This window comes from Chiroxiphia lanceolata, chromosome 2 (assembly GCF_009829145.1).
Source record: "Chiroxiphia lanceolata isolate bChiLan1 chromosome 2, bChiLan1.pri, whole genome shotgun sequence".
NCBI classification, from domain to species: domain Eukaryota; kingdom Metazoa; phylum Chordata; class Aves; order Passeriformes; family Pipridae; genus Chiroxiphia; species Chiroxiphia lanceolata.
In genome coordinates, this window is record NC_045638.1 from 118,492,863 (window position 1) to 118,632,919 (window position 140,057).

The following is a 140,057-nucleotide window of genomic DNA, read 5'->3' on the forward strand; positions in this document are numbered from 1 at the left end:
GCTCCAGTTGTGCCTTTCCAGTGAGGGCTGGGAAGCAAAGGTTTGCTGAAGCAAACCTTGATGTGACAGCGTGGAGCCCCTGTTTTCAATTAGCGCTGCTATTTCGAAAGGGAATATCCACGGTGTGGATGTAACCCATGGCAACCATCCGCGGAGCCGCCGCTCCCGCTGGTTGAGGGGTGGGAGTGGGGGTGAGATGGGGGCCAGGGACAGCGCAGGGGGAAGTTGCAAGTATTGGAAAAGGCAGCGTCTCCTCCCTCCGGGCGCCTCTCCTGCCCCCACTGGCGCGGGAGCTGCGGGAGGTGTCGGTGAGCCCATCCGCATCCCACGCAGCTGGATAATTTATGGGCAGCAGCAGCAGCAGCAGCAGCAGCTCACCGTCACTTTGTTTGCAATTTTGCCTCTAAATATAGCTGTGCTTTAAAGGAAGAAGGAGGACAGGAGTCTGCCTCCGTCTCCTGCCCGCTGCCGAGAGGTCTCTCCTCACCAGGGATCGAAGGGGCCGTGCAGAGTGCATTGATGTGGCAGTGCCCATGTGGCACCTTCTCCATCCCGCATCCCGCCCTGGAAAAGGGCAGACCCAAGCCTCTCCGGCTGGTGGTTAAACGCCGGCCCAGCCTGGCGACAGCGTCCTGCCCAGCTGAGGCTGGCGGCTTGCCCGGGTGCACTGAGCCCAACCGCTTCCCAGAGAATCAGCTTTCCTGTGGGGATTTCTCTCCATGCTTTTTTTTTTCTTTTTCTTTTCTTTTTTTAGCAAAAAGTGCAGTAGTTGCTTTAGTCCTAACGGAGATACAACACCAGGTAAGAAGGCATGGCCTGGCACTCCTCATCTGCACTCGGGCAGGTAAGTGCAGGGCTCCCCTTTCCAGGTTCTGAGTTCCCCTGACCCTTGTGCTACAGGTGCCAGTGTTGCAAACACCACAGTTTTGACCAGGCCTAACACGTCAGGGGTCGAACCCAACTCCGAGGCTGATAGGAAAGGAAAGGCACTGACGTGCTGACAAGGCATTATAATAAGTACCAAGCAGAAATAAGAACCTACTTATATTTTAAACATAACATTAATTAGTAAAGAAAAGGGTACGCTGTAGATACTAAAAGCCCTCAGATACCGAGGAGAAAAAAAACCTCTTTCACCTATAATGTAGAAACTGCCAGAGAATGGTTCCCTGGACCTGGATAACAGCAGCTTCATGTCACATCTGGGGAGGAGACCCCTCTGCAGTGGTACACAGACCAGCTCTGCCCCAGAGAAGAAGAGCTTTCAGAAAACAGTGTGAGGATAAAAGGAAAAGGTCATTTTCAGACCGCACCACTCCATCACATCAACATTAATTCCTGTTGGTCCGTTACTTTTGATGTAACTGAATGCAATGAAAAATGACTCAGTCCCAGTCTGGCAGTTCACTTCAGCAAACCTATCTAATAGGTTTATTATAGTTTATTGAGCAAGTGTTAGCCCAGAGTAGATCAGAACAACTGCCAAAATGTTAAATGGCCTCAGGAATGATGGCATTCCGGGAAGAATTATTGTGCCAGGATGGGTAACTCAGTGTCTGGGGCCCCATGTTGCCTCCATCCCTGTCAGAAGAAATAATGGCCAAATTTTCTTCTGAGCCTCATGGCCCATTGGACTAATATATAGGGGCCAGCCTGCCCAGCACATACAGTACCTTCAGCTCCACTAGTCTGAAGGATCCTTTAGAGTCTCCTTTTATGAACAGCTTATTCTCAGCATCAGATTCCATGTACCTGCCTCTCCTGCTACACACTGAGTGGAAATTCCCTTTTCATGGTGTAGCAACGAATGTTACTGGGCCTCAACCCCTGTGGGAAAATGTAAAACTTGTGTCCCAGCTCTTGGGAATGACCCAATTAACTCTGGCTGGGAAAGACTTGGGAGTCACTTCATTCTTCTCTAAAAAAAGCCAACCAAACAAAAAAAGGGTCTTGAAACTCTATTTTATAGAGAGAGACTAAATTTTATTACCAGACAGAGTTAACAGCACGGTTAGTTTACTGCACCAAAATAAAAGCTAAACATCCCATTACTATCTCTGGAAACAATGTTAGGGAGAGAGAAAACAGCAGAAGGCTCCACCAACATCTGCCTGCAACCTTAACACCACCTTTCCCACCAGACACGGATTTCTTTCATTCAGTGTCCAAACTAAGGGTTTATCCTAGCAACACTCTCCCTGCAGAGGAAAGTTTCAAGAAGCCACCCCTCCTTTCCTTACAGTCTATTATTTATGTCCCTATCTTTTCAGGAGAGTTGCAGAGTGAAAATAGAGTGCTGAAGGGCATCCTGAGGATTTTACATTTCAGTCCAGATCTCCAGAATTCCCTTATTTTATGCTAATGTAGGATCTCTATTTGCAGAGTGGCATTACTTCAGCCACCTGGCATTTGTGAGACTGCTAATGGAGTACTTGCAAGCTTGTTTGAAAACAGAGAGCTCTGCTGAGAAGAGGGACTCTGCGCTCCTCATTTTCCAGCCTCTGCTTCCATCTCTTCTCAAAGTCAGCCAGTTCAAGCGTACTCATAAACTTCCATTGCACCATTCTCCAAATTACTCAGTACATGAGTTCTTCAGCATCCTACAGCAGTTTCTCTTTTGGATGTTCTGTTCTTCAGCAGAATGACTTGCAACATGCTCTCCTAAGTGATTTCATAACAACCTGCAGAAAAATCCTGTACTTTTTTCCTGATTACAACCCCCACCCCCCCGTAACTAATGCACTATTTCTGACACCCACAACCTGAATTACCCTATAGCACTCCCACAGAGACTGTATCAGATGTGTTAATGATGCCTCTGACTGATTCAGCCCCTGGCATAGGACCATCTTCCCCCTTGTCAGGTTATAAGGAACAGAGGTTTCCCTCACATTATGTTGATGGACCAGCTGTCCGGAGTGAACTTTAAACTCACAGTCCCCTTCTGTGGCTGCCTCCCTTTCATGAAAGGTCTCTCTGGCATCCTCCCACCTTTTCCTCTCACCTCAGGTCCCATCTTTCTCCCAGCTTTTTCACAGCTCACAGCCACGCCCCAAGTCCTCTCTAGCAGAGCATCCCAGTGTTCAGTTTTCTCAAACCTAGCTCTTGTACCCTTCTGTGTGCCCTCACCCCATCAGGAACACAGACCCTTTGTACATTGCAAACACTGCTGCTGTGCACCACACTGACCCCACACCGCATCCTGTGGGCTGTCAGACACAAAGGTGCAATGCTGCAGGATGTCAAATAGGACCGTGGGAGAGACAAATGTGTGTTCATCCAGAGAATGGAAACAACGTTGGCACAACACCAATCTGGATTGTTCACCAGCTGAATGCCCCTGCAGTTGGGAAGTTCCTCCCTGATTCTCCCAGTAGCAGGGACAGGGGGTACATGTGCTACCCAGGAGTGTATCTCTCTGCCTTGAGGAGCTTCCACTTGAAATGCACCCAAGATCAGACACAGTCGTACACTAGAAGAAATGCAGAGGATGGTAGCACCATATACATAGGAAAACCCCAGATAATGAACTGGCAGGACAAACTCAACTGAGGTTTGTGCCCTGTGGTGTTCCTAAGGAGTACTGCTGCTTGCAGAACTGGGGGTGCCAACAATGGGTGTATTTGAAGTAGAAGTCTCTACTTGGTGTGCCTGACCTTGGTGAGTTATTCCAGGGAAGCGAAGGAGAAAGAAGAAGGCCAGGAGAAATCAAATGTGACCCCATTTTTTCCATATATGACCATAACTGTTGTTACTTGAATGATCTGTTGATAGCACAGGGCCTGATGACTTCTGGTGCAACTCTGTGCTAACAATTAAATTAAGGACCTTCAAGCCTTGTCTCGTTATCCCTCATTTTAGCAGCTAAAGGTCTCCTTCCCCTCATCTCCTTTTTTTTTTGTCTTTTTTTTATTTTTTTTCCTCCGGGTTAGCAGAGAAATTGCTTTTTCACACCTTGTTTTAATTACAGGAGCCATGTGACCCTTCCTGGAGCAGCTGCCAGAGCCCAGACTACTGGAATATCACCAGGCCAGCAGACTCACAGAAAATATGTAAGTAGGTTACATGGGGGTGGGGGAGACTGTTAAACACAGCAGGATCCACTTAACAGAGCACCTGTTAGAGGCACAGAAAGTGGTGAGAGGATGAATTGGGCAGAAAGAGCAATAACTGTGAGACTTTACTCTTTCCAACAAACTCTGGCTGGGCTCATGGAGGAGCACATGAAGTTGGACAGTGAGGGAGGCTGGGAGAGAAGGAGCTGAGGGTGTTTGGATGCTCACTGAGGCTGGTGCTGCTAATGACTGCCTACAAATCAGAGAGCTCAGAGTGCTCCTGCAGCCATGGCTCTGGGCTGGCTGGCTGGAGGGCTCATGCAGGCTGTACTTTTCTCCTGCTGGTGGAAAGCCTTTGCCCCAGGTGAGCATGGAGCAGCTTGCCCCTGACCCCATCCCTTCTGCTGTGTTCAGCCAGCTCCCACAGCATCCAAAATGTTGGGGTGGAGGAATGCTGCCTTCACATCCAGACACAGGGTGGCAGTGGGTGTTGGGCCATGTGGCCCAACCATCCCTCCCCTCCTGGCTCAACCTGGTCCTTGCAGCCCTGACCACACTCTGGGCTCTGCAGTGTCTCAGCATTTCCACTGCTGTGGCCAAACTCACCTGCTTCTTCAAAAAGCCCCACCTGCGTGTCAATGGTCACCTGCTCTGTCCCTCTCTGTCCCTAGGGGCCAGGGCTACGTGCCCATCAGCCCTCCTCCCCCAAGGTCCACTAAGAGCACCCCTCCAGGCTTACCCCCACCTGGCTTATGTCTGCCCTGCTTTAATCTGTTTTCCTCAGGGTTTCCTGTAGTGAAACAGGTCAAGGAAGGTGCCAAAGTGGTGCCAGGTGAGCCAGGGGGACTGTGCAGGCAGCACATAGAGGGGCTTGGACTGTTGCATGTGTGTATGCTAAAAACTGAACCTGCTGCTGGTGGCACGTGGGTGAGAACTAATTTGGGTTATATCTATGTTGTTGAGGCTGTTTGTAGGAGTGTGTCCTCAGGGCAGGGGACAGCAGCAGCAAGGGAGGAGCAACACACTGGTTTTAGACCTAGTCTTCTTCGGGAAGGCTTTTGGGGAGTTCAGGCAGATTTAATCTTTCCTCACAAAACATTTAAATTCTGAGTTATTAAGGGTGGTGTTGTGCCTAAATTGTTGCCCTAAATAGCTTAAGGACTGCCTTATTTTTTGGAGAGAGATTCCTCTGGCCACCTGGAGAGTATCTCTGGCATTTGAGCAACTGGGTAATGTTTTCCTTCTCTTGACTAGGGGTGAAACTCCTCTTGGTTATATGTCAGCATGAGCATTTTTTTCTTCAAATATTGTATTTATATAATCTGTCTCCTGACAGATATAGCCAAATCAAGCATCTAAATAAGATTAATGTGGGCAGCTTATTACTGGCTCTTGAGGAAGACCAAGAATTATGGTTATCAACCATAACAGTGAAGTTGGGGTGTCTGACCCCTACAACGTATCCTTGAAAAATACTATACAAGTATCTTCTGAAGTGATGAAAAATAATTTCATATTCACTGAATAACAGAGAAAGGTGCAAACTAAAATAGCCAGATCTGAATATCAGAATGCATTTTGGTTTTTTTCTTGGTGACAGGAGGATGAACATAATCATGAGTGAAATAAGTGCCAAGCCATATTTAACCCTCTCAGCTCTCCAGCAGGACCAAACATAACCGTTTCAATCTTTCCAAACACAAAAAATTGCTTTTCCACAGAAAACCACGCACTCTGTTCTGGTTTTGGGTCCACTCCCCTTTCGCAAGGCAAATATTCAGTGATGTCTCCTGCCCCTGGATGGGATTTAGCTGCAAACCCAAATGGAACCCCTGCAAAAGCTGCCTAGATGCCTCCTGGTTTAAGAGGAGCCAGGTGGGGTGATGTGTCAAGGACACTCCAGACCAGGCTCATAGCTGGATGTGATGGTCCTGCACAGTTTTGTGCCGGGGAATGTTGCGTACGGTGGCATGGTGACGGATGTACGTTTTTTCCACTCCAGATGGCTAATTCAAATTAATCCTGTGGACACTGAGACTGGAAGTACAGTTCTTACCTCCTGGTGCTTACCGGCAGCCTGTTCGAACAGAGCTGATGAGTCCCAGTGGTGTTCTTGATGGGCAGTGTCTCCATCTCTTAAAATCATCCTTTCAGACAGGTGATTAGTTCCCTTATTGGCATTTTCACCTACGGAAATGAGAAATGAATGGGCTGGATGATCATTTTGCACAGTAATTTATGCATGTAGTCCAATATAGCTCATACTGAGGATCTATTCCTTTCTTATAATTGGGACAAATTCCACCTCTGGAAGCTCTTCTTCCAAGAGAGGATGAATTAGCTAAGCCATCACCTGTCTAACACCATTCAGCTGCTATTTATTTCTGACATGTTCATGTCAGTAGAGGGCTTTCCAACCTCACAGAGATATTGAGAGGTTTCATTTATACAATACTGTGAGATTGTCTGATCAAAGGCATACAAGTGGAAATCATTACTGTTATTTTCAGACATGTCTTTAATCACAAACTCTCCCTATTCATCGCAATCATTGCAATTGTAAATCAGAAGTGAGTTCCCTCACCACCTGGCCACTTGGTGCTCTTTTAATTTCTGCCTGTTGCCTGTACAGTGAAATTTCTCCTGCATCCCCCACCTCTCCGTGACGCAAATACGTGCACTAAAATTTGCTATGATAGCTTTATTTATGTGGATTTGTTTCTGCAAAGAGAGGGGATATTGAACTTTCTGAATCTCTCCCACTAGGAAATGGGGATAATGCTTGGAACTGTCTCTGTAGGAACCACTCATGGACAACTCTGCTGAAAATACTGAATTATATTCCTATCGGCAGAAAGTATGAAATGAGTTACAGTCATTTAAACACAGGACTAGAGGAATTTGACCTTCTAACTACAGAAAGGAAAAAGCTTGTTAATGCCCTGTCTTCTTGATAATGTATATATTTTTTGTCTGATCATGCACTGGCTCCCAGTGCTGCAGCAGTTTCAGGCCAGAAGAACTGAGCTGTGTGCTTTCTGTTGTTTCTATGGGACTTTGGCACCTGATATTGTCCTAGAGCTGGTCTGCAGTCTCTCCCCAAGCCAATGGGTCCCTCGCTTCAAGGAAGACATGGAAGTGCTGAAGTGTGTCCAGAGAAGCTGGTGAAGGGTCTGGAGCACAGATCTGATGAGGAGCAGCTGAGGGAGCTGGAACTGTTCAGTCTGGAGAAAAGGAGGCTCAGGGGTGACCTTATCACTCTCTACAACTCCCTGAAAGGAGGTTGTAGCCAGGTGAGGGTCGGCCTCTTCTCCCAGGCAACCAGTGACAGGACAAGAGGACAAGGTCTCAGGCTGCACCAAGGGAGGTTCAGGAAGAATTTCTTCACTAAAAGAGTGGTTAAGCATTGGAATGGGCTGCCCAGGGAGACGGGAAAGTTACCATCCCTAGAAGTGTACAAAAAACCAATTGGACATGGCACTTAGTGCTGTGGTTTAGTTGACAAGGTGATGATTGGACAAAGGTTGGACTCGATGATCTTGGAGGTCTTTTACAACACTTAGGATTCCAGGATTCAATGCATATCCACTTCTTCTTTCTCCCATCCCTCTGTCATCTGTAAAGACTTTGGGAAGTGTGGCAGGTAAGGGTGGAGTACCTGCAGAAAGGCCTGCTTGAAGGAGGCCCACCAGAATAATCTGAGATTTCTGCGGGTGACCCCAGATCCACTAGAGCCGAGGAAGACCATCTGCTGCACTCCTGGGTCTTGTTTCAGGGGCTGGATCTTTTATTTTCAAAAGGTTACAAGCACGTGGGATGGGGTGGCTTTGCCCAGCGGCTCAGGTCAATCCATCTTGATAATGGCAATGAAAACCTGATTTGGTTTTGAGCATGATGATTTGGGGCACTGGAAACCATGGGAACGCCAAGAAAATGTTGATGTTGCCGACTGCCTCAAATGACAGCAAATATCATACACCCTGACCAAGGAAGTACCTTCATTCCAGCAGCTGCAAGTACTGACTGTTTCCATGTGTTTGTCTCATTTGCCTTAAGTCCTCTGTGCAGCAGCTGTTGCTGCTTTTATAAAGCCTAAGGTGCTTCTCAGTTCCCCTGAAAGGAGATCAGTGGCTCAGGAGGACAGGAATTGGAGGTGGAGCCTTCCCATCTGAAATCACAAATTCTAGTCTGGGCCCAGGTCATGTGAAAGTTGTCATCACCTAGAATTTCAATCTTCTTGTATTTGCCCTGCATGATTAAATATTCATTCCAGGATATTTTGCCATGCATGATGAGAATATTCAATGCAACCTCACTGGAAAGACTATGCTGCAGATGCAGTCAATGCCCTGCTGCTTTTCTGAAGTGAATTCTACATTTCTCTGTTGTCTAGCTTCCCCCTGATGGATGTCAGATCAGTTCCAGATGTCCACATGATCATCCCATTCCCAGAGATTGATGGGTTTTTTTACACACAAACGCAAAAAACCTCCTCCTTATCTTGCCTGTGATAAGGCAAAGGGTGTAACATGCTAAGCATCCTTCTCACTCCAAGAGGTGGATGATCCATCTGAGAGTGAAGAGACTGCTGGGGAGCAAACCCTTTGCTAAGGACCACAGCAGAACAGCTTCTAGTGCAACTAGCTGATGGCTAATTTGCTTGGGGCTGGCATCCTGGTGCTTTCAGCAGCCTGAACTTCACTTAAAAAAATTATAGTGATTAAGTAAACACAGCTATAATGGAAATCTTTACTCTGCATATTACAAATCAAAATGGCCATGAAGGGAGCAATTATGAAACCTCAGGACTGTGGTGAGGGGAGGATACATTTGAGCTGTGCTGTTGTTTGTTTTTTGTTCATCATTTATTTCCCCTGGGAAGCTTGGCTCTGAAGCAGTCTCTGCTGCATTGAGAGGTTCTTTACATTTTTGTTAACCCAATTTTCCATCCAGTCTTAAGCAAGATGGGAAGAAATATAAGGGGTTTACATGAAACCACAAGACATGATGGACTACCTTGGGGAAGGATTCCTAGATCCAGCTTCCAATTCCCATTAGAAGCTCACATCATAAGTTGCACACTCTCTCTTTTTCTGTCAGTCTTCAGTGGCATGACTGATTTTACAAAGACTTGAGGGAGTGGCGAAGATAATGCAGGAGTGGCAGTGTTAAAGGTCTCCTAATGGGAACTGCAACGATGATTCAGATGTGGTGGTTTTCTACCCTTTCTGGAGATATATGACGGATCCTAGTGGGTTTTCATACTTTCCTGATTCAGGAAAATTATAGTGTAAAGCTGCACCAGGCTTTCAGCTTCAGCTGATTTTTGCTGATGTTTGTTCAAGACCAGAGGGAAATTAGCTGGTGGACTACTCGGCTGTTACTAGAAAATTGACTGAGAAATGGAGAACGCAGCAGAGAAACAGTTGGCAAATGATGGGATGAGTGGTAATTCCTAGGCAGCAAAAAACGTTGATGCAATCCAAAAACCCAACATACTTCCCAAATGTATATAATAATACAAGTCCAAGAGCTGCTTCGAGGGCAGAAATCAACTTGGAGACCTTTTCCTGACTGAACGGGCTTAAACAGAGAGCAAGGGTCTAGCATTCCCTTTTGAGCCCTGCTTGAAGCTGCAGATCTATCAGCACAGGTGCTCAAAGCTAGAGCCAAGTGGTGTACAAACATGACAGCTAAGCAAAGCAACTGGCTACCAAATGATGATTGTTCAAGATCTCCATATGAGGACAAATATTTCTGGTAACGACTGAGCGTGCTTCAGGAATGAGAGCAACCCACACGGGCTTGAAAGAAGGGAACAGAAATGTGTGGCAATTCCTACCACATGGCTGTATATTAGATAAGGATGAAAACAGTCCTGGTAACCATCCAGACTTTCTCCTGGTACCATAGTGAGCGCATCCCAGAGAGATGGTGCGTGAAATAAGAGGACAAACTTCCTTCTTCCCAGGCAAAACACTCACTTCAGGTTACAAGGCTTCAGAGCTGAGCTAGCTGGCTGCCAAGGCAGTCTGGAACGGCAACAGTGGGTGGTGTCTAGGGAAGAAGGGACCAAGTTTCGTGGAAAAGAGACCGAGGGATGAAAGAAAGGACTGAGTTTGGAGGGATGGGAATAAATACAGCAGGATTTTGACGGCAGGCTACAGCTCTTGCCTCGACAAACCAACCAAAGAAAGGTAACCACATCACACACAAAAGGAATTGTTACTATTATTCCTATTCCAGGGTGATAATCAAATACATACCTGCAGTTTGGTCTGAAACCACCTCCCCTGTTCATCCTCACTTCTCCTGGAAGCCAATTAAATCCTTCCTGAAGAGATGCTGCATGAAAGAGGCTTTTCTGAGATTGGTAATGGCTGTCACCCCAGCAATAATCATAATGAATCACACTTGGGCTCCTGTTGAGCTCATATTTCCAAAGAGATGTTGGTTCTCAATCCATTCATTAATATTAATTAGCATGAAGTCACATTTTGTTTTCCACTTATGTGCCCAACCTGCAGCATCCTTGTGTGTCCTGCGCTAACGAACCAGATGCCATTTACGGCTGGCACAAAATAATTAGCTAATAGTTAAAGAATACATATCTCAAGTTAGTTAAATATTTATGCCAGACTTTTTATATTTTGGCTCCCAGCCCTCATCTGGGGGTTGCAGTGCAATTTAGGGAGAATATGAGAAAGTTTTCACTGTTGTATGCAGAAAGCTTTAATTATACATTCTCCATATGGATGCAAGCGTTTGATGTTATACAGATGTTGGCAACAAACTGACCACCAGGTACCAGAGCAGAAACAGCAAACTTCAGCAAGTAGATCAAAATCTAACTCCCTTGTTGTGACTGGATGCTGCATAATGCAACAGTCGCTCTTTCACTTCTGATCCAGCCTCTTTTGCTCAGAGACCTCTGCTTCAAATTACTTCCAGGCAAATGGTGGAAAACAATGGCCAAGGCTGGAGAGAGGGCACATGTGGTGGGGAAGTAACTGGAACTCATGTCGTGCATCTTCTCTAGTGCTGATTTCTGGCAGTGGGAGAGGTGTCTGCCATTCTGAGTCTTCAGATTTTGTTCATGACATCCCCGGGGCACCCAGATCTTTTGCTCTGTCTCTTGGTAACCCTCTCATCACAGGGCCCAGTGCTGTACCATGCAAGAGGCAAGGACCGTGGCATGAAAAGCAGAGCAGCCATGCTTAGGGATGAGATGATAACTCCGAGTTGTTGCTCCCTGTGTTTCTGCCAAGCCGCTCTCCTACGGTGCTGCACGAAGCTGCTGGGCAGAGAAACACGCTGCACTGAAAATGAGCTCTGGCAGAGACATCCACCACCCTGCTCCTGCTGGCCTCTGAAGGAGGCTGCAACCATAGGGACATTGTCAGGAAAAGCAAGGGCATCCAGCACTCCTCTGAGCTTTTTGGGTGCTGAAACTCCTGGTGGCGTGAGAAATCAAGGAGCATTTCTCTCCTGGTGTCATGCAGAGATGTTCGTGTTTGTAATTCCTGGTGCGCCTCCCACAGAAAGAGCAGAGAAGGAAGCTGGCAGACAGGGATGACATAGGGCTGTTAGCTGGATTTCTCCTTTAGGATATACATAGAATATCTATTTACTATTTTATATGTGAATGACATTGATATATGAGGTCCTACTCAAGGATGATCTTTCGCTTAACTAACCCACCTCTCCTCTGTCCTGACCTTCTACTCTTAGCAGCATAGAGAGGGTTTGCTTTTGTATACTGAGAAGATCAAAACCCCCAAGTCATCTGTAATGTCTTGAGCACATAATTATATTGAGCTTATTGCTGTGATATCTAGGCACTTTCACCTTACTGACCCCTCAATTAAGCGCAGTCCCTGAGCCAGCTCTGGTGGAGATACAGTTCTGCTGAAGCTTCCATTTTCTGGAGCAGGTTTGGGCAGGGAAATGGTGGGAGGTGGGAAAGGGAGATGCTGGTTAATGCCTGTGTTAGACATAATGCCAGGAGAAATAATGCTTGTGATCAGTTCTCACATGAGTATCACACCCTCTAATCAGGTAAGACGAGACGGCTGCTTTGTGAGGTGCATCTGGGCCCTGTGAAGGAGCAGTGACCCACACCTTTCCTATTTCACCTGCAACCCTTGTGCTCCTGCCTTTGTGATTGCCCATTTTCACAAGTAAGCAGAAATGGGCTTACTCACTAGGTAGATGAAAAGACTTCTAAGAAATATGTGGGTGCCCTAGTAGGTAGTGTTGCATTTCACTAAACAGAGCCCTTCCCTTTGAGTCAGCCTGTGCTTTGGCGATTCAGCCTTTACAGGCAGCTCTTTTTTTTTTTTTTCTTTGGGTTAAATTATGAAAACCCTGAAGGATTTCTCAAGGTTCCAGCTAAATTGCAGTTTTTGCCATTCCAGTCCACTGTTCCATCTCTGCAGGCAAAAACAACTGCATTTTCCCTGCCACTCCTTCTGTGCTGTGAAATAGCTGTCAAGATCTACCCCAGAGTTAGCTGCATTGTTGCGGGGGAAGAAATGTTTTTTTCTGTCCTTGCACGAAAGTGAATAGATAAATCTCCTTAGATGAAGAGGCAGTTATTTTGTCCTAAAGAGTGGGAAGAGAATGGAGGAAACAGTAAGGAGCCTACAGTGAGCTACAGCTTAAGAATTAGTTCAAGATATTTATTCCTTGCAGAGGCAAAAGAAAGCAGTCCCACAATTTTTCTTCTCCTAGGTCAGGAACACGGCAGTGACATCCCAGTAACTCACTTCTTCCCTCTTGAGGGATGGCTGTAAAGGCAGCGGGTTTAACTTATTGTGTTTAATAAGGAGCTGAGAGACAATAAAGCAACAAAATGAAACTTTGGCCCACAACATAGCATGAAGGGGGAAGAGGTTAGACAAAAGTCCAAATGCCAAGACTGAAAAGTGGAAAACAGGAGTGCACACGTTGCAAAGCACTTACTCCACAGATCTGGCCCTGAACACGATGGATGCACTCTGTCTTTGGTTGCCTACAGCTAACATTTCTCCCATCAAAGTTTTCTGCCATGGCAAAAGCTGTGCTCTTTGCATTGCAGTGCAGAACTGCAGGCAGTAAGAAGGAGGAAACCAAAGTAGTCTTGGCAGAGGGGAGAGACAGCCCTTCAGGATTTATTTAGCCCTTAAGGACCTGGTTTGCCTACTTTAATATGTCCATCAGTAATTTGTAGAGCCTTGCCAGAAAGGATGCTTGTGCTGGAGCATTCACCGGGGCAGTGAAGGCTCCTTGGGCCTTGAGAGCCATTCTCTAGATAGGGAGGTAGTCAAAGAGTAGGGAGTGGAAAAACCTGAGAATGCTGATAAGGCAGCTACCTCCTTTTTCATTGCTCTACAAACTTTCGTGGAGGTGCCATATAGGTGTTAGCCACACTGCTCACGGCACAAGGGGCCAGGTCCTCATTTGCAGTGAGGCTGACTGGAGGCCTGTGCATGTTTCTGCTATCTGTGATCTGTGCTCGAGGCCAGAGCAGCTGAGCTGCATCCCCAGGATGCTCGTGAAGAGCCAGGAGGAGGCTTTCAGTTGGGTGTGTGCTTTCCTTTCTCTTCTGGAGAGCGCCTACGCCGTTCTTTGTTAAGTTGGAAAGAAGAAAGCATGAAGGGCCAAAAAAAGGAGGTGACCAAGCAGTTCTGCAGCAGAAGTTCCTAAGCAAAGGAAAAATCCTCTCAGCCTGGTGAGAATAACACGTGGTGCTCTAGTTACTGAGGGCACGGGTGAAGGGAGCTAGTGAGGATTCCAGAAAAAGAGTGCAGCAGGCGTCATTGCATGGTGGTGATCTACTTTCAAGTGATACCAGAAAAACCTATTAAATATATAACCTCAGTGCCCAGAAAAACGTGTTAAGAGGTTTATTCGTGTAGGAAAAGCTTCATCTTATAAATATAGATAAGGGGTTCTTTTTTTTTTCCTGCTCCTTCTTCTTTTGGATTTCCTATACAGAAAACGTATTTGGACTGCAATTTCCCTTCTGGGAAGCTCTACCTAGTTATGCTGCTTTCCGTCTGGCGTGGACTGCAAGGTCCGTGCTGCAAATGGGATAGCTCGGTGTGATGAGTCCTTCCCAACATGTATCCCACTACATCCTGTTCCAAACCCCATTCTGCAAAACTTGATGCATGTGCTGCCCTGCAAGAGGGCTGGTAGTTTCACCCAGCAGACGTAGGGCTGCTGTGTGTTGAAGCTGAGGGATAGCTGCTGTTCTTTGCAGGATGTATCTGCTGCAGGGCTGCTGCTGCTGATCCTGAAAGAGGGGGAAAGATACACAAAATATGGAGCCACAGTTTTTCCTTCTCTTTCTCAGCATAGATCCTACAGAACACCTCGGGAGATCAAGTAAATCTACTATCTTTCAGCTTGGCACCTTCCGTCCTCAGCAACTCTCCTGCCTCTTTGAGAGGGTAGAACAGGACTTCCCTCAGGTCCCCAACCTCATCTACCAACAAAAGTCCAACCACTACTTTTATGCTGAACACAAGTCAACCCACGTCTCACCTTTACATCCCTTGTCTTTAGTCTTTATTTCTGTGTTGCTTCTTTGTGGATGGCTGTCGAAAGCTCAAGCTCAGCAATGCTAAGACCACCTTGTTCTTGCCCACGGTCCCCACTGATGCCTTTCATGGTCTCTCCACACCACACCACATGGCCTGCACTCAGGGCTGCTGTGCACCTGATCCTTTCACCCTGTCTGCCTTGCTGTCTTCCCATCCACACAACCTTGTCCTGTACTGTGCTGCTGATGTGCAGTCTTCCCTAGCCATGGGCATACTGAAACGCTCATCCAGACACTTGACACCTCAGAATGGCCCATGCTCTTTCCTCCATCCTTGACAGGAGAGCTTTGAAGACACCCCTCACTCAGAGTGATGCTGGACTGGTTCATCCTCCTCACGCTTGGCTTTTTGGCTTCCTCTCATTTACCTTGGCTTCCCATGCCTTGACAGCTCTTCAGCTGTTCCTGGGTTGCCCTTTTCCAAATGACTTGGGAGGCATGGAGGCCTTCCCTTCACAGTTCTTCAGACAAACATTGTTGGGCTGTACCTGTATGACCGCTCTTGCCAGGGAGGAGCCTGCCAAGGATACTCACAATACTCTGCTGTCATCCCTTTTCACATCTCCTCTAAGTTCCTGTCATGTGTGTCTACAAACAAGTAAACTAAATAACTGCAAATGTAGACACTCTTGGGTCTTAATCACAATGACTAACGTTGCCTCATGGCTTCTTTATGCTCCTCTATCCACAACCATCTGCTGTTGCTTTGCTTACTGATCGATAACTGTGAATCAGGGCATTTCCTCTTCCTTTCTCTGCCCTGCCTGCATGGGAGCTCCAGTCTGTGCCTGCTGCTCCTACGGGCTATGACAGCTTCCAAAATCACTCCAATCCCCACGGGCAGGGCAACTCATATCCTGCTGGTACAAGGAAGCTTCCTCTTATGAATGTTAAGGACCATCCCATCCGTGTGAGTTGTGAAACAAGATGACACCGTGCTTTCATCATAATGCCATTGTGTTTGGCTGCTGAGGTGAAAGCGGAGCTAGATTATAACCAGGTTGCAAAATTCTTGCATTTCTCCTTCTCAGGTGCTGTCACTGGTCCGTGACACACTTCCAAAAATCCCATTTTGCTGTATTTCTACCAGAGTGCTTTGGGTAATTTTTCTGATTGTTTTTTGTCTTGGGAGTATGATGATATCAAACCTGGTCTCTCCTGGCTTTGTCCAGGCACCTGAGGTGAGGCCTGTCTCTGAATCCATGCATCCCAGACCAAGTACCAGTGCAGATATTGGCAGCTCTTCCCCTTCTGGCAGGGATGCTTGCCAGAAAATTCATGAAATGCTGCAGAGAGCATTACTTTTTCCTACTGGGGCAGAAACCAAGGCAAAGAGGGGTGCAGTAGCAAGCTGATTATCTTAAAGCAAGCCAGGAGGAAAGATAAGGTTAGGGCATAGTGTTTGGGCTGACCTCTTCCCATCTCTTGAGGCTGACTGCTGCCATTTGTGTTGTCCCCCTGGATGGGGCTGGCGCTGGTAGACAGGCAGCAGATGACCCTCTTTCCTCAGCTCTGGCTCCCCCTTGCAGGATTAGCTCCAGCTTGACTGCAGAGGAATTCAAACAGTACTTGAAAGAAAACAAAGCAGAGTAAACGGCTCTTCTTGAAAAGCAGCCCGTGAACTCCACTGGCTGGAGCCAGAAGCCTTTTTAGGGCAAGTGATGGTTCCCTTCTCCCCTAGGGAATAAGTCTCTGTTACAGCTTATCTGTCATGGGAGGTTAGCAACAGAATGTGGCACGTGTTTTACCAGAGTAACGATTCAGATTTTCAGTTTGCAGCCCTGCTCTAAATCACATTTCCATGTGGGTGGGAAGATCTGCATGGCTCGAGCACTGCAGAAGAAAACCTGTCCAAGCTGGCTGGCCAGGGTCATTTAGCTGATAGCGAGTCACAGTCAGCATCCCTCGGGTGTTTGTGATGGGGCCTTGACTGGGTTCTGCCTCAGGGGAGCCCATGACCTCTGTTCTCTCCTGCTGTGTCACTTGAACTGTCTTTTCCATCAGGGTAAAGTTGGAGTAAGATAATATCCCTAGGATTTGGTAACCGTCTGTATCGGGGCCAGCTTTAGTCACAGCAGTTGCTTTCAGGCAGGAAATTGCTGAGGACAGCAAATCATCCTGGCAAGAAGCATCCTGCAAACCTGTTGCCTCCTCTCCCAGCTTCGCCCTGCACCCGCTTCATCTCCGGTGATGCAGCTGCTGCTGGGGCAGGAGGCAGAGTGTGGTGAGGGCAGCAGCAGAAGGCTTCCCTGGGCTCCCTCCTCCACACCGCCGGGGCCTCTGTGAACAAGTGACATGGTGTGTGGGAGGGGATCCCACCAAAGAAGATTTCAGATTCGGGGAGTTATTTTTTCCTCATTCTTGAGCAACAAATATCCCGTGACCCGCGTGGTGGAGAAGCTCTTCTCAGCACGCATCAAACAGCATTGGGAAGTGAAGAATGGGCATAAAACCACACTGGCTGTTGACACTTCATGAGCACATTGCCAGCAGGCTCAGCTGAGAGAGCTGAGGAAGCCCTGGAGCAGGATGGCCCCTTCGCCTCCCCCAGCATGATGTCCCTGGGGGTGCAAGATATTGTCATGTGGGCAAGACAGAAAGCTGTGAACCAAGGTCACCCCTGCTCCATACCGAAACCAGTGGCTTTGTCAACCGTGGTTTCTTGTTTGCATAGAATTGAAGGGGGTGACATTAAAGCGTAGGGGGAGAAAGGTATTCCTGGTCCTCTGGAAAGGATATTTGACTACATTTTGGTCTGGAGGCGTAAGTTTGCTTTTCCCATCCTGGCTCTAGTGTTGTGAGGGTGACACAGGGATGCTTGGACAAGCTCCTACCTACGGCTCACTGCAGGGAGAAGGGGTGGTGTTTACTCTGCCCGTGCACTAATTTAAAATAACTGGCTGCAGCGCTAATGCACAAAACTTGTTGTCTCCCTTGGGAGACGCCGGGAGCTGAAAAGTTGGAGGCAATGAGTCATTTGCAGTGTAGTAGAGAAGCCATTCATTGCCTGTGCACGCTGCAGGCAGATATCCGGCTGCCTGTGCTGTGTGCTTTCAGTTCGGGCTGGAAGCGAGATAGCAAAGCCTGCTGTGTTTGGGAATGGCAACCCCATGGAGGTGTGCTCCTTGGAGTGGGAGATGAAAGCTGAGGGGGAAAGGGAACAAGCTGGGGGAGGGGATAAACGGGGGACCAAGTCTCGCAATTTAACATTCAGGAACCTCAGTAGAAGGTGAGGCTCCTGGGCTTTCATTCCTGCTGCCATGAATATTTCAAGGTTTATATAATGATTCTCAAATGTAAAATGCAAAACAGTCCTTAGAGTAAGGGCATGGTGTCCTGGACTTCTCCCTCCTAGATGAGTCCCAAACCATTTGGTTATGACATAAAGGTGACCAACACCCACAGCAAAATGCAAGCAGAATTGCTGCTATCTTCCAGTATCAGCTGCTGCCTTGCTGTCAGGCCAATATTGAGAGAGGTATGAATTGGCTTCAGTCACAGAAATGAAGGTGTGGGCTCTGAAACCTAATGATAACATATTTCTTCCAGAGTAACAATGAAAGTGCTTATCATAGCTAACTGGTTGAAAGAAATGTTTTAAGATAAATGACAGCAGCTGAAAGACTGCTTTTTTTTTCCCTTTTTTTTTTTTTTTTTTTTTTTTTTTTTTTGTGGTACAGTTGCCCAGGACTGTTTAGAAAGAATTCAGACACACCCAAAGAGTCTCACATTGTTAGATTGGGTCAAGAAATAGATTTTCTTTCCTAAAAATGATTCCGTGGAAAAATGAGAAGTGCAACCAGGAGCTCAAACTCTTGTGGGATGAGAGGCTGTGTGTGTATTTGGCAAGGGTGATTTTTTTTTGCTCTTTTTACTGCTGAAACACCAATTTTTTGCTGTTTGCCGTTGAAAAAATTGGTTATGGAAATGTCCATTTCCCCCTTTTTCTATGTCACTTTTCTTCCCAGGATGGAAAGACAACAAAGATAAACCTCTGCTCCATCAGTAATCATGAGGCTTGGAGTCAACCTTTTACTCACATGCCTTATTCTGGCACACACTGTAAAGCATGGAGAGGTCTGAATTAACCAGCAAAACATCACAAAACTGAGACTGGAGCTTGAATTTGGTAGGTAGGATTAGGAAGCAGAAAAACAGTGTGTTCATTCCTGCAGAGCCCACAGAAGCTTGGAAGGTCCCAGCAGCAGCTGCAGGTCTGGCTGGCCACTGAGCAGAGCCTGCAGCAGCTTGCCAAGGAGTACCTGGGACCTCGCCTCTGTCATCTGCTTAATGAGCCCAGCCTTCTTGGCACGGAGGGGCTCTCTGCCCCTGTCATTTGTGCATGCCCATGTCAGGACCAAGACATTTTACCACTGCAGTACAGAAGAAGAGCCTCATGGACTGCTTTCTGCCTGTCCTCGGAGATGAACGACGCAACAGCTGAACGCCGCAAAACACAGCATTTGAGAATTAAATCAGGAGCAAAGGAAGCTTTGCCTCGTTGTAGCTCTTTGCTCTCGCAGACCCTGAGGTGGGCACCAAGCTGCCCTGCTGCTGGGGCTGTGTCTGGAGGGGGCGTGCAGGAGAAGTCCTGCAGCTCTCTAGTCCTGCAGCTCTGACCATCAGCCCAGCTGGGCAGCGCCAGCACTCTCCCCTGCACTGGCTTTGCTCCGCCAGGGAGAGAGCCAGCAGCCAGCCAGGGGGTTGGAGAAGGCAGGAGCACTCCGGGTATCTAGTCAGGCAGCCACCTTGCCTCTCGCCTTCTTCATCGTCAGGAAACACCTTTCACTCAGCACATATTCCAAAACCCAGAGCTGCTGTGTGTTTCTCAGCGAGATGTTTCCCTAATGTCATTTCCCAAGCTGGTAGTGTAATGTTTTTCCTGACAGATAGATCATAACCTCAGGCAGAGTGCAACTTCAGATATGGATACATTTATGAGAAAATTGGCATACTCTTCTGTCAAGCAACAGTTAAAAGAAAATCTGCAAAGGGATTAGCTGCCATACACTCTGGGGCTTGCTGACAGATGTCCTGAAAATCTGGAAATGTGTCGATCTATCTTTACACAGGGTGGTTTTCTTTTTTTTTTTTTTTTTTTGTTCTCTCTCTCTCTCTCTCTCTACTTCTCCCTCTCCTCATCCCTCTTTCCAGGTCACACTAATGGGAATTCCTTCAAATCCACACGGCTGCCTGGGAAGTGCCTTGGTGCCATCCATGGATTGGCATACTGGTCCTGGGGTGCAATCTAGGCTGAGCTAGACCCAAAACCTCAGTCTAGCCAGATGCCAGCTTCTCTGCAATGGCAGCAGTGCTGCTTTGTGCCAGGGCAGTAGGGGTTTTCTTTCTGTTCCAACTGCAACCTCTCAGCTCGTTTTAAAGGAGCTTAAATGTTGGCCATTAAATATAAATATCTTCTTTTTCCTCTGGGTGAAACTGATGTTCAAAACTTCACAGTGTAAATAAGGTCTGGAGAAAATGTTTTAGGCAATGATTCTGTCAAAATAAATGGCTCTGGCCATTCCTCCCCACTTGAGACCAGAGCTTTAGGTGTGTTTCCCGTCAGAGGAGCTTTGATCTGATTGTGACATTCTCCCAAGCACATCTTCAGGCTTAAGACCCTGAGTTCTGTGGATCGTGTTGCGTGATCTTGGGCAAATCACATAGGACGATTTTTTTTTTAAGTGCTTTCTGTTTCTAGATGGTTTGATTCTGATTGCTCAATCCCCGAAATGCTCAGGTGGCCTCTGAGAGGAGGGGGATGTGGATACACCTCCTCCTGTGTGAACCATACAGACTTTTCTGTTCTCCAGCTCTGGCCAGAGACATTGCCCTCAGGGAGGCAGCTGTGGTTAAATCTCCCCCTCCTCCCCTTCACCATCTCTTTCCCTCCCCTACAGGAAGGAAATCATTCCCTCTGACTTGCTGAGGAGTCAGGAGTTGCCTGCCTTGCTTGGTTCAGCCCAGTCCTCTTTTTGATTTAGTTTGTTACCATTAGTCACCAGGTTACTGCCTGCTCCAAAATCTAAAGGATGCAAATCTGTCTTGTGATTGTTGCCTCCTCTGTCTGCTAATCAGAGGAGTGGGGCTAATACCCATTGGGTCCAGAAGTTGAGGGAGTGCAGTCTCTTGTCCGGAAGAAGGACCGGCATTCTTATTTAATAACGTACATACGTTGTGCTTCTGCCAAACCTCTTTTCTCTGAGGGCCAGACAAGAGTTTTACTTCACTCATCATCTGTGGGTCACGGGAAGCCTGTGCACATCGGGCAAGCAGCATATTCAGAGTCTGGATGTTGATGTCACTTTGCTTCCCTCGGGCAAAGGACGCAGCTCTCAGTCACAGCTGTTGTACTACAGCAGCCTCTGGCAGCCCAGAGGTTTGGGATGTATCAGCCCTGATGGCCCTCGGCCACACAGCAGCCGCCCAGCCTTGCCTCTCACCCGGGCTGCGGGCACCCTTTGGCTGTCCTTCTCCTGCAGAAGAGAAGGGGAAGCAGCTATGACTTGGTATGAGCACGGAACAGCTCGGCAGCACGTGGGATCATTTCCCCTTCTCCCTAAGAGCGAGCTCCCGCTGTCCAGTCTCAGCTCCTGCCTGTCAAGGGGAAGCAAACTGCTGGCAGTGTCTGAGCAACAAGAAAGACAGCAGTGTGGGTTGCGACCTAGTGAGTGTATCACCAGCATCACTTGAGTCACACCCGTCTGCCTCCAGCTATTACAGCCACCCCGCTGCCAAAGAGCAACCGCGTGGCCCGACCAAAACGATCTGGCTGCTGCTGAGCACGGCGCTCCTGAATGAGTCAGTTGTGCTGGGAGTACAAGGCAGCCCAGATCTGTCTTCCTGGAAAGCTACTTCACAGTAACCTTGTGCTTGAAACGGTTTTGTCTTTGAGGTGACTGCGGCGTTCGTTTCCATTCAGCCGCGTGAATAAACCACGCGGACAGACAGACACACACAGGGAGGCAGAGTCCCACTGAGGGAGCTTGAAACACCAGAGCCGAGCCCGAGGGAGGGCTGGCTGCCTCCCTAGGCTTGGGAGAGCTGTCCTGCCCGAGCCTCAGTTTCTCCACCGATGCAGAAGTGAGGCCAGTGTTTTCCCCAGAAGACGAGAAGGTGTTTGTGGAGCCCCCTGAGGAAGGGCGCTCTCGTGAGCGCCAAGCTATTTTTATTATTGGGGTCAGGGAGGAGAACGCGCGCAAAGGTGATGGTTGCTTTTGAAACACAGGTTCCCATTAATAGTCTTTAGCACACACAGTTCTTATTATAATCTAATTTGACTGGAATTGGATTAATCTTATAATGCTATAATGTCATTTCCATGGTCTTTTTATATTTTTATTGTTACTGTGCATTAATGCAATACTCTGCAAGAGCTCTGAGAAGAGGATGTGAGTTTAGTGAATCTCTGATAACATTTTTGCAGGACATTTTTATGCTCCTCTTAGGCTCGTACGCTGTAAAGTCACACAGTGCCTGGAAACAGCAAGAATTTACACAAAAATTCATCTTGAATTATCTTCCAGGAGGCTCCACTGGCAAAGGCCATGTATTCAGAGCCAAGAAACCAGGCTTGTCCCTGACCTGTCCCGGGAGCTCACCTGAATCATGCATTTTTTTCATCTCTGTCTCTTCATCTGAAGGCAGAAATAGTATAGGAATGTTGTGAGTCTGTGGTCTATATCCCTTGCCATCTAGAAAACCTATCTTGTATCACCAAGCTTTAATGATACCTTTTTATTGAGTTTGTCCTGTATTTCTTAATTTGCCTTTTTTCCCTTTTGCTATTATTTATTTCTCCAGTTATAAATCTTTTGAAGCATTAGACTAAATTATCTTTATCCTTCATCCATTTAAAAGATGTTGGACATTTATTTCAAAGTAGCCCCACAGTGCTTGCTCTGAATAGTCGTAGACTTGTCTGTGAGGACTTAAAATAGGAGGTTGCATGTGAAAAATATTGGGCAAGCTGAGCAATATTACACTGGATGACATTTCAACCCTCAAATCACCTAAGAGAAAAGCCAAATAGACTGGTATTTTCTATCAGCTCTTATCATTACCCCTGTTCCTTTTCCAAGCCTCACTTGAAGGCAGTCTTGATGCAATTAAAGCTTAAGGGCCAAAGCGTGAGTTTCATTTTCAGTGCAAATACAGCACTAACCCTTTCTGTCCCAGGTCTCTGCTTACTCTGTTCTTTGGTTCCTCCGTTCAGAGAGCACGAAAAAGCTGCAAATTAAACCTTCCACTCTGAAAATGGCACGCTTAACATTATTAGCCTGCAGAAACAGAATTTGCTGGGTCAGAAGGAGCTGGCTATCAACGCATCTGCCACGACAGCCACGTTGGGAAGCAAGACCATATGGTAATACAGACAGCTTCTGACTTCTGCTGGGTACAGCTTCTAAGGACTTGGCATGCTTTATTAGACAGTTTGTGATTGTGCTGGTTCCTGCCCGTCTGTGGCACAGAAGGGCTGGGTTCCTGCATTTGCATCACCAACACTTCACTGGGGTCTCTGTGTAGGCAGAAGGGTCTCCTGCAAAGGGTCTTTGCAGAACGGGAGGACTAGGCAGATACCTCATTCTGATGTTGTTGTTGCCTCTTTTCTTATTTTTGTAAGCAAACAAGCTACTGGGGGAGGGGGCTGTTTGCAAACATATTTGAACATCTGCACCCTTGGGAAGCGCTATCTCATTTGTCCTTTATTTATAAACAACCTAAACCCCAGTCCCTAGTGTTGCCATATTTATGCATATTTCAGTGTTACCTGGATGCACTTCTAACGCATTTCTGCCATTGACACATTGCAGTGTTGATTGCCTGGGCAGCATCCCAAGTGCAGCAGTGCCTGCACACTGCTGGGAGTGGGGGGGGGGGGGGGGGGGAGAGGCTCACATCCGGCAACCTGGCATTAATACCAGGATTCGGGTCTCCACAACAAGCGCATCGCAGCGGGACACCCACGAGTTGGTCGAAACTTAGCAAGCCCGGCTGTTAATTTTTGGTTCGCACGGGGGACAAAGGGGCTCGTTTACGCCGCGTCCCAAAAGAAGCCGGGTTTCCGAAGCGCGTCACCGAGGACTCTCTCTCTCTCTGCTTTTTTTTTTTTCCTCTTTAAAACAAAAGAACCCGCTTTTCCCCTGCAAGCTCTTTCCGCGACCCCGACCCGCGCTCCAGAGCCGCGCTCGGCGGCCCCGTCCCGGCCCCGCGGGGGCGCGGCGGGCGCTGCCCGCCCCGCTCGGTGGGTTGCGGGCGGTGCGGGGCGGTGCGGGGCGGGCCGGGGGAGGGGTTTGGCGGCGGGAGGCAGTGCCGGGCACCCCGCGGCGGCGGCGGCGGCGCTGAGCGGGCGGCAGGGGCGGGCGGGCAGGTGAGGGCGGCGGGCCGGGGCGAGCCGAAGTGGGGGGGGGCGCGGCGCCCCGCTTTATTTTTGCGTAACTTTGCGGGGTGGGGTCTTTTTGTTGTTGCTCCGTGAGCTCTCCGTCTTCCCCCCCCCCCCCCGCTCCCCTCCCAGCTCCCCCTTTTTTTTTTTCCGCGCCTTGCAGGAGACGGGTTTTGTTTTTTCCCCCTCTCTCCGTTTTCCTCCTGCCTCTCCCGCGGGAGCCGTCGGCGCGGGGCGGGGGGGGGGGGAGGCGCGGCGGCCGCCCCGGTGCGGGGGCGATGCCCCCGCCCGCCTTGGCGCCTCCCCGTGCCGGCCCCGCCGCCTTCCCTTTGTGCCGCCGGGCCCGGCGCGTCGCCTGCCCCGGGAGCCCCGCGGAGCCCCGCGGCGGGAGGTAAGGGCGGGCGGCCGCCGCCCCGCGCCCCGGCAGCCATGCGGACCCTGCGGCCGCAGCTCGCCTCCCTGCTCCTCCTCGGTAAGTGCCGCCGGGGAAAGGGTGGGACGGGACGGGATGGGATGGGATGGGATGGGGTGGGATGGGATGGACGGGGGTCGGCCGGGAGAGGCGGGACGAGACGGGACCCCCGCGCCTCCCGGTGGGTGCTGTCGCTGGCGGGGCGTGCGGGAGGGTCACCCCTTGCGAACGCCGAGCGCGTGTGTCCCCAGGAGTTGTCACTGCCCGCGCTGCTCCAGCGGTTGGAGGGAGGAATGGGGTGGGGAAAAAATTAAGCATATATATAAAAATACGTATATATATATATATGTATGTATGTATATAACAAATCGGTCATGGCTTCATGTCCACCTGCAGTACCCCGGTGACCATCCTCGCCGGGGCGTGGGAGCGGAGGGGACGGGCACCTCCTCCGCGCCTGGGCTCCGGCATCAACTTGGGGAAGGGGAGCGACCGGCCGGGGTCAGGGGGCGTCTCGGAGGGGAGCCGTCAGGGTAGGGAGTTTATACGGGTCTGTGCTGAGCTTGCACAATGAAGGCAGAGAAAACGCCTGGGGTAAGGTAGGCTGTAGAAACAAAGTGCTCTGCTTGGCTGTCGAAGAGCGCGTTGAAATGTGGAGGGAAGGCAGTCCCTGCTGCCGTGAAATGCAGTTTGATTGCTTTGTGCTGTCTCTCAAACTCCTCCCGTAGTCCCTTCGCTCTGCCTGCGTTTCGTACCCTGCGAACCGTTAAACGTGTGGTTTTGTCCCATCGCACAAGTGCCCGGGGGATGACTCTCTGCAGTTCCCTGAAGTCCTCTGGGACCCCACTGCTGGGTGAGAGAGGCTGTAGCAATGCAAGATCCCTTCCTACAAATTTGGGGAAAGCAGAATACGAGACAATTAAAATGCCTCTTACATTTTTAGTGGCAGACCATGTGCCAGGCTTAAGTACTGATGACTTGATAGGAACATTTGTGGAAAATACTGTACGGCAACCTCATGCTGCTTTCTGCCTGTTTATGTACAGAGCAAACGGGGAGCTGTTTTGATTTGCCTTTTCATTTGTATGATTTTCTGCTGGCGTTAATGCTATGAAGGGAAGCAGCAAGGCTGACAATTTCACTGTCTTGAGGATTGTCACATACTTACCTGCTCTGCCAATTTGGGAACAAGATCTTTGCTTGAATTGCAGTCGTGCTTCCATGTCTGTAATTTGCTTGTGTGTGTGTGTGTTTGCATGCACTCTGTCTGTCTTTAGCAAAGAAAAAGAGAGAGAACTCTTTGAGATGGTTTTGGAGGAGGTTCAAACTTCCCCTAACCACTGGCTTTCCCCCTTGGGTTCCCTAAATAAAAAAAAAAAAGCTGTCTTCAAGCTAAGTTTACCCGGGGTGGCTTTGCTCCGCGAGTCTGTCGCAGCCCGCAGGATGGGTGGAGGCGGAGGGCACTCGCTTCGCCGCCTTGTCTTCGCACGCTCAGTCTCTCCCGTTGAAGAACAATAACACCATTCTGGATTAGGGATTCCTAATATGGAGCGGTCGGTCGGTCGGTCGGTCTGTTGCCTGCGCTCCGAAGCACGCCCAGCCGCTGCGGCGGCGGAGCAGCAGAGGGCATCCATCCATCGTCTTGCCGAAGGCTCCCCGCGGCCGTACAGAAGTGGGAACCCACCAGCCCCTGTTGGTGCTCACACGGCGCCGGGCCCGCTGCCAAGGCTGCCCCGACACCCCCCCCCCCACACCCCTCCCTGCTTGCAGGAACAGGCTTTCTGGGTTTGACCTGAAACTGGCTCTAACCTGCCTTTGCCCTCCCCCCCGGGGGGGGATGAGCTGCTGAGGTGTCATCTGTTGCTGGGGAGGATCGGCTGCTTTCCACTGGTCCCAAATCCCACGGATGTAGCTAGTTCATAAAAACACTGTGCTGGCCTCCCTGTGAGGCTGTTTTCAGCGGTAGGAAGCGTGCCACGTGTGTGCTTGGAGTTAGTTTTCTTATGGTGTTTTTCACCTGGACTTCTTTTAGCCGGTTGATCCGCGTTTGCCCAGCTGCTGATTTTGATGAAACTGGGGATGTGCGGCCGTGCCTCAAAGCCTCGAGTCCCACAGAAGTGCTTTAGGTTGCTCTTTGTAAAACTAAGACATCATTTGGCTTCGTGGAGAAGTGGCTGGAGTAAAAATCCCTGTTTGGTAACATAAATATGTGACTGGCTAGAAAGGGACTGTTGCTCTCCAAACAATCAACGTTAATGCTAGAATACAGGGATAACATACTGTGGGTTGAATATGCAGAAAAAGAAATGCAGCTCATTTTTTTTCTTCCTCCTTTTGCAAACTCATTAAAATCACTGAAGGAGGAATTGTGGTTACGGAAAGAGGTGGTGGATGGTTTAAAATAATATTTCAAGCATTAACTACCTACCAGAATCCAAGTAACTGTGAAGCCAGGGTTTGAAAACCCACATCTGGCGTGTGGGTGTAACATTTGTAGATCTCTGCTGGGTTTTTTTCCCCTTCTTGCTGCAGTGTTTGTTACAGGGTTCTTTAAACAAGTGGCACTTCATCACAGCAAGTACAAAATGGGAAAATAGAGCAAGTGCTGTAAATAATCCTCATGCAGCGATGAGACCATTAATACTTGTGCCAGCCAGTGCTAATCCTGTGTGTAGTTGCAAGATTTACCTCCTTTTTTTACAGGGATGCAAAGTCTGATACTCCTCATATTTATAGTGTAATATATAGGAAACACAATAGGCTTCTGGGGAACGCTGAATTCATTCATGTCAGTGACTGGTTTATGAATAGTTCTGCTTTTGAGTCTCTTGCAGTCTCCAGAATACCACCTGTGAATGCAATTTACGGCTCTTTGTGTTCAAACACTGCATATGTATATATGTACATAGACTCATTACCCTCTTCCTCTTTCTATTCATGCATAGTAATTGGTGATTTATTTGCGATTCCTAGAGGGGAGCAGAGCATGCGTAAGGTCTCGAAGCTGCAGCTCACTTGTAAGTGGCACGTTGGAGTGAAATAAAGATGCAGAGGTGACTCTTGGAGAGGGAAGGGGTGGTCTTAGAGGTCTGACTCCCGGAGGGGGACGGGGTGCTGGCTGGGGAGCAGCAGTGAGCAGTTGGCTGCCGCTCAAGTGTTCCGCTCCCGCGCCCTCCTGCTCCTCTGCTGCCTGCCCATGCACAGGGGCTGAGGAGGCTGACACACAGGTCTAGATGCAGTAGAGCTGGAGGGTGCTTGGCTGGAGGGGAACAGGCGGAGAAAACAGCATCGTGGGTGTTTGCACACACGGGGTTTGGGGTTGTTTTTGTTTACACAGCTAGCGGCCCAGGAACGCTGCTGGCGCCTCATCTGCTCCTCGATGCATTGTTAGCAGCAGTGGCCAAGATCGTGCTTTCTCCATCTGCGTCTGCCCAAAGTCCTCCGCCGCGAGCTTCGTTTTTCAAGCCAACTCTGCTGCCCTCCTGCCCGTGTTTGCTGCCTCTGGATCGCTGTGGTGTGCGGTGCCCAACCCTGACCGATCCCGAGTGTGCTGCCGTGGGCTGTGGCTCTGCTTCTTTTGGGGAAGGAGGGCTCTGCAAGTGGCCCTGGCTGTTGCCTCATTTCTGCGTGTGATTCATCTGGCTCTCTGGGTTCCCCAAGTGCGGTGGGAGGCTGCTGTGGCCGTCGGGTGCTGGGCTGGCAGGCTCTGCTCCTGCTCATCCCCACATGTAATTCTTCACTGGGAGACTCCCTCCCCGCAGTCTTTGGCCAGACTGCCTGACATCCGGAGGCTCCTACAAATCCTGTTTATTTACACAGGAGGTTTTGGTTTATGCGAGTTGTTGTCTTTTAGTTGACCTTCCGTCAAGTTAGATGTCTTTATTAAAGCAGTTTTTATTGTAAATCGAATGTGTACTTAGAACACTTTTACCAGACCCATTATATAAAGTGAAAGGCAGAATGAACAGCCCTGCAGACCACAGGAAAGAGGGTGGGAGAGAGAGGGTCACAGGGAGAACATCTCTTCTGTGTTGGAAGGCCTGTGGAGTTTTTTTGACCAGCAAATTGCCTTTTTTGAAAAAAAAAAAAAAAAATCTTTTAAAGCGTTTCTTTTAGTCTCTCTCGTCTTCTTTCTTACCCCTACAAAATCAGTGATGGGTTCAGCCATTGGCTTAAAGGTTATACAGTCTAGTATGAAGCCAGAAGTTTTTTCATTGGTTTATCTTAGATGAATCAGAGTGCTGTGACCTGGAAAAAGTGCTTCTTGCTGTCTGATAGTTAGCAATCTGCAGACCCTGTCCAGAAACTTAAAGCACCAGGAAAATTGCCTGAAAGGAGAGGAAAGATTTTTCAAGCACAATAGGGTTTTCTTCTTGTTGCTAGTGTTTCTCAGCTCGTGATTTGACTTGTCTACTGGTATCAAGGACGTTTAGGCCCTCCAGCCAGTGTCTGAAAAACTGCAGTGTTGCGATTTGCCTCTGGCTTTGAAGTTCCTAAATGTTCTTTAATGATAACCTGCTAAATTGGTTTTGACTCCATTTTTATGTTGGCATCTCTTTCCCAGTCATACAAAATCTTCTTAAAGAATCGTCCTCTGTGTTAGAATGTTAGGAGACGTTTAGCATCTGTTTCTTATCAGCTGTGGAAGGGCTAAAATGGAGTCTATCCTCACAAAGTGGGGTTTGACACATTGCAAGGCAAAGAAATTGGGTCTGCAGCTGCCTTTGGTTGGGTCTAGGATGTTTGTGTGCATATATGTTATTTCCAGCTCTAACCTGTTGCTCACCCTGTCTCCATCACTGTACTAAGAACGTTTCAAATGATACAAGTTAATGAGCTTTTTCTTGTTAGGTTTAATTAGCAAATGACAATGAGACAAGAAGAAATCTTGTCTTTCTAGCTGCTTCTACAGTCACATTTCAGTAAGTAATTGAACACTAGCACAAAACCAGACCGTCTCAGCTAAGTAATGGGAAGCTTTTCTTGAGAAGGGGAAATGCTTGGACACTCAGGACTCGAATCACTGCTGCACAGTACTTGCACAAATGCCAAAAAACAGGGCTGCTCCTGAAAGGAGGTGTGCCAGCCTGGTTCCTGCCCAGAGTGGCAGGGAAGGGAGGGTGCAGGCCAGGTTCTCACATGAGGACCAGCTGGAGGGATTTGCTTGATCTCAGAGCTAACTTGGCAAACCCAGTAAATGCATAAAGGGACTGGAGGGGTGTGCCTGCTGTGAAAGTAGGTCCATTTTTCATGTGGTCTTGCAGATGGTTATGGGGGCCTAAGGGTGCTAGGGAGGCAGGTGGCTGGAGGGCATGGCAAATTCCTCTGGCTGGGTTACCCCAGTTTGCTGGGGGGGGTGTGCTCCATGCCCCAGGGCCTGGGTACTGGGTTCAGGATGTGCCACCAATTGCTCAGCCCTGCCAGAGGGGTGAAGTGGGTCCAGTGTTTGACCCCAGCCACTCTCTTAACAGTTACCAGTCCCTGACAGAGGCTGCTGCTGTGTCCTGCTTAGTGTTTAATCTGTAGTTTCAGGCTGAAGCCACTGCTTGTACCCTCCTATGGCAGCTTCTTTCTGATTTTACTCTGCTGTTGGTGGTTCCTTGGTGGTTCCAGGTCTGTTTTCAGCTCTTGTTGGGTGATGGTCCACAGGGAAGGAAGAGCTGGTGCGCTGTCAAGTGGAGGAGTGGAGAAAAGATTAGAATGGTTTGGGTTGGATGGGACCTTAAAGATCATCTAGTTCCAACACCCCCTGCCATGGGCAGGGATGCCACCCAGTAGACCAGGCTGCTCAGACCCCCATCCAACCTGACCTTCAACACTTCCAAGGACAAGGCATCCATAACTTCTCTGGGCAACCTGTTCCAGTGCCTCACCACCCTGTGAGTAGAGAATTTCCTCCTAAGATCTAATCTAAAACTCCCCTTCTTTGGTTTAAAACTGTTCCCTCTTGTCCTATCACTGTCTGGCTGTGTATAAAGTTGGTTTCCTTTTTTTTTTTTTTATAAGCCCCCTTGGAGTACTGAAAGGCTGCAGTGAGGTCTCCCTGGAGCCTTTTCTGCTCCAAAAGATGAGCCAAGGGAAAGCAGTGGGAGAAGGAGGAAGGTGGAGAACCCAAATGATTGGAAAGCGGAGAACAGGCTCTAGAGGATGGGTCTTGCTAAATGCTGGGCCTTGCACCGTGTCCATAGCTTTTACAGCATCAAAAACTCCCAAGTACGATGGAAAGAGATAGTGGGGATCTGTCCCTATTTGTTGTCTTGTTCCTGAGCAGTGTACTTGCTGCTCCTCTCTGCTGATTTCTTTCCTACCAAGATACTGATTCCATCTGGGACTTGCAAAATCATCCAGTGCTTCTCCTGTTTCTTCTGATCTTGACAGACTTAAGACTTTGCCAGTCAGGAAGGGATGATGCTCCTGCTGAAGTGCAGGAATGAGGAGATTCCTGTGCAGTTCCCAGTGACAATGTTGATTGACTCCATCGGGGTCCAGAGCATATTCTGCAGGGCAGCACATGGGGCAGCTGCACAGCCATTAGCACCATCAAGCATGACACTTGTTCTGGATATTGTTTCTCTGTCCTTTGCAAAACAGCTCACCAGGGTCTGACACAATTGGAGGTAATTTTTTATAGTTGTGGCACTGCTAAGTTTTGGGGTTTTTTTAACTAGTGGTGTGAGTCTGGAATTGGTGTAATTTGCCTAGTGTTCCCTGCTCTGCTCACAAAAGCTGATAGTTTTGCTTCCAGGCAAATATCTTCCCCTCTGGAGTCACTGCAATTACAGGGGGAATAGCAGGGAATGGTGATGCATCTGGGGTTTTGGATTTTTTTTTTCTGTTTTTTTGCTTCCTTGATGATTGTTCCCCACCCCCATTGCATCCCTGTTCTGTCTGGCTGAGGCCCACTGTCACCTTTAATGGCTTTTGGGCTTTGTATGGAAGTTGATAAGCTTGTCAAACGGAGATGGGAGTGTGGGGTGAGGTAGATACGTTTTTCAACAGACTCTGTAGAGCTGAATATCTCTTCTCTGTTTGAGAGGAGCCCAGCACTGACCCAGGCTGCTGTGTAAAATGGATGGTTTCTGAAGCCTTTAGAGAAACGGAGGGTTGAAGATGAGATATTGAAGCCCCAAAATAGCAAAAAGGTTTTCGTTTGCTTCTTTGGGAAGAAAGGGCTCTGATCTCTCATGACAGCAAGGTTATCGAGATTTGGCTGCTTAGATAAACTGAGATTTTGTCTCCTTGGATTAATCATTCTGTCTCCATTCAGCATCACCGTCATCAACACAGGAGTCTGCCCAGGTTCCTCCAAATCTCTCTGAAAGGGAAGCTGGACTTTAAGTATAAGGCAGGAGGGGAAGGCAGCTGTTTGTTGCCAGAAGTCATCCAGAAGCTCGATACTCTGCAAAATCATACTGCTGGAATCTGGCACTTATTAACTCAAGTTACCCAGTACCTAGGATCTAGCCAAAGGGCTCTGGCTGGCTGCCAAGCTGAAATTACCAACCTGGGTGTCAGGCCTTGTTGGTTCCTTTTTGATAGCTTGAAATAGGAGCTTCCCAAGAAGTGTGTGCGCCAGCCTTTCTTAAAGACGTATTTCTTCTTACAGCTTTGTGAAGCTTTCGAGGTAATTATAGTACTTAGTGATATTTATTCCCTTCTAAGCAGTTATCTGAATGCGTTTATCTCTTTCGAAGTACTCTGCCCCCTCTCACCATGTTGTTTCATCCCATCTCCCTGACTCAGGGCTTTCTGCTCCCTCCCCTCTCATACAGTCCTTGGTCCTCAGCTTCCTCCACCTCCTGAATATGCTGTCGAGCACTGCTTTCCTCTCCTGGAGGTTCCCATACCCCTCTGTCTAATCCCATTACAGAGGAGGGATGTTTGCTCCCTCTTGCAGGGCGTGATTGTTTAACTGCCCTGCCAGGTGCTAAGGCGCTTTTACCATGGAGGACATGGATACCAAGAGGAACTGGGCTGGCATTGTGCCATCCCTCGGCTTTCTGCTGACTGCTTGTGGCCTGCAGACAATATCTTAAGAGCTCCTGCTGAAGGGTTTGACCTTTGTGCCTGCAGTGTTATCCGGCGCCTACAGCAGGAGTCACAGCATGCAAATTCCAGTGCTTTCTTCTGACTTGTGATATAATTGTGGGCAAGTCACTCCATCTCTGTTCTCAGCTCCTTGAAGTAGAGAGAGTGGCTTAAAAGGTGTCATGGGATTTATTTTTTTTTTGTGAGGAAATATGCAGTGCTAGGGCTGAGGTCTTGCTTGCTGTTTTAAGCAAACAGGCTGCTTTTTTCTTACACATGGAAGAAAATGTAGGATGGAAGAGATTGTTGTGCCCTGATTGATTTCAGTCCCGGTGTTAGGAAAAGAAGGAAAATTGATTTTTTTTTTTTACTTTGAGCTCTATGGAGTTACTGACCTGCACAAGCTCTCTTGCTTATCCTGTGTGAATGGGACCAGGCTGTCCTTGCCACCCCGTTAGGCTCATGGGGCACGGCCCACGTGAGTGTAATTTGGAGCTGCTGTGATTCATTCCAGCCCTCGGTGTTACAGCAGCACAGTTAATCTATGGGTCACTGGCATGTAAGGAGCTGTTACGTCTAATCAGTCCCATGCCATGAGCTAGTTGGCAGTTAAATCTAATCTAGAGTATGTAGCTGCCAAATGCTTGAAGTCACCAAGCACTTACTGCTTTCTGCTGTAAATAAGGCTGACTTGAACAGGATCAGCTTCAGGTGCTTGTGAGTAGGGATCAGAGTTCGGCCTCAGATACCTATACTGCACAGGGGCAGAGGTTATCTGGAGTCTGAAGGGCTACAGGAAGGGTGTAAATCTACCTCCTCATCTTCATAAGTAGATACCAAAACACCTTCTTCTCATTTCACATGGCTTTTACTCCCACCTCCTTCCCCTTGCCTAGAAGTGAGGTGTGTTTGGAGGTGATCTCTCAGGTACTGCTGTCGTCATTAGGGCGTAGAGGGACCCTGTCTTGATTCTTGCATGTGTTTTAAGTCTTGCCTGAGATGCCTGGTTTTTATTTTTCCTTTCCTACACTCCTGTTGAATTTTCAAGTTGTGCCTGCAGGATCCCTCTGCAGATGCATGTTAACCCCTTTCCCCTACAGAGTGAGAGCTCTCCCATGATGTGCTTAGAAGTACACCTCCCTCTGCTGCTGAGGGTGGGAGAGGTGAGGCTAAAAATCTGCTTCCACTCTAAGTACCTCTGCCTTTGAGGGGCAAGACCTGGGAGATCATCCCATTTACCTTTTAAATGGAATAATTTTTCAAAATTAAAAGGTGAATGCTGCCAGTTGCTATGCACGTGGGGGTACCCTAGGTTTGCTTTAGCTTGGGTGCTCTCAGGGAGCTTGGCAGGGGACCTTCACTGCCCCGTGACCACCAAATGAAGGAAGGACAGCACTTCCTGCAGTGGTTATTTGGATTTGTTCCTGGCCCTGGTGCTTGGGCTGATTTGATTTTTTTTTTTTTTCTTTTTTTCCTTTGGGTTTTTTTCAGCCTTTGCAGGGCAGCAAATATGTGATGGGAAGGAGATTTGTTTCCTTCTGGCACAGGAGGAGGAGCTGTCTGAGGCTGCCCTGAGCTGTGTGGGGTGGTGTAGGACAGGCAAGAGGCTGAGCTTGGAGAGGTTTGTTACCTCTTCTTGGAAGCCTGCCCATGTTAAGCTTGTACCACCCTCCTTCTGGCTCTCCATTGGATCACAAAGCTGTGTCCATCCCCCTGGGGGTTTTTTGGCTGGCTTGTTTTGGGGGAGGATGTAGGAATGGGAGGGGAGAGCGTGAGGAAAGATTTACTGTGTGTCAGATGCCTAATAGCTGCTCCAGCAGATCCAGTGGGATACCTTACTAAAAGCATCCTAATGATCTCAGTGTAATGGGCTTGAGCCTTGGAAGCCTGTTTGCTGGGAAGGGGAGCCCAGGGCTTTGTGCTGGGCTCCTGGAGGAGGAGGACTGGGTTCCTGGCAGGGGACAGGTCAGGCAGATTGTTATGTTGGAAAAGACCTCTGAGATCATTGACTCCTGCTTTGACCAAACACCGCCTTGCCAACGAGACCGTGGCACTCAGTGCCGCTTCCAGTGGCACCTGAACGCCTTCAGGGGCGGTGACTCCACCACCTCCCTGGGCAGCCCATTCCGATGTTTAATCACCCTGTTTAGGGGGCCAGCAGGTACCCACCCATCCCTCTGTGAGAAAAAGCTGGAGGGCAGCCATACGCGGGGCTTTGGCATGGCAGAGGAATGACTTGGGAGGCTTGGCCAAGCACCAACTACTGCTGTTACCTCAGAAATGTAGATTACCAGTGAATGCAGTTTGTTTGCATGCCAGCTGAGTCCCTGAAGAGATGTAATCTGAGGAAAGGGTAATTTTCCTTATAGAGGAACGTGGGTGTTGGTCAAAGAGGGAGCATGGAGCATGGCCAGCAGCTTGGCTGCTGGCAGCACATGTGGGAGGGAGAGGTGCTGGGGGATGTGGTTCCTACCCTGGATACAGGAGCAGTACCCAGCTCTGCTGCTCTCCTTCTTCTAACCACTGCAGTTCACGAGGTGCCAAGATGTAGCCTCCTCTTCTGGCACAGGTGGTGGCCTAGAAAAGAGGTGGGCCATTTCTTACCTGCAAAAATGACGGAAGGGTCGGGTGAGAAGGGAGGGTTCATCAGGCCTGGAAGATACCAATGGAGCCATGAAGACCCCTGAGATAGGTGAGGGTGGTGGGGAAGGGATAGAAGTGAGCATGGGAGGCAACAGGAATTCAGTTTTCTAGTGGATGGACAGGTGTAAAAGAAATGCATGTACATGATCCTAAAAGTGCTGTGGTAGAGATTCTCCGTGGTTACTGGGGTGATCAGCATCGTTTTCCAAGTCATCCTCCGTATGTGGATGCGAATCTTGAGTGTGGGTAGGGTGAAGTGAGGCTTCTGGGGAAGTATGCTAGCGGGAGGCCAAAAATAAATTATCAAAAGAAAGAATTGAGAAATTAACAAAGCTAAACGGATGTGTGCAGCTCTAAGGAAAGGGTGTCGTATTTGAAAGCATATTTTTGAAAATCCATTTGCTTAGTCATCTTACTGATAAGTTAGCTATTTTTGCCTTCTTTGCTCTGATGACACTTCGCTGTCTATATAATGGGTTTAGCATCTGCGTTCTTTTCTAGCGTACTGGGAAAATATATCTGCTAATTTTGAGTTGGCTTTGTAGAATTGCTTTACCTCTTGGCTGTGAAATAAGTAAGATACTGCTCTTTAAACTATTTTAAAGGAGAATAGCTGGAATTATTTCCCTTCTAAGCCATCTTTTTAACCCATCTCACATGTCTGCAATCAAATTTGAATAAAGAATATATTTGCCGTTTCAAGTGTAATAAGGACTGTGCCCTAAACTCCCCCAGACATAAAAGTCGTGATGTTTGGGTTCAGCACAGTGATCTACTGGGGAATGAATGCAAGATCAAGGGCATTTGCAGCTTTTTATTTCTTTGTGTTTGCAGGGACTGTGGCATTGCTAGCAGGTTGCTCACAAATGGTGTCTTAGATTACCTCTCTTGCAGGCAGCAAGATTTGCATCTTGCCATTCCTGTTTGATCTGCAAGTGGTGATGAGAGCTGTATACTTGAATTCAGATTTTCTGAGTAGCAGTCTGCAGTCATTAGGGCAGCACTTAGACCCCAGAGGCTTTTTCCATGTTTTCATCCTGTTGCAGTAACTGTGTCTCTTGTTATCTTGTTCCTGAATATTTTCTCTGGTAAGAGGAGACTGTTTGTTGCAGCTGTTAAACCTCAAATGTCTTGAATCTCCCTTAGGGAAGAAAGGGAAGAGTTCCTGAGGTTTCTGTGTAAGTAGACTGTGGAAACACCTACGTGTCTTTCCCAAGTATACAGCCAGGAGGGATTATTGGTGCTGTCCTAGTCAGCTGATGGATTCTGGGTGGTTCAGCTTGTGATTCCTCCCTTTTACTGGCTTGGTGTGTTGAAGGGGTTTAGTAAGGAAACTGGGTCTTTTTGTTTGGGGTTTTTTTTTTTGGCATGCAATGGTACTGGATGGCTCTGGTTGTTTTTGTCAGAACAGCGTAGCTAGGAGGTGTCAGAGGAAATTATGGATGTTTGTTCGGTTTCCTGGCTGGATATACCGTGGGGGTTTTAGAGAAATGTGCATTGAATAAACATTGGGTGAATCTCCTAGGAGTAGCACCGCCTGGGAGCGGGTGTTGGGAGCTGTGCTTATCTTCATGGCAGGATTTAAAAAAAAAACCCCAAACCAAAAACGTTTGTATGAGAAGAGTTTTGCGCCCTGTGTTTGGTTCCCATCGGTTCAGTGATTTGTAATGTTCCTCCGTCTGTTCCCTTTAGAGCCAGCTGGCCAACCTTAGGAGAGGATTATCTGAGTAAAATTCTCCAAAGCTTATACTGCTGTCAGAATTCCTTCTTTCACCCTCTTCCACAGTGCCAGAGGCCAGGCTGGGCCCAGGTGTGATCCATTGCCATGCTTAATGTGTTGAGGTCAATCCCTGGGCTCTCCAGAACCCCTTGGGAGACGGGTTGTGCCCCATTCATGCCACTTCACTGGGTGGCAGTGGGTGAGAGGGCCCATCCCTGGCAGAGCCAGCGAGGACAGAGCCTGCCAGAAAGGGAGGGAGCTCTGTCCCAGGCGGCGACAACTTGGCACCTTACCCGGAGTGACCTGACCTGAGATGGGAATCTGAGACAGTGTGTGCCATGGTCCCCTCACCCCTGCTGCCCCCGGGGGTCATCCTCCCTCCTCGTGGCAGACCCAGGGATGCCGTGGTTGCAGGAAGCCCCAGCAGGAGCAAGTGCCAGGTTCCCCAGGGCATGGGGAGCATCTCCTCAGCCAGGGACAGACGTGGCTTGGGCATGGGGGATGGCTTTTGTGTGCTGTGGGGCATTGCCTCGTAGCAGCCAAGGACCTGTGGTGCCCATGGCTTGCCTTACGAGCTTGTGCAGGGCCTTTAATTCTGCCTCCGTGTCAGGAGGTGGCATTTCACAGCTGCTGCAGGCAGGTGCTCACAGAGCTGTGCTCGTGGGTGCTTAGAAACAACCAGTGTCAACCCTCACCACTTGCAGCCCACTGCACTGAGCTGAGGAGGGGGAAAGGCCTCAGCGGCTCCTTTGGACATGATGTTCCAGCTTCCTGGTCCTGCATCCCTCTTCCTCCCTTCTCCCTGTCTTTGTGCTGGTCTCCTCTGGCTCTGTCAGTCCCCGACAGATCTGGAGCGTGTGTGGCATTTTGGTGTGGCTGCTGTATCTGTTAAACTAGGATCAGTCGGTCGCTGTTAAAGCTTATAATCAGTGTAAAAATCTCTGGGGTGCAGCTATTTACAGAAAAAGAAAAAAACACACCACCCTTCCAGACTTGCATCAAACAAGAGTTTTATTCTCATTAATTGAATTCCTCTAGAGTCTGATAACTTGGGCATGTTGGAATCAGATAAATAAAACCCTCCCTCCCTGGTAGCTATGTAAGCCTTTCCTTAACTCCCTGATCAGAGGGGACTAGGCTCTGCTAAGTAAGTAGCTGAAGATGAAAACTTCTATATACATCTGCTCATCAGGGAGTGTAGGCAGGAGGATGCTCAGTCTGGTGTATCAGCAGAGGAAGGATTTACCTCATCCCCACCTCTCCTTTTCTCAGTTGAGGAGGAAAGATTTTTTGTTTAGTGACAAATGCTATTTAGTCACCCTCAGACACAGTCTTGTCTACAAACTGAGACTCTGCTTTCTTCCAGACCTTCAGATAAACTCGCAGACCTACAAAGTAGCAAGTCTGCTCTTGCTGAAGTCAGGCTGTGTATCACCTTTGGAGCATCTCTTGGGCTGTGCTGCCCCATCTCATCACATGGATGCCGAGATGTGCTGCTCTGGGAGGCAGGAGAGTGTTTGGACTTGTGCCCGAGGTGTGGTGTTGCTGAGCTGCTTCTGTAATCCTGAAAAAATCCAACTTGCAGCTTTTTCCAGACTCCATACATCAAGTGAGACTTGTAGTCGTGTCCCTTTCTCCATCACATCTCTTGTGTGTAGCTCTTGTCTCGGTGCCGAAGACTGGGGCCCCTTTTGTTCAGCAGATGCTCTGGGTTAGTCCAGGGTCATTCCTCCCTGTACCTAGATGTCTCATACTATCACAAGGAACCTGGCTTGATAGCCAGGCTTTTGTGTGTCTTGGTTTTCAGCCAACACCACTCTTCCCTTTCAGGATCTTTCTGCTTTCCTTCTCCCCTGGTGTGACCTTTCTTGTGCACCCTGGACTTCGATTTCGCCCCACCCTTCTTCTTTTGCCAGTATTTCTACCCCATAGCTGTTCACACCACAGACGCAGTGGCATCTGCCCCCATCCCTGGGGCACTTTTTATACCCTCTCTCCCATCTCCTGGCCCCACCATCTGCTGCTTCTCTGCTCCTGCTGTCCTGCGGTGGCATGGAGCCGGCATGAGTCCTCTGACGATGCTGACCTCCCTGTCTCAGATGGAAGGAGTGCGGCTCCTTCCCTCTACCTTGTCCCTCATAAACACTATAACTTCTGCTTTACTGAATACTTCCCCCCAAGCCTGGGTAGCCCCTTGTCCACCTTCAAGTTTGCTCCTCAAGCCATAGCAACTTTACAAAGAGAACTGGCATACAAATTAAGGGCCTGCCTTTACCAGTGTGTTTGCTCAGTCCAGCTTCTTTCTCCACCCTTTTTACAAAGGTAGAATTTCTAACCTTTTTGCTTGTCTTAAGGGTCCCAGGTCATTTTCCCTTGTCTCTGTCATTTGTTTTGCTACTCGTATCCTCTCTCCCTCAATGCAAAGCTGCTTTATCCCCTCCTCCTCAGCAGCTGCTCTGTCCTCCACAAGCCCCATGGGATTCTCTGTCTGGAGCTTTTGCCTCCCAGCTCTCTGCCAATTTAGTCTGTCTCTGTGATTTACTTTGCAAGGGTGTTCTTAATAGCCCCCACTGCTCTACATCTCAGTCGTGATCCAGCATTACCTTCCTCGACTTTGCAGTTGCCCATGTGATAACCAGTTCTGGTCTCTTTCTGGAATGATTTCCTCCAAGTCGTGTTGTCTTTGCCACCTTCTGCCTCTCTGACAGAGGTTTTCGTATGTTCTCATGAGTATACCCTGCCCAGCTTCAGGGTTTGGGGTTTTTGAGGCTTATAAGGGGCCTATTCTGTCCACCTCTTCCTGCAGTCCCTCCCTCTTGGTAATTTTATCCACTCATAAAAGTTGGACTGCCCTTTCTCTGCTGATACTGCAAGGTGGTATTTCTGTTCAAATCAAAATCTTAACCTCTGTCTGTGGTGCTTACCTATATGCATGTGCATGCCCGTGGATCTTTCTGCTTAAGAAGTGTAAGCTGCAGCATTTCCTATCCATCTCTGCCTCTGAAATTCTTGCAGGTTTTTTTGTTGTCTGACGGTTCCCCTGAACTCTCAGATTAGTTCCTCCTCCTCTGCTGTGCCAAATGCAATATGCTTGTCTTCCCTTTTAAAGCCCTTCTTACCCTTGTTCTACCTTGTCTTTTTTAGTGCTTCTTCCCTCTGTGTGGTTTTTGATTCCCAGCCTCTGCCTCTCCTTGTGTTTCCTGAGGCTGGGTTCTCAGAGAAAGATGACTTATCTGATGGTGCTGCCTCTGCTGCCCCTTTCTGGATAACCTGGAAGCCCTTTGGCCAATTTTAGTCAAATTTGACAGGCGTAGAGAGCTTGAAAATAAACGAGTTCCTGCAAGTCTTGTGAACCATAAGTAGCTGAGTCAGGGGGTCAGCAGGGTACTGAGGGGAACCCTTTTCTTCAGGGGCTTTAGCAGTACCTCCAAATGACTGTGCCAGCTGTAGGAGAAGCTCCAGCTGAAGCTTGCAGTCAAATCATTAGTCTCAGTGACAGCCTCCCCTCCTGAAGGCTTAGGAAGCCAGGCTTCATTAAGTCTCCTGCTCTTATGGGTGTTTGCTAAAAGTGGTGGCTTGGAGCCCTTTTATTTTTCCTCTGTGTGATTGGGAGTAACCTGCAGCACTGCTTCACCTGCTGCCTTGCCACAAGGCTTGTTAGAGACCTGCCATCAGGGTCTCCCAGCAGAGAGGGACCTTGGCACTTCCTCACAAGCTGCCTTGCTCTTACCTCTTCCCTGGCCTCTCCTGACCCATTTTTTGCCTGTCTGAAGGTGCCATTTCATAGTACAGCTGAGCTAGTGAAATATTCCAGCTGCTAATGAAAAGGGTTGTTTACCCCCATCTCCCAAAGGAAAAAAAAAAGTGTTCCTGCTGTCTTGGAGAAAACAAATAACTCTTTCCTTGGGTCATTCTTTTTTCAGCTCGTAGGGGGGTCAGGCATGGGGAGGGGAGTGGGTGTGTTGCTAGCAATAAAGTGAGTGGGAAAACAGGACAGCTTTTTTTCCCAAGGCAGCTGGTACCTAGATTAGCTTAACTGCACTGTGAAACCACATTTTTAAACGGAATCTCCTGGGACTGAGGGTGTTTTTGCCACAGTTTTCTCTGTAGGGGATCTGGCACAGCAAGGCTGCTCTGAGTAGGTGTTTTGTGGCTAAAGTAACTCATGGCCTGTAGCAGCAGTGAATGCAGTCCTGTTGGAGTGACCTTCACAGGAGGGTTGGGATTGGGAGGGACCTCTGGAGGCCATCTGGTCCAAGCACCCTGCTCAAAAAGGACTACCTAGAGCAGGTTGCTCAGGATTGGGTACAGATGGCTTTTGAATACCTCCAGGGATGGAGATTCCACAACCTCTTTGGGCAACATGTGCCAGTGTGCAGTCACCCCTCACAATTGTGGGTTGTTGTTTGTTTGTTTGTTTGTTTGTTTAATGTCAGAAGTGTTCTCCTGTGCTTTCCAGCTGGTCAGTTCCCCCCTGTGCATGGACTTGTTCCTCCTCAGGGAGGAGAATCACATCTGATTGTCCTTCTTCTTCATTGGTAGCAGTATTGTGTTATGAATGTACTTAGAGGGAATGATTGTACCTTTCTCTCATCCAGACTGGAAGCAACAGTAACATAAATGCCTCTGCATCCTTTTTCTTCCTTTTTTTTTTTCTTTCCTTTTCCAAATACTGGAAAGCACCTGTCCTCCCATTTGAAATGAGAGCCTTGGTAATTTGGTGACAACTGCTGGTAGTCTCTGTAGCATGTCAAACTAATAAATTACAGTGTAAGGAGACAAGGAGTTCTAACATCTTAATTAGTAGTAAGAGGCAGCTGAAGAATCTTCCCGGATCTGTGTCTGTCTTTCAGGGGATGCTGTCTGACTGAATCACAAAGGTTTTGAGAGGCAGCCTCTTAGTGCTGCTTAGTGAGCAGGGAAGAAAACAGAAAAATTTGTGGGAAGGAAATGGAAACTGTCTGCTGTTGTACGACTGTGCTTCATATTCTCATGATCCTTTGTGGTGGGGTGGGAAAATTTTATTTTGGAGAAATGCATGCTTTTAGCCAATATGCTTGACCTTGGGGATAAGTCAGTTCGATGTTTACCTGAAAGCTCTTTCTGCTGAAGAAGTAGTACAAGATGGCAGCTTTGCCTTGCAAATTGAATGTTCTCTCATGCTAATGGCCATGGCTGAGGGGCGCAAATGTTTCTTCAGCACGCCAGAAGGAAGTGTGAGAGATTGCCCTTGGCTGCATTCGTTTCTGGGTATTACACTTCCTAACGTCTTGCAGTGCCATTCCTGCAGAACTGTGTGCTCCAAAGGAGGACCAGGAGCAAGTGCAGACCCATCCCTAAAGACAGAGCTGGAGTGCTGGAGGAATGCTGTGCTTGGAAGGCGGGGGGAGGGATGTGCAGCAGGGCTGTTTGTCATCAGCTCTTCCAACCTGTCAATATTTAATAGATCACTGTTAAGTTTCTCTCTGTAGAAGGCAATCGATTTGGGGTTAAGCAATTAATAAATGGCTGCCTGAGGTTGCTGATTTGGAGGTTGAAAAGGAGATGCTCTGGCCCTGCCCAGAAGAACAAGTATGCAAGTAAAGGTCTCAGAGACAATTAAGGGTACTGAACTCCTAAATGTCACCCATACCAAAGTAAGGGAAAAATCTCAGGAGTCACTCAGAGCAAGGAGGTGGGACAGAAGCCAAATAAGCGTCTTCTGGGAGTATGGAAAATGGGCCAAAACACTGGAGGGAGTTTCACTTTGGAGATGAAGGAAGGCACTTGTGTGTCTGCCCTTCCTCCCTCTGTTTCAAATGATGAGAGCAAGAGGCTTTGTTTTTCTTTAGGAAAAATAAATTTGAGGGAAGGGAAGGAACCAGGCTCTCCATGGATCAGAAGTAGATCTCTTCATGAAAGAGAGGGAATTCCTTTAATGAGAGGCTGGGTAGTAAATGCTGTTTCCTTTTGGCAAGGATAATGTGAAGGTGAGATTTATGACTCTGCACTCTTTTCTCCTGGGAGAGTATTTTAAGCATCTGGGATGTTATGAGCTGAATTACAGCAATAATAGGGACATTCTGTTGTTTAATATTGGGAGGGATTGCAGAGCATGCAGGAAAACGAAAAAAGAAGTGACATTAAAACGTTATTGACTGTGAAACAAAATGAAGTTTCTTATTGTCCGAGAGTGAGCGATCGCACAGGGAATAATATTTGACAGTTCTTAGAGTGACCCTGGATGTTGAACATGTAGGACTTGAAGACTAAAGAAGGATAATAAAAAGAAATACAGGGGCTGCAGGGCATAATGAACTATGTCAGAAATTTCCTGCCTAGCTTTGTAGCTTGAACAATTCCATTTCACCTCTTTCTCTTGATAGGCTGGGAACGCATACCAGCTAAAAGTTCAGCCCTCTGAAATGTGTGTTGATGCTCCATAGCTTTGGTACTAGCATGGCAATTCTGAATCTTTCAGAGATCTGGGAGCAGTGTTAGGGACACCAAGGTAAATGGTGTGTCCTTACACGTGTTGTAAGAGCTAAAGGAACAGAAGAAAAAAAAAAAAAACCACACGTAGGAATCTTAGGAGACTTCACTTTTCGTGCAGGTCTACACTAAATCTTACAGTGAGTACCCGTGGTTACAGCTTCAAAGCTCAGGCTGGGGAGGCAATAATGAAACCATCACTGCTTTTCATTGGAAAATATAAAAGTAGGCATTGCCTTGGGCATTCCAGCAGACCGCTGTAAATGCTGCTGTGTATTGTAGCGCTTAACCAGCCCTGGAACCAGCCGTAGTGATATAAGTCACTGGGGCATGTATTCAGTGGGCTGTAAGCAAGAATAAACTCCTGAGGATAAGACACGAGGAGCAGTGCAAGTTAGAAGTACTGCGTGGGCAATCCAACACTTCCTGCCTGCATATTCCCAATATAAGTATAATCTGCCAGGGAGCTTCTGCTTGTGTAGTTTTCCCATAATGATCGGGGTAACGGTGGTATAGTATGTGAAGAACATGCTGATCTGAGTTGGAAAAGGGCTGCAAAACTTCTGTTCTGACCTGGGAGGAAGAGAAATAGTTGATTAAATAGATTCATGGGATGGGCTCTATGTTAAGTACAGAAAAGAGCCGGTAGTGCTATTGGTGCTCTCTGCCCTTCTATGAGGTTAATCAAAAACTGGTCTTGCCTTTGGTGAATACAAGAATTGCAGATTATTAGGGACTTTTTTTTTGTTTCCTCTCAGGATCTTTGCAGGAAAACAGTAAAACTGTAATAAACAGTGAGTGTGTTGCACAAAGATATTTGAGCCCCCAACAATCATTTCCCATTATGGATCTGAACCAGCAGGGCAGCCAGCTCAGTCTCTCCCTGGTACATCAGCATGTGTTGTTATTCACCTTCTACGTCAGGTACACCTTGTTCCACCAGCTGCTTCAAAGTCCGTGTGAAGTAAGGAGGGTGAGCACCAGGAGCTCCAGAGCTTGAGGACCTGTGTGCCCAGCCATCCTCCTTCCTTTTGTTAATACAAAATTAAAGGGTATCGCTCTTTTTTCTGACCACAGGAGTGGCTGGCTGGCTTCTGGAGGCTTAGCTCTGTGACTTTTCAAAGTAAAGCTGTACTAGATTAAAGAGCAGTTTCAGACTTCAGTGCAGCAAAGAAACTTTAAATCTACTTTCTGATGGGATGATCGAGAGGGATAGAACTGTAAGAGCAGGGAGATCTCGTGTCGTGCATCCCCTGGGGCAGGTTCTGCCTGTGTTGTCCTTGAAAAAAGCAAATGTCTGTCAGAGGAGGAAAGTAAATGTCTGTCAGAGGAAGCAGTAGTGTGAGAGACCTCAGTCTCACAAGGCAGAGCCTCTCTGGTGCCTCACTTTCCTTGCTTCTGGGAATTTGAACATGTAGCTACCTCCCATGACCAACCTGAATCTTGTCTTCTCGGTGTCCAGCGTAGATAATGAATTATTCCTTCATCCTTTCAGCATTTTTAGAAGTTTAAAGGTTGTAGTAATACAGATGATCTGTGTGACTCAAGAATGTGCCGTTCTAAGGTGGTGTTAAAACCAGCATATTTTAACATACCTAATTGTAGACACGGAGAAGGAGCAGTTAGGGGAATGTGACTTCCATATAGTATGTGGTTTGCTTAAAAAAGTGGGGGAAAAAAATCACAAGGGTAGATCACATTTCACACTGTAGAATACCAGAGCCACACTGGGGAAGGTAAGGAAGTCTTCTGTCAATAAAAGGACCAGATCTGAGAAGAACCAAAGGATGTAAAATGGCTCTGATCTTGGCGAGGGGGTTGGATGTCTGACTGGATGCATAATTATAGCAGAGGTACAAGACCTCTTTTACAGTCAGAACTTGGGAAGCTCGGCAGAGACCACAACAATCTATGGTGATTAAAAGAAATGTCACCTCTTTCACATTTATTGAAAACATTTTTTCTTAAAAGGCAGTAAACATCTGCTGTGGAAGTGAGCTGCTGTGAGACAGAGCAGCGAGCAGAGGTGAGTGGAAACGGTTGTGTTGGAAGAACAAAGAGCTTCATTGGCGGCTCCTGTCTCGTTTGCCCATGCTTTGATATTTCCCCACTGATTGTGGTATTTCCATACCAATTATTGTATAAATTGACCCTGGCTGACCTCTCCACTTAGCCACCCTTAGTTGGCTTAGCAGTGGGAGGAATTAGAATGAGGAATGAATTGCTTTTAGAGTTGGTTCAGGAAGGATGGTCCACGTGCTGGGAGTGGTGGGATGGTGGCAGGAGTGGAGGAGGGTAGGGGATCAGGCACCCTTGGCTGCATGCTTTAAACATCAAAGCAGAAGGGTGGAGGATAGGGACAGAGTTGTTCTGCAGGTGGCTCCAGCCAGGCTTTCAGTACACTGAACTCAGTGGGCATGACAAAAAAATATACCAAGCAAAATACTAGATTTTCCCAGAATGAGGCTTTACAGAAATAGGGGGAGGGCTCCCACATGTTTTCTTCTGATAGCATTGTTTTTTTCCATCTGGCAGCAGGTTGCAGTGTACAGAGATTGTCCCTGCTGTGACTCATTCATGCAAAAATTAAGCTCGAACCTAATTTTTATTTGTGCACCTTAAGAGGAGACTTCACAGAATAGCAGGTGTGTGTTGCTAGAAGATTGTCTCTGTTCTGGTGTTGTCTGTTGGGACAGAGTCTCCCTCAGAGATTATATTAGTCTTCAACCCATGAAAAAAAAGGTGATGGCTGCTTGGGGGAAATGTTCTCAGTGGCTGGACAATTGTGAGCTTGGAAGAGCCTTCTTGAAATGAGTTCGTGTTTTGTGGGTATCAGCCCCACTGTGAAGTCCAGAGAAAAAGCAGGGACTAAGTAATGGGATCAGGGACTAAGTATTGGGATGGCTTTGGCAAGAGCCAACTGCATCCTCCCTGGGTGACAGAAAGGAGAGAAGAAGGGCAGTCCCCTGGGAGGCCTCCTGCTTAAGAGAGACTGAAAAATTAATCTGAATTAAGATGGAATATGAGCTTGGAGCGCGTTAATTATCCCCGAGCGATTCACTGGGAGCCAAGTCCTGCGCAGGGCTGGATGCTCCTGTTTTGGGGTGGGGGAGTGGAAGCACTGAGGAGGAGCGAGTCGAGGGGAGCCCTGCATGCTGGGCTGGGGGTAACCGAGTGTGCCCCGTCACTCTGTGAGGGCAGCCAGCACAGGGGCTGCTGCAGCTCGGAGGCAGGAGGGCAGCAGTTGTCATAGCCCGTGGTGCACTTGGCCGTGGCACCTGCTCTGGGGCTCTGCGTGCCCAGAGCATCTCTCAAGCTCAAGGAGACAGGACTGCTCTTTAGCACTTGAGTCTGAATTGTCTTCATTACTGGGGGACTTTCTGCCAGGTCCTGTGGTCTGCTGCAGATGCTGGTTTGTCGTAGCCAAACAGGATTTATGCACGCTCCCCTTCCCTTCCCTGTGTACGGGCACAAGCTCCTGTGTCAGGGCTGAGAGTGTGTGGAGGGAGCCAGTTCAGTTGGCCGTGCTCAGAGCAGAGATATCCACGCTTCTAGAGAAAAAGCTGGAATGGTGCCTTTTTTAAGCTTCTGTTGTAGTACAGCCAGTGCACAGTCTGCAGACCAGATGTGACCCATGTGGTTGAAGAGCGTAGCCTGCGATGGCATGGGTTGTGAAGGGGCACTGAGGGCAGCTGTGCCAGATCAGACTAAGCCCTCCACCCTAGCTCAGTATCACACCTCAAAAAGCTGTAGGCAGGCAGCTGTGCAACTCTAGCTTGTTTTGGAAGCCTCACAAACCCAGTGTGACTTGACTGTTTAGTAGCCCTCTTTCAGGTACTTTTCTCACCCGTATTTCAACCCGTGTCAGCTTTCCACATCCACGGCATCCTTTGGCAAGGACGTCCACAGATATGCTACGTGCAGCTGCAAGAGCTGCCACGTTTGTTGTAAAGCTGGATCTGACCAGTTTCGGTTGACGCCCTTGGTTTTTGAGCTAGAAGAGGTGGTAAATGGTTGATTCTTGACCATCCTTTCCATGGAATACATATTTGTGTAAACCTTTACCAGATCACCTTCAAGTCATCTTGTTTTCGAGGCTGCATTATTTCTGACATAGAAGCCATTCCCTGGTGTTCTGTCAGCAGCATTGTTGCTCTTCTCTTGACACATTTTCGGGAGCACCTGTGAACGGAACAAACAACAGCGACAACAAAACCCAGATGTGCACTGTGTATTTGTGGAAGGGAAAGGGATCTCTTTGGAAATGTTTTCTGTCTAATAACTGTATTCAAAGGCACAAATTAATTTTTAAAGGAAATTTAGGGTTAGTATTGTCAGTTGTTGACAAATACTGCTTTAGAGCTTCTAAGTGAAGGAAAACTGCTGTAGAACTGCAGGGGTAGAAACAGTCCTTCAAGCTACGTAATCCATTTGTTGTTCAGCGCTGTCAGCCCTACACTTATGGAAGACATGGAAAAATATAAAGATTTTTTTAGTTGCTCCTAGTGATTGGACCCAGGATAATACTCCTAAGAGCTCAAGTTTTTCCTTTAGATTAAATGACTAGTGGCAATAATTATTGATATGTAAGATACTTTGATGCAACTGCTGTAGTGCCTTTGGATGTGGTGAAGACATAACCTACACTGTTCTGAGATGGGGAAACTGTTTGCACAAGAGGTTCCTCATAATCCTGTCATGAGTTTTTATTTATTCTTTTGATGTGTTGATGCTGTGGCAGAGTTTCTGTGTGCTCAGCCATCCTTTCTTTCATTACACTTATCTTGCAATAAGCCTTGAATCAATGTTCTCAGGTACAATTTCACACGCTTCTTCTTCTTCTGAAAGGGACCTGAAAGTCTACCTCCTTCCCAAAGGGTAAATGTGTGGCACTTTCTGAAATGCAGCTTCTTCAAACTGCTTCAAATCAGGCACCTGAAATGACCAGTTGCATGTGGAAAACCTGAGCTCTGCATGTGGAAAGGTCAGATCTCGCCATAGTTATCTGAGGTTGCTGTGAGGGTACAGATTTTGCAGAGACACTGTGTGCTCAGAAGCTGAGCTACAGCACTCCTGGGTGAGATGCCTGGCTGGCGGGGATGCTTGGCTCTTCTTTCTTGCCCGTAGGTTGAATGGAGAGGCATTCGAGTCCTGGCTGCGATATGACAAGGGAGACTCGAATGACTGTGTGACTCTGACGTTGCATTTCTCCCTCGCCTTTCCCCTGCTTTTCAGAGCTGCTTCCCGTGACATTTGCTGTGGCCCTGGAGCCTGCTGGGCAGGTTGGCGCAGGAGAGGTGCAGGGACCAGGCATCTGCAGCCTCCTGGGTCCTGCACTGTCCCTTGTTGCCTGACCTTGAGTGTAATCACCCACCTCTTGCCACTGCTGCCTCCTCTTATCCCCCGTGCACCTCCTGACTCCAGAGGGGGCTTGGGAGATGGGTAAGCCAGCGGAAGTGTTAAGAGCTGCCTGACTGTTGTTTGACTTACTCTTAGCTCAAAAGGCTGGCAACAATAGCCCTCATCTGTAGGGGATAAGGATCAGGGAACACTTCCTCCTTATCTCATGGGATTTGCTGTCTTTTGGAAAAAAACAGGCGCACGAATCTATAATTTCTTATTAATTTTAAAGTAGCACTTGGCTCACTACCTCCTCCATATCAACCCTTGCCTTGTCAGTAAATCACGTTGGATTTGCAATTAAAAACCAGCTGTGCCAGCGTGGTACCAGCCAAATGCCACCATAACTGTCTCCTGGGCATCCTAGGGAAGGTGTGGAATGCACAGCTCCTCCTCCAGTGAGCTCTTCTCTCACTTCAAGAGGGAAAGATAAGAGTTTAAAATGGGATCTCAGGCACATTATTTTTTGTTAACCAGAATGCTTGCTCGCTAAGAAATGCAGTTCTTCTCTGGGTACAAGTGTGTTCTTGGATATAGCAATTCCCAGGGCTTGAAAAATGCCAAACATCATACAAAAGGCAACTGTTTGAGGAGAAAACTTGTAGTGCTGGATATCTGCCTCAGGCTGATTGTTTTTGTCTTTCCCTTTCTTGATTAAAATAGTTTGTTGGAGAAGTATCTCTGCCTCTGCGCTGTGGAGTTCTTTTTAAGTGTTGAAAAGCATTTGTGCCCAGCTGTGTTGGAGCAGGAGTTTGCAGCCAGGCACAGGGAACAGAACTGTGGATGTGCTGCTCCTTGCCCCTCTGGAGATCCAGCCTGTTCCTCCAACTGCTCAGCCTTTGTGTCTCTCTCACTTCTGGGACAGCAACTTGCTGCAAGCTGTAACAGAACTCTGGCTGCTTTGTCTTCTATCTGCACTGGAGCTAGGCAGGAGTTTTTTCTGCACTGTCTTCTTCTGTCCCCTCTGCTGCCTGGGCTCCTAGAGCCAGAATGGGAATAAAGGAACTCTTTGGCTCTGAACTCTCTCTCCCTTTTGGTTGGATTAGGAAGGTGCAGCAAGAGGGAATAGGAGAGGAGGAATGTCTCTTCTAAACCTGGAGGAGGACTCCAGGTTTTAAGGTTACAGTCAAGGTCCGAAAAACCACTGGCAAAGGAAGAAAGGAAGTGCCTGTTAGTGCTGGCCATGGGAGTGGTGGGATTTGACATCTACCAACAGGTTGCCTCCATCAGGGCACAGAGATCTGTGCTGTGGGTCTCTGAGGCTGTGATCTTGCCAATGAGCTCTGGAAGTACCAGTCTGATAAAATGATGTTTTTCAGCTGGATGGCTGGAAAACTCCTCAAAGAACTCCCATTGAAAAAAATCCAGCACTGTATTAAAAGATTGCACAACAAGGTCATGCAGTTAGCTGACAAATACCTGGATGAGTGTTGTGTGTGCAACTTTTAATTCCTACCGCTGCGTGTTTGATTTGTGGTGCAATTTTTATTGTGTCGTTGCATGTGGGGTTATCTGCATGCTGTAGCAAGGCTACATGTGAATACAAAAACTGGATTATGAGCTGTCTTTAAGTGTGTAATAAAGATCTTACCCTTCCTGCTGCTTTAAAAACAGTTTACTTCAAAGGCTGCAGTATTTGCTTTGTCCTTTGGCCTTTATGGAGTGAGAGAAGAGGCCGTCTGCACCTTAGATGTGTTAGTTGTCTCTAGTGGTATCTTTCCTCAGGATGAAGGGATTGGTACAGCAAACAGTGGGGGAGTGTTTGCCTCTGTTGTTCCTCTCCCCGTTTGTTTCAAACGTGCTAGCTTTCCCTGGTCCTCCCTTTAAATCATATTATTTCATAAAGAGTGAAAAGAAACATAATTTGGAGCAGCAGCAAGCTGAGCCCAAGTTAATAGTTTGAATTGCACTCCATCTGTTCAGCTGCATGCCCTGATGGATGTGCTGAACCCATTTTTCACAATTTGTTTTAAGCTGCTAAGAACCATCTCTCCTGGCTCCAGTCCAGGCTGGCTGTGGAGAAAAAACTTCATATCTGGACATCCCTGTCCAGAGGGTGGGATTGAATCAATAATCCCCAGATGCAAGGCTGCCTCTTCACCTGCAAGATGCCAGTTTTTGAAAGGTTAAATTCTTCTCTGTGCTTGAACATTGTTGTTGAAAATTGGACGGGGGGGGGGGGGGGGAACCCCAACATACGCACAGAGAGGATGAAATTTGCAAACGTGATTATGCAGGACCTGCTTTAAATCGGCTTATTGCTGTTTTATGATGGCAAGCAAGCAGTCGCAGAAGCCAGGATGATTGGCCTTGCCATGTGTGCGTGCTGCTGGTAACTCAATAACCGATGAACACCCACCGTGGTCTCCAGACCTCGAGCCTTTGATGTAGCAACAAACAAGATAGATTGCTGTAATTTATCCGGCCCCTGGAGGGCTGTGCTGGTAATGTGCCATGAGCCCAGGGGCCAGCCATCCATAATCTGTGTAAAAATACAGTGGATGGCAGTCACCGTGCCGCAGGGTTGTCTTTGTTTGGTGCTGCACACGTCGGTGTGTGTACAATGCACCGCGCCGGGTCTCGGCTTCGGCGGCCAGGGGCGGTGAGCCTGAGTGGGACAGTTCCCACTCCCTCCATTTACTGTAATTGGTTTTGTTGTGTACTAAATACACACCTTTCAAATGGACTTGGAAAGGCAGTGCTGGAAGCCTGGCATTTCTCTGTGTGCCTTTACAAGCGTAGCAGAGCAGAGACTGGAGAAGGTGTGCTGGGTCTGTGTGTGGGGAAAAAGAATGGGATTTTGTACCAGCTGAAGCCTCTGGCAGGTTTGCTGATGGAGGGCAGGTGCTTGGGGCATTGCAGTTGGGTGGCCCAGGTGCCGAAGGAGAGGGAGTGTGGCCTCCTGGCTTGCAGATGGGCCTCTCTGCTGGTAGAAGGTAATCCTGTTTGAGCTGTGCCAGGACATGAGGGAGTCACTGCTGAACAGAGTAGCCCCAAGCAGCAGCTCCGTGGCCGCCCTTAACACCTCCTCATGCCCTCTGGCAGCAACCTGTGCCTGGGATCACAGCGTGCTTGAGTTAAAAAGTAAAAGTAGTCCTGAAAACAAAGACCTGTCACCTCGAGCTTCTGGTTTGTTGCTGCACAGTGGAGTGCACTTTCACGCGTGGATTCTTAACGCCGCCCAACAAGGGGTTTATGTTACCTCAACACCGCTGCTGTCATGGGGCATTTTAAAAAACACTTCCGTTGAGTCAACAAGAGAGCTGGGGGTGCTGTGCCCGAGCCTGATGTGCCAGCTATAGATGGGGCGTGAGGACTTGCCGTGGAAGGGGTAGGACGGGTATATCCGGGTGAGGTGCAGGGATTGCTTGTCGGGAAGTAACGCTGGGCTCCTCTCCTCCCACAGGCATGGCACTGGCCCAGCGGCAAGTGACGGTGCAGGAGGGACCCCTGTACCGCACGGAGGGCTCCCACGTCACGCTGTGGTGCAAGGTGAGCGGCTACCAGGGCCCGGCGGAGCAGAACTTCCAGTGGTCCATCTACCTGCCCTCGGCCCCCGAGCGGGAGGTGCAGATCGTCAGCACCGTGGACCCCTCGTTCCCCTACGCCATCTACACCCAGCGCGTGCGCGGCCGCGGGATCTACGTGGAGCGGGTGCAGGGGGACGCCGTCCTGCTGCACATCACGGAGCTGCAGGACCGCGACGCCGGGGAGTACGAGTGCCACACGCCCAACACCGACGAGAGGTACTTCGGGAGCTACAGCGCCAAGATGAACCTCGTGGGTAAGCTGTCTGGGGCAGCGGGGTGTCTCCCAGCTGGAGCGCGGCACAAACCATTGGACCCCCCCCCCCATGTGCAGTGGGAGTCTGCATAGCTGTCGGGGAAATAAAAAAAGCTGTGGAGGAGAATAGGAGCAGAGAGCAGGTGGCACAGTGGTATGAATTGCAGGGAATCATGGTAGAGAGATGCAGGACATACCGAGCTTTCTCCAGTAGTAAGACCCTTACAAAAATGAGACACCAGGCAGCATAGCCGGGCAGAGGGGTGTTTGAAGCCATGGCTGAAAGAAAGGTGGATGTGAAAGTGGTTTATGCAGAGGAAGAGGAACAGGGAGTCTGCATCAAATGGCACAAGCCACAGAGGAGAGAGCTGTATGTGCTAAAGGTGGTGAAATAGCGGAGCGGGGAAGAGAGGAGTGATAAGGAGCGGCACGTAAAGAGAACAGGAGAGATGGCTGTCTTCAGGATCTTAACAGAGGGCAGTGCTGAATGCAGCCCGAAACCAGCACACTGATCAGATTGAGCTATTTGTAGATGAATGTGGGGAAGTTGGTTTGGTGGTTTGGTTTTTTGGGGGTTTGTTGTTTTTTTTTTTTGGTCTGTGTTAGGAAAATCAAAAAGAGGTTCTTTAAAATCTGGAGTAATTCCACAGCACCTCTGACTGGCTGATTTGACCTTTCCAAGCTTCAGCTTTGCTTTTCTTGCCTCACAACAGGGTTGTATTTGAAGCGTCTAACTCGGCTAACAGCAGTCAAATAGCTTCCGTCAAACTCTTTGGCTGAAGGACCCCTAAAAGAGCTCCTTTGCAGCAGAGACACCCCTCTAGCAAATTTAAGCCCACAGACAGCAAGCAGGCTTGCTTTCCTTGGGGGGGAGATGTCTGTGAGCCTGCAGCTTGGAAACCACTTGGAAGTTATACCCAGCTGTGCAACCCAGTGAGGGCGTTGCCGGTTCAGGCGTTGTTGACACAGGGAACCCAGTGTGGAAGGAGCCAAGGTGTGATTTAAATCACAGTAACACCGTTCTGGGTTGTGCTTTCTGCTTCCAGCTTGTGTGGCCTTGGCTTTTACTCTTCAAAAGAGCAGCCACTCTCCCAAGTGAAGTCCCACAGTATGGGTGCAGGTGCTTATTTAGCTGCCTGCTTTCCCACCTGATGTCCATGAGCAGCACGGAAGTAGATGCCTAAATACTCTTCTGTTCTTTTGTAGTTCCGTGATTTGCTTCAGTTGTCCAGATTTGCAGTTCCCACTTCAGTTTAAACAAGACTGAGTCAGCACTGCTGCTGTAAGGTCACCTGAGGGAGTGAAGCCCATTGAAACCAACACCCGCTGAAAAAAAAGCACCCGCGGGCAGGGTGAGGTTGCGGCAGTCAGAGTTGGGTTCTGGGTTGCTCTGCCAGGGAGCTGTTTTCCCTGTGGAAACCCGTGAGCTGGGTCCGTAAGGCACTGGATCAAGTGAGAGTACCTGTGTTAGCCGTGGAGTGGGGTCAAGTTCTTCAGGAGGGGGATGCAGGCAAGCACAGTCAGCATATCCCGTGGCTGGACAGCGTGGAGCTCCTCCACTGCTCTCCCGGGGTTTGGGATGCCAGGACACTCCTGGTTGTAACCACAGCTCAGCAACTGCTTTGGTGACCAGCCAAGGCTGGGCTGGTTTGCTTTTGCTCTGACCTGCCCTTACCGCAGGTATATGGCTTGTAAGATTTGGGACTCTGTAGACACCTACGAGTAATGCTTTGAGGACATTGGCTTCGGGGCTTACATGTGTCAGAGATACTCAAGAAAATGAATCTAAAGTAACTTTTAGTGGATTAGTTAAATCACATTATGCCCCTTCATGGATGCTTGCGCTCAGGATTTTGGGCCCTCATTTGGTTTGGCTTAATTCATTTCTGAAAATTCACTCGAGAGATGACTTGGGGTCACTTGGCTTTTGAATGTGTGCGTCTGTGTAAGGTGTTTTCTGTGGTTTAGACAAACTCTGACAGAAACTGAATTTTCCAGAGTGCTTCCTGTAGACAACAGGTCCTTACAAAGAGCCTTCCCTCTGGCTCCCACTCCTGTGAACCAGGGCTGACTTCAGCCCTGTTGGACCCTGAAGTCCTGCCGGGGAAACGGGTTTCTCTCTGCAGGGCAAGACAGAGCACGTGTCCTTTCTTTATTCCTGCTGTTTTAGCTCTCAGCTGCAGGTCCTGGATTTTCAAGCTGGCTTTGTTTCTCCAGACAATGTGTGCAAGAAAAGGCACACAAGAGCTAAATGAGAGTTATTGTTCTCATTTTCTCAGAACCAGAACCAAACTTCTTTTTCTCTTTCATCCAGTTATGAATTTTTAATTGACTCATTAGATTGAGTGGCTCCTTTTTGGCAGCGGCGAAGCCTGAAGGGAGGCAGGTTTGTTAGCATCTCTGTTCTCTCCATTTATGTGTGAAATGGATGGGTTTGAAGCAGTGTTGATTTTAGACTTGGTGCTCTGGCACCTTGGACCTGTTGTGTCCCGTGGTTTGAGCAGAGAGGTGAAGGAAGGTTCCTCCCCTTTTCCACCTGTGTGATACAGCCCTGTGATGGGGGAGCTGGATGGGACACTGGTGCAGCAGCATGTGGGGCTGCTGTCTGCACTGGGACATCTCAGCTTGAAGCAGAGCAGCTGGGATGTGTCTCTGCTCCTGCCATCGTGAGCATTATTGACAGCCATGTATCCAGAGCCCTGCAGCTGCTAAAAAATAATCTTGTCGGCTCCAGCAGTGTGCCAGTTGGGCTTGAAAGTGCACTTCTGTCTACCTCATGGACAGCAAGCATGGTTGGATCTCCCTCTCCCATTTTTGGTGTTTCCACTCAAGATTCCTTTTCCTTTGTTGGGATCTTGGCCAGGATCTAATACTGCTTTGAGGACCTGATGGCCTGGAGTAAGAAGTACTCCCCAGGCACTCTGTGGGCCTCTTATCTGAATTTAGGCATGCAGCACAAGTGCTAATCTCATTGAAGCTAGAAAATGAGGCCAGTCATGTGGTTCAAGGGCCTTCTGCCATGCAAACGTGTATCAAGGCTTAATCTTTTTCACCAGTCTTCAATGTCCTTTCCTTGCTTCAAAATCAAGCCTTTCTGTATCTTGCTGCTCCTTTTCTAATCACCTCCTGAGCTGTGTCATTGGGAAGATGATATACCTGTGCTGTGAGGTGTGTTAGGAGGAAGAGTTTAGGACATGTCAGACTGAATTTTAGGTGCTGAGGGAGGTGGCAAAAAAAAAAAAAGGGGGGGGTGCAACTCTTCAGGATGTGGTGGAACCACAGCCTTGTGATTGATTTATGAGAAAGGATTAGCCCATGTGCAAGGTCTGCAACTTTGTGTGCCCTCAGAGTTCAGTTCCTTGAGGCTGATACAAAATTGTTGAGGCTAGTTCATGTTCTTTTACTCAGGGTGGGGGGAAAAGATTTTGGAAGATCTCACAGGTGGCCTCCCACTCATTTAGCACCAGACTCATTGCCTAAGGTAGATGTTCAGGCAATATCTGCCATCAGAGGACAGAGAGGGACAAATCTGGAGAGCAATTCACGTTTGTTTAAATGCATCCTTCTCCGTGTTGACTAAAGGGAGAGTCTAGATGTTAGACTCATACTAGGCAGTAGTGGCTGAAGACTTGGCTACTTTTAGAAACTTCCCCCATGAGTCTTCTGAGCAACTGAGGGGAATTTTGGCTTTGTGGTTGAATTGGGAAGGCACTTGAGCATACTGAAGAGGGGAGTTACAAAACTTATGTTTGATTGATTGAATAGGGGATCTGGGGACCATACACACCTGACTGGCAATTGTACTGGGACCCTGGCCTGCTTGTTGCAGGCTGTGAGAAGTCTGTGGGCTGTTTATTCACTTTTGGAAGAAGTTAAGGACAGCAGAGGATTTGCAGGTGAAGGGAAGCAGCATCCCAGAAACACAGCGTGACCGCTGACAGGACGACGGTATTTTCCAGAAGAGGAGTTTTCTTGTGCAGTTATTTAGGTGGTGAAGCTGCAGGGATGGCTGTGCAAACTGAAATAAATGCTGGTTTGTGCTTCTCACATTGATGGGTAAACTTGTGTTCTGCTATAGGGTAGAACTGAGCACGTGGCAGTTCCTTCAGTGTGCGTGAGTCACTGCGGATTTGTACTCCACTGTGTCTCTGCAATGAGTTGTTTGTGTGCCTTTACCCTTACTTAGATAACAGCAAAGGGGCCCAGGTCTAACCTCTTCAGAAGCTTCAGACTTTTATCTCCGTGTTTTTTCATCTGTGCTCCCAAAAACGTTGAGCTCTTTTTCAGAGTAAGTGATTTGAGGGAAGAAATCAAGCTTTGAGGTTTTTCTTAAACAGGCAGTGATGGAGCGGGAGGAAAGGTTTCAAAGCACTTGAGGGGCTGGCAGCCCTTTTACTCTTTATTTTGGGGGAAGCAGCTTTACAGCATCAAACCCAAACAAGATAAAGCAAAAAAAAATGAAAGGGGTTTGGATGGGAGGAGAGACCACGGTACCACAGACTGGGAAGAAGCCATTTCATTGCAGACTTGAAAAACAAGGAACACTCAGACACAGCTGCCTCTGCAGTGGGCAGGAGCTGCTGTGTAGTTGGTAGTGCCTGCAGGGATGGTCACCAGCATCTCCTTCCTGCCAGGCTTAGGTGAAAGTGAGGCAGAGAGGCTTTGTGCTAGCTAGGTGCTATTCAGGGGCTCCCTTGTCTGCCCTCTCAGCCTGGCCACACTTCTGCTCTCTGCTACTTCACTCTGGTCTCAGCCTGCCTGGGTAGGCTGGTGCCTTCACCTCTACCCTGTCCCCCTGGTCCTGCATGGCTGTGATGGCTCCCAGGGGCTGGATGTGGTTTTTTTTGGCTGGCAGCCCCACTGTAGAGGAGTTTCAGTGTCGTTCCAGGCTTAGGAGTGGTGGTGGGCAAGGACATTGGTGGGATGAAGAGCCAGCTGCCTCTTCGCCTGAGGTCATGCTGGCTGTGGCTCTGCTTGGTGGGGTCTTATCTCCTGATGCTGAGCTGCCCAAGTTGTTTGTAGCTCTCTGCACACCAGTAATCAGTCCGTGGCTTTAGGAGTCTGTCTTGAAGGGGTCCTCTGTGCTCTTCAGCTATGGCATGTAACTATGTGGCCCATGGCTGGGACAGGGAGGATGTCTATAGGGTGTGTATAAGAGGCTTTGGTGGCACAGGAGCTGGGACAGGGAGGATGTCTATAGGGTGTGTATAAGAGGCTTTGGTGGCACAGGAGCTGCAAGAAGGATTTGTGCTGGCCAGATGCTGAGCACTGGAAGGAAAGGAGCTGCATGTGTCTCAGACAAGCACTCAAGAAAAGAAAGCAAGTCTTTCGTTGAACTCACCACCAAAAGCCTCTGGAATCTCTCTGCTGAGAGATAAAGAGCATGTAGGAGGCAAAGAAAAAAACCCAGGACTTTAGTTAGTCCATGCATGTCGCCAGCAGCTCCCCCTCTTCTTTGTCAAGTGCTGCCATACGTGATCTATCTGTGCACAGAGCAGAGGGAGAATGTCACGGCACAGTTTTGCCAGGTTTGGGAGAGCACAGTCTGCTCCTGGGAACCTGGGGGGACTCAGGGTGAGAGCAGTCACTTCTCATCATGTGGACCTCGTGGCTGCTGGTTTATTCCAGCTGTCAACTGGGCTTGAAGGTGGGTTTGCTTGAGGGAGGTGTCGAAGAGAGAGATGGCAGTCTCACAGACAAGCATCTACCAGTTTTGATAGAAGTCTTTGGGGGCTCTTCTTTCTGTGCTGCCTTTTTCTTTTTCTTCTTCCTCTTCACCTGAGAGACAGGGGGAAAAGTGTTTGTCACTGTACTTGAGCGAGCAGCTTGTGTCCTGGGGAGACCGGGCTTTTTGCAGATGAGCAACAACAGGCAAAAATCGAAACAAGCAGTTCAACCTGTCCCGAAAGGTTGCACAGGCTTCATCTCTGGAGGGTTTCAAGACCTGACAGGATCAAACTCTGAGCAGCCTTATAGCTGACCCTGCTTGACCCCATAGTTGCACTACAGACCCCCAAGGTCCCTTCCACACCAAATTGTCCCTTGATCCTGTGATGAGCTACTTGGCTGTGATGCAGTGGGAACACTCTTAGACAGCAGTTTGGAGGGAGGGTGCTAAAGAATGGAGTTTGGAGGGTCAGTGCTAAATAATGGCATAACGTTGGTGATCTCAACCTGGTGAGAACAGCAAGGACCTACTGTACATCCCCAAATTCTTTTTTTCTGGCGTAGTTTCTGTATTTCATATTGTTCTTATTTCTTTAGTGGGGTTGCAGGAGTTTGTCTCTATTGCTCTGCTGTGGTGTACGAAGAAGGTAGAACTTGGGAATCCTAAGCACAGATGTCCTAATCTCTGAGGCCATGTCAGAGGCTTGGCTACCTCTGTGAGGCTTGTGTGTGCCTTATCTGGCCAAGCCCTGTGAGTTAACCACAGTGAGCTGTAGGATCGGTGTTGTGCTTTGTGAGTTACATTCATCTGTGCCTGTTCGGGCTTTCCTTGTTGCAGTAATTAGCTCCCCAGAGGAGTAAAATGTCCTTCACTTTCAAATTACCCTTTAACTGACATTAAAAAGAGGTTTAAAAAAAAAAAAAAATCAAATGCCTTCTTATAGGTGGTCCTTTGCAACTAGACACGGGGTATTTTATTCTTACTCTCCCCCTTCATATGCCCAAATCTCTGTAATAACCTCCAAAGTAAAATTTGACCTTTGCTTCTCTGCTTTTTCTTTCTGTTCCTGCTATGAATGGGAAGGAGGAGTTTGTCTGTTAATGGGGGAGGAATGAGGAGGGGTAAACATATCTACCTCTGGCAGTTCCTACGGATGCGCCGTGGGGAATTGCACCAGCAAACCAGAGCACCTGGTTTGTGATGCTGCAGACATCGGGCCCTAACATGCTTCCAACTTGCTGCATGTCCCTGGATATGGCACTCTCCATCTACCCCACCATTTTCCAGCTGGTAAAATTAGGGATAATAGCATACAAGCCTTTCACAAAGTCTAAGCCAAATAATTGTGATGTGCTTTGAGCTCCTCAGATAGCGGGAGATAGAAACAAAGGCTTATATTCCAGCTTTGCCTGGTAATGATGCTGAATAGGATTCATCTCCAGTCCTGCTTAGTCATTTCTGATATCCTGAAAGTATAGCTGCCTAAGCTTACCCAATTTTCCCCTTGCAGAAGCTGTGAGGCTGATGGGCACTGCCTGACTGGGGGGTTGGTGGTCAGCAGTGCCCTGGGCAGGAATGTGGGAGCCTGGCACAGGCAACCCTGCAGCTGGTGACTCTGGAACTGGCAGGAGGGGCTGCTTCCTTATAGCCTGCTGTGGCATGGACACTCAGGAAGCCAGTCCAGAGGCTCCATGCCCCTTCCAGATTTAGAACTCCCACTGGAAAAAGGAAACGCACCAAGACCTGTTTAAATTTCCTGGGGGTTTTGTTTCGCTGGAGATTTTTTTTTTTTTGTGGTGTTTTTTGATTTTTTTTTAAGTCTTGGCTTTAGTCATGTACAGTCTGGCAATGAATTGCAATGGCTGGTTATTCCTTGTGCTTTCTAAAACACTTTTTCGTAGATACAATTCAGGTTATGACTGAGAGCTTATAACAGAAATCTCTGTACGTGTCCCTGCATAGTGAGACGTGGTTCACTCATTTTGTGTATCTTTATCTCATCCCCTGTTACTGTATTTTCCTGCTAAACCCTTCCAGTTGCTCCTGTTTTGTTGCAAGCGTGCCATCTCCTATTGTTTCCTGTTGGAATTGCTTGCCTGATTTTGACTTTCGTATTGTTATATTACATTACGTCACTTCTGTGCCTCTGTTTGCGCAGGAGAAATGGAACAAACTGTGGGCAAACCGTGCCTAAAAAAATGGATAATCCATTGTATCCACTCTCTCGTTTCTCCGTTGTGTGGTTTGGTTTTTTCCTCCCTCGCCTTTCTGCCCCATCCCTCAAAACCATGGGCGACTTGGTGGCATGATGTGCTTTGTGGGGAGGGCTCTCAGTTGGGGAATGGGTTATTTCTTTTTTTATGCCGTCCACCTACCCATTTCTCAAAAGCCTGGCATCAGACACAATTGGGGCACATCACTGTATTCCATATGTTTTTCCTGTATTGTCCCTTTTGAGGTAGAGGTACTTTTTTAAATTTAGCTAGCGTGTGGAGAAGAATTACAATAAGAATACGTGTCCTTTTTCGTGCATGCCTGTGCGCTTGTACCAGTGCATTGTAAGAAAAAAATGTATTCTAAAGTGCATTTCTAAAAACGTAAATTAACATAGCCTCAGGCAATTGCACAGCCCTCTGCTCACAGATCTAGTCTGGTCTTTAAAACGAGCCCTCTCGCTTCCAGGCTTTCTGTGTCCCTTACTTTTCGGGAAGGGAGGCATGGAATATGGAATGCTGATTTACCTTCAGACTGTAAAGAGCTACTGTGTTTTGCTTGGGTAGGTTTCCACGCAGTAGCATCAGACCAGTCAGTTAAAATGATCTTTGGAAACTAAAGCAGTCTTTCCTGAAAAAACCTCTTTTCTGAAGGCTCCAAGTCGCGCCCTCTAGTCTGCTCTGGCTGTGCTTGGCTCCACTTGGACATCTCAGATTGATGGGACTGTGGCACTTGCCCTTTGCTGAGCCTGTTGTCTGCTCAGTGTCAGTGAGGCTGGAAGGCTTGGGGTCCTCTGCTGCCCTGAGAGGATTGGCTGAAAACAGCACTCTGCTCAGCCCACATGCCCTTTTCTCTTCTCCTGCTGATTCTTCCCACATGCTTTGCCAGTCCCTGGTAAAATGAGGTATCAGTAATCCTAATTGTCATACTGCTTTATAGGATGCCTCTCAGTCTGTCCCTCTGAGAAGAGGGGTTGGTGGTATAGGCTTTTTCTGTATATTGCCATAATGTCTGGGTGTTGTGCTGATAGGAGTTAGAGTGCAAAGGTTTTTAACTAGGATAGAAAAATCTTTAGTCAGAGATCCTGGTGCATTTGAAGGCCAACTCTACCACAGGTGGGTTACTCGGCACCCTAGGTTCAAGTCATGGGCAAAACGTTGTCTGGTGTGGAAAACAGTTTAATGCTGTTTTCCATCCTGAATATAACATTTCCTCCTAATGTTCTCTGGACAACTCCCAAGTTGTCTTCCTCCCCCCCCCCACATGGTGACTTTTTCGCTATAAGCACAACTGAGAGAAGCTCTGGAAGACAAAAAAAAATATGGAGAGCCAGAAGGAGCTGGGCTGGGTCAGGCGAGCAGGTGGTGGAGGCAGCAGGCTGTAATGTGGGATGGGCAGAGCCTGGTACCTTGCCTCCTGCCTCCTGCGCCCTTGGCAGCTTTCCAGGGGCTGCCTCCACCTCGTTGGAGGGGGGCTGAGGGGCATCCATCCCCTTCCACCTGCACCTCCCTGCTTTTGGATGGGTTCTGAGCAGCCAGCACAAGCCTGGTGACTCCCTGGCGTGGGGACCTGCTCTAAGTGTCATTGGCAGGAGCCTGTTGGCATTTCTGGCGGCCTCTCCGGGTGGCGGGGGAGCGGCACAAAGTGTGCAGGTTTTCCCTGCCCGCGCGCCTCCAAACAGTCTCTCGGCGTTAAATGGGGAAAGCGGTGGCTGCGAGTGCAGCTGGTAACATATGGCACCCGTCCCCTGCCTTAGCAATTGCTCAGTGAACTCTGAAAGTGGAATACGGTCCCCGTGGCTCCAGCCAGCTGCAGCACTGAGAAGCCCTGCAATGGTTGTTCGATTACCGCCGAAAACTTCACGTTCTAAGTTGCCTGCTTCGCTTGCTGCCTCCCTGGGGAGGTTTTTTGCCGTGCTTACTCTTCCTCCTGCTCCTCTTTCTCTTTTTTTTTTTTTATTTAATTTGTTTTTCCTGGATCATTGCTTTATTTGTTCTTTAGTTTCAGCCCCTTAGACTGGGTTGCTCTGCATTTCTGTCGGTCTCCTGCCCTAAGAGGCAGGGGCATCTGTTTCTGCTGTTGATGGCGAGGCTTTTCTTGCGTTGTCTTGGAGAGCAAGTAGGTCTGGTGGTGAACAATCAAGTCCCCACGTAGCAGAGGGGAAGTGCAGTGCCCATTGCTGAGCCAGGCTGCTCCCGTGCCACAAAGCTGCATGCTCACTGTGGTGTGGGTGCACATCTTTTTGTTGAAAAACTAGAAAACAAACTGGTGGCCAATGCTCAGGCAAACTGCAGGGCAGCACGGGCCCAAAATATCTTTAGCAGCACTAGCAATCTACATCAGATCCTTTTTGTCCTCTCAGATAAGATAACAGTAAACTTGAAAGCCTACTGCTTCTGTTTCCCCCCAGCTCCGATGATTTGGAATCCTTATCAGCTAATTTAGAGATGTTGCTATTGAGCATCCTGGGGCCAGGGGGAGATTTCTTTAGGTTTAAAGCTCCAGAGGGTCTCCGCCCTGCTTCTGCTTCCTCCTGGAGAGGTGAGAAAGGGAAAGCAACTCTTTGGTGCTTCAGAGGTAGGCTTGGAGTTCCATAGCAGCCTATTCCTCCTCCTCCAGCCCAAAGCCCTGGCAGGACTGGCCTTTTCCCTCTTCTCCCTTCAGCTCCTGCCATTGTGCAGAGTTTTGCTTCATATGCTGACCTGCACTGGGGCAGAGCTGCCCCTTGGTAAGGAGAAGCTGGGGAGAGAAACCATCTTGGTTCTGTGGATGCCCTGTCAGTTTAGCCCTCTAACAGTTTTACAGTCTTTATCTGATATAGGTTTAAGAGGATTTCCCTGGGTGCAGTGGGATTATTATAAGTCAGAGAGCAGTCTCCAGCTGATACTCCTTCAGCAAGTATTTATTTTAAGTGGGTTTAACAGTATTTAATTTTTTAAAAAAACTCTTTTTTTTTTTTTTTGGTGCATGGGTTATAAGTAAATTGTTTACATTATCAGAGAAGCAGAGCCTGACTAAAATGAAGAAATGTATTATTTCTTTCCAGGTTGGGGGTGGTGGAAGGAAAGCAGCAGCTGGAGGTGGGGAGGAAAGAAGATAAAATAGTAATGTGGTGGGAAACGTAACATTATTCCATGCAGCACTGATTAGTAATACTGCCAAACAGCTGTTTATAAATGGAAAATGTAATGGGAAGGAGGGCTGCAAGAAATGTGAGAGTGCTGCAGGCAGTGCTGGGTCATCATTCGAGGAGGGGATGGCTTCTGTAGATCTGCCCCCTGGGGTACCAGGGGCTGTGCTGCTGCAGCCCCCAGGAGCATGGGGGGCTGGGGGTGTCCCACCCCTGTGGGATAGCACTCAGTTGTTTTTACACTAACGCATTCCCCCCAGTTTGAGGTTTTCCTGCCACCTTGGGAAAAGAGGAGCAGTGGCGACCTTTGGCATTGGGAAAGCCATGCCTGTAGGAGAAAAGTCTGCTTTGGAGCCGCGTGTGGGCTGTTTCTTTATCCTCTCCCTCCCTCCAGCAGGCTTTATTGACAGCAGACGGCTCCAGGGGGCTGGATGTGTGTGCACACAACCAGAAGTCGTGCTGGCTTAGCGAGAGCCGCCTTCTGGCCACCTGCACCCGGGCAGCATCCGTAGTCCTTGGAGTATTTCAGAGGATGCTAATGGAATGGGATTAGCCGCCCCACTTGCCCTTGTCATCAACGAGGGATGTTTCTGGAGAGCCTACAAAGAGCAAAGGCAGAGCTAACAGGGCGAACCCAAACAAAGGCGCTTTAGAATGCGGAGAGAAGCGTGATTTTGCCCTGCGGAGGCAAGAGGTGGGGCTGCTCTGCTCCCCGTTTGAAATCTGAATGAGCCTCTGTCTTAAGGGATCATTACTGTGACTGAGTTGGGACTAATGGGCTGGATGCCCTTCGGTGTCCTGCTCTGGTTCCTTGACACTGTCTTTCAGCATGCTATGCCCTTCGGGGCTTCGTTCCTTACTGTGCACTGGTTAAAATGATAGCTTAGGGCTCTACAAAGAAATGTAGAACTAGGGGTGCCTGTCTTGGGGAAGTGTGTCATGGCAGGCAGGGTTTTCTGGACAGGGATGCCCCTCTCCTAGGCACCATGTGCTCTGAGCACTTAACAGTCTCAGACCCTGTCACTCTTCATTTTTAGCTGCCTATTTGAGAGACCAAGATTTTAATAAAGTAAGAAATGCTTTCTTACCAAAAGCATTTCCTGACTGTAACTTGTAATGCCAAACGTACTGAGGATGAGAAGGTTTAAAGAGGTCAGTTTTCTCTATGGCATTGTGCTACTGTTTGGAAATGAAGAGATCCCAAAGCAGTGGGTTACTTATTGGAGGGTTAATGTTGGGCTCTCTTGTCCGCTGAAGAATTTCATCAGCGTGCCACGGATGACCACAGGCACTCTAGCAGTCTGTTGTCACCTTTAGAGCTCTCTCAGGTGTACTGATGCCACCTGTTCACAGATAGGACATCCTTGCAAAACTGCAGGTGGTGGCTGTGTGGCCCACCTGGCACTGGCGGCTGGAAGGTGGGAGTGCTGGCACAGCAACGTTTGCATACCGGGAAGGGAAAGCAGGGGGAGAGGTGGGGGTGCCAGAGCAATGAGCCGAGCATTTGGAGAGGCTCTGTGCTTTGAGGGAGCTCCTTTGTTGCGGGGGCTGGCCAGAAGGGCCACCCTGAGAGGGGCAGCTGCTCTGGGACACTGCAGAAGACTCGCTGTGGCCACAGGGATGCTTCCGGTCTCTTCCCATCTGCCATCACATCCTGTGCCAGTGTGTCACTAATCCAGGGTTGCTACTCAGGCCTCACCTGTGTGGTGGCTCTGCAGAGCTTATCTAATGAGTAGCTGGGAGCACTGCTGGTCATCCAGAAAGCCCCGCTGAAGCTGTGACACAGCTGAAGCCAGCTGAGGGCATATCTGGAGGACACAGTGACTGCTGCAGGGTGGCCCTGGGGAAAAGCACCCCTTGGCACAAGGGGCTTCTGCCTCCAGGAAGAGTCCTGGGGTGCAGGGTAAGCTAGGCCAAAGATGGAACCCTTTGGCTGCTGTGGATTAGGGGGGAATTACTGGGAAAGGGAAGGTTGTGGTCATCCCAGTACTGGGCAGTGTGAAGAGGAGCAAATGGAGGCATGCAAGGTACAGGGTGAGTGGGCTGAGGGAGATGGAGTTGGGGGAGTTAAAAACAAGCAAGAGGTGGAGGGAGGGGAAAAAGAGAGCTGAAAAGGGAGCAGGAGTGAAAGCAGGAACAGCAGCACTGGGAAAGCAGGAGAAGGAGGTAGTGTGGAAGTGGCAGGTGGAAGACCTTGGAGAGGAGATTTTGTGCTGTGAAGAGCATCACGGGTGTGTAGGAGGGTACCTGGAGGTACTGGAGCAGGGAGAGCTGCACGTGGGGATGACTGATGAGGGACTCCTGCAATAGGATGAGGGCCCAAAGCTACCAGAGACATGGGTCTCCCTCTCCATCTAGCCTCCTTCTGCAGGGCTTTGTGGGGGCTCTTCCCCTACCCTTTCCATGTGTCCTTCGAGTGCCCTAGATGCTGTTTCACGCTTTTGACTCCAGAGCAGACAATGGGGGTTTCAGTGCTGTCTTCCATCAAGGCTGTCAGGATGCAGTAATTACCTTTGCACTGCCGCCTCCTACCCTTTATTCCTCTCCCTTTGTGCCTGGGGTGTCAGAGGCAGTGATGGTGCTTTGAGGAGCTCCTTTTGAAGTGACTTTGTGAGTCACAGGGACTGGTGAGCAGTGGGGAGCCAGACGCTGGTGCCCAGCACGCTCAGATCATTTCAGCTCCCTTGTGTCTGTGGCCAGAGCAGCGTGTGCTGTGTGCCCTTCCTTGGAGACACCGGGCTCCTCAGATCTCCTCTGCTTAGAGAGGCTCGTGGTGAGGGTCTGATGTGGGTGGAGGGAAAGGAAGAGGAGGAAGCGGGACACCAGAGGTGTGCTGGGCTGGGCAGCAGTGCAGTGGCTTTTGATTGCATTCACCCAGTCAGGCTTAGCCAGAGCCTGTTGCTGTAGATAAGCACTGCACGGGCTCAAGGTGCTGCAGGGGTGCTGAGATGAGTTTCTGGAGGAAGCCCTGTCGCAGACCATCAGTACAGGAAGATGGACTTGTCTCCTGTGGTATGTTCAAGGCCACAGGATACGCTGGCAGGGCTAAATCAAGCTGGATAACTGTGGACAGTTTGCACTAATAAGATGACATGTGTGCCCCCAGGAGCCACCACAGAGCCCTCTGCTCCTTGGATTTCTCCCTGAAAGGCTAGAAGGTGCTTTCCATCACTGCTGAAGTGTCATGGGTTTGAGCCAGCCACCACGGTCCCAGTCCTATTACTGGTCCACCAAGCCAATGCCCAGGGGCCACCCGTCCTGTCGCTTATTATCTGCTGGTTGAAGTTGTCAGGACTGAAATGCGGATCCTCCTGCTGACTGCTAGGACACAGCACTGCTGTTGAGTGTTCAGGGACGCTTTCTGGAGCAGTAGGACAGCCAGCCTGCCCGTGAAACCCCTGTACGCCAGCCAGAGCAGAGCCTGATTAAGCTTATGAAACCTGACAAGATCACAGCCCAAGGTGGTATTGCTGGAGGCTGCTTGACTGTGAACCATGTTCCTGCTGCAGCAGCACGAGCATTAGGGATATGTCTGTTGAAGCCTGTCATGACACACAGCTAGCCATTGAGTAAGGAGCCCAGGAATCTCTCACAGTTGTTAGACTGCTGGCAGAGTGCAGGAGGAGCCTCCTCCCTGAAGAACCCCTGGCTGTGTCTGCCTGCAGATGGGGGTGAGTTCTGTGCTGGATGATGCCCCATCTCAGCTGTGAGCAGGTGGTCCCCTGAACAGGCACATGCTGACCAGGACACAGCTTCTCCAGCTCTGCAGGTACAGCGACCCCTCCTGCTTGGCTGATGTGTGTGTCCCCAAAATAATCTGCCCCTGTGACCTGTGAAGGACATCCCTACAGCCCCACTGCTCTGTCAGTAGCCCATGTCACTTGGACCTCAGACGGGGAGCTGTTGCCCATCTGTCAGGGCACGGCAGTGGGTGCCCAAGGGCACTGTGCACTGCCTGCTGTCTGTCTGGGAGTCAGCAGGGTAGGGACTGCTGCAAGGGGCCCTGTGGCCTGCTCACCATCAGCTAAAATGAGCTCCAGAGCAATTCCTCCCGTGGTACAACCTGGGTAGGAGAATACCTGACTCGCCGCCTCTGCCATAGCAGCTATTGTGGGGATCTTTGTGCCGCTGGTTGTGGATCTGCATGAAATCAGAGGCTTATATTTCCTAGCAATCAGTACTTCTCATGCAGGCACTGCCCTCGGATTCCTCCTGGTCGGATTTGTGTTCGTCTGGGAGAAGCAGCAGCTTCTTAAACAGACCAGCTCTTACGCCTTTGTTTCCTTCAGCCCCACAGGGTTAATCTCCTTCTTGGCACCTGATTATTTGCCGCTGCGGGGTTTGCCGGATGTGCGTTTGAAATTCTCATTTTGCTGGCTTTAATCCCCATCTGGGAGCTGTGTCTAGGTCCCAGGGGCTGGGGGCGGGTTAATACCTGAGCCCTCACAGGAGAAGCTCCTGAGAAGCTCTGTCTCCTCTGCCTCTCCCCGCAGCCGGTGGCTCTCATGTATCCATGAAGGAGGTACTGAGGTTGAATGGACCACTCTCCAAATGGTTATTAGGCATTTTGTGTTCCCTGTGAGGCTGGTGAGCATTGGTGTTGCTGGCTTAGCAGCAGAGAGTTAAGGATGGGGGCTCACAGGGCTGTGTGGTCAGGCAAGAGGTGCAGCTTCCTTTCTCCTGCTTCTACCAGGAGCTTGCTCTCCACTTCTGAAACACACCTGGCATGGACACAGCTTGCACAAACATTGCTATACCCCCACAAGCCACCAGCTTCTCTCCCCCTCCTGCAGCTGCAGCTTTTTGCCTGGCACTTCTGCAGGTAGTGATCCCCAAAACTTTTCAGGCCCCTGCTCTATGTTGCTGCCATCTTCTTCTACCAGGACCCCTGGAGATACCTGCGACTACCTTTTCAGCTTTCCTCTGCCACCCCCTTGCATTGCTGCCTGATCAGGGCTCTCACGCTGTTCCCTTCACTCTTCCTGTGGGGCAAGACCATTCCCAGTGGAGTTCTGTCCCCTCCTGTGCACTACCCTTTCTCTCCAAGCCCCACGGGAAGCAGGTCTGGTCTCCCTGGCTCCTGCCCCCTGAAGTGAGTTAACCATTGGCTTTTTTTTTTTTTTGGGATGCTTGGTTTTCCTCCTCCCTTTCGTTTTGCCTCCCTCCAGGTGCTTTTGTCGGTGTGTAATTAGCTGGCACGGCACCGAGGAGTGGCTCCCCGGGGTGCTCTCTCGCTGACATGAGCAGCAGACGGTGACTGGAACAGAGACAACTCGGCGAGTGCCGCACTCACTTTGTGCCTCTCCTGCTCCTCGCTGCTGTTGGGAGCTCAGAAGGGATCGCAGATGTGGAATAAACGGGAGTGCTTTGAACAAGTGGCACTGTAATCCCTCCCTGCCCCCCACCCCTCTTACCCCCCCCTTTTTGCAGACATTAGTTTGATTAAAATTGCATGAGCCCACACATGGGCGTATTTTATTTTATTTATTTATCTCCTCCCAGCAAAGAGGCTGGTTTGAGGTCTGCCTTGTGGGAAAGCAGACGGAGGGATGCTGGGGAATTCGGGGTGTTTTTAAAAGCTTTCCCTCTGTGGAGCTCGCAGCCGGCTGGTTGTACTGGCAAGACCTGCTTTTCCTGTGGGATGCACCTTCTTCCCAGCAGAGCCTGAGGTCCTTGCTGGTGGTGCAGGGGTGTGTGCTGGGCAGGCAGGATCCCCCTCCGGCACTGCTGTGGGGCAGCAGCATCTGGAAGGGTGAGGTAGGCTTGCTCTGGCAAATCTTCACCCCAGGCCTTCCACGTTACTGAGCGTATCTCCATGGCTGAGGGCATGGGTGTAAACAGCCAGTGTCAAACCTAGTGACTGTATGGGAATTAATTCACAATCTTGGTAAAAGAAAAACAGATATATTCTGTTTTCTTTTTCAGCTGTGTTTGTCCACCCTGTTTGGACACAAGTGAAATCTTCACTACAGTTTGCAGCAGCCTTCTGTCTCCTCTAGAAACGGGGAGAAGGCATTGAGAGTTAGGAGATTACTTTGTTCTGTTCCACTCTGCAAATGCAGTGTTTTTGCCAGTGCTGTGGCAGTGCTATGTCAAAACTCCTTCGTGGGCATTTATAGAATAGGCTCTGTCTTACTGCCTCACCCACGGGCATGTACGACTCAGCTTTTGCATGTTTTTCCTGTTTTGGAACAGAAAGATGCTATTTCCTTCCCTTCGGGAGGGTTTACTTTTAATGAAATGTTTGCAAAGTGCAGCATGACTCTCCACCAAGGGCTCTGTTACACATCAAATGTGGTTTCCTTGTCTGTGTCTTCGACATGCCCTCCTTGTGCCCTCTGCAGTTTTTCCCCAGGCAGAGCAGTGGGTGAAGGGGGCTGGAGGCTCCTGAATGTGATTATCCCAGGGCATTGTGAGCTGCCTGTAGGCTTAATCTTTCTTCTCAGACGTCACTGTGCGGCACAGGGCTGTGGGGAGTTGGGCTGGGGTGGCTGGCATCCCGGGCACCAGCTGGCTGCCCAGCCCTGAGCTCCTCCTGCTCTGCCAGGTGCACGAGCCCTTGCACTTCTCGGGAGGTGGAAACGCGATGGGAGCTGTCCCTTACCAGCAGGAGATAGCTTCCTCTCCTCCTCCTTGTCCTCAGGGAGGAAGGGTCGTTCCTGTTGTCTGGGGGGATAGCAAGGCTTTGTGCAGTAAAAGTGCCAGACCCAGATGGATGCTCTGTGCGAGGGGTTGGGAACACCCCTGGATCCCCTGCTTAGGCAGTAGGAGCTCCCCGTGCCCTTCTCATCAGGTGGTACAAGACGTGGCCGTCGTCCGGTGTCCCCTGGCACCGAGTGCCTTTAGTGACACCCTCATATCTGCCTCCCTTTAGGAGGAGAGGATCTGGTGATGGGACAGAGATGTGCCCTGCAAGAGGCAGTGTCTTGCTGCAGGGTGCAGTTCCCGCAGGTGTGGTGGGAGTGTGACCTGCAGGACACAATCCCCTGGGTTTGATGGGATTGCTGCTGCTGCTTGCCTTTCACCAGGGACTGGAAATCTTCGGCTGACTGGAAGGGGGTTAGCATAACAAAGCAGCAGGTGAGAGGGAAGCATGGAATTTCAATAAACCAGCAACTGGGGAATGAAATCTCCTTGCTTCTAATTCGAGCCCAGGCGTCCTGTCTCTCGCTTACCTTGGAGCAAATCTGCTGTAATGCATAGGAAACAGCTCAGCAACTGCAGCCCTGGCTGTCATCGAGGTGGAGGCTGAGGCTTATTAAAGACCTGCAGAGCTCTGTAAAAAAAAATTTATGATCTTCTTGGACTTAGTCATCGCAACTTAAATATTTGAATAGGTAGGGGCAAGCGTTTTGCTGAAATTGGATGATCCCTTTCATATTTATGTTTGGTTACGCTTGCTCGGCGAGTATTTGGATGCTTGGCCGGGGGGCAAGAGGGAGGTGAGGGATGAAAGGGGCTTAGTACAGAGAGGGGAAAACAGGAGCAGGGACAGATTAGAATGCAGAAGAAAGCACAGGAAACTACTGAAGGTTAAAAATAATAACAACAATTAAGCTGGGGGGAACCAAGAAGAGGCAGAAAAATAAATCAGGGCCTTTGAAGAAGAAAGGGGATAGACAGTGAAGCCTTTTATTAAAAGTTAAATGGCTGAATCTGAAGATAAATGAGGCTGCAGAGAAACAATGAAAATAATAAGAACTGGAAGACAGGAAGGAGGGAAATATTTAAAAGGAAAATGAGAGGTTTTCACAGGTGTGTACGATTGAGCATGTCAGCAGAGATGCTCTGTAATCTGCTCTAATAATGTGACAGGTACTGGGGGCTTTGTAAAAACAAACATAGCCCAAACCTTGCAATTATTTTTTCAATGAGGTGAAGTTTCCTCGGCACATAAAGCTGACATTGTCCTCCTTTTGCACGTCTCTGGGGCTGCAGGTTACAATCCAGCCCGGGGGACTATATGTCAGGAGCTGCTGCTGCCAACAGTAGGCAGAGCCTCTCCCAGGGCACTGCTGGCTTTTGTTCCAGGGGCAGGGAGGCTGGAGAGACAGCAGTCCAGTGCTTGCCAGGGACTGCACAGCCAACGAGGTGCTCCCCACCAGACAGCAAAGGAAAGGGACTTGGATCATACCTTGGTGAAATCCTGCCATTCTCCACCCAAAAGTATTGGGCTGCGGGGGGCTGTCTGTCCTGTCTTGGTCTGGTTTGATGTGTCTCAGTAGAGGTGGTTTTGGGAGAGAAGGGATCATGGCACCCTGCTTGCTAAGGAGTGAACGAGGCACGTTTTTGGGGGATGTAGCTACCTCTTGCCTACTCTCAGCCTGTGTTTCCAGGGTGTAAACACCTTGTGGGCCATAGGAAAGAGCTCCCGAGTCAGACAGAAGCGAAGCCCGTGGGAGGCTGTGTTCCCCAATGTTCTCGTTGTGGTGGTGTGCACCTCAGCAGCTCTGTGGATAAAGGAGGAGCATTTGTCACCCTCCTAGGAATTTAATCTTCGCATTTTTCTCATATTGTTCTTGGGCACTCTTGGGGGTTGAATTTGCATTGGTGGCATTGGTGGCACGAAAGGAATTGGCTTTTCACTTGCAACTTGTGAGGTAGTGAATTTTTGCATTTGGCCTGTGTGTCTCTTCCACAATCCTAATACCCCAACATACCCTTAAAGTCCTTAAATTAACAAGGTGAACTGTGTGGATTAAAGTCTGCTGCAAAACTGTTTTAACAGGCCGGTATAAGAGGCTGCATTAGTTTAACTGAAATCACTTTGTGTGGATTTTTCTGACATAAACCAGACCTTAATAGATCCAGAATGTCGGAGGATGATTGAGTACTCAAATAAACTTGCAATGAATTTTAAGGGGAAATAGCTTTCTGTCTCTTTTATGTTGTGTTTGTGGTTTTTTTTTTTTCAGTGATGGCTGGAAGAATGGACATTTTTCTTAAGCAAGGCTGTTTGATTTTTCTCTTTTTTTAGATCACTCCCCTGCTTATTTATTTTGGGGGAGTAGCGTACAATGTTGCTGTATAATCTGTTCTGCTGTAAAATGGTGGCATTTCAAAGAACCAGCCTCGAAGAGGTGTTTGGAGCCTCAGGTGTGTGGCCATCTCTGCTAACAGGCCACAGGTAGTGAGTCTTTCCCAAGGAATTTTTTTTCCCAAGTGTGTCTATTAATAGGAGCAAGCCAGGACTTGGGAGCTGCAAGAGTCTGACTGAAGGTCCCTTCCCTTATTGATTTTTCCACTCTCCCATCTGTGCTGTCATGATTCCACTACTTCTTCAGTGTCCCTTGAGTCTGCCAGGGCACAAGAGACCTGAATACCTAATGTGCTCAAGCAAGGGTTTTAGAAAACAAAAAAAAAAAGGCAGAATAATTAAAAGGGGAAAAAATCCTTCATACCATTTTAATGTAGCAGAAAAAAAAGAAACAGTCTAAAGCTCTTCTTCCTTTTTGAAGGTTGTGTTTATAGGAATTTAGCTGTGATCTGAGATACATTAGCCTTTAAAACTGTCCTGCTTTGTTACAGGGAACAAAACACTGATAAGCAAGGAGGGAGGACATGTCCTAGCTGTGCTACAAAGCAAGGCTCCTGAATCTGCCTTCAGAGATTTTTTTGTTTGACTGGATGAGTGGGTCCCCTGTTCTAAGACAGGATAGGTTGCTCATACCAGTGCTAACCTTGATGAAGATTGTTTTTATAAAAGAAAGGAGAGTAAATGTGAGCTGAGGACTAGTGAAGCTTGGGTTCTTGTGGGTTTTGCTTCATGTTCGAATTGTTAGGTATCTAATCAAGTGCAGTCACTGCTTTTCCTTGATTGTGGTAGCCCCATGGTTGTCTTCCACGTGACTTCTTTAGTGTCTGAGGGTTGACTAAACATTGCATTGTTCCCCACAGTTAAATATTACTGGGGTGGGTATCTCCTCTACTTCTCCAGCTATTTAATGAAACCTGTGAAACTTACTCTTAAACTCCTGTCCATCTCTCACTTTGAGAGCTTTAGCCACTCTCAAAGCAGTAGCCACTTGCTGGAGTTTGGTGTGAGACAGTTGCACACATTGTCAGGTGGTGGTGTCTCCTCTGGAAGCCTAAATATCCATAGGAGCAGGTCAGCCTGAAAACTCTTACCAGCCAGAGGCTGGTACAAAAGGCAGATCTGCAAGAAGATACTGCCCAAGAATCCTGAGGTGCTGAGAAGCCTATACTGAAGACTCCTGTCTTTCAGCAGTCTTAAGAGCATTATCTTCTGTCTTCCTCCCTCGTTTTTCTTTCACAGGAGTCCGGGACATTTAGAGATCCCTCTCCTCATAACTGCAGGGAAGTTTGCTCCCTCTCCCTCCTCCTGCTTTGAGAGTCTTTTTGGGCTGATGTGAGTTGGTGATGTTTCCATTTGCTGTGCTTCGCTCAGCGTGCTGAGCAGACACCAACCAGCAGAGTATGTGCTGCTGTTCCTGGGCATTCCTCCCTGGATGTCTCAGCCAGTCACAGCTCCAGACCTACCTCTGCCGAGGGCATTCCCGAGAAGCAGCTGCGTGAGCGAAACGCTTCGTGCTGTGCCCATTTTGCCACTGACCTACAGGACAGTGAGCAGCAGCTGGGAAGTTGGCAGCTTGCAGAGCCTTTTGCACTCGGGTGCAGTGGTGAAACAAGCTTGGACTGGGCAAACAGGAGCTGTCTGTAGACCTGGGGACAGCAGTGTGTCAACTGCGCTTGGCTCTCACTCAGAGGCTTCGCCAGTAGAAGGCTGGAAGCTCTATAAATAAAGTCCTGGGTTCTGCTGGAGTCACTGCTATTGATCCTGCCCTGGAGACACCATGGAAACTTCCTATTTACTAGTTTATTTTGTGACTTTACTGTTTTGAGCAGGTTTCTTAATGCACTGCTTTGGTCTAGTGTGTGCCTTGGAGTTGCACCAAAAGCACCTTCTCCGTATTTTAATGTGAGATTTGTTTCCTGAATGCTTATTTTTAAACGCCTGCAGGGTCCTGCAAAGGATTTGGGGTATCTTGGAAAACTTGGAGCACTGTGCCCTAGGAGACCTACCTGGGGGAACAAGAGTCTTTCTTCTCAATACCTTACCAAGGCAGTGCAGAATGTCACGACAGAAAGCTGTCATTATTTCCATCAACTGATCCTGTTCACAGCTCTTCTTACTGACTTGACACACCTTGTCTTCTTCCTCATCTCCTTCAAACAGAGCACAGTTTGTAGGGAAAAGTGGTGTCCCCTTCTAAAGCTGTGTGTGGGAATGCTGTTTGAGCCTTGCAGACAGTGACAGTGCCTTTTTGCAGGGAGAGCAACTTGGTGTTGGGCCATCTGTCATTGGGGTGATAACGAGAGAGGGTCACAGAAATCTGAGAGGAAGTGGAATGGGAGAAGGGGGAGAAAGGAAGGGTATAGTGTGCTTTGAAATGCTCGGATCAATGCATATAAAAATAAATACATTTATTAAAAGATTTCAATAAGAGGTGATGCCAAGCATTCTTATGTCAAAAGTCAACTATTTGTGAGTGCCAGACTAGCTTTTCCAGACTTAACTGGTTGCTACAGGGGAGCAAGAGAACACCTTTTTGCACAATCTCAAAAGCCCTTTAAAGCACAGCATTTCACCTCCCTTCTGCTTATCCTCTGTCCCCCAAATTACCACCACCTGAACCAGAAGAAGCCTGGAGCTTGGATAGGAGAGATGACCATAGCCATGTGTGTGAGAGGCAAAATTGCAAAAGTACAGTAGAAGAACTCTGATCAGGAAAATAGATTTGCAGAAGTGGATGTTACCTGGTTTTATCTATATTACCTTGACCAGATGGAAGAAGTCTGCCAACTGTTTGATCGAATTTGCTTTTACTCATCTTAATTCTGCTTTCCTCAGTCTCTAGTGCAGGAGGAGAGCAGGTGGTCCTCGTGGCTGGGGAACTTGGACTCCATCCTACAGGAGCCAGACTGTGCCTTTCATTCATCATGAGAGTGCCAGCTTCAGAATGACTGTTCTGAGCTGCCAAAACCTTGTTGGAGGAAGGTAGCTTGGAAATGTGCAGAAGAGCCACCACCCTTCATTCCGGCTTCCAGAAAGCCCTCCAGCTCATGCTGACTTTGTGGCTCACTAGATGGTTATTGTCTGGTGAGGATGTATATATAATATGTTATGAGGAGTTTCCATACTTCGAACAGGACTGACAGGCAAAGAAAAGATTTCCACTGTCTTAGTTTGCTTGGGGGATTCTTTTGTTCTTAGATTTCAAAACTTTTTCTCATCTACTCGTTAGCTACCCTGTGTGTCTTGGTAACCTGCATGTGAAGGATGAGATTCTCTCTTTCCCTGTCTGTGCATCAGGATGCCAGTGTTTTCACTCTGTCTTCCCATGGAAACTTAAGACCCAGACCTGGGCTGAACAGAAAGTTGGGCTGTAGTAGAGAATAAAGCCTAGTTCTGTGCTTCCTTTGGTACTTTCCTTGTGAGGGTTGAAGCGCTCTGTTCTTGCACGTTCAGCAGGAAACTGGGTTTTGGAGGGGATGGACTGAGGATTGGTTTGGGAGCCTTTAGAGTCATTAGTTTAAGAACTGCTGCTTGCAAAAATCATCTCCCAAGTGTGTCTTGGTCTGTTCTGTCTTGCCCCGGAGGCAAAAATAAATCATTGCTGCTGAACCTAAGGAGCCATTGGGACATTTTGAGTGAGTTTGAATGGGATATTGGAAGTTCTGGTCCTGGGCTTTGCAGCACTAGGAACAGCTTAGACCCTCAAAAGCAGATGGAGAAAGTCACCTACAGGGTCTCAAAACCTTCATTATTGTGTAAATGAAGGAAAAACAGCTCTCACGTGCACACTTTGACCTCCTGTGTGATCTCTGCTGAGCTGTTGAAGTGGGGGCACTAATCTCTGAAAGCAGCTCTTGCTCTCTTATCTCCTGGTGTTACTTGTATGGTTGAAGTAAAGGAGAATGAATCCTCCTTGAAGATTGATTTTTGAGAAGGGCGACTTACCTGACTATGGAGCACCACAAATGTTATTATATTCCAGGGGGAATTTGGCCTGAGATGCATTTTGAAATAATACTACACGACTCTCCCTGTGCTGCTGTTAGTATTGCCTGCCTGAGTGCGCTGGGTGGAATGAAATCAGGCTTTCAAAAAAATTGGAGAAAAGAGGATTTTCTAAGCCTCCCACTTTCTATCATTTCTTAACTTCGGCTTCAGAGGTGTAAAACTTTAAGACAGCATTGCATGCGCAGCTTCAGAGGAGCCTGGGCTGTGTCAGCTCCTCAGCTCCACGTTTCCTGGGTTTGTTTTTTTTTACTTTCCCTGGCTGTCCTGTGGGCTCCAGGAGGCTGTGGCTTAGCGGGTTGCCCTGTGCCGGTTTAAGCCGCGGCAGATTCCCACATCCCTGCTCTCAGCTCACTAGTGCTGTTAAGGAAAACACATCAGCTTAACCCTTGGTGGAAGAGGTGCGTGCTGATGCGCTCTGCCTCCGTGTTTGCAGCGGCTTAGGCTTGCCTTAAGCTGTGGTAGCTCACTGCTGGTGCTCAGGATCAGTGGGAGAGCTAAACCCTCGCAGAGGTGAGACTGTAGGAGAGGGAGGGAGGCAGAGGAGGGATTTGTGAGCTGACTCACCGTGGCTTTCTGCTGCAGGTTGTTGCTCCACAGGTGAGTGGTCGGTGTGGCGCACAGTGGTCTGCACCCCGCTGCTGCCCTGCCTGCGTGTCTCCCCTTGGGCTCTGTTTCAGAGGGGCCTGTGAGGTGCCTGGCAGTGCTGGGCTGGGCTGGCAGCCTGGCCAGGTGACACTGAGCAATGCAGCCGGGGCACGGGGGGGTCCCAGGGCCAGGGTCACATGAGGCAGAGGCCAGTGTAGGAACGTCACCTTCAGCAGAGCTCTGGGAGCGGGGCAGTGCCACAGTGTGCCTGGATCTTGTCCAGGTCTGCCTGCAGTACCAACCTGCTGAATGGCTGTGCTGTGACCACAGAGCCCATCCAGGAACCGTGTCCTCTCAGGTGGCAGAGTAGGGACATCCAGCCTGTCACCAAGCAGAAGTTTCCTTGCTGTAGAGAAGGAAGAATGCCTGTCCTTTTGGACATCATCTCTGCCACCACCTTGAACCTATTTTTTACTTGCAGGCTGGTTTGCACTGTTCCTACAGGGAATATCTGCCTTGCCAAGCAGGATTGCAAAAAAACCGGTGTGCATGTGCAAGGAAGGAAAGGTTTTCCTCTCTGCCATGGCTGGGAGATGGAGGCAGATGTGAAGCCTGTGTTCTCTGCCTCTGCCATACACCTGGCTCACTGTGCTGTTTGGCCACCTCTCCTTCCCCCCAGTGTCTCTGCCCCTTGGGCTGCCTGTTGTCAGGGTTTGCTCCACCGATGCTCCGGATAATTTTTGCTTAATGAACAAATGATGACTCTCACTGCTGGGTGCCACCTTGTCCTCTTACCACCCCTTTCTGGTTTCTCCTCTTTTTTTTTTTTTTTCCCAGTTTTAATGAGGTCACTTGAACTTCTCCACCTAAATTAACTGTCCTAATAACCAGATGCTCCTTGGGATGCTCTGGGACATGGGTGGGTAGAGGGAGGAGCTTGTTAGCAGGAGCCTGCCTTCTGCTGTTCCCCAGAGTGGTTTTAGTTGAGGGCAGGGGCAGCGGCTGTGAGTGTGCTCCCAGCATCTGCCACTCTGCACCCAAAGCAGTCAAGGGAAGGGGACCAGCATTTTGGGAGGAGCACCTACCACTCGCTGGGCAGGAGAAAGCTCAGGGAAATCATCTAAACTGTGCTGTGCTGGCAGGGCTGGAGTACCAGAGTAAAGCCTGGGGGAAAGTGTGGGGGCAGATGTCCTTTCTCCTGGAGCTGAAGCACTCACGGGTGGTTGGGAAATCCTCAACTCCCCGGGGTCCATCGAGGAGAAGGCGGAGCTGGGGCTGAGCCTGGGCACACAGGGAAGGGGTTGCTGCTGGGGCACCTGCTACCAGCCCCTGTGGGTTTGTGGTGTGGGGGCACAGGAAGCTGCAGGAGAGCATCGCTGTCCCACGTGCCCTGGGTGGGTGCACTGGCTTCCGACTGCGGCATCCGACTGGGGGGGGTCTGAGACACCTCGTGTGTGCAGCTTGAAGCTCCTGATACAGGGCACATGGTGGAGACAGAGCAGGTTGAGCAGTGGGATCCTCTGCCCCTGCCTGGGAGGGAGCATAGCCACATCCTCCAGTGGGTAGGCTGGGTGCGTGACTAACAGAGCCCACAGCAAGTGCGGGGAAGTTCAGGCCCTGAGTCGGAAGGCTGACCTAATTTCCAGTTCTTCTGTCGGATTCTCATTTCCCCTTTCTCCTACGTTAGTTACTTCTGGTTTTTTTTCCTGTACCCTTTCTCACTGGCTGCTTGAACTCTCGCGGTTATGTTGGGAGACGCATGTCTATTGGCATAATCATTCCAGCCAGTTGTTAGTGTACCAACAAGGATACTATTGTAATTGGAGGATTTATTACTACTGCTGTGAAACAACTACCATGCTGTCTCACTTAACTCTTCAGCTCCCCTCTTGTCCTCTGCCAGTAGCTGAATCAGTAGCAAATTGCCCTTAATGTAGAAAGCTGCACGCAAACTGGGAATGTGTTATTTTATTTTATTCTGTTTTTTTCTTGCTCTTGCCACAGAATGCTGCAGTGATACAAATGCAGGCAAGTTCAGTGCTTCACCGTACATTTCTTGAGTGTGCAGCAACTGAAAGGGCCTTCATAGTTAAACTTCTCATTTAAAAATAAGGCTTAAATATTTCTGTGAACATCAAAAGTAATTTTGATTACTTTTCTTTAGACCACAGCAGAAGTTCTGCTCACCCCTTCAGGAACTTGAAGGAAATTCAGTATTTCAGAAAAGCGTGTTCCTTCTTTTTTAGTTTTCTTAACTAATTAGTAGTCTTTTATGTGCCTTTCATTTAAACCTGCCTTTAACCATCCTTATTTTTCGGTGCAGATGGGGCTTTACTGAGGGAAAGTAATCCCCAAACAACCAGACTATTAACACTTGCTTTTCCCCGTGGTACCAGGAGCCTGTGGCTATATGTTGGTGGGCAAAGAAGAGAAGAGGTAAAGTTTTGCACAGAGACCCCACACCCTCAGTCACAGTGAAAGCACCTCTTGGGGTGGTAGGTTTGCCTCCTCAGATTCTGGTCTCCGGTAGGACCATGGGCAGTGGGGGAAACCTAAAAGTAAAAAAGCTTTGCTGTGCCTGCAAGCCACCTGTGAATCTCTACGTGATACTTAAAAAAATTAGACAAGCTAAAGATGGCACGATCAGCTCAGATTTTTTCCTCTTACAAAGGTGACATTGAGGGTGTTCATCAGTTTTGCAGCGTAACACAGTTTGTGTTTTCCCCCCTGCTGCAGGCACTTGACTGATGAGGGAGAGCAGTGCCTGGTGTGCTGCAGCAGGTATGGATCAGCATGTACAGCTAATTGTCAGGCACGAGAGCTCCAGAGGATTACACTGCTAATCTACATAACTGTTCCCACCCCCTTCCTGCTGCCACCCGCGTGCACTCAGGTCTGGATCCCGTGAGGAATGGCAATCAGGAGCGCTGTGGGGAGGGGTGTGAGGAGCGTGGCTCACCGAGAGCTTGCAGTGACTGGGAGACAGCAGATCCCTTCCAGCTGTTCCCGTGGCAGACCCTGCCTCCTTCCCTGGCATGGGTGGCCACAGAAGGGTTAGCAGATTGCAGAGGCTGATGGCATAAGGCTGTGTCCCTGTGCCTCACACTCCCACCCCTGTTACCAATCAGGTGCATGCCAGTGCTCACCTCTGGGTTTGCCAGGGTGGCTCTGGTGTTGCTGTTCCTCTTGAACAGCTTGTTTCTGTCTTCCCAGAGGGGCTGGGAAGGAGGTTGTTGGTGGTGCTGGGCTGTGGTCCCTGCGGGACAACAGCACGCTGTGGGGCAGATGGAAACATAACTCTTGCACTAATTCCCTGCAAAATCCAGAGAGGTATTTTTTAGCCAGAAGCAGCTGCTTAGGAGTGGGGAAAACATGTATTTGTTCTTCCTAAATAATTCATGCTTGATTTTGGTAAGCTTAGCTCTGTCCAGGCAGTATGAAGTTTGCGGCTGAGGACACAGGGTAGCACCATAGACTGTCTCAAAAGTGTATCAGTGATTAAAAGCTATAACAAAATCCAAGGGAAGAAGAGATTGGTGAGTTTTGCTTGTCCTGCAGTGGCCCTGAGATGGTCCAGCTGTATTGGATAGCGTGTCTAAGTTGTTTTACTCCTGAGGAGCCTGCAGTGTAAACCTACCATGGTGCTAAGTGATTTTCACAGCACTGTTTTACCAGCTTGAGCAGGAGAGCCTCTGGCTCCCAGCCTGATGCTCCCCCTGCATCGCTTAGCAAGGAAGTGGCACCTCAGGCAGGTTTGCTGCCTTGCCTGGGACTAGATGAGATGCTGGTAGCGCTTTTGTTTGTGTCTGGCTCATAGAAGCTTTGATAGCCTACCCCTTGGAGCTGGTTGTGATTTTGGATACCCGAGGCTGAGCCAGAGCTGGCCCGGGGAGAAGGGAGATGCCTGGATCATCTTTGTCTGCATGGGCAGAGTTCAGCGTGGCACCGGGAGCTGCTGGAAGTGGAGCCGGTCCTGGGGCTCGGAGGAAAGGTCTGCGCCTGGGAACTCCAGTCTGTTCCCTGCCTGTGTTTTGGGAGACTGTAAGCCAGCTCCTTGTCCTAAAGTTAGCCATAATTAGCTCACCAGGTGCTCGTTGACTGTGAAGTGTGTGCATTTGAGGTGGGTTTGACTGGAGCTGGGTGTGCAGCCTCCCTGAGGAAGGATGCCCTGGCGAGAGGGGAGCATCTCCAGGCTCCTCGCTCCTTGTCCTGGCAGCTGGGCCCTGGCACTCTCCCTGGCTGGGTCCCTGACACCCTCTAGTGGAAATATTTATATTTAATATTTCAGGAGCTTTCAAAACTTGGCGGTGGTTTGTGAGCACCCTGTGCTTAGCAGCCCACCCAGCACCGACTATCTATCCCAGTGCCCTCTGCAGTGACCTGTGGTTTGGGGACTAATAGGAGATGCTGTGTTTCTTGTTCTTCAGTGTTGTAAGTACAAGCTCAAACCTGTCAGCTGTGACTGTATCTGGGATGGCAGTAGTGCAGTAGGTTTGCTCCCAGTGATTACTTTTCAGTTGCTCATCTCCTTGTCCAGCCACTTGCAGCCAAATCTAACACTGATGCTGGAGAGAACAGAGTTCTTCTGACACCTCTGAAGGATCCTGACAGCTGCAGGGATGGACTTGTGCTGGAGGACAAGGAGGAAGCAAGGCTGGATGCAGGGGAAGTGCAGAGCAGGCTGCCTGGGTGCCTGGGTACCTTGACAAGAGGGGAGAGAAACAGGCAGGAGCTGGGTGAGAAAGAGTGGGCTCAAGAGGATATGTCCTGTAGCTATGACTCAGATGTGGCTCTGCTCCCCTTCACACAGTGAAGTGACTCTCATCTAAGCTTACCAGCTTACTTTCAAATGAAGCTCAGCTTGCAGAATGTCCCCAGAAAACCTGGTTCTTCTGTGGCAGGTGGCTGCAGGATAAATGTGTGGGCAGCTCAGCAGCGTGATGGCTGGCAGCAGAGCCAGGGCTCCCAGGTGAGCACCATGCAAAGTTACTCGTGTCCTGATATGCAAACTGGTGTCTCTGAAGCCTAAACAGGGTGACTGGCTTGGAAGGAACTTCTCATGATGCTGTGTCCCACCCTAGTGAGCACCTTTGCAGTGTTCTCTGCTTGCTTTCCTCTCTGTGACTTCCAGCTGTGGTCTGTTCCAGCCTGATGGGCTATGCCGTGCCTGTAGCCCTCTTGTTGGTGCAGGCCAGCGGGGTCTGTGCTGTGGGGTGGTGTGTGGGTCCCAGCAGACCTGTGTCCCTGCTGCAGGAGTCCCTAGTGCTCTGCAGCACTCGGAATGAAATGCTCATTTGGCTTCTGAAATGAGCTGTGACCTGCTTGGAAAACAGCATTTTCCCCTTTCTCCTACCAACTTCCCCCCTCCCCAAACCTGCTACCCGAGCTGCATCTTGCAGTGTAAATAAAACAGTTGTTAGTGCATCATTGGCCAAGCGTGAGGGTGGTGGTGTGAAGCACAGAGCCTTCCCTCCTCAGGACTCTGGCTTGTCCCTCCCTGATCGTCTGGTCCTTTGGAAAATGGGCTTTCATTTAGCCAGCAGGTCTCTAGTCCTCCTGGTTAAGAAGGTGACACTGACTGAACGTGTGTTCTTGCCAGGCTGATTTAAGACCATGGCCTCCAGGCTGCGTGCAACCCAAAAGCTCCTACAGACTCCTCTAACTGGGAGGATCTTGATTGACTCTTGGAACCAACAGAGCAGGAAGAATGCAGCACAGTGTGTCAGGCATTCCCACAGTTAAATTACACCTTTAAGTGCACGCTGACACCTCCTGATTCTTCTCCACGAGTGCAATTTGCAATAACTTGCCCGTGTTGTACAAAAGGTGCTAACCCTCCAGCCGGGTTATGACCTGGAAATACGAAGTCATGGTTCCAGCTGGCAAAATGACACCAATGCCAACCTCCAACCTGCTCAGGGAACGGCCCAGCCTTCAGACAGGCTTCCCAGCATTTTACTCCCAGGGATGGGCAGCTCCAGGTCTGGCAAGCCAAGTGCCTGGCCCCTACTCGAGCATGACCTGGCTTGTCCCGCCCAGCCAGGCAGGCTCCCGGGATCCTCTGCTTTCTGCCTTGTGCTTCCCCAGAGAGCAACTCTGCTGCTGAGCAGAGCTGGGGGGCACACGGGGAACTGGTGGGGTGCACAGGGCTCTCAGGCTGGAGGAAGGAGAGCAGGCACACTTTCTTCACAGATACCTGCTTTCACCCTCACAGGCTGTTGCGTGGAGGCTGCTGTAGCGGGGAGCTCTGCCTTCAAAAGCATCTCAACGGGGAAGTCACTTCAGCAAGATGATGATCAGGTTTAATTTATTTAAATAACATAAGGAAAGTTGTAGGAGCTCGTGGCTGGAGGGCAAAGAGAAAGGAGCTGTGCAGCTCTGGAAATTATTCAGTGAGGTTTGAAATGAGAAGTTTAAAGCTTATTGTGCAGGCAGTGTGAACTGGCAAGGTTAGTTGCTGCTGTCACCACTGGCTTGGGAGTCAGGGGAGGGGGGAAAGGTGAAGCAAGTGGGATCCTGGCCATGGTCTGCCAGAAGCTGTTGCCACGGAGCAGGGGATAGGAGCTCCAGCAGGAAAGGTGAGGGGAAGGGAGGGAGTGGGGAATGTGGCCACCGGGACAGAGGCAATAGCCTGTGATGTGAACAGCCTTACAAAGATACTTTCCCTGACAGGGGCAGTAACCTGGGTAGTCAGTATGTGGTAAAAGCAAATCCTCCCATCCAGGCTGGATGTGAGAAGATTTCCCTCTCGTTTACTCCCAACTCATGCCTTTTTTCTTTTCTCTCTTCCGTTTTTGACTTTTCTGCCATAAATAATCCCAGTGGTTGTCTTCACTGCAGCTCATTGCTTTCTGTAGCAGTGCCTGAATGAAACAGATGCAGCTTCTGGCAGCTCAGCTAATTTTGTCAAACCACCCAGTGCTGTCAATGAAACTGAACTGAGATATGTTAATTATATTCCACTGGTACGTGGCAAAACCGTGGGCATTAACAGGCTTGCTAACACTGCCTCGTCTGCAGAGCTGGGGAGAAGGTTTACATTCTTCTTTCTTTCCACATGATGTTTCTTGAGACAGCAAAGTCTAGAAAGGCTTCTTTATAAAAATTAAGTCTTATCATCTGGTGGCAGAAGAGCCTCTTGCTAAAATCAAGCAAGGTCGAGGGGCTGCAATTTTTTTTTTTCATCCTGATTTTGGCAGCTGGACTTCCTTTCCTCTGGTTAATCAACTGGAAAAGTAGCCAGCAGTTTTATTACCAAGTGCCTTGACATAGCTGTGTCCCGGGAGCAGGCATTGGTCAGGATGCAATTGCATTGCTGCCCTCAGAGGAGCCAGTTCCCTCTGAATGCAGAAACCCCTTCGTTTGGCCTGAGGGGGTCATTAAAAGATGAAATGATATAAACAAAGGAGAGGGGAGTTGGATCTCCTGACTTTTTTATGAGGGAAGATTAAAGGGACTAAGTATGTTCAGCTTGGCCCCACCAGTGATGAGGGGCAAAGACCATTCCACGGTTAAGGACAGGCTGAAGGATGTGGGCAAGAGGGGGAGGGTCACAGAGCATGCTGGGGGGGCACATGATGAAGGGGAGGCTGCTCGTGACAAAATGCCTCAATGGGAAGTGGATATATTAAGCTGTGCTGCTCTGTAGCGTGATGGAAAACTGTTCAATTGCTGGGGCCCATCGAGCAGGAATTTGAGCACTGCACTGGAGTACGTGCAGCAGGACGTGGTCTTTCCCAGCTAACGGCTTTGGGGGCGATTCCCCTCTTTTTAGGGGCTAGATGTGAGTTAACAGGGCCTTGCTAATACATAGGGATTAATTGCCACTGTAAAAAGAAACCCCAGCTCTCTTTTAGTGTGTCTGGGCTTTAGACTCAGCCTTTTGGCATTGCTAACTCCGGGGCTGTGTTTCCCTGTCCCCCTTGGCTGCAGTGATCCCCGACTCGCTGCGAGTGACGGCGGTCCCGCAGACACTGAACAAAGTGGAGCACGACTCCCTGGAGCTGAAGTGCGAGGTGTCCAAGAGCACAGCCCAGCACAGCCACGTCTCCATCGCCTGGTACCGGCAGCGGGGCAGCGAGGCGCCCGTGGAGGTCATCTCCCTCAGCCGCGACTTCGTCCTGCGGGCCGGCAGCGCCTACGCCCAGCGACAGGCCACGGGGGACGTTCGCCTGGACAAAGTTGGGGAGACCACCTCAAAGCTCACCATCTACAACCTCCACCCGTCGGATCAGGGAGAGTTTTACTGCGAGGCGGCGGAGTGGATCCAGGACCCGGACGATTCTTGGTACGCCATGACCCGCAAGCGCTCCCAGGGTGCCATCGTCAACGTGCAAGCCACTGGTCAGTGTCTCCTCGGCCTCTTCTCACTGGGCTGGGCGGTGGGAGGAGGTGGAAAAAGGGGCTGTGCCTTTTTAGGTGGCTGGGGTTTGACTTCTTGCTTTGCCATGTGCCCCACTTGCGAGGCTGCTGGCTGGGTGCAAAGGAGGGCCCGAGCACTGCCTGAGGGCACGGTAAATGTCGGCAAAGAGCAATCAGGGAACACCAGGGCAGCAAGGGGGCTTGGGTGGCCTGGGTGTCTCCTGGTGTGGTCAGCCATCTAGGGCTGACACAGAAGCTAAAACATTTGCCTTAAGCACTTGGTGCTAGCACGGACAGCAAGAATTTTGGTGAGTGAAGAGATAAGAGTGACACAGCAGAAAATAAAACTAAAAATTTTCAGCAGGCACTTCTGTATTGCATAAGGTCCGTTTGCAAGTTAAAATCCTTCTAGCCCACAAGAAGGCTAGCTCCTTAGCTCCTGCTAAGGATCTAAAGATCCAGCCGAGCTCTTTCTTCCTCTGTGATATCCCCAAAGGCTCTGCCTCTTGACTCCAGCTGAGCAGGGTGTGATTTAGGACTAGGCTCCAGGTCATGTTCCACAGTGCTGCTGAATGCTGCTGTCACATCAGAGCTGCTCCCAGGAGGAGAAGCTGGAGGGAAGGGTTGTGACTGAGGAAGCCTCAGAGCTCTTTGCTTGCTGGGCAGGAAGCTGCCTCTCTGACAGCAGTGGCCCATCTGGCCTCTCACAGCAAAAGCAAGTCCCTAAACCCTTTCACCTATGGATATGCTTGTCCAGGGGCTGTTGGCCATGGAGGGAGTAGCAAGTTGTAAACACATCACGTGAGGTGTGCTGGCTCTCCTGATGGGCTTTGCTGTGCTGATGCATGAGAGATGTCTCTCCCCAGATAAGGAGTTCAGCGTCCGACTGGAGACGGAGAAGCGGATGTACATCGTGGGGGAGCCGGTGGAGTTCCGCTGCATCCTGGAGGCTCAGAACGTCCCCGACCGCTACTTCTCCATCTCCTGGGCCTTCAACAGCTCCCTCATCGCCAGCCTGGGGCCCAACGCCGTGCCGGTGCTCAACAACGAGTTTGCCCAGCGTGAGGCCCTGGGGCAGCTCAAGGTGGCCAAGGAGAGCGACAACGTTTTCGTGCTGAAGATCTACCGCCTCCGCCTCGAGGACAGCGGCAAGTACAACTGCCGGGTGACCGAGCGGGAGAAGACCGTGACAGGGGACTTCATCGACAAGGAGAGCAAGCGGCCAAAGAACATCCCCATCACTGTCATGCCGCTCAGTAAGTAGAAACGTGCCCATCCCCTCCTGGGGCCTGTGCTGTCCTGGGCAGCCGGCTGGGGAAGCCGCGATGTGCCCAGACAGTGGGGGAGAGGGAGGATCAGAGTTTGCGTGCTGTGGAGGCTTGGAATCCCAACTGGAAGGATTTATTTTTGTTGTTGGGAAGGGCATGGAAAGGAGGGATTGCGTGTCAGGTTCACAGGTGGGGAATCATGCCCCCACCAAGCTGGCAGTTTTGTCCTTGAGCTGAAGGTACATGTGACAGCCTCTGACTTGCTCCTCACACCTCTCTCCTCGCCTTACTCCACAGGGAGCTGGGCGCTCTAAAGTATTCAGCAGGCCTAATCTGGACACTGGCTTGGCCTTGGTTTATCCTAATAATCCTAATCCTGGGTTCCTGCAGGCTGTTCAGTGGCGGCTGTTCAGCTGTCTGGCAAGACAGCTGTACTGGGAGAAACCAGGGTTTGTGTGCTCCTTGAGCCCCAATACTCTTTGCATGGAGCTCTGTACTGGTCACTGTGTGTCAGCCAACTCTGATGAAAACAAGCTGCTGGAGTCTTGCCTGAATGCCTTTTGTGTTTGTCAGACAAACATGATAAATACAGAAATAACAGGATCAAGAGGAGAGGGTCCACTGACTCATTCCTTGTTTTGCTCTCTGAAATTCAGGTAGCCATGGCATGATGAACCATGCACATGTTGCCCAGGCTACCCTGGCAGTGGGCTTTGGCCAAACAGAGGGTAGCTGAAAGAGGATTTTGTGCCATGTTTGTCTCCTATCTCTTAGGTTTGTAAGGAAATGCAGCCCTTTCCTCTAGCTTTTTTTCCCCCTTCCTCATTTCTCCAAGAGAAATTCTATTTCTTTTCTCTCCTACCGATATTTGGTCTCATTTGTTTGGCTTTGAAAATTACTCTAGCTAGAAATCTTGCACTGGACAAGTGTCTAAAATGTAGTGCTTCTATGCACAGCCATCTTTCAGACAGGCTTCATTCTTGCCATTTGATAAATCACCAGCTCTAGGAACAAATGTGATGATTTTTCAAGGGTGCTAAGTGTCCAAAACTCCAACGGAAGACAGCAGGAGTAACCAGCACTCATTATCTCTCAAAAACAGCCATAAAGCCTTACATCTCTGGGAAGCTCAGGATACCAGATATTTTTTTTTTTTAATGTTACCAAACAGTGATAGCTACCAATAGTGTCACTAGCTGTGGGATTTTGGGAGAGCTTCTCCCAAAAGGTGTTACAGGACCGAATGTAGCAAGACGGTGACTGGGGTGACATGAATTGAAAACCCCAGAGAGCTGGAAGCTTTTTTTTTTGGCAGAGCCAGTTGCATGCAGTGCATATTGTAGCAACAGAAATTCCCTCAAGCTTTGCTGAGATCCCGTCCCGGACCTGTGACCAGAAGACACGGCAATGTCTCGTGAGCCGCAGGCTCCCAGCTTTGGCCTACACCTGCTTTGAGTGTGCAAGTCACCAGGAGCAGCTCGCTGCCCACAGGCTGGTTTTGGATGTGGTTAAAACGTGGCATGAGGTTAAAACGTGCCTGGACCCAAATGTGTGGGCAGTCTCCTGCGCCTGGTGGAAAGCGTCTCTGGCCAGCAGCGTCCTTCTTGCAGCCCGAGAAGTGGCGAGTGTGTGTCATCTCCCCTGTGTATGCGTTTCTCTCCTTAGAGACCAGCATCTCCTTGGAGATTATCAACAACGCCAGCAATGTCTTGGAAGGAGAGAGCCTGCGCTTTGGCTGCAACGTGCGCTCGGGCTTCGGGCCCCAGAGCCGCCTCTCCGTCACCTGGCAGCTGGTGGACAAGCTGAACCGGCGCAGCGAAATCGTGCGTCTGGATCGGGAGGGCACCCTGCACCCCGGCCCCTCGTACGCTGAGCGCAGCAGCTACGGGGGCATCCAGGTGGAGCAGGTCCGGCCCGGCTCCTTCACCCTGGAGATCTTCAACAGCGTCAAGGCGGACGAGGGCCACTATGAGTGCCGGGTGGCCGAGTGGACGCGGACGCTGGATGGGGAGTGGCAGATGGTTGGGGAGCGGCACGCGGGCACCCCGGTGTCCATCACTGCTCTGGGTGAGTACTTGAGGCACGGGGGGCCGTGGGGCCGTGCTCCCCCTTGTGCCTGGCTGTCCCACGGAAGGTCACCTGCGAATAACTGGGGCTGCTCTCGGCACGCTTGCCCTTGCTTGGCAGCAGGATGGAGGTGCCCAGCTCCTGGTAGGTTGTGCAAAACGTCTGCGTGCACCGTTGCGTGTGGGGGCAGAGTCTGAGGGGTGGCTGTGGCTGGCAGGAGCAAAGCAGGGGGTGGCTAAGGAGAGGGACAGTGCTTCCAGGGTCCTTCGGAAGGGAGAGGCTTCCAGTCCCATGTCATGTCCCCCCAGCATTGGAGCCGGGCTATGGTCAGTGCAGTGGTGGTGCTCCACTGGCAGCCTGTGGGCATCGAAGCCTCCTTGCCTGCCATGGGTAGACCTTACCTCTGCTCACCAGACCAGGAGAGGAGAATGCTGGGCGTCTGTTGGCCCAGCCATCAGAAATGGTGAGCATCTGTGACAGCACCAGAAACCTTCAGAAAGCCTGAGTCAGGAATGGTCCTCACTGCCTCTGCAAGGAAACACTGAGCTGCTGGTCCAGAACTGCAACGTTGTCCGTGACCAAGGTGAACTAGTGCCTGGAATTATTGCAGCTGGGGCTCTGCTCTGCCGAGGGGCTCCTCCATTTCAAATGCAGTGAAACCACATCAGTTTAGGAGAGGGCAGGTAGGGCAGTAGGGATTTTGAGTGGATGGTGAATTACTTTGGTCCTGCTCTGGCCTTGCTATATTAAGTCCTGGACTAGTTCCCAAAGTGATTTTCAGGAGGCTGAAGAAGGGATGACTGCTTCTATGAGGCCACTGATTTGCAGAATGCTGGGAGCTCTATTAAAAGGTCAAGATAGGATTTTTGGGGATTTTGTGTAGTTTTTTGGTTCTCTGCAGTATTAATCTTAAGCTTTGACAAGATGTATGAGACCAGACTTTAAAGTTGTATTGTATTCTGATTAAAATCTTGCTTTTTTTCCTCCTTTCCTGCCTTTTGCTTTTCACCTTCTTTCAGAGGCTGTTTTGTCTGGAGCTAGAAATCTTTTTTGTATAGATTCCAAAAGCAGGTAGGGATGTTCGTTTGTAAAGAACAACAGGCAAATTCTTATCTGGTTTCAATAGTATCTTCCTCATGAGATCAGCAGCATTTGGCCCTCTACAAGTCCCAAGTATCAGCCCTTCTCTTTACTCTGCCACCTGCAGCAGTGTTGAGATTAAGTACTGAGATTTTAAAATGTGACTTTTTTACTCTTGTTAAAATTTGAGATGCTCAGAATTGCAGAGCAGTTCCAGAAGATGTGATGGAAAGGTCCCTCATCCTCCACTCCTCATCCCAAAGAAATCACCGGCTGTTGAGCATGTTCTGTCAAGTCCTAAGAAGTTCCTAGGTCCCTTTCTATAACTAGGAAAGCTAAAGTAGCTCGTAAAATATGATAGAGAAACTGCCGAGTATTGTTTCGTTGTTACTGAATCCGATATTTTTTGTTAAGCATACTGTTTTTGAAATGTCTTGAGATACTCAAATGGAAGGTGCTAAGAAAGAGCAGGAGAGGTTTATGGCTTCAGAAATTGCTAGTTAAAAAAAAAAATGCAGTAAATTCAGTGACACATTTCAAGTTAAGGACTAATTGTTTGCCAGTCTGCCAGGGTAAGAAACTCTTTAGCTGAACCAGCACAGATGCTGTTCAAACCCATAAATCTGTCTACAGGGTGGCTCAGAAGCAATAGCCAGAAGAGAGATGTGCTGTCGGATGAGAGTAGATGTCCCTGAACTTTTGAGGATCTGGAGTGCATGGCAGGGCCTTCAGTCCCTGGCTAGCCACAGAAGGAGGGGACAGGAGACTGCTGTATTCTAGTAGTAGGGAGGTTTTACAGAAAATCTCCCCACTTTTATGCGTCGCTTCTCTCTCTCCTTTTGTACCAGCTCCCAAAAGAAGAAGGCCCTTTGCCTGTTAACCTAAGAGCTGTGACTGTGTTGGTGGAATTGAGGTCCTGAGAAACACACCTGGCTTTCACACAGCAGTTGTGTGAAAGTCTCTCCATGAAGCTTCCTTGCCCAGGCCAGCTGGTGACTACACTTGTCGAAGTCAGCTGGTCTTGGTGAAATTAGGTTGGCTTTCTGGGGCCATCGCTGGCTCCATGGCACTCTGATCTGGGCCTGGTAACACACGTGCTGGGGCAGGAGAGTCTGAAAGTAAGGGCTTACGTGGGCATGAGACAGAGCAGTCCTGCAGGGGAGACAGCCTGGGTCTCACTCTCCTCTCCTGGGGGATCACTGAACATGTTGCGAGAGGTTTTAATCCCGAAGATTGACCTGTTTTCTCAGTAATTACATGTCCTGGAGCTCTGGCACGGTGACGCCCTGGGGTTGCAGAGGCACTTGCTGAAAGTGTGCAGATACTGCACGTGCTGATCAGAAAATGTTCCTGTTCCTACTGGGCACTGTCTGGGGTCTCCCCAAGCAGCAGAGGCTGTGCTGGGGGCTGGCATGGTCAGCAGGGAGAGGGAGGAGAACTGTCAGCCTGTGTGGGACACCCCACAGACCTTCCCAGGAACGGGGGCACTTCTTGGGGATGTTGGCAGAAGAAAACAAGGTCGCTGCTAAGTCTGCTGGCTACACTGAAGTGATTGGAAGAGAAGAAAATATTTCTCTCTGCAGCTTGGCACAATTGAGCAATGGAAATATTCTGACCCAAAATGTAAGCCTGACTGGCTTGCAGTTGACTAACTGGGAAGATGTTATCTTCAAATTACTAAAGGACTGCTGATTTAAACTCCCCAAAACAAACAAAGTGCTGGGGGTAGACAAGTCAAAGTGTATTGACTGGCCTGCAGAGTGGCAGACATGCGAGGATAACTGCATAAAGCCGTCCTGGAGCCGTGATCTGGAAGAGAACAAAAGCCGTGCTGTGGGAAGAACAGGAGCAACCAGCTTCTCTTTCATTTCCCTCCATCCTGGGGTTTTGTAACCACTGCCACCTCTAAGATGCATGAATGAAGGCTGCTGCTTCTTGCTTTCCTCATTTTTCATTCATCTGCATCAACCAGCCGCCCACCTGGGGTGGGGGACGGGGCGGGACCCCCTGCCCAAGAGGTGGATGTGAATCACGGGGTCTGAGAGCAGCCAGGCTGGTGCTGGGTAATCCCTCTGTCAGGTGCTGCTCCCTTGCCTCCGTGCTGCTGCGTTTCCGTACGGAGCTTCAGCACCCTGCAGAGGCTGGCTGGCCGCCCTTGGGTCTCGGGGGATCCCACTGCTCTGGGTAGAAATCGAGCACAGTCCTCCTAACGCTGCAGCCAATGCTCAGGCAGGCAGTCACTGCTGGTCAGGCAGTCACTGCTGGTCAGGCAGTCACTGCTGGTCAGGCAGTCACCACTATGCAGGCACTTCAGTGTGTTTTCACCGCCGCTTTTCATGCCACTTCGTACTTGCACACGAGAAGCCAACACAGCACAAGCATGGGCGGCTGGTTATTCCAGGCCTTCAGCTGGGTGACCACGCTCTAGCTTTTGCATGCTAACAGCAGGGCCGAACCAGGCAGGCGTCTCTCAAAGCCCCTCTCTCTCTCCCCGCAGAGGCCGGCTTTGCCGTCACAGCCATCTCCCGCACCCCCGGCGTCACCTACAACGAGTCCTTCGACCTCCAGTGCATCATCAAGCCCCACTACCCGTCCTGGGTGCCGGTGTCGGTGACGTGGCGTTTCCAGCCGGCGGGCAGCACCGAGTTCCACGACCTGGTGACCTTCACGCGCGACGGCGGGGTGCAGTGGGGCGACAGGTACGCGGGTTTCCGGACCCGCACCGCCATCGAGAAGGCCGAGTCCTCCAACAACGTGCGCCTGAGCATCAGCCGGGCCAGCGACACGGAGGCCGGCAAGTACCAGTGTGTGGCTGAGCTCTGGAGGAAGAACTACAACAGCAGCTGGACGAGGCTGGCGGACAGGACCTCCAACCTGCTGGAAATCAGGGTCCTGCGGCCAGGTGAGTGCCAGGAGGGCATGAGGAGGGCTGGGGAGGCTGTTGCTGTTGTGGGGATAGGGCATATGCCAGGGCTTGGTCTCTCTTGAGTCAGGACTGCTCTTGTGGCTGTGACTGACGTCTCACACTTGTGGTTGGCTCAGGTGGAACTGCCCATCTCTTCAGCCACAGATATGCTGAAGTTCCTTTATCCATCTCTGGATGGGGAACTGGATCCTCTCCTTGCCTCTTGTATGCTCTTTATAGGGTTTTCTTCTGGGAAGGGAGGTGGCTGAAGCTCAGTCCAGTCTCTGGACTGTTCTTGTGAGACAGAGGTGGTTTTCAGGTTGCCGCCTCCATTCATCAGGGCAGACCAACCTAGGAAAGAGAGGAGAGGAACAGGACAAGGAGGATCAAAGAAGACAGACGTTGTCACCAAAGCCTGCCCGTGCACATGCACCATAAGTGAGGTGCTGCAGCTTTCAGTCTGCTGGGGGCACCTTCAAAAGCAGATGGTGGTCAAAGAGCCTGACTTTCATCCCCACCAGAAATTGAACCCTTTTGGCTGTAAGTCACCAGGGCCATGGGTGCCCACACAGAGTGTGCAAGAGCTGAGCAACAAACACCTAGTGTGGCAGGGAGAGTCAGAAAACCTACAAGGTGCTTATGCTCCCTGTACAGCCAGTGGAGAGAGTGAGGTGCCTTGTGTAGGCCTTGTCAGTGGTATTTTGGTGGTGCCTGTATTGTGCATGAAGAGTGCAAAGATATGTGGTCACAGGGTAGCTCTGGGCCATCACTGAGCTGAACAGTTTATTGCTGTCTTGGCCTATTGATGGAGTTGATGTTTGGAGTGAGGCTTTTAACACCTTCAAGACTGTTGGCTCAGGTCCTTGCTGCGTTTTAGTCCTCCTTTTGTGTTCCTGTGCAAAAGGACTCCTTGGTGTAGGGTCTCTCTTCTAGCTTGAGCTTTGTGTTTTTCCCATCAGTATCCCTTTCCACACTCTCCTCCACCTTCCCCAACCCTTAGCATGTCTTTAGAAAACTCAGGGTTTGCTGTGAGCTCCAGGCACCTCATGAGCTCGCCATCATCCTTCTTCCCTCTCTCTTCCTCGCCTTCATCTCCAGGTTAATCTTCTCCATTTATCTTGATTATCCTACCTTGTAATACATGTTTTACTGCTTGCAAGGTCAAGTTGGTGATGTTCATCATTTTAGCTTATTTCCCTAGGAAACAGTGTTGAATGGATATGATCCCTGGAGTAATATGCTTCTTCACAGCCCTTGTGTAAGACAGAAAGAGAAATCTTTGATAACAGCTTCCAGAAGAGAGCCTGTGTGTCACAGCTCAGGGTGGCAAGCAGGACATTTAAACTGTGCTCTGGCAGCCAGTTTTTCTTTACTGGAGCAGTAGCCATCAAGTGATGCCTTAACAGAACAAGTCATCTAGGTCTCCATGGTTTTTACTTTCCCTGTCTCCCAGCTGCTCAACAAACTACTGCAACACAAATCTCAGCTGTCAGTTCAATGAGCCTTGCATAATGTTTGAGGCTTTATGGCTCACAAGTGGGGATGGAAGAGAAGAGGGACTCCTCAGAGCGTTCCCAGCACTGTGGTTGCACTCCCTGTGTTTTGTTTCCGTGTCCCAGGCAGTCTCTGAGAGCGGATGGTTGATGTTCCACATGAATGCAGTTTTGGCAGTCCTACCAGTGACTGCTCTGGTTCTCTCCGGTTTTGCAGGCTGCAGAAGGTTGTGTTGTGTCATTGCCAGGTGTTTGCCTGGATAATCTCCGGAGAGGATCCAGGATGATGTGGGAGATGCCTTCCTCAGACAGTTCTGAATGAACGTCCTAGAGCCCCCACAGTCAAACCTGTGCTGATGAAGGGGGTGCTGGTTTTCAGATTGGTATCCAGGGCTTCTTCAGAAGCGGTCATTCAGGACACCTGAACGACTGAGCACCTGAGAGCACTGTCTGTGCCTGTACATCCACCTTAATCTGAGATAACCCCAGGCTGCTATTTGGTGTCTTGGTCCTAGCTTTCTCCTTTCCCTTGCCATTACCCCTGGGTTTCTGCCTTGACCTATATGCCAGTAAGCTTGGGGTGAGCTATCTCCGCTCCTGATCCACTGAGGGACACTGTAAAGAAGGCTTGTCTGGGGGTCTTTTGGCAGATGAAGCCAGAGTGCGTTTCCAGATGTTGGGATTCTAGTTTCCTCTTAAACCCCTGCTCCCTATTTGTCAGTGTGACCTTTCTATTTGACAGGTTCCAGGTGCAGACGTGGCAATCAATATATGTCAGCCTTTAAAGTGTGTTCAGGTGAGAAAGGTAAAATAGTGCCTGCCTTATTGCTTCATTAATCTCCTTGCTCTGTGAAATCCCACATCCTCGAGGAATAGGTTGCTGGAGCTTCTTCTGGAAAGTTGGTTTGCCATTTCAATGCCCAGGCTGTCTCTCCCTGGCACTCTTGCAGTGGGTAGTGTTTCTAGATTTCATCCATGCTGAGTGATAACTGCAGAGTTGGCAGTGCTGGTTTTAAATTTCATGTATTAATGTGGGTGCAGAGTAATTTCACCAATAGGCCCACAGGTAATGCTGAGGGAATGTCAGCACCTTGAAACAATCCAGTCCTTTCCTGGTCCCAGGAAGAAATCAGCAGTGTGTGAGAAACGAAGCACGTAGATCTTGAAGGAGGGAGGGAATAAGGGGGGGTAATGGCAGCACTAACACAACTCTGAATACAAGGTCTGTAGGCAGGATGGCACAAGTGTCTTGCATGACAACTGGCCACATTTAGCCTTTGAGTGTGACATTCCTGACCCTTTGGGCATGAAGCTGTTCTAAGGACTGGCATTGTGAGGAAAGGCCCTGTAAAGAGTGCTGGCTGTATGTGTGAGAGCTTATAGAGAATTTTGGTATCGTGAAAACTCACCAGCAGCAGCGATGGCATCTGAAGCTCCCTTTCATGGCCTGCTCCTCAGTGTCACACAAGCCTGCACGCCTTGGGCTGCAAAGTAGAGGGAGGGTTGTGCACAGGTGGGGGCACAGGCCCAGGTAACTTGTGTGTGCTTTTCAGGGACAGACCCCTGCGCTGCTTTAGGGCGAGTGCTGGGTTTTAACTTCTGTGGGCTGGGGCAGAAATCCAGCCTGGTGTGAGGGTCTGTTGGACATGATTGTGGACCTGGCTGGCTAGATTGCCTGTGGCTGTTTGATGTCCTTCCAGTGCTTTCCTTTTGACTTCCATCTCTCAAGCTGCCTGTTGTTTCTTTCTTGGTGAGCTCATGTTGCAGCAGGGGGGAAGGAACAATAAAAGCACGTCTAGGTTCACGCCAGCTGCTTTCCCGAAACCAAAGCTGGCAGGAGACCATGCACAGGAGCACGGGCTGAACTTGGAGTGAGCCCTAAGGGCAGGGGTGGAGATTTCTCCCCTCCTGCATCCTCGTGTTTGGGGCTCCCCTTCTGCTGCGGTATCTGGCCTGCCTCTGTAAACCTGGTTCTTTCATCAGGGATAGTGGAGGCCACCATCCCTGTCCCCGGAGGGTTCACCACCATTTTCCCTTCTGGAGACATTGCCTTGCCTCTTTCCAGGTAGAGAAGAGCATCCACCATGCAAGCTTTACCAGGCTGATCTGCAAGAGATCTGTCAGGATAGCTGTGTCCTGTCTGTGGAGGGGACAGGAGAGGTGACTCCCTGGCACTTACAGGTCTCTTGGGGTTTAGGGGAAACAGAGGTACAGGTGGTTCCTGTTGAATGCATGTGACCCTGGAATCACTTGGGTTCAGGCTGAGCTCTCAGTGCTCTTCTTGCTGTTCTCTGCCCCCTTCCTCAAGCAGCATGGGGGGAAAACAGTACTTGGGCTCTGTCTGGGTCCTGCCTGAGGGAGGAAGGTGGTAGATAGATGAATATGGGTCTAGAGGAGACCTCAAGGCTGTCAGGTGGGCTCTGTTCCCATCTCCTCCTTGGATCTTGCTTCTCCCTGCCAGGTTTTCCGGGATGGAGTGGCTGAGACAGCAGGTGCTGTCTGGGAGCAGTGCGTGTCCCTGTGGTCTGCAGGGCTCAGACAAGGGCAGCAGACAGTCTCTGGCAGCACAGTGCACAACGGGGGCTGTGCTGCAATCTGGCCAGGCCAGGGTGTCTGGGTAGGGCTCTCTTTTGGCAAGGAGGCTTCAGCAGATTTGTGCTGGTTTATTAAATTGTCACTGTCCTCATGTGCATTACCACACTTGCCATTCCCTGCAGCACAAGTGAGGGGGTGACTCGGCAGAACTTTGAGAGGGACTGGGGTCTGAGCACTGGGGAGTCTCTGTGGCAACAGCAGAATGAAAAAGCAGGGCTTTCACACAAGCAGGGGGTTGTGGCAACACCTCAGAGCACCTTCTCCTCCCTTTCATCCTCAGGCCCAGACCTCAGCACACCCACCTCCCCATGCATCTTCCCATCCCTCCATCCCTGCGTTGTCCCTCGTCCAGTTCCTTTGTGACTAATCCTGGATCGGGCGCACAGGGAGAAGCTGCAATCGCCTCTATAAATCTGTCCTCTTGCTGCTGGGTTTTTGACAGTAATGAACATGGGAGGAGGGATGGGGAGGGATGGCAGGGGATGATAACTGAGCAGACGCCAGGGGTGCTGGGCTCCTCGCTGCTTTTTTGCAAGCCTGTCTACAGCAGATTGATTGACCTGGGAGCCATCAAGCAAATAAGGCAGTCATGCTCTTCATTAGAGCATTAATTAGCTTCCAGGGGCTCTCCAGGGGCCGCTTCTTAAAGTTTGGTTTATTAGGAGCTGTCAAGTTGAAAACATCATGAAGGGGGAGGGCAGAGGCTCGTCAAGCTGGCCTTGGAGAAGGTGGCGGTGGCTTCTGCCTGCACCTTGCTTTGAGGGTGGAGTGAGCCAGAGCTGTGCTTCCTCTGAAACCCTGCACTCAGGTGAGTGCAGAGTGCTCTGCCACTCTCCTGCTGTCCACAAGAAACAGCAGGGGCTGGCTGTGCTGAGCTAGCAATGTCCAGAGAAACTGAACAAGCAGAGAGTGGAGGACCCTTACCTCTTCCTCCAAGCCCATCCCAGGCAGCCAGAGAGACTGTTCAGTACTGCACTCTTCCTTCTCTCTGAAGACCAAGAAGACTCTTCTTGGTCTTACCAGCGAGCAACCAAGCAGGGGGTTGTTGTGACTGTGCAGAATGGGGATGCTGGGAGGAAGAGGAGGAGACAAGGCAGAGGAGAACTGGACAAGGAGACTGCTTTATGGCACACTTAATGGTGGGAGAGGAGTCTCGACTTTCAAACAATTACCAAGACACTTGTGGAGTATAAGGAGAGGCTTTTTCTAACAGATGAAAATCAGATATTACCATTATTGCCTCTCTTCTGTTTAATTTCTTAGTGAATTTCTTAATATCTGTGTGTGAGGAATCCCCTGATGGATAGATGTGAAAGATACCTTTTCTATGATGGGTGGCCAGTGGGGTACTGACCAGACTCCAGAGTGGAGGCTCAAACAAGTGTTTTCAAGGGCCACAAAGTGCCTTCTTAAAAACCTGACACTTCTTGCTTCTGGCAGCATCCAGCAATAAAGTTAAACAAGGAAAGTTAATGAGCTGGAAACTTCCTTACAGAAATGAAGTCTGGAAACTTAAGTTTGCTGCTTGCTTGATCCCAGAGTGGTTTTTCTCTGCAGAATAGCACTGCTTCCCTGCTTTACAGCCGCCTGCTCCATCTGGCAAATAGTTGTGCTCCTGCTTGAGTGATGAAGGAGTTTGAGAAGTGCTCAGGAGGGATGTTCATCAGCAGCTGGGACTGTGGTGCAGAGCAGTTTCCTCTTCCCAGTGTGCTCAGGGATTTGTTCCTTTTCCTTCATTGCCAGTGGGGTCAGACCTGCTGTTCTGCCTTTTCTGTCAGCTTCCAGCGCACTGAACACATAAAATGTAGGGGCACAGAGTTGCATGACCCAGGGCTGTCCCCTTGCATAGACCTGCATTAGTGACCCAGTTGGAGCCTGTTTTCTTTTCCAGGTAGCAGAGGTGGGTTTGATTCTTCCACCTCATACCTCTGGTAGTCTCCTACCCGCTGCCCATTTGCTCTGGGGAGCTCTGTCCCCACACTTGCCAGGCCCTCCGGGACAGATTTCCCACTTAAATTTGCTGTAATCTCCTTGGCACAATTGCTTATCCCAGGCCAGCACCCCGGGGTGCTGTTTCTCCACACTGGGCCATCACACCCTGCTCCAGACATCTCCACTCTCTCATGTACCATCACTGTCACACACACCTGAGAACCTCCTCTTCTCACTGCCACTGTGGGGTTTACCTGGAGGTGACTGATCCATGTGAGGATGGTGTCAGCCCTGGTGTCAGCAGAGCTGAAGTACCCAGAGAAAATGCCATCTTGACCCCACAGAAAAGATGCCACATCAAAAGGAGTCCATCAGTGCAAGCTGCAGGGGAGGGGGCTGGTGCTGGACGTGCTGCTGCGTTCCCAACCTGTGCTGGGGATGGTGACACTGGCCTTGTGGGGTCAGAGCTATGACTGACCATCCCCTGCCTTTGGTTTTCCATCTGGGAGCAGTGATACGTGGCTCCTCTGCAGGTTTACCTGTGAAGTGTTTCTGTCAGAGCCAAGAGTGTTGAGCTGATTGCAGTTGGTTACATTCAGGGTTTTCCTTGGGGCTTCAGCATGAAAAATACACCCAAGGCTGTGACCTGAGAAGTTGAACTTTTAATGTATGAAGCATCTTGGATGCATTTCACAAGAGTGTGTGAAGGCATCCTTGCACCTGGTGGGACCCTAACCCGACTCGGTGTACTCTGTGTGTGCCCACTGATCTTACTGCAGGCAGTCTTGCTTTTCAGCCCCCAACAAGACTGACAAGGCCAGGAGGCCTGGACCATGTTCAGAATATGCTGCTCTGTTCAGATTAACTCTCTTCATGGTTACTTTTTCAGGACCAGTATTTTCCCTTCCATTTCGAAGCACTCTCTGCTTCTGTCTTTGATATCCTGAGCAGTTTTCCTCTCCCGTTTGCAGCATGCATATACAAAACCACGGTGTCAGCCCGTTTGCAGTCTGTGCACCACGCAGCTTCTTTGATGTTGTCTTGAACAGCTTCTCTCCACACACTTTAGCCTCTCATCGATTCTCTATTTGCTTTCCTTGGACTAAAACATTCTGCAATGAACAGTACTTAGGTGGTGTCCAGCTCTAAAGCTTTTGTACATCCCTCCTGTCCTTGAAGACTTGAAAAGCAGAGTCATCAGGGGCAGCCCCTGGGGGACAGGGAGCACTGGTGATGAGTGGGTTTCCAGCAAAGTGTTGACCACCGTTCTCCTTCCCCAGGCCAGGCGTGGAGCCTCAGCCCCTCATCTGCCCCACTGGTGTTCACAAGGTGAGTGCCCTTGGGGCCGTTTCTTCCCATGGTGATTTTTACCTTGGGAGATTAATACCAGTGTGTCAGCAGAATTTATGAATTTATATGCTTTTTCAGAACTTTGAGTCATAAGGGGCTGATTATTTTGGTATTTGTCCGTGTTCTGGCGTTGGTTGAAGACTGAATTCCTGGGTTTGCTGAACCTGAGATCTGCTTCCTTACAGCAAAATGGCAGACACCAAATATGCTGACCCTATGGCTCAGGGTGACTTATTTTAACATGTATACATGAAAGCTGTCTCTCAGGGCCATCTTACTTTCTTAAATAGGCATTTGGGATGCTGGTAAAGAAAATTCCTATAGTTGCATATAGCAGAGAAGCAGGGATCTGTAGCCCATCCTGCTGTAGCCCTTCCTTGGTTCTTAAGACATTCAAGACAATTTGTTAAGCAACAGATGGCTTATCTCACTCGACTGTTCTTCTGCACAGCAGTCAAATTTGCCAGTGGCAGCAGCACCGTGAGCATTCAGGGTGCAGGTGGAGCTGATGTAGCCCTTGGTTGCACAGGAGAAGGTGATCCTCATCCCTGATGTGTGCTGCTGGCTGTGCAGGGTCCTGTCCCATTCCTTGTGCCAGCATCAGTCCCGCTGTGTGCCAGCTCAGTTCAGTAAACCTGCAGAAAACTGGCCCAGTGGAAAGGAATAGTTGAAGGTGAGTGGAGTGAGGTAGTGCTTGGGTGGATTCAGCTGGGTCCTTCTCAGAGGACTTTCTCTTTGCACGGAGGGCAGCGCTGACAACCCAGGGCTGGCAGGGCCGGTGCAGGCAGCATCCGAAAGATCTCCCGACCCTGCCTGAGGTCCGTCTGGAGACCTTGCTCTCTGCATGGCAAGAAGATGACATTTCACACTGCCCTCAGCAGCTCATCCCTCCCTGCCCAGCAGTCAGCCTTTCAGCAGTAGCTCAGTTTGTACTCTTGGCGTGCGCCTACACAAAATTGTCGAGTGTTTTTGTGACACCCTCTTAGGAAATCCAAGCCGTTCACGGCCAGCCTCCAGAAGGCATGGGAGTTGGTGTGTGGTGCTGCTGTGTGTGTGTGTTACAACTTGCTCTTTGGGTACATTTAATTACTTTTTTCCCCTCTAATTGAGGGAGTGCTCCTTTGTTTGAAATCTTTCTGACAAGGAGTTGATTAAACATGTTGGTATGTTATTTTTTTCTTTCTTTATCCTCAGTGGCTGTAGCTTGGTACTGAAGTTATCTTGCAGTGATCCTATCTCCATATTTTAATTTACAAGTGATCAGTGAGCCGTATATTGTTTTCTGACAGCAGGCACAACTCACGCTGGGAATCTTTTATTCCTCCCTCCCCTCCTCTCTCTTGTGCAGAACTTTTATGTGCCTTTTAGAGTTTTGCAGGAGGGTTTGTGGGGAATTTTGCTTTGGGGTATATTTGTTTCTTGCTGTCCTTTACAGAGATGTGGTTTCAGTTTCTTGGGGAAGGTCTTGCTTTTTCCAGGGCAGTGGCACATCCCAGCTGGTGGTCTCTGGCTTATCCATGGCTGGACCTGGGAGGCTGTGGGTTTCCCAGCTTTCTCCCTCCTTGCAGCTACATACACAGCCTTTTCTGTATATGCTGACAGATGTATGGCTTCTGGGCTTTAAAGAGACTTTCTGGGTCACATATGCATTCCTCCCCAAGGCCTCACTTGGTTACCTGCTAGTTTGCTGGCTGCTCCACAGGCTCAGGCATGGCATGGCTGGTAATCCCAGGCTGTTCCCTAGCTGAGCAGATGTCCTTGTCACTGCCTGCAGTCTTTGTGCCACGGCACGAGGCGTGCAGCGATGGATTTGACCCACTGCCTCTGTGTTTGGTGGGTCTGCAGGCTGACTGTGCTGATTTCAGGGAGGGGGAGGGCATCAGGCTGCTTGCGGTGCTCGCCTTCTGTGGGGCTGAAGCTGGCAGGGGTACGGATGAGCAAGTGGGTCCCACCACAGGGTTTGAGGGGAGATACCTGTTCTGCTTTGCCACAGCTCCCTGTGGCAGCATTTTGAGTGCACCAAGCTGTGCTTCCCAAGCTGCAGTAGTGCAGTGTCCTTCAGAGCCCGTGCCTGTGCCTGGGGCTGGATGTTGGGCGGGTGATGGTCAGCATGGGCATGCACAGCTGTTTGAGTACCCAGCTCATCTTGCTGCAGCAGCAGGCTGGGAGACTGGGGGATGTCTGGGCTGCCTGCTGGGCTGTGGACCTTGCAGCAGCTTGCTGAACATGTTGAAGTGCAGGTCATTTGGTGGTGTTTAAAGTCAAAGCCTCTTTTGTTTGCTTGCTTGGGAGGGGGCAGCAGCTGAGTCTTCCTCAGGAAAGGGTTAATGTTGTCTTTCCTTCCTGTGGAGCTGCTCTCCCAGTAATTCAATCATGTCAGCCTGTTTGCAGGCAATAATTCATTGTTATAGGAACACTACAGTAAAGTGACAAGTTAATAATGGCAGTAATAATGGCAGGCAAAGTCTAATGCTATTTCCCTTTCTCCTGCTCCTGTTGCACCAGCAGCCTCCCAGGTTGGCTAATGCAATTTGCAATCCCACTAATCCAGTTTCAGGAGGAATTGTGTTCTGTTAAAAGAGAATAGCGAGAGTCAGGAGCTGTGCTGCCATGTTCCTGCCATCTCTGGGGAGGTTTGCCCTGGTGCTGGACGTCTTTGTCTTTGCTGTGATTCCTTCTGTGCTGCGGTTAAGCCTAATGAGCACAGTCCTCTGAGGAGTGCCTCGTCTTCCTCCCTTCTGCAAATGCCTTTCCTCTGATGCCTCTTCTCTGAAAGGGCTTGCACATCTTTCCCTTTTGAACACTGGTTTGCTTTCAAATAACCTAACAAACGTGAGTCACCCAGCTCTCACCGTGCTGAGTCAGAGGGCTGGTGTGTGCTTACTTGACTCCCATTGCCCCAGTTCCCCACGGTCATTGATGCAAGAGCCCTGGCAGTGTCTGCAGAGGTGGAGGAGGCTCTTCAGCCATGCTTTGTGGAAGGGAGAAGGGCTGGCAGAGGACTGAGCATTAGTACATGTCTAAGCATGTGGCAGTGACCTGCACGCTGGTCTCTTGAATCCCAGGCAAACATCCCCCAGAGGGGAATTCTGACACCGAGTGCTTTCTGGGCCGTAGTGAGGGGAACGATGAGGCACCTCTGGGTTGTGATCACAGGCTGGAGTCATGGCTGAGTTTGAGCCAAAAGCCTGGCCAGTGCCCTTCAGGGTTGTACACTGAGGGTGCTGGGGAGAGATGGGTTCCTTGCAGGAAGTCACCTTGGGGCTGTGCTCCTGGAAAGGAGTCTCTCCTGATCAGCCAAACTGCTAAACCCAGTGCGTGGTGTTAAACCAGGGCTGGGTTCAGGTTGGGTTGGCCTCGTTTCTGCTCCCCCCTGCGCACACACCTCAGCACAGTGAAATCCCGATGGAGGCTTTTAAAAGTAGGACGTTCCCCGGGAAAACTTTTTGCAACACTTCATCAGTTCTCTCCAGGCGAGAGTGTCTTCTGGAGGAGCTCTCCCCAGAGGGCAGCAGCCTCCAAAGTGGAACACTGCCTCCCCACTGTGGTGACAGGGCTCCCTGGTGGCTCTGTGGGCTGGTGGTGGCCATCCTCCTGCCCACTCCCTCTGTGCCATGGCTGCTGGCTCATGTGGAGCTCACTCCTTCCCTGATTGCCCTCCTTCTTCCCTGCAGGGCAGCATCCTGGGGTTTTGTATGGGGCTCTTTTGGAGGAACGGTATCTTCACCTGCAATTAAACGTTGCCATTCCCGGGATTTGGTAATAGTGGCTCCCAGGTGGCAAGTAAACTCCTGCTGTTTTATTTTCTTGCTGCCTACAAGGCAAGATGATGTAAGGAGTCTGAGATGGGGCATCTTTTCATCGCAGCATTTTTAGGTACGGGTTGCAAACCGCTTTGCTAAAGGTGAGTGTTGCAACCCCAGCTTGATGATTAGGAAACAGAGGGGAGGGAGCCAAGTGGCTTCAGTATGGCAGCAAGTCAGCAGAAAAGCTGTGAATCACATCACTGTCTCTGTCCTCCTCTGATGATGATGACTGCTTTCCCTTCCCCCAAATATTTGTATAACTGTGCTTACCACATGCTCAGCTGGAGGAGAATGATTGCCTGCTTGATGGTGTGTGGAAAACCCCTACTAAATATCAGCTTGTAGAGGACCTATCTATGTCAGAGCCTGCTGTGGTTGTAAGGTGTGACTGACCTGGCCCCCCAACCACAGGTGCAAACTTTGAGGACCAGAAGATGCCACAGGCATCCTGAGACAAAGGGTTGTCTGTGAGTGAGGACATTTTTCTCAGCCTGGGAATTAGTGCAAGGGGACTGTGGTGCTGGAGAACTGTCTGTGAGGTGAGGTGAGGTGAGGTGTCTAAGTAAGTGTATGGGCTTGCTGTGGACACCAGACGTCTTTGCCAGCCTCTCCACCCCAACAAGCCTGTAACAGCCATCCCCCACGTCCTGATCAGGCTCTGGAGTCATCACCCATTGAACCTCCCGAAGCTCCTCCAGCAGTTGCTTTAGGATGCCCTCAGAGAGCTCCTGTCCTGGTGCTGCCTGCTGGGACCCTGCCTGAGCACCACTGCAGGGTTCAGCACCTACACATGTTCCTCACACGTTTTCAGTGGCTTCACGGGGGCTGGGAAACCCTGGCTTAGAGAAACTAAGAGGGTTATAACCACGACTTGTTGCCGGTGTAAATTGAAAGCCTTAATAGCGTACGCAGGGCCAATTACAGTACATCAAGGTACGATATCCTCTTTACTGGCACTCTCCAGGGAGCCAGGAGACGTTGTGGCAACAGGATTACGATTTGCAGATGATATGCAGGATAACTTCACCTAGACACACACACCTGTTTCCCTCACTAAGCAGATGTTCGGGAGGCTGTTAAGAGAACATCAGCCTCTTGACAACACAGCAGAAAACCCTGCGTGTTCACACCGCTGTCCCCACCACCTCTGCTGCTTGACAGGGAAGCTGGAGCAGCCCTGCCATGGGTCACCGAAACCCCAGCCCCTGGGGCAACCTGGATCAACTCTGTATTTGAAGGCCAAGCCCTTTACTGGCTCTCTGCCCAGGCAAATCCTCAAGCCAGGAAAGGGAGTTTCCCCCGTGTCAGGTGGGTGAGGTTCAGCTGGCTCAGTGCCTGGGGTGTCAGACTTCTTGCAATCTCACTCGTTTACAATCATTTCCGTGTCATGGCAGCATCTTTAAACATGACCTGGCAAGCTGTACAGGGCGTAGAGAGACTGGAGTAGAGTTATCACCAGAATGGGGAGAGATGGACTCCTGACATTGTACTGGACTGTTCTCATCACCCTGGACCACTAACTTAAGCATTATTTTTTCCCCTCTTTTAAATAATTTTTCCCAAATGCAAAACGAGCCTTTTGGATTAATTTGCATGTCTGTGAATGGTGGCTGATGGTCGTTCCTGTGGGAGAGCAGAAGTGCGGGTTGCACCACAAAGCTTCCCATGTCTTAACCAGACTGCGGGCAGAGGATCTCTCCCCTGCATGAACAAGCAAACCAACCAACAGCCCAAAGGCGAAGCTGCCCCAAGGTAAACCTGTTGTACCACAGTGCTTCCAACATGGTAGTTTTCAGCCTGTGGTCTGTAGAAGCCCTGAATTATTCCTATAGGATCTGCAAAAGGTAATGAAGGAGAGATGGGTGCGTGTACACTATGCAGGAGCCAGCACCTGGATCTGGAATCATTTGGCGTTCACAGATCGGAAAAGACTGAGAATGTCCTCTCTTATTCTGTGGGAGGGAAACAAAACCTAAACCTGCATCTTCCGTGGTGTGCCTGAGTTAGGAAAATAAGTCATGTTTGGTGAAAAGTGCATTGGCAGGGGTGTCATCATGTATCACTGATGCCTCTAATCTAGAGGAGACTTTGCGCGCGGTGTTGCGAACCTCTGTGAGTGTGTGCAGGCCAGCAAAGGGAAAACCTGTAATTCCCTGCCAGGGCTGGCTGGACTGGTAGCAGCAGCAGAAGTGATCTGGGGGACTCGGTGCAATTTGTGGGCAAATTCCTGACTGGGCTGCAGTGGCTGCCAGGGATGGCTGGGAGAGCTGAGGTGCGCACGTGGAATGTAAGATCTCGTTTTTGCCAGAGTTAATAAGGTTGGTTCCTCATCACTCTCACCCCCACAAAAGAAGACCTCTTCCCAAGGGTTGAATGGAAGTGGGGAGAGCTGCACAGGGGCCGTCTAAGGGTCCTTGGATGATCTGGGGGGGTCTGTGCTGTTTCTGGGAGAATTGCTGTGATTACGGTCTGGGAACAAGCCCTTGCTGCTTCGGTGAAATTCATCTGTCACGTACAAGGTGCAGGTCTGTTGCCCCAAACCCTGGGCTCAGAATTACTCCATGCCCATCCTCCTTGTTCTCATCTCCTGGAGGTGCCACAATGTGCGCAGAGCACTGAGGGGTGCTTGCATCTCAGCAGCTCTGCTCTGTGCAGACCCTGGCTTTGTCTGCGTGGGTGTGTTGATACTGAGCAACCCCACCACACACACGGCGTGTGTATATACTGCATTTTAATAGATATAGGGCTACTGACTTAACATACACAGTTGCTATAGTAACAGAGGTTTCCTTAGTAACGGTTGCAGAAAATAATCCAGTACCAATTAAAAATAAACTGTTTGGAAAGGGGGCTGGGGGAAAAAGGAAACTGCTGAGAATCACCTTCCCCCTTTATTGGTTCATCTCCCAGGGACTTGGAAAATTGATTAATGCTCAAAACAACCCTTCTTAACCAGTGGTGAGCCAAAAAGGTGGGATGAGCGTGGGTGTGGTGGCTAAAGCTGCCATCCTAAAGCGAAACAAAAGGGAAGAAGTGTGTCTGGGGTGTGGCAGAAATACAACAGGGTGATGCCGAATCTTTCCATTAGGTTGAAGTCCTTAGGGAGGTAAAACAAGGGACGATTTCCCTCCTTCCCTTCCTCCAGTGTCTGCATGCCATACCACAGCCATGGAGTCTTTATTAGCATACTGATTAAAGCCACGGGCAATCCAGGCTCCAGGGGAACATCTGATGCGGTACCAGGATGCCTGTCTCAGATGCCGTGTCGGAGCAGAAAGTGTCGCTGCGGTGAGAGTTCCTCCCATTTGAAGTTGTTTGCCTGTGCCCGTTCTCTCCCTTGGCACCATCACTCATCACTTGTGCCGACAGGCATCCGAGACCCTGGTGCCCAAGGGAAGCTGGAAGCAAAGAGTGATGGAAAGCAAGGAGCCCATGCCTCGGTGAGGGAGAGGAGACAGCGTTGCTTTCTCGCAAAAGCAGGATGCGTGGGATGTGTTTCCAGGGTGTGGATGGGCACAGCTCCCCTGGCAGCCTTCCGTTGTTCGTGCCTGTGGGGCCGCACTCTTGTCGTGCCACTTGTGGCCTGTGCTCTCAATTAGGTTTTGTTAAGAGATTTGCTGCTTGCCAGCAGAATCCCTTCGCCTGGCGGCAAGACAGCATTTCCCCTTCCATGGGGGAGCTGCCGTGTGAGGAGAGGCAAAGGAGGGGAGGGCCATGGTGGCAGAGCTGCTGGGAGGAGTGGTGTGTCTGCCTGGCTGGGTTGCCCCCTGTCTGTGTCCAGCAGGGCTCCAGGGCACAGCAAGCACAAGTGTCACAGGAGGGCACTTCGTGCCCTCCCGTGCTGACGGGAGCGCCTTGGCCAAGGCTTGGGTGACAAGCACAGCCTCAGCACACACTGCAGCGAAGGCTCTGGCTTCTGATCCTACAGGGAGAGAGGAAGTGGAAGCCTCTGTGTCTCTCTCCGTGCAGGGACAAGAGCTCATGACATTGCCATGTCATCCTCAGCACTGTGTGACCACTTCGCTGCCTGCCTGGCAGCTGCAGTTGTGCTTGGGAAGCCAAGGGAGGTGATGTACCTATGACTTGTCCCAGGCTGTGCAGTCTTTGGTGGACCTGGAGCCAGATCTCCTGGCTGTGGGAGCAGAGCTTGCTCCCTGCTGATCCCTTACACTCTGGTATTCTTTCTTCTTTTCCAGTTGTGCTCTGTGTTTGCTCTCGTAGGTATTGCCTGTGTGGGGGTTGTGTCTCACCGAGATGGCTGGCATGTGACAGCAGTAGAGTCTTGTTAATTCACTCGTCATGGAAATGGTTTTCTCTGGAACTGGTCTACAGTTCATTGCCCTGAGGTGCAAATGGTATGATTTCCCCATCAGAAAAACCACTGAGTTTGGGTGTAGTCTTCTTGCTATGTTTGGTGCCTGAGACCACTGTGAGTTAAGAAAGAGACTCTTTTAAAGGTCAAACTGTGAAAGAGCAACCTCTTGCTGAGGGATACCAGTGGGAGGATCCAGGAGTAGAGTAGGAGAGAAAGAGGAGAGAAGATTTGGTAGAATAATATCTAAATAAATGCCTTTGTCTTAAAGGCAAGCGGGACCCTGGCCAGAGCAGCCATGACTGCAGTTTTGGGGGTACCGTGGCCAGAGCAGCCATGCCTGCAGTTTTGGAGGTGCTCACTGGCCTATCCCAAATCAGGTGAGTTTCTTTTCTGTGTTAATGACCCATCCTCCTCCCTTTCTCCCTCACAGTGACCAAGCTGCAGGTGAGCAAGTCGAAGCGGAGCATCACCCTGGTGGAGAACCGGCCCATCCCCCTCAACTGCTCGGTGAAGTCCCAGACCAGCCCCGACTCGCACTTTGCCGTGCTGTGGTACGTCCACAAGCCCTCGGACGCCGATGGCAAGCTCATCCTGAAGACCACGCACAGCTCGGCCTTCGAGTACGGCACCTACGCGGAGGAGGAGGGGCTGCGGGGCCGGCTGCAGTTCGAGCGCTCCGCGTCCGGGGGGCTCTTCAGCCTGACGGTGCAGCGGGCCGAGGTCCGAGACAGCGGCAGCTACTACTGCCACGTGGAGGAGTGGCTGCTCAGCCCCAACCATGCCTGGTACAAGCTGGCAGAGGAGGTGTCGGGGCGGACAGAGGTCACCGTCAAGCAGCCAGGTACCACGTGCTTCTGCCAGTGGGGCCCTCTTGGCATCGACTCCTGTGCACTTGGCAAGCTTTTCTGGGGCAACAAGGATCCTCTGCTCTTCTTTCCACTGCAGCCTTGTCACCCTCTCCTTGCACCCTTGTGCCTGCATGTCCCTGCACAAAAGGAGCGTTTTCCCTCCTTTGATGTGACCCTCATTCCTTTAGGTTGGGCTGGTGTGCATTTCAGTGTCCCCACATGAAGGCTGTCCATCCCCCACAGTCTAGAGGGCCACTGTATCCAGCCAGGTTTCATTATCCTCAAGAGCATCATGTAGCAAGAGTGTCGACTAGCGACCTACTGAGAGAGAACTGGCGTGTGCCTGCCTAGGAAAGCATTTTTATGTCTTGCACACAGTTTAATTTTACTCAGTGCCTGTATCCTGGCAGGCACGGGGAGCCTTGTCTCTTTTCCCTCTGTGCTGTGCACATGAGATGGGAATGACAAGTTTAATGAGGTGGGGAGCTGGCTGCCAGGAAAAGAGAAATCTGCTCTGCTAGTGATTTCCATGGCAGTGGACAGCACTGGTAAAGGTGGGCTGATGAAGGAGCTAAATATGGAATATGGCCCCCACAAGCTGGGACAGAGCCTTCCTTTGTGCAAAGGGAGAGGCAGGGAGGCAGGCACTGTCTCTTGAGAGCAGCCTGCACCCCATGTGTGCTGCTGAGACAGAGCATTAGTACTTCATGAGGAAGCCTGCCTTGTCCTTGCTTGCTCCAGGTGCCTGTTTCTGGAAGTGCAGCAGGCCACAGCGTGCCACCAGTCCCCACTCCTCATTTCTGTCTGCAAAGTCCCAAGACAGCTGGGGGGGGGGTCAGGGAAGGGAAAGCTGTGATCTGCCCCCTCTGCATCACCCACCTCTCTCTGGGAAGTACGGTGTCTCTTGCTTGCTGAAGCAACTGTCCCAGGGAAGTCCTGGCAGTGCCCCTGGAAAGATGTCATGAAGGAGTTAGGAGTGTACGACACGTCATTTCGCATAAATGAGCTGATTCCACTCATCCCCACTGTGTTATCAATGAAATTGTGGAGCAAAAACCAGGGACATTCCCAAGGCAGCAGAACACTGTGTGTCACTTTGCCCTTATGCCACTTCTCGTTTTGCAGTGGTGGTTCCTGTACAGCTGTCTGTTCTCCACCTTGCTTTTTTCCTTTCTTTTCCGTAACAGGAGGGCTTACTGGTCGGGGTGTGACCAGGCTACTGCCTTTCCCCAGGAGGAGAGTGAGAAAAGAATGAATTGTGATCTCCCTTCATAAGGTGTCTGTGCACGTAGGACCTCCCAGGTCCTATTGGGAGATTGCGAGTTTCCAGTTCCCCGTGCCGAATGGGGCATTGTTGGTGTCTAGCCTGAGATTTTCAGAAGACCCTAAAAAAAAACGAGTCCTATTTTCTTTTCCTCTTTTTTTTTTTGTTCCTTTCCTTTCTCCGTCGGTTTCTTCCTCTACTTCCTCATTGCTTTCATCACACCCCAGGATTGTGGCTGTGCAGGAAAAGGCTCGTGGGGAGACAAAGGACCCTTGCAAGCCCTCGGTCACCTCTCGTTTCTAACGGCCTTTTCCCACAGATAACCGCCTGCAGGTGAACCAGACCCACAAGAACATCACAGTGCTGGAGAACGACTGGGTGACCCTGGAGTGCCTGGTGAGCAACCGGACCAGCCCCTCATCCCAGCTCTCGGTGGAGTGGTACGTGTGGCGGCCGGGCCACCCGGAGAAGGAGGTGGTGGCCTGGCTGAGCCGGCAGAGCACCCTGCACTACGGGGACCTGGCTACGCCAGGAGACCTGCGGGGCCGGCTGCACCTGGAGAGCCCATCCCCGGGTCTCTTCCTCCTCTCCATCCAAAACGCCACGGTGCGGGACAGCGGGGCCTACAACTGCCGCGTGGAGGAGTGGCTGCTCGACCCCAGCGACCGCTGGTACAAGCGGGCAGACGACCTCTCTGGGCTCATCACCCTCACTGTCAAGCAGCCAGGTGAGGAGGATTTCGTGCCATTGGCTTTGAGCAGCGCTGTGCCCTCTTGGAGCAAATGCACGAGGCACCATCTGTCAGCAGCAGTGGGTCTGGACTGAGGGCAGGACTGCTGCGTGACAGACCGTGCTGATCCTTCTTGACTTGTCTTCTTGGGTGCACCCTTGCTCTTCTGGGAAGGGTATAGAGCAAGTCCTGCAAACACGGCTGTGTGGGCTTGGGATTTTGTCACCGCTGCATCTGCAAGTTATTTTTTTTTTTGACACTTTTGGCAGGTTTAATAGGATAGGCTTCTGATTTTGCTTGTGTTTTGACTGAGAGTAAGACGGAAGAAGCTACCTGTGCTTCCCAGGTGTGTGCCCCAGGGGCAAGGTCCTTGCAGGAAAAGAGGGCAGCAGAGGCAAACTGCTGACTCATATTGAGTTTGCTGTCAACCAGCGCCCCCAGATCCCTTTCTGCAGGGCCTTTCTCCAGCCATGTCTCTCCCAGTTTTATTTGTACCTGGCATTACTCTGTCCTAGGTGCAAAATCCAGACACTTCAACTTGTTAAATTTTTCATTCCATTAATCAAAGTCCAGTGCTCCAGTCTATCTCTGTCACTCCATGAGGCCTCTTGTTCCTCAAGAGAGTCAACAGAACCTCCCAGTTTGGTATCGTTCAGAAAGCTTGCTAATAGTGCATTCAACTCCTGCATCCAGATCTTTGATAAGTACATTGAACCCTGAGGAACTCCCCTGGTGACAAGTCACCAGCCAGATGTAGCCCCATTCACTACTACCTTTTGAGCCCTGCCCTTCAGCCAGTTCCTTACCCAGTGCACCATGAACCCGCTCATCCCACAGCTGAACAGGTGAAAGGATGCTGTGAGGGACAGTATGAAAACCCTTACTAAAATCCAGAAAAACTGCATCCAGTGCCTTCCCTTCATCCATTGGGTGAGTGACCTTATCATAGAAAGATATTTAGTTAAACGGGACTTTCTCTTTGTGAACCCATGTTTCTGTGCCTGGTGATTGTGTTGCTCTTTAAATGCCTTTCAGTAATACCCAGTCTAATCTTCTCCATAATTTTTCCAGAAACTGAGATTAGACTAACAGGTCTGTAGCTTCCTGAGTCTTCCTTCATGTCCTTCTCGTAGATTGGAATAACGTTGGCCGCTTTCCAGTCAGCAGGGACCTCCCCAGACTCCCATGGCCTTTGGATTGTGTTCGAGACGGGTCCTGCCATAACATCTGCTGGCTCTTTCAGTACTCTGGGATGAATCCCATCAGGCCCCTTGGCCTTGCGAACCTTCAGGTGATACAGCTGATCCCTCACAATTTCAGTGTCTGCAGATAGAAAGGTGCTGTTCCCACACTGGTGGTACTCTACTCAGGGGAGTGGGCACCCTGAGGTCTGTCGGTATTGTTAAAGACTGAGGCAAAAAGCATTGAATGCCTCTGCTTGTTCTTCCTCCCTATTAATCAGGTGACCATCTTCAACAAGTATCAGTCCAGCATTTTCTTTAGACTATTAACATCCTTAAAAAAGCCCTTCTTGTTAGCTGACACAGTACTGGCGAGTTTCAACTCTAGATGAGCTTTGGCCTTTTGTGTCTTCTCCCTGCATAAATGAATCACAGCTGTGTAATCTTCTTAGGAAGCCTGACCTCGCTTCCAGAGATCATACAATTTCCTTCCCCCCTTGAGCTCCTGTTCAGCCAAGCTGCTCTTCTGGCCCACTTGCTTAACTGAGGACACAGTGGAATTGTCTGCTCCTGTACTTCTGAAAGGTGGTTCTTGAGACTGACCAGCACTGACGGACTCCTAAACCCTCAAAAGCAGTTTTCCAGAGCACTCTGCTAAATTCTGTCTGTTTTAACAACAGATAAGCTCCAAGGGCAGTTTACCTTTGCAAATACAGATTCCCTAATTTTTGAGGCATATGACTCAAGATTAAATGTCTACCTTAAAGGCTGTGGGTCAAATTACAGCCAATTACAGTCCTCATTCACTGGGTACTTTTCCAGCCTGTAAAGCAACCACTCTACAAGTACTGCTGTGGTGCTTCATGCCTGCCCATCCCAGTGAGGTGTCAACCTCTTAACTGTGCAGCAGAGCTGGCAAAAGGGTGAGGTTCTGGAAAGGCTTCTGTGGTCATTCCTGGTGGAGATTTGTGCTGTGGAGGAGGAGCATTCTCGTGGGACAGCAGAGCTCCTACCTGCCAGGTCCTTGCTCGGGAAGTTTTGCTGGCCAAAGTGGCTCGGGCAGAGACACCTCCCCAGGCAGTCCCTGTGCCCTGTGTGCCCACTCGACTGTAAGTGCAGCTCTCCATCCAGTCTGAGAAAATTGCCAGCCCAGCCCTGATGTGGGGGGGAGTGAACTCTGAAAATCCTTGAGGCTCATTTTGAGTTGCAGAAGGATGTGGAGTGGGAAGAAGAGAGGAGATAATTTTTTTCTAGAAGTGCTTTGTTGTTGTTTGTTTTTGTTTCATAGCAGTCAGTACTTAACAAAATGACTAATCTTGCTTGTGACTCATGTCTCATTAGCGAGGATCTCCATGCTCATCTACCAGGACTATAATCATGAGCGAAGAGGGGGGGAAAAAAAACCTCTGAGCACCTTCAGACAGCAGTTCTCCTCTTTCTGCTGAGATGGGAGAGGTTTTGTGTTGGTTTTGACAAGCCATTTCCTTCCCTTCCTCCCTTTCACCTCAGTAGTCCCTGAAATCTCAGGATTTACCTCATTTCTGCTTCTGCTCGGGAGTCTTCCTGGGGAAGATGTGAACTGAAAATACTCACATTGCCTATGGCCTGAAGAGCTCTGGCCTTAATGAAGGTTTTCCTTGTGGGACCATTTAAAATAAGCGTTGGGCAGGGGCCATAATGAGAAGCGCACTGGGCACAGCAGCCCTGGGGCTGATGAGAGCTGGGGGACAGCAGCCCCCTCTGGCAGGGACACCCAGGGTCTGCACAAGGAAGGTCTTGCCCAGCTATCCTTGCTGGAGGAGAAAGCACTTCTGTCTTTAGTGAGCTGTTGTTGGCTGTTCCTTCCTGCTCAGCTGCCGCATCGGGAAGGGCTTTTTAATCTTTAAATGAAAGCTTAGATCCAGACTGATTGTGATCCCTGGAGTATGTGTTCCCTGGCAAGATGACTAAACCAAATGTTAATTGCTCTTGAAGTCAACCTTTAATCAACTCGTCTTGGGTTCTGGCCACTGTATCTCAGTTAGGTAAAAACATCTCTTTAGCCTCGCAGAAAGCACTAGAGGGGAAAAAAGCGAGAGAGGAAGACTTTTGGAGTGTCCTTGCTGTGTCAGTGTTGAGGCCATCTCCATGGAGGAGCCTCTTACCTAAATAACTTTCCAAACTGCTGGAAAAAATCCTCTCCTCTTCTGTCATACTGATTTTCAAGTACTCTGAGTGCTCTCAAAGCAATAAAGAATAACCAGGGAGTGCAATGCTCTTTGCAGGAGTAGCTGGGGAGGAGCAGTACATTGCTTCTCAGCACAGGCACCAAACTCTGGTATCTCCTGACACATTCTTGTAGTGTGTTGGGATGAGCTGCGGCAGCTTTGTCCTCTCCCCCACACACCCCTCAGCTGGTGTGGGGGTCTGTATGAGCAGGGGGGTACGATGCTGTGCCTGTGGGGTTGACCACAGAGGTCTTGGCAGGCTGCATCAAGCCTTTGGGTTCTGTCTGGATCATGCCCAGCACCAGGTTCGTGCCAGTCAAGTTTGCGGGATGGCTTTGACGACAGCATCTTGCTCAGCGCTCACCTCTCCCCTTTTGTCTCCTCAGATCCCACCCTGCAGGTGGACACAGCCACCGCCAACCTCACGGTGCAGGAGAAGGAGTCCTTCCCGCTGGACTGCAGCATCCTGTCCCGCTCCAGCCCGGAGTCCCACTTTGCAGTGACGTGGTACAGCCTGCGGGCCAAAGAGGCGGGCGACCACGCGGAGCAGCAGCAGGAGGAGGAGGAGGAGGAGGAGAGGGAAGCGGTGCTGAGCGTGGGCCCCGACGCCGTGTTCAGCCCCGAGGCCGGTCGCTGGGAGGGCCGCCTGCGCTTCCAGAGGCTCTCGGCAGTGCTTTTCCGGCTGACGGTGCTGCAGGCTGGCGGGGCTGACACGGGCAACTACTCGTGCCGCGTGGAGGAGTGGCTGGCAGACCCCAAGGGCGTGTGGTACCGGCTGGCAGAGGAGGAGTCGGGCACGGTCGCTGTTCACGTGCAGGGCACAGGTGAGGAGAGGTGATGACTGCCTTGGGGTCATGGCCCTGCCATCCCCTGCGTCTTCGGTTCAGCCAAGAGGAAAAGGCCAAGCAGTGAGCAGGACCTGGGTCTCACCTGCACCAGGGCAGGTCTCTGGTGCCAGTGCTTTTCCAGATCAGCTCGATGGCTTTGGCTGGAGTATCCACACTGCACTGAGCTCTGTGCTGTGGCTGCCCAGCCCCCCGGCACTTACCACCTGGTGTGTCTCACTCAGTAGGGGCAGACTTTGTCCCCCACTGAGGTTTAACCCTTCCCTTTGGGAAACACCCTGGACGTTGGATTAGCTCTGCACAGGATTGCAGGCTGTGCCACAAGGGTCTCCGGTGGTGTACAGGCCCCAGAGATAACTGAGGTCATGAGGGTTTTGTGGGCCCTTAAGGGAGGTACTCTGGGGTGCTGCTGCTTTTTTGTAGCACCACTGAGGAAATCAAGGCTTTGCAAGGCTCCTCACTTTATTATAAAATCTCCACCAGGGAGGACTGTATCACTCATTGGACTCTTGGGGGTAAAGCTGAAACATGCCCTGTGATAACTTTCTTCTGTTGCTGTTTTCTAACACTGGTATTTTTCTCAGAGCCCCACCTCCTACATTGACATAGATTAATGAGCGTCTGATTTGTAACATTTCTGAAGAAGTTTGTGTGCCCTGCATTACAAACAAACCGTGAAATGTGACCGTCCTGTGTCTCTTTCCAGGCTCCACCCTGCAGTCAGTCATCTGCTCCAACGATGCCCTCTTCTACTTTGTGTTCTTCTACCCCTTCCCCATCTTCGGCATCTTGATCATCACCATCCTCCTGGTGCGATTCAAGAGCCGAAACTCCAGCAAGAACTCAGAGGGCAAGAACGGGGTCCCCTTGCTGTGGATCAAAGAGCCCCACCTCAACTACTCTCCCACTTGCCTGGAGCCACCAGTGCTCAGCATCCACCCGGGAACCATGGACTAAAGAGGCAGAGGCACCTGGGGGGACGCACAGAGGGAAGAAAGCAGAGACGCGCTGGGAACCCCAAGGAACAGAGTGGGTTTTGTTGTTCTTGTTTCATTTGTTTCCCTGTCTGTGCTCTGATGCAGAGGCTGAGCTGTGTGGGGTGCCCAGCCAGCAGGAGCGGGAAGGTCCAAGACTTCTTCCAGCACGCGGGAAATGCACCCCCTCATCCCGATAAACAGAGGCACTTGCTGTACATAGAGGATGTTCCTCTCGGACTCATTTTACTCCCATCGGTTGCTGTCTTTTGGGCTGTTACTTTTTTATTGTTTCTTTTTCAGTCATACAGAGAACTGTAGGCTTCCCCTGCCCTCCACACAGTGTGGAGTTTTCCCAGGGGTCGTTTGGTCCTGGGACAATCTCTTTGGAAGTAAATGTACGTGTTTTCCAGAACAGACTGTTTTTCCTTCTCAGACTCAGTGCCATGATGAAGAAGGTCTTTTCTCAAGGTGTGCTCTTCCAAAACAGATGAAGCCAGGTCTATCCCCAGAGGGGTTAACTGGGATGTCTTCTGGGAGGTCCATTACAAAGACTGGCTGTAGCCTCAGTCTCTTCTTGCCTCCACCTTACTGTTCTCTTAGGAGGGAGCAGTTCACCTTTTGGGAGCGTTCCCAGGTCTTGGAGAGACTGAACGTTCAGCACGCTTGTGATCAGGACAAAAGCAGTTTAGTGTGTCTCAAAGAACTGAAGGGGGGAGAGGAAGGAGGACACCTGAAAGCCCTGACTTGGTTGGTAGCAAAGAGGGTCCTCATGTGGTCCAGCTTACCAGAGCCATGTTCCTCCCTGGTGTCCATGCTGCCACCTCTGATGAGGTGGATCCCCTCTGTGCCCCAGTCGTTTGGGGATGGGAGGCTCGATCCAGTCTCTGAAGGCTTCAACATGACCAAAGTAATGACTCTAGGAAGGAGGAAAGGGGAAGCTCCACGGGTTGGGTTCACAGTCCCCGGATGGTTCAGCCAAGGAGCCCAGTAGCAAACATGCCATGCAGCGGGGACATGCAGTTCACCACCACAGGTCACGAGTTTTCCTGTGGCTTGCACTACTTCCTGGTGCAAGCCTGGACAAGGCAAGAAGCCTGCAGCACATCAGCACCCTGGGGGTGCTGCCCTTTGGCGAAGAGAAATCTTCCCCTGTGTGTGTGTGTGCATCTGCTGATTTTCGTTTCTGGGACTTCAGGAGGAAAAACCATTTCTCCGTAAGCTCCCCCTCCTGGCAAAGTCACCTGCTCTTGTAAGAGCCGCTGTGGCAGGAAATGCTGTTCTTTCTGTGAAAGATATGGCTCTCATGAACCAAACCAGGGCTCTCGCCACGTGGGGCACCTGAACTCCTGTACCCCTGATGCCAAGAACCCCTGCCCTGTCCTGTGGAGGAAACCGCCTCCTCACCCCTACGGCCTAAGCATTATGTCTGGTGGAAGGAAATGTTTGCCAAAAACGGCCTTTTGTTGTCTTCCTCGATGTCTTCCTGGCAAATCCGGCCATTTATATTTTTGCAGCGTGGCTGAAGCCGACCAGGGGTGGACGGGCACAACCACAAGACCCCCCCCCTGCCTCGCGTGTGAGAGGTGCCATACCCACAGCCGTTGTCCTCTCTGGGAGGGTCGGACTGCTCTTTGTGAACAGAGGGGACCTCAGCAGATGCTCCGTAGCACTAGTCAGACCCTGATGCCTTGGTGTTTCAGAGGTGGTGAAGCTTCAGGTAGGAGATCTGCACCACACAGCCTCTCTGCTGTCTGGGAGAGGACCCACGTGGCTGCAGATCAACCCACGCTAAGGCATTTGAAGTTGGCCACCTCTGTGCCTCTACCAGAACAGCATAGGTTTCTTCTTCTGCTGGGAAGCCCAAATTTCACTCGTCCCTCTGTGAAGTCTGCCTCCTCGAGACGTAACTGCTTGCTGGCCCCAGCATATGCATAAAGTCACACTCCTATATATGTATGTATGTATCGCACACCCGCACACTTGTCTTCCCTTTCTGGCTGAGGTGTCTGCAAAGAGAGGAGCGGGGTGAGAAGTGAATGGAAATGAAGAACCGAGGTGCAAACAGCAGCAGCTGCAGCCAGTGGGTATTGTTTCATATGTACTATCTCCTGTACATACTGCTCCCGGGCAGGGACCGCGACTCATTCCAGCTCCAAGGAAGAAGAGAAAATGAAGTCAGCAGGAGCTGTTCTTCCCTGGGAGAGCCCTGCTCTGCGTCTGAGCCACGCTCCTCCTCGCCAGCCTGTCTGCCCCGCAGCAGGACTCTCCTGGAGGGCTGTCCCATGGCCTCATCCCCCTGGATGGAACGGGTCCCTTCCGTTCCTGCACAGAGCCCAGGCTGTCCTGGGAAGCAGCTCCCACGCTGGTCCCTGAATGTACCTTGCCAGTGACATTTCTCCATTCCTCTGGCAGTGTGTTGCCCAGTCTCAAACTTCTCTCTGTTTTTATAAGGCAGACTCTCTTCCTGTAACGAGTTTTAACACGGAGCTTTTCAAACCACTCTCTCTGCTGTAACTTTCTGTAACGAACCCGACAAGAAAGAGAGATACCCTATCCATGCATGATGTGGAAAAATGTTTGGGATTTTTTTTTTTTTAAAAAGAAAACAACAAAAACTTTGTACTATGTTGCACTAAAACATGTTTTATACAACACACCCGAGAGCTGTAGTAAACTGTGTTGAAATTGTGAATCCTATTGCTGCTGCTTTTTGTCAGATTTGGGCTTTTGTTATGCCTTTATGTGCACTCCCTGCATAAAGGTATGGAGGCCCCCTCTTGGGCAGCCTCTCCCTCTTCCACTGCCACCATTCCTTGATGCAGTAACTCCCCTCTCACCCTGGTAGAGCTTCTCCTCTCTTGCAGGTTGGAGCTTGCAGACTCCATGCACCTTCTGGCTCTTCATACTTCTCCCTTCCATCTCCCTTAATTCATACCATAACAGAATATAGCATTTAAAAGAGGCCTGTCAGGTCTTTTTATTGAATGGGATACACTGTTTTTGAATTGCTCCGAAAACAGTAAGTACTTTGCTGTGTCATAGCCCGGATTTGAAGAAAACCCTTCTTTTATATAGAATTATGGATAGCAAATGTGAAGCAAGTAATCTTTAGTAAAATTGATGAAAGCAGAAGAATATAGTTCACTACAGAAGTTGATGCAAAATGCAACCTGTTCATTCTCATTACCCACTTTTACTGTGAGTAAGGATTTGATCAGGAGTCTTGAATTCCCACACTGACTGAAATGGGGAAGTAGCATGATGCATCCCTACCTGCAGTGCAGAAGTGCTGTGGAATTGTGCAAAACACACTGCTCACACAGGTGGGGTTTGGGGTTTTTTCCACATTCATTTAAAGCAAAAAAATACTCTCTGCTAAAATAATCGCATGACAAAACTCTTGTCATCCCCCCTTCTCCCCGCAGTAGGTTGCCTTGGGGTGCATCTGCTCTGGTCTCTGTGCTAAGCAGCAGAGGTTTTAGCTCCACAGGCGCCCAGTGCTGTGGCAGTGTGTCCCTGTATCAGGTGACAAGCTTGGGCCAGAGCTGTTGCAGCTTTGCCAGGAGGCATCTCTGCCAGCCCACTGTACGCTCCCTGTGGTCAGGTGTGCATCCCTGATCCCCTGGCACGCTCCTATGGGCAGGTTTGGGGCAGCCTGAGTGAGTTTTGCTGCCTGTCCTGCTGCTGCAGCAGCAGGACCAGCAGTGCTGCAGTGGGTGCTCCTGCTCCCCCTGAGGACCAGACGATGCGCAGCCGCCCTGCAGCGGAGGAGGGATGTCCCGGGGCTTGGCTGCTCAAGGGACTGCTGCCTGCTCCCATCAAACCACCTTGTGACTGCTTCCCCCCACCCACCAGCCCCAACCGAGAGCCGACATGGCCTCCCCACTGAAGCCAACACACATGCAGAGAGAAAAGGCTCACAAACTTTAATCCAGTGGGTCTGCAGAGCGAGTGGGGAGGGGCGGTGGGTAAGCGCGCCCGTGCCTCCCCCCGCCTAGACGAGCTCGTACAAGGCCTTGGCTACCTTCTCCAGGCGGTCCTTGTACTCCAGGTGGGCGTAGAGGGGCAGGGGAACCCCCTTGAAGCCGTGTATGACCCCCCACCAGCAGGCCGCGATGGCGGCAGTGGAGTCGCTGTCGCCCCCGTGGAAGAAGGCGCGGAGAGCCAGCTCAGTCCAGGAGTCGCCCGCGCCCAGCAGCGCGTCGTAGGCGATCATGGGGGCGTCGTGCCCGCTGCTGCCCGCCCAGCCGTCGTAGCTCAGCGATGTGTAGAATTTGTCCCTCTCTTCCACGCCATACTTGGCGGGGAAGGTGGGCAGCGAGACCCCGTCTGATATGCCCCTCTCCACCAGGTATCTTTTCCATTGGTCTTCAAAGTAGTGCCTGTAGAAGAGGAGACGGGATGGAGCGGCTGTAAGAGCTGTCCCAGGGCAGGAGCACATACCTGAGCTCTGCGCAGGTGCCACGCCAAGAGCTCGGAGCAACGGCTTGGCAAAATGGTAGGTGTCCCCCCTTGGTCAGACTAGGGACATGATTTACAGTAAGAGGCACAAGGACATGTTTCGGTGAGTTAGATTTCCCCTCCCTCCAGCCACATGGGAGAAGGCAGCCCAGCACCTGCTGCTGTCATGCTGCACAGGATTCAAAGGCTCAGAGTGAGAGCTGAGTCATCCTCCCAAATTCAGAGTAACTCTACCTCTGTGCCCCTGCACACAGAGCCACAGTGGATCTGCAGCCACATTTGATTATAACTTTCAAACTGAGCTCAAACCTAAGCCTGATGCTGTTCCCCTGCCCTGCTTCACCTCCTTCATCAGATCACGGTTGCTTGAGATGACAAGTCTACCTACCTCATACCGGATCCAGAAAAACTCACAACTACGTGACTCAAACACAATCTGCCTTTGTCTTTTTTTTTTTTCCCCCCAAGTTAGAGGTATCCTGAACTGATTTGATCCCACAGCAGGCATGTGCTGCTCTGGAGTTTACCACAGCAGAATTACTGACACTTGAGGGTAAGCAGGGCTTTAGGAAGGCGCGGTGCTGCGAGCGCGGCTCACCAGTTCTCCATGTTCTCCTTCACGAAGAAGCCGCTGTTCCGCACGTAAGTTTTCGCCAGCGGCAGCGTGTCCAGCAGTCCCTTGCCCCAGGCCTGGGGGGGCATGCGGTTCACCGCATAGGCCGTGAAGAGGGCTGAGGCCAGGGCCCCCAGGTAGCCCGTGGGGTGGTGGTGGGTCATGCGGCCGCTCTCGATGCTGACTTTGAGCAGGGTGTGCCGCTCCTCGGGGTGGTAGAAGCGCAGCCCGATGCACATGGCGCGCATGGCACCCCCGCAGCCTCCCGCCTGCGGGTTGAACGGGATCCTCCAGCCGTTCGGCCGCTCCGGGTGCAGCTTCTTTGTGCTTTCCACAGACGTGGCTCCTGGACAGGAGCGGCAGAGCCCGGGAAAAACAAAAGGAAACACACATCAGTAGGACATAGGGTCGCGTAGCTTGGGATCTAGGGGAAGACAGGCAAGGTGGTGGGAAAGGAAGCATTACTCTGCATAAGGGATTTGAGATTCCTTTTAAAAACACCAGTTGTCTGCACACCTCGGTATGCTGCCTTAAAGTGCTGCAGCATCCTGTATCCCCCCAAACAGACCTGATAATTACTGCTTGTGAAAATAATTTGAAAGTCTAGGAGGTAAGAAACGCTCCACTGCTGATTTACTGGCATTGTTTATGTTTACATTTCATGATACTTAATAACTTATCTATAAAACATATACACTAATAGATTAGATATATACACATCTCTTTCTCTCTCTTTCTCAACCCTTTCCCCCCCGAAAGGGTTTGTAGGATCCCTAACACAAGGCAAGTCTAAGTAGCTCTGCTTTTTCAGTTGTTTAACCTCTTTACAGGATCTTTTAAAGGCAGAGACCCCACAAGCTCCTCAGGAATCTTTCCCATTGCCTCACTGTTAGGAAATGTTTTCCAGCTCTCCCTCAGTGGAGTTTAGGTTTGTCTGAACATCCCATGGTAACCAGACCCACAGTTTTGTTATGGAAGCTGTTTCCTTTTGGTTTAAACCACCATTAGACAATTTCCTTTAAATCCCCTCTAACCCTTACAAGAAGTATCGACTTTTCGTGTTCTGGCTGGAACTTCAAGAAAAACGTTTCTTCAGGACATGTTTGGGCAGGTTGAGACCACACACCTCAGTCCTTTGATAAAAAGTGAGATAGTTCTTGCATTAACTGTAGGTAAAATGAGGAAGATGACAAGGCTTTAAGACTCTAAAGAAAGACTGGTTATTTTGCATTACAATTTGCTTGCAGCTTTAAGCCTGTGCCTATCGTTTTAGGAGATGACTACTGATAACTTGCAAGTGGAAAAATTGTGTAAAACGAACCAGCATATGACAGCTAAGACTCTTGAGGATTTATGAAGTATTACAAGTATTATCCTCGTGCTTTTAAACAGTTAAAATATTAAAACATTTGAAAGCCGATTTAGGAAGACTAAGCTGGAATCACGTCAGTTCTCCTTTTAAAAACAAGTTCTTAAAAAAAACTGCTGTAGGAGTTTTTTGAATCAGGAAATTGTTTTGGAAATCCACCAAATCCTGGTTAGGAATCCTTTGTACTAACAATAGGAAACTAAAAGTAACCTGAGGGGGTTTCTGGTCTAAGGAAAGGAGAAATACAAGCAAAAAGCAGTGTGTGAAGAAAGGTAACCTGAAAAAGTTTCAAGAAAACTTGAAACACTCTATTTCTGGAATAGGCTTCCATTCCACTTATCTAGACTCATCATGAGCACAGACAGTAACAGTTGTTTGAGACTGATCAATGCACTTAAAAAAGGTGAGTTAACCACACAGTGGTTAAATAATTCCACAGGCAGAGAGCTTGGACTGAAAGACAGAGTTTTGAAGCAGAAGGCCTCCTGGAGAGGCGATGTAGCTTGAACCATGAAAAAAGAAGTACCTCCATGCTTGTGTTGCTTAATGCATTGGCTTTGTAATCTGCGAGGAACAATGAATTTGGGGCTGTGGTGCATCACAAATAGCAATAATGACTTCACTCCTGGGGCTGCATCCCTGAGGGACTCTGCTGTGGCTGCCCAATGACTCATAACGTTGTGGGAATCCCTTTGTTTCTGCAGGTTTTGGGTTTCAGGTCTGGGCTCCCTCGTGGGCGATCAGTGTGACTTTCCCCTACTGTTATAGGGAACTCTCTTCTCTGTTTGATTAAAGTTCCAACAGCAACTTTCCATTCTCAGCCTTCAGGGCTGCAATTCCCCAGTGAGCACTCACTTAGGCCAGAACAGCACCACCATGGTTTATATTCTCAGTTAAAATCCATTTATTCTGAGCTGCCAAAAGAAGTTATTGGCATGCAACCTCTATCATCAGGACCTATCAATATGGCATGGAGACTCCAGACTGCAGACAGCTTTTGAGGATATGGATTAGGTATTCCCTTTGATAGCACATCAGTGGGCATTAAACTCCTAAGGGTCAGGATTTAAGCTCTCAGAACTGAGTGCCTTTCCTGTGGCTGCATCCGGAACAATCCAGAAGGCTGCTGCAAAAACATTCCCAACAGACTTCCATTTTTTTCCACATTTCTTTCCCCACTTCCCCCAAACTTTTACGATGTTCAAGTGTCCTTGGACCCACTAAAGAATGTGCATTTCTTTCCTTGTCACTCCACTTCGTGTCCATAGCAAATTTGCTTTCAAATTCTTCACTTCCAAATGGGAGCTGCTTTTGGGCATATTGCTGTTCAGTTACTCCCAGAAGGACTGCAGCAGGTGTGCTTATTATCCTTAGCTATTAATTACTAACATTTAAACTTTAGGTCCTTTGTCTTTTCATTTCAGGGTTTAGTCACCAAGCTTAGATGGTGAAGGTGAAAATACCTTCCATGTGCTGTCTCACTCCCTGCTGTGGTTAGTCCACCTTGGCAGACCCCATCAGCTGGGGAAACTAAATGATGTTCCTTTGCCAAAACAGCAGTGAATCTCTCGGAATTTTAACCTGCCAACTCCTGCTATCCTGACAAGCATCATTGCTCCTTGCTAAATATTTTATTAATTAGGCCAACAACTGGAACTACCTGTGTTAAAGAAGACTGATAATTTAATTCTTTACCCATGGGTAGGAGGTCACTGTGGAAAGGTAAGCAGAATAAATTCCTGCTCAAGTCTCCAACCTGGTTTATTTTGGAAATGCTCAGTGGCAATGCAGGATTTTTGCCTTTCCCATGTTTAATGTCAAGCAAGAACATTCTTCACGTATTCTGGCCACTCCAAATAAGCAGGTCCAGGCATACATACAATTCCAATGTATAAACTTTGCCTAGGATTGCTGAATTTGAGTGTTTCCTGGATACTTCACGCTTCCTGCACTAGTCAAATTAGAGGTCCAGCCTCAGCAGCTCCAATTTAATTCAAGCATCCAGAACAGGCTGGACCATGAGCCAGAGACAGACAGGATCCTCAGGGAAGAGTGGGGTCAGCAGGTCTGGCTGAACTAGGAACTACAGGGATATGTTATACATGGCTTGGCTACTGCAGCCTGTGAAGGTGCCCTTCCTGAATGCTGCCAGGCCCACTGCCTGTGACACAGACCCAGCACCACTGTGTCCATGCAGAGAGAAGAGAGATGATGGAAATAAAGGGTTCAGGGAACTAAACCAGTCTGGCCTGACTGTCCTGTCACAGAAAGTAGATGTGCCAAGCAAGCCACAAGCAGACTTTGGGTTTAATAACCATAATTACTCCAAGCAAAGATCTTTGTGACTTTAATTATATTTTTCATGTAATTTTGGCATTTTTTAGGAGAAGTTCTGTATTAATTCTCTGTTTAAATGTGTTGCATTAACGCAGCATCTCAGGGTGTGCGTTACACGTGGTTGGATTTGCATTTTTTTTATCCACTGAGTGTAGGCATCCCCAGTGCAAAAGCCATCATCCTTCCCTTGTGTTCAAGGCTAGGCCTCAAACACACCTGTAAGAGTGTTCTGTAAACGTGGGCTAAACAGTATCTTTTTCACCTACTTCAGGAGAAGCCCAAACCACTCCAGCTTGCCTTATTCTGTCCTCTTTAGCTCATCCTGAAACAGATACTGAGCATGGAACACTTTTGCCTTTAGGTGAAACACAGTTAACGCTGTGAACAGCCAAAAGCAGAGCCAGGGCCAGCCTCAGCTCCAAGCTGGAGGAGAGACACCAGCGACAGCACAGCCCAGACAGTGTGATGGAGGGGTTACCTGGAGCTCTGCCCTCCATGTCATTCATGCACTCCTTGTAGTTCTTTGCAAGCAGAGAGTAGAGATCCTGTAACCTGGGGTGACTTCCAGCAGCTACGAGGGCTTCAGCTGTGGCCAAGTGCATCACCGTGTCATCGCTGACTCTCCAGCCTTTGATGCTCAAGTTGCCGAGTCCCCCCAGCTCTGCCAGCTCCCTGTGGATCGCTGGGCCACTCTCCTGGAACTCCCACTTCCCATTGTTATAGCCCAGCGTGTCAGCGACTGCGCTGAGCACCATTGATGCCACATAGTTTTCCAGCTTCTTAAGAGACGTTTTTTGCCCCCGGACTGATTCAAAGTAGAAAACCCTATAGGAGGAAAAAAAAAAAAAAAAGGAGGGGGACATTGAAAATAAAGTCTTTCCCAGTTCAGTACGGGCCTGTACTGCTAAGCTCCAGCAGGCTGGATACCCTGCCTAGCACCTACGTCTCACTCGGAGGATCTCTTTCTTCACAGCACATGCTTCCCTGTGCACCCACCGTTGGTAAGTGGCAGCTCCCAGGCAGCCCAGCCCTGGGCCAGGGGCAGCCAGACATGTCCTGCTGGGACAGTGGCAGCAGCCCAAGACAACGCCACGTGTCGTACCTCGCTGAAAGGTCGAGATCCAAGGGCAGGACTGCAGAAGCGTGTGCAGATTATGTGACCACAACCATGTTCCCCACCCTTTTAAGGGCAGCCAGCTCAGAACCGCACCCAGCGACTTTTGTACTCTGGGGTAAGGCAAGGCTGACCCTCAGGACAAAAGTAAGGGGTGTGGGGTAACTATGGAAGTAAGGCAAGGCTGACTCTCAGGAGTACAAAAGCAAGGGATGTATGGGTGAGTGAGACTGACCCTCGGGGGTATAAAAGCAAGGGGTATGGGGTAAGTATGGAAGTAGGGCAAGGCTGACCTTCAGGGGTACAAAAGCAAGGGATGTATGGGGTAAGTATGGAAGTAGGTTGAGGATGACTGCTGGGGGTACAAAACGAAGGTTTTTATGGGGTAAGTATGAAGTGAGACTGACCCTCGGGGGTACCAAAGAAAGGGGTATGGGGTAAGTATGGAAGTAAGGAGGGACTGACCCCCGGGGATACAAAAGCAAGGGGTATGGGGTAAGTATGGAAGTAAGGCAAGGCTGACCCCCAGGGTACAAAAGCGAGGGAGGTATGGGGTAAGTACGGGGTAAGGCGATGCTGAGCTCCTCGGCTTTGGCAGGCCCGGGCCGTGGCGGTAACGCCCGGCCCCGCTCCTCGGGCCTCCAACAGCCGGGTGCCGGCACAGGCATTGCTCTCACCCGCTCCCCAGCTCGGCGTTTGCTCCTCGCCTTCCCTCGGGACAAGCGCAGGCGGGGCAGGACGGCGGGGCCGGCCGAGCCGGGGAGCCGCGGCCCCTTCCCGGCCCCGGCGGGTACTTACGCGACGAGCCCTGCGAGCGCCCCCAGGCCGGCGAGCGCCGCCAGCGCGGCCAGCAGGTACCGGCGGCGGCTGTGCCGGCCCGGCAGCCACCGGTGGCCCGGCGACATGGGGCACGGCGCGGCCTCGGCAGCCCCGCTCAGCCCGGGACGCATCCCCCGGCCCGCCCCGCCGGCCCTGACAACCCCCCCGCCCGCGGCCGGCCCGTCACGGCGCGGGCGGAGGGTCGGCCCGGCGCGGGTTGTGTCCGCTTTCATTTTCGGGACGGTCCTGGGCGCCCTCAGGAGCCGGGGCTCCCGGCACGTGGGAGGTGAAGTCACCGCTCGGAAACGGGCTGTTTAATTAAATAAATAAATAAATAAATAAAATAAAATGAAGTAAAAATGAAAGGCGCTCTCAGCGTTCCCCCTGCTCGCGGGGTTGCGTGAGCGGCTCCCTCCCTCCCTCCTGCTGGCTGAGCCCCTGAGGGGTGGTGGGAGCAGGGCCCCGCTCGGTGTCTGCGCTGGGGACAGACCTTTCTTCCCTGGCCTTGGTTTGTGTTTCCCCTCCTTTCTCCAGCCTTTACCTTTGCTCAGGTGCCTGCCCCCTCATAGGATCATCGGGGTTGGAAGAGACCCTCAAGATCATCCAGTCCAACCATCCACCCAGCATCACCACCCTAACCCACTAAACCACATCGCCCAGCACCAGATCCAGACATTTCTCGAGCACTTCCAGGGACGGTGACTCCCACCATCTCCCTGGGCAACCTATTCCAACGCCTGACCACCTGAACAGTCAAAAATATTTTTCTAATATCTAATCTGAATCTCCCCTGTCTCAGCTTAAGGCCATTTCCTCTAGTCCTCTCACTGTAGGCACGGCAGAAGAGACTAGCCCCCACCTCACTACGACCTCCTTTCGGATAGTTGTAGAGAGCCTTTCAGGTAGCTGTAGAGAGCGATGAGGTCTCTCTTAAGCCTCCTCTTCTCTAGACCATTTACTTCAGTGAGAAAACCTCCTTTGGTGTTTGGTCTCCCCACAGCCCCAGCGTGGCCCAGCTCAGCTCCCTGGTGACCCCAACCTCTCCCAAACCAGGTCTGGTCTTTGCTGTGTCTTGTGGTGCTGCTTTATGTAGTGTCCTGAGGTGCCTGGTGATCCCACTGCCTTGCTTTATCCTTTGTTTTTAATGATGGTGGTGGCTAGGTGGCTGAGGGAATGTAGTCAGTGGGTGAGGAAGAGACAGGAGCACAAATGAGGAGCAAGAAACAGGACAGAGCACGGCTGGGCTTGCACTTTGTGGAGGACAAATTTTTTTACCGACCGGCAGTCACTTGATGTTCTGTGCGTCAGATCTCCAGAGCCCTGGTTCACCTCCGAAGGCAGCAGCACCTCTTAACATGAAAGGAAAAAAAAAATCCCCCCTGGATGCCTATGAGAGAAAGCCATGGTATTTTTTGAGCTGCGGCCCTGGGGGATTTCAGGGCAATCACAAATGTAGTGCTGGGTCAGAGCAGAGTCCCTGGGGAATTTGGGGGAAAGTGAGAGTGGAGGGCTGGAGTGGGGTCCTGGGGGAATTCAGGTAGCTGAGAGCACAGTGCTGTGCAGGAGCAGTTTGGTATGCCATACCCATTCATGTGGGCAGCCTCTGCAGCCTGCTACAAATGTGGAGTTTGAGAAGCATCTGGTAAAGAAAATAGTAACAGAAAGGGAAGTGGGAAAAGAAGCTGACAGTGTGGCAACACTGCCAGCAGTGCCTGGTGACCTTTTCTGCTTCTCTGCTTCATTTTATTTTCTCTGGAACAGCTCTGAATTTATTTAGGTTGGTGCAATGCTTAAAAGCAAAGTGGGGTTTTTCTCTCCTAAGGTTTGGGCCTGTGAGAGGAAAAACCCTTCCCACTTTTGACTTGCAGTCTGTGAGGAATGACTTCTACTCCAGCCTGAAGGGCAGAGGAGCAGAGAGGAAAGTTGCAGGGTTCCTCAAAAGGACAGGAAGATGGGAGAACACCTCTATGTCAGCAAAAAAATGCCTGTGACACTGGGATGTTTGGATCTCATCGTTGCTTCCTGTTTCCTGAACTCTTTCAGCTTCCTAAAAAATGAAACCAAGGTGCACAGTGCAGTTAAGTGATGTCTGAGATATATCACAGAAAAATGTTGAGGGCTCCTCACAGACAGACAGCGGACGACGAGCCAGCAGCAGGAACCAGCAGCAGGAGCCTGGAAACCACGGGTGGGGAGAGCAGCAGTCTTCAGGCTTTGGGATCAATGCATGCATTGATCCCCAAGGGAGCTCCTTGTGTAAGTCCTATGGGATGCCCAAAAGTGGACAAGGAGAGCATTCTCCATCAGGGAGCACCTCCAGCTCCAAGATGTTGCAGAGAAACATTGCCCTGACTGAGCCCATGGCATGGGGAGGTGGGCACAATTGCTCCCCCTTTGCAATAATGGCCTTCTAGTGCTGAGCCATGCAAAGAGTTAAAGACTTACTATGTTGCACCATTCTGGGGGTTTTGTTGTATTTTTTTTTAATGAAAATTTTTTAATGAAAATTTACGCTGCGTTGGACCAGTGGCCAGGATATGCCTTCTGGAAAGTACCACCTTGGAGCAAGCTTGCTGGCATGCCCCTGCCATGTGTTGGACGCTGTGGTTAGCATTTACTTAGACTCAGAATTTTCCTTTATATTCATCCGGAAAAAAAAAGGGTAATTCTTTCTGACTAAAAAAATGTACCTTCCTAGATGAGCCCAGGGTTAAGGGCTGCTGTTCAGAGGGGCTGTGAAGGGCAGCACTGCAGCACTGGAGCTACATACTGGTTTAGACCCTGTGGGACATTTCCTCAGAACTACATGAGGCCTTCAGGCCAGGTGTTGAACACTAAAAATGCATGGTACACTTCTTAAAAATGGCTGGGTCAGAGCAGAGTTCTACATCCTACAGCTGTCCCCAAAACAGGACTGTAAAGGAACATCTAGAATTCTGATTTTTCACCTCTCCTATTCATCTTTTTGCCCCCCCCAAGGTTCAAAGGTGCCTTTCCACGGGACCTTCTGGGTCTCTAAAACATGTTCATTCTGCACCAGTGCCAAACTCTTAACAGTCCCTCGTTCTTTTAATAGCACCTTTTTCTCTGTAATGAGAGTAGGATTTTTTTTTTATTTGAGTGGGGAATATTTCTGGGCTTACCCCAATTCTCAGTCCCCAGGTGCATGTCTGTCACTGGCCAGTGACAAAGATAACAATCTACTATAACAGGGGCATTCAAAGCAGGGGCAGCAAACACCACGTGAGGTCTGCTTGGGACCAGCAGCTCGGTGAGGAGTGCTGCTGAGGCAGCGGTGCGTGACCCTGGTGCTTGTGTGAGGGAAGCACTCGCTGTTTCAGGATGCTCAGGGCTGCTGTGCTCGCTCTAGCTGGATGTTTGCAGCAGGGAATGGGCTCCCCAGCAGCAGCAGGTGCTTCTGGCTCTGCACTTCCTTTGCCCTCAGCAGGACAGGGCCTTGCTCTCTCCAGCTAACGCGGGTAGGGTGACCCTCACTTCTTGCCTGACATCCCCTGGGAATGGCATCCCTCCGTGCTGTCCAGAGCAGCACAGCTGGTGAGAGCTTCGGCTGCAAGTACAGCCTGAGCCTCAGCAAAGCCAGTTGCAGAGGCTTTTGCCTGGACGTGGGATCCTGCATGGAATAGTGGGAGACGGATTGAAGGGCTTGGCTGAAGCAAGTCCTGGACATGGCAGCAGGACCAAGCAGCAACTTGGTTTCAGGGAACACTGGACTTTGGTCTCTTATTGGAGAAAGCAGACTTCATTGCAGAAATAGCCGCCTCTTTCTTTCCAAGCTTGCCTTCTTCCACAAACTGTCCGAGAGCAGGCCTGACTCACTGCCCAGGGCAAAAGGGAAATGGTGGAAAATCAGTGTGATCTGTTCGTTGTGGTGCCTACCATTCTCCTCAGAATGCTTCCAAAAGCCATCCTTAACACAGACTTGAAAAGAAAATTTAAAAAAAATACAACGTGGTCTAACTTTTTCAAATAACCATAATTCTGCAGGGCAGAAGATAAGCAGGACAATTGCTTTACCACAGATATAGGCACTGCAATCCCAGCTTGGGACAACCAGAAAGGTCAGGGACACAGAGAACATCTGTGGCGAGCTGAGGGCTGTGATTGCCTTTCCCTTGTCCACATCTAACAAACAGAACTGCAAACTCATCTTTACTTGCCCTTTGTTAGGTTTATAACTGATGTATTGGCAAATGAGAGTGTGTGGATCCAGAGGCCTCCCTAGTAGTCTCCAAGTCCTGCTTCTGAGCTTGGGGCCATCAGCGAAGCAACCCTGGACGGTTGCTGTGGACCTGGGGTTTGGCTCAAGCGGTGGATCTGAGGCTCCAGGGCTGACAGGCCAGTTGCTCCCTGATGTAAATCCAGTGACATTTTCATTTTGGGTTGCATGCCAGTGCTCCCCACCTCCATGGTAACAGTGTTTGAAGGTCTGTGTTGTTGTCCCTTCTGCCGCTTTCTCTCCATGTGCTGCTGGCAGTTGTGTCTCCTTTCTGAGAGTATCGGGCCTGGGGGAGCCCATCAGAGGGGTGTTGTGCCTGCAAGCAGAGGGGCCCATCAAGCCTGCCTTACACTCAGTCTCAACTCACCATACAGCACCAGCAGGCTAAACTTGGATGTTCTCAGCAATGAAAGTAAGCCCTAGCGGGATGTGTTGGGTTACACGTGGCCATCTGCTTGACGATGGGAGGGAAGAAGGTTGCATCATGATATAGGTTTTGAAACAGTGATGCTCTTCCTGCATTGTGCAAGCAGCGATGTGTTGAATGTGCTTTCTGCTTTCAGAGCAGGTTTCTCCTTTCTGTGGGAAAAGACACGGTCTGAGGAACATAGTTGCGTTCCACAGCGTAGAAAAGATGTGTCAAGTGCAAGGAATATGAGGAATAGAGCCACAGGAGAGGGAGTTTGGCCTTCTGGGACAGAAAGTGCAGCAATCCCAGCTGTAGCTCTGCTGAGGCTCTGGTCTTACAATAGCAGCAGATGTGGCCAAGCATGTGTGGTTCACACAGGCAGAGTGTGCTTCCACGTAACAGCCAAGGAAAATCAACCACTGAACTCCTCCAAAAACTACTGCTCCTCCTCTTTCCCTCCAGTTTCCCCCCCCTCCCAGCTTCATGCATCCACCTCCTGCTATGAGGGTCTGCAGTGTAAAGCTCATTTGACCCTCAGTCCTGCCAAACTAGAGTTAGGTGAAGAGCTAAGCCTGAGGAGGGAAGAGGTGGAGGAACTAGCTGAGGTCTGGGAAAGCAGGTGGATGAGAATGGTGCTCAGAAATTCACACTGGCTTATCAGGGAGGGCTTATAGTACCAGGACCAGCTAGGCTGAAGGATGACTTTCCTCAGCTTGAATGACTTAATCTGAGACTAGGCAAAATCATAGGTATGATAGGTTAGGAAAAGCCCTGTGGCTTTAAGCTACTTAACTGAGTGGTTATTTTCCACCACAGGGATTTCTTTGATGTTGGGTTGTGACCAAAACCTTTTCTCCTGTCTTTCTCTTCTGGCTATTTCTTCACCAGCTCTCTCTAATAACACTGTTGTTCCTGGGAATGACCCCTTCTTTTGACCATATGCCAAAAAAAACAAAGGGGCATGAAAATTCGTGGGAAAGGGCTTAGGGACAGGAGAACAGGACATTCGAAAAGTTACTTCTGCATTTGATTCTTCATGAATTGGATTTCAGAGAATTGGGAAGTTCTGGCTTGTGACAGAAGAGGAACATATGAGCAAGACCACTGATCTGCTCGTATGTCTGACAATATCCATTGGTCTGACAAGGCTTAAAAATATCTGCCTGTGCTTCCTTTCTCTGTTTACGTACTTTGTGTGATGCCATTCAGTGGTGGCATTGCCTTGATGCACGGAAAAGTTCTCCTGGAAGGAGGAGCAAGGCCATCAATGGCTGGCATTCCCTCTTCCAGCTTCACCATCACCTAAATTTGCAGGGCAATGAAGGCCTTAGAGGAGGCCACCAAAGACCTTGCTGTGCTGTGGTTAGTCCCCTGGTGTGTTGCCAGGATGATCCTGGTCCAGCAGAAAGGATAGGCAAGCTCTTGGCAGCAATGACCAGGCAAAGGAAGCTGCTGACTGTGAAACCTCTTGCTCTTAAAATAAGGTAGCATTTGAGGTCTGGGAGGAGCTGGTCTGTCAGTGATCTGCCAGGTATGTGACTGCACAAAGCTGTAAGACACTGTTCTGGTTTGGGGAAAAAAACCCAAACATATTTGATTGATCAAAAGTTGAAAGTTAAGGAAATAACTGCAGGAGACAGAGAGAAGTGTGGGAATAAGGATGCTGCCCCTCTCATAGGTCCAGCACTGCTGTGATCCACACCTCTGCAGTATGGATCTGTGGCTCTGCACGGCCTCCGAGCAGTCACTTCTGCTTGAAGCAGAGGAGAAAGTCACACTTGTGATTTCATCCTGTATGAAAGCACCTATCCCTGTGCTCTACACCAAACCCTCAGCAGCTGGAGCACAGGACAGCTTCTTGTTTGAAATGGATGTGACAAGAGCACGAGCTCAGGGCTCTGGCTTTGTGTCAGAGCAGACGTTTGCTGAGTGTATGAAATGCGTTGGTTCCCGGTCTGTCAAAGCTGCCGCCGCGCTGGCGTAGCTGGGGAGCTGTGAGAGGCAGAGGAGTGTGAGATCTTTTTGCATGCTGTTCAGTCATCTGCTTGCACTGGGACTGGTGCTTGAAAAGCAAAATGTTGCTTGTCTTGTCCTCAGCCTCCAGAGCCTTCTCATTTTCTTCCCCTGAATATCCCTGACATGCCAGCCGCTCTGATGTGACCTAGCCATGCGTGGCTCCACTTGTTTTGGCTGTGATAGTGAAACCTGTGAGGCCACGCTTGGACTGGCACAACTGTGTCCAGCCATAAACGAGGAACCTGTCAGCACCTTGGGCCCTGACCGGGAGGAAGCAAACCAGAAGAGCTGATTGCACTCCTTGCTGAAAAGGGTGGTATACGTGGGAGATGGTAGCGGGAAATCAGGGGGCAGCATAACCCCCATGTTCAGGAACTGGCATGTGAAAACACAGTCCAGTGGTAAGAATTTCTACCAGCAGTGAGAAACATAGCAAAGGTCATTGTTATCATTAAGAAACTAAGGCTGTTGAGGTGTGTGAGCTGGGATCCCCAAGCAGCCAACTAGCCTGACCTCGGTAAATGGGAAATGAGATCAAGTGCAAAATGAGTTTACCAAGGCTATCTCATGCCTGGCTATCATAGTAGGTTTGTTTTGATAAGATAATTGACTATATAGGCAGTGGACTTCAGAAAGGCAGTCCTTACAGTGCTACAGGCAAAGACATTAAGCTGGAGAAACAGGGGATTAATGTGAGCATTGTAAGGATTTACCTAAAGAAAAGATGTCAGGAGGTTTGCCTCAAGGGAAGTGAGCTGGGTGGAAAGGGGTTATTAATGATGCTCCTCAAAGGGGTGATCTTGTTTACCCAGCAGGAAAACAAGCTGTAATCAGATTCAGCCAAGGCTAAATAACTGCAAAGATTTCTCAGCCTACAGGACAAGAAGAACTGATGGCACCAAAGACTGGAATAGGGGAAATAGGATACAAATCAGCAAGTCAGCAGCACAAAGTGCAAGCTTGTGCATGCAGAGAGTAGCCATAAGATGTTTTGCTCCCAGCTTGTCCGCTGTCATTCGGAAATTACAGAGTAAGGGGAGTTTGGAGTGATTGATGATGAATTCTCACCATAGTGTAGCCAAGAAAAAGAGGAAGGTGATCCACAGCTAGTGGACGGGGCCTTTGAAGGAAGGCAGATCCGAGTAACAGGTACCCATGCCCCAGCGGTCTGAGAGTTTCCGTCAAAAAAAGTGTAATGCCCACGTAAAGGGGGAAATCCCACATCTCACACTTACAGAAAATTATGCTTTTTATGTTCAAATGGAAAAGAAACAAACCAAAGCTGGACACCACATTTAGGTTTGAGGTTCGAATGTTTTCAGGTTTGGTTCTTGTTTCGGGCTTTGGGGGCTTTCGCTTTTGTTTGTTTTGTCCTGAACTCCCCCTCCCACCGTCAAATGTCAACCTGACAGGTTTCTGGAATTGAGTCCTTTTGAGCTTTGCTTCCTGAAAGCCCTGAATTTGCACTTCCCATGTTGCCAAGAGATTTGTGTGTACACCAGAGTGAGCTATGTCTGCTGATGCATCAGCAAGGACAGATACATAACTGCCTCTAAGAAAGTAAATCTGCCAAAAGAATGTTGTGTTTGGCAAGAAAACCACTCCAATGTGAGGAGTGACCAGTGTGCAGGTTGCCAGCACAACCTTGCTGCAGATGGAGGTTTTGGAGGCTTTCTGTACTGATCCCTCTACTGAGCATATGCAAACTGAAACTGTCTAATGCTTTCTAACACACATATGGGCACAGTTTTTCAAAGTCTTGGAGAAAGCAGGGGCCCTGACAATGCTCTTCTGACCATTGAATTTCTTGTTCCAACACAGAAACAAGCCAGAGCCCATTAAGGATATACAAGTACAACCCAAGCATAAGGAAAAAACTTTCTTACTTTCTTATTGTTAGAGATAGATGTTTCTTTTCTTTTCTTTCTTTTTTTTTTTGGTGGATTTTTTTAATAGATCAGTCCAAACCATATCTGACTAGAAAAATTTCATCCCAGCAGATGAAATTTTTAAAATGAAACCTCGCCACAACCAAAGCAGAGAACAGCAATGTCTAGCAGCACTGATTACAGGTAGTGCTTTCAACTCTGCTTTTAGCAAAGGTTATAGTTCTGCTCTTTGGAGGTGACTCCCATGGAAATCAGTGTTGCATTATATATACAAGTCTGTGTCAGAATGGTATTCACACTTAAATATATGCTTGGCCATATGGGAAAATTGCAGGTAGGAATGTGGGCTGCAAGATAGCAGCATGCTCATTGATTCTAATTAACTCCTCATTTACGTGCTCCTAGGGCACACCAGGGGTGATTTTGCCTTACTTCACTCTTAAAGGTGGGAGAGGACTGAAAACAATGGTTTGGGTGAAATTATATACCACATTTGGAGCTGATTTAATGCCTGTGTTTTCTCAACAGGGACCTGTCCATTCCCTCTGCCCTCAATCCACCAGATCCCTCTGCTGATGCTGGTGCCAGTAAATTGATGAGACTCACAAAGATGTCCAAGGAAAGCGAGTTTGTTTAATTTTTTTCTTTCCTGGGTTAGAGTGTTGAACCAGATTCCGAGGGGGCACTGAGGGATAAATGTTCCGGAGTGAGATTTGTCCGTCTCTGATCAACCATGTGGAAGTAATTCTTGGGATTTTTGCAAGCCTGCATCTTGGAAACCAAGCATCATGGGAATCAGCTGTGGATTACTAAAATCAAAACAACATTCTCACAAGCAAAACCCACTTAGAGGTTGTCAGTCTTTAGTTGTATTGACAGATTTCTCAAGCTGGCGAGACAAATGCCCAGCAGACCTCATGCAGGAGGCAGAGCCGAAGTGCTGCTTCTCAGATATGCCACTTCACACCTCGATTCATCCCTTCTACACGGGCATTTTCATATCTGCATGTTGTCATCCTGACACACATTTACTTGCTTACGTTTGCTCTGGGTCAGTTTCTCCTTGTCACTGTGGTTTTAAGATTAGAACAGTTTGAACTTCTGTGGATCCCTGCAAAACCCCTAGAACCAAAGTCCTCAGGCCTTACCTCTATGTGATACACTCTGAAGCCAGCTCAGAACCTCACACTTTTCCCCCCCACCCGTGAATGCAAGGCCAGGCTCTGCTCCCCAGGTAACACAGGGCAATGCTGTCCTGTCTGGATAAGAAACAGGCTGAAAATCATCTTCCCCTCGATGCAGTCACTTGTGCCAAATAGCAAAATGCCTGATTAGGCAGGCTTTCCAGGGAGCTGGCTGTCCTCAGCTGCACCCTGGCACTGCTGATGCCCGGAGCAGGGAGCACAGGTGCCCTGCCTGTGGGGAGGGGCAGGGCTCCAGCAGCTCTCTGAGCCAGGGGAACAGGGCAGGGCACGCTGTAAATGTGCACCCTGGCCTATACAACACTGTAGCCCTCTGAGCTCAGGCAGGTCCCTTTTGAATGCCTGCCCGTTGCTGCATTTCAACCTTTCCCATGTAATAGCACCAAAAAAAAAAAAAAAAAGAAAAAAGGAAAACGCAGCCCAGGCTGTACTAGAGGTGCTGGGTACCAGCAGTGTCTACCTGATCTCTCGCCTGGTTTAGCAGCCAGTGCTGCTGCATGTGGTCCTGTCTTGTCCCTACTCTCTGTCCCAGGGTCATGGTGAGGGAAGTCAGGATGAGTCCATCTCAGCCACAGAGCTGCAGTTCCCTGCCAGCCTAAGCTGCTTGTGAAAACAGGACCAGTGCTCCCAGCCCTACGAGCCAGCAGAAGCCCACAACATACCAGCTCAAATAGTAACTTACAGCACAGCCAGACACAAAGTTTGAGCCACCTGTGTGCTGAAATAGCTGGTGTGAACGTTAAAAACCAATAAAAATCAGCCTGTGTCTTCTTCCCAGCTTGGTACAGCCAAGGACTGTGACTCCCTGACAGGGAGGTCTGGCACAGCCATCACAGGCAGCACATCCTGCTTTATTGAGAGGAATCAGTGTGTATTTGCTGCTCTTTCTTCATTCACTGGGGTGGAAACCGTGGGAGTTGGGTTCTCCTTTTGTGAGCACCCTTGCTGCAAGGGAAGAGCTTGCAGGATCCAGCCTGGAGGGAAGGTGTGGATGAGGGCAGCTGTAAGTGCCAGCTTGCAAGCAGAGACCTGCTCATTCTTTCTTTCCTGCATGCATTGGGTGAGCTGGGTCCTTCTGCGTGGTGGTTGCACGAACAGGGATGCCTCACTGCAACAAGGTACAGCAATCCAGTGGGTCCCATACAGCAGTTTGCTGTGAGGGTAATTGAAGAAGGTTAATCCCAGATTATTCTGGCAGTTTTGTCAAGAAGCCCTGGTGCTTTGAGCAGTAAAAATCAAATATCCACACAGTAATCGGGTCAAAGCTACACTCGTCAAACAGTGTGTGTGCATTTTTCATTTACATTACTTGAACTAATTTCCCACATTTCCCCCTCTCTGTTTCTGAGTTCAGGAGATTTTTTTTTTAAGCTTTATCTGTCGCTCTTGACGTACCATGGCACAGCAGACATGCTACCTGTGCCTTGTAATGTGCCATGTCACCAAAGCACATTATCTGCCAAGCAGTGCTGCCTGTCCTGGGCATGCCTGGACTCTGGTCCCAGCCACGCACTGATCTTGTGGCACTTGTCCCATCACCAGCACACTTTGATAGCAGAGACTCTGCCTTGGTCTTAAGAGGGCAGAGTTTGGCCCCTTCACGTTACTGAAATAAAGAATGTGTGGGACTGATTAGCTGAGGGATAATGGGAAGCAGAGTCTGCTAGCTTGGATGTTGCCTGGCTGCAAAGCTCTCAGCCCTGCCACAGCACACAAACCACTCCTGAGGACCAGAGGACTGCTGATCTCTGGAGCATGGATCACTCCAGACAGGCTGCAGAACAACGGTGCACCAAGCCCAGAGCACTCTGCAGGGGCAAACACTGGCTCTGAGCCCTTCTCCCAGGTTTAAAACGGCTTTCACAGGTCCAGCGAGGACTTCCTCGAGCCCAGGGTGGTGGAGGAGCATAGTACCCAGGGAATGAAGCCAGGTGAAGGATTCCCAGCAAACATTTGCTGAACAGAGGGAGAGAGCTGAGCCCAGCACGGGGGCACTGCCCGAGATCTCCTCCTTCGGTGTGCCTGAGCACCAGTGCAGGTGGAATGCCAAATCTATTGAAGTTGGCCATCACCCAGCAGCATCTTTGGGTGAAATTAGTTTTGAGACCTCTCAGTGAAGGGTCCTGGAACAGGAGCTCCATCCCGAGCTCTGAGGGGTTGGTGCTGTCTGTTCTGCCACGCTGAAAGTAGGTTGCACGAGTGAAATCTGTCCTTGTTTTTTAAGTCTCTTCTTTTTTTTTTATTCTTTCTTTTTTTTCTTTTTAATTTTTTTTTCTGTAAACAACATCATGCTTGGGCTCCAGTCTGTGCCAAGATGAAGCATTTAACTTCTTCAGATCTTGCCAGTTTTAGAGTCTGAAGGCTGGGGACGGCTAGGGGGAAAAAGCAAGAACAAGAAATCTCTTGAGCTGTGGGGGGTTTGTTATTGTTATTTTCCATTGTAAGATGAAAGGGATTTTCTGTAACGTGAAACCGTTGGATTTTCCTCTTCCTTCACAAAGTAATTTTATTTTGTTATTGATATGGTGCAGAGACAATCTCTCTTTATGTGAAAGGCCTAACTTCTCGGGATGCTGGGAGTATTTTTGTAAGGCTGCCTTCACCCCTTCTCTTACAGGAAAAGAAAAAAAGGTATCATTTAATTCCACTGATAAACAGATGAGTATTACCATCTGAATTCAGTTCATTACTCCACATACCTTGTATGCCACATGCTGGTATTGAAACCATAAAATGCTGAGAGGACAAGAGGAAATGGACTCAAGTTGTGCTAAGGGAGGTTTAGTTTGAATATCAGAAAAAATTTCTTCACCAAAAGGGTTGTTGAGCCCTGGAACAGGCTGCCCAGGGAAGCAGTGGAGTCTCCATCCCTGGAGGTATTTAAAGATGTGTAGTCATGGTGCTTAGGAACATGGTTTAGTGGTGGAATTGGAAGTGCTGAGTTAGTGGTTGGACTCCATGATCTTAAAGGAACTTTCCAACATAATTCTCTTATTCTAAAAAAAAAAAAAAAAAAAAAAAATCCCTAAAAATGTCACTCTGTTTTGCAATGGGATAATTTCTTTGACAAAGATGTTTTATAGGGCACTTGCACAGCCATTTTTTGGTGATGTACATCTCTGGAAACATATCTTGGGCACTTCCCATTCAACCTGGACATCCTTGTATTAAAAGCATGTGGATGAGCTTTTAGTTCAGATTAGCACAGGTTGGAATATCTGTCCACCTTGAAAACAGTAAAAG

General features: G+C 49.8%; 2 protein-coding genes across 6 annotated transcripts; one reads left to right on the forward strand and one right to left on the reverse strand.

Annotated features, from left to right (window-relative positions):
- Nucleotides 1–24,325: 24,325 nt before the first annotated feature.
- Nucleotides 24,326–119,310, forward strand: IGSF3 (immunoglobulin superfamily member 3). 3 transcript variants are annotated; one of them, XM_032679318.1, is made up of 10 exons: nt 24,326–24,497; nt 52,106–52,483; nt 85,057–85,467; nt 86,352–86,741; nt 88,419–88,820; nt 92,398–92,802; nt 108,727–109,137; nt 110,728–111,135; nt 114,913–115,350; nt 116,078–119,310. In XM_032679318.1, the coding sequence occupies exons 1-10, from the start codon at nt 24,455–24,457 to the stop codon at nt 116,326–116,328; spliced, it is 3,537 nt and encodes a 1,178-aa protein (XP_032535209.1). In that variant the 5' UTR covers nt 24,326–24,454; the 3' UTR covers nt 116,329–119,310. The 3 variants fall into 3 exon arrangements, with proteins under 3 accessions (XP_032535209.1, XP_032535210.1, XP_032535208.1); XM_032679317.1 differs by lacking the exon at nt 24,326–24,497 and adding an exon at nt 31,951–32,061; XM_032679319.1 differs by lacking the exon at nt 88,419–88,820 and having other exon boundaries at nt 24,338–24,497.
- Nucleotides 119,311–120,251: 941 nt separating this feature from the next.
- On the reverse strand, nt 120,252–127,456 carry ADPRH (ADP-ribosylarginine hydrolase). 3 transcript variants are annotated; one of them, XM_032679323.1, is made up of 4 exons: nt 127,041–127,456; nt 125,607–125,953; nt 121,408–121,768; nt 120,252–120,730 (listed from the first exon to the last, which is right to left on the reverse strand). In XM_032679323.1, the coding sequence occupies exons 1-4, from the start codon at nt 127,292–127,294 to the stop codon at nt 120,343–120,345; spliced, it is 1,350 nt and encodes a 449-aa protein (XP_032535214.1). In that variant the 5' UTR covers nt 127,295–127,456; the 3' UTR covers nt 120,252–120,342. The 3 variants fall into 3 exon arrangements, with proteins under 3 accessions (XP_032535214.1, XP_032535213.1, XP_032535215.1); XM_032679322.1 differs by having other exon boundaries at nt 121,408–121,765; nt 125,604–125,953; nt 127,041–127,451; XM_032679324.1 differs by lacking the exon at nt 127,041–127,456 and adding an exon at nt 126,072–126,200 and having other exon boundaries at nt 121,408–121,765; nt 125,604–125,953.
- Between the last annotated feature and the right edge of the window lie 12,601 nt (nt 127,457–140,057).

Coding starts and splice junctions, on each gene's coding strand:
- IGSF3 (XM_032679318.1), top strand. CDS start 24,455: ATGCGGACCCTGCGGCCGCAGCTCGCCTCCCTGCTCCTCCTCG. Junction 85,468..86,351: donor CGTCAACGTGCAAGCCACTG/GTCAGTGTCTCC, acceptor GTCTCTCCCCAG/ATAAGGAGTTCAGCGTCCGA. Junction 92,803..108,726: donor AATCAGGGTCCTGCGGCCAG/GTGAGTGCCAGG, acceptor TCTCCCTCACAG/TGACCAAGCTGCAGGTGAGC.
- ADPRH (XM_032679323.1), bottom strand. CDS start 127,294: ATGAAAGCGGACACAACCCGCGCCGGGCCGACCCTCCGCCCGCGCCGT. Junction 125,954..127,040: donor GCGCTCGCAGGGCTCGTCGC/GTAAGTACCCGC, acceptor TTCCTCCTATAG/GGTTTTCTACTTTGAATCAG. Junction 121,769..125,606: donor CATGGAGGGCAGAGCTCCAG/GTAACCCCTCCA, acceptor GCTCCTGTCCAG/GAGCCACGTCTGTGGAAAGC.